This window comes from Cucumis melo, chromosome 3 (genome assembly GCF_025177605.1).
Source record: "Cucumis melo cultivar AY chromosome 3, USDA_Cmelo_AY_1.0, whole genome shotgun sequence".
Lineage (NCBI taxonomy): Eukaryota > Viridiplantae > Streptophyta > Magnoliopsida > Cucurbitales > Cucurbitaceae > Cucumis > Cucumis melo.
Genome location: NC_066859.1, coordinates 30,028,412 through 30,151,940, shown reverse-complemented (window position 1 = coordinate 30,151,940; position 123,529 = coordinate 30,028,412). Strand labels below are relative to the sequence as shown.

General features: G+C 32.1%; 13 protein-coding genes, 1 long non-coding RNA gene and 3 other non-coding genes across 26 annotated transcripts; 5 read left to right on the top strand and 12 right to left on the bottom strand.

Moving 5' to 3' along the window:
• The first annotated feature begins 1,378 nt into the window (after positions 1–1,378).
• On the top strand, positions 1,379–5,453 carry LOC103487811 (probable xyloglucan glycosyltransferase 12). Its single transcript, XM_008446296.3, has 5 exons — positions 1,379–3,241; positions 3,334–3,642; positions 3,817–4,107; positions 4,182–4,295; positions 4,386–5,453. Exons 1-5 carry the CDS (start codon positions 2,471–2,473, stop codon positions 5,007–5,009), a joined length of 2,109 nt encoding a protein of 702 aa, XP_008444518.1. The 5' UTR covers positions 1,379–2,470; the 3' UTR covers positions 5,010–5,453.
• A 2,108-nt stretch (positions 5,454–7,561) lies between these two features.
• LOC103487812 (transcription factor bHLH74) lies at positions 7,562–10,061 on the bottom strand. Of its 2 annotated transcripts, XM_017044458.2 has the most exons (8): positions 9,907–10,061; positions 9,092–9,473; positions 8,584–8,802; positions 8,427–8,492; positions 8,269–8,337; positions 8,086–8,157; positions 7,842–8,007; positions 7,562–7,766 (listed from the first exon to the last, which is right to left on the bottom strand). In XM_017044458.2, the coding sequence occupies exons 2-7, from the start codon at positions 9,314–9,316 to the stop codon at positions 7,852–7,854; spliced, it is 807 nt and encodes a 268-aa protein (XP_016899947.1). In that variant the 5' UTR covers positions 9,317–9,473; positions 9,907–10,061; the 3' UTR covers positions 7,562–7,766; positions 7,842–7,851. The 2 variants fall into 2 exon arrangements, with proteins under 2 accessions (XP_016899947.1, XP_008444519.1); XM_008446297.3 differs by lacking the exon at positions 9,907–10,061 and having other exon boundaries at positions 9,092–9,829.
• A 7,139-nt stretch (positions 10,062–17,200) lies between these two features.
• Positions 17,201–20,977, bottom strand: LOC103487813 (AP2-like ethylene-responsive transcription factor ANT). The gene is made up of 9 exons (XM_008446299.3): positions 20,337–20,977; positions 19,634–20,255; positions 19,465–19,547; positions 19,296–19,304; positions 19,113–19,201; positions 18,940–19,013; positions 18,736–18,786; positions 18,584–18,660; positions 17,201–18,391 (listed from the first exon to the last, which is right to left on the bottom strand). Exons 1-9 carry the CDS (start codon positions 20,662–20,664, stop codon positions 17,643–17,645), a joined length of 2,082 nt encoding a protein of 693 aa, XP_008444521.3. The 5' UTR covers positions 20,665–20,977; the 3' UTR covers positions 17,201–17,642.
• Positions 20,978–32,934: 11,957 nt separating this feature from the next.
• Positions 32,935–35,477, bottom strand: LOC103487814 (uncharacterized). The gene is made up of 5 exons (XM_008446300.3): positions 34,998–35,477; positions 34,799–34,926; positions 34,599–34,711; positions 33,623–33,808; positions 32,935–33,265 (listed from the first exon to the last, which is right to left on the bottom strand). The coding sequence occupies exons 1-5, from the start codon at positions 35,321–35,323 to the stop codon at positions 33,236–33,238; spliced, it is 783 nt and encodes a 260-aa protein (XP_008444522.1). The 5' UTR covers positions 35,324–35,477; the 3' UTR covers positions 32,935–33,235.
• Positions 35,478–36,975: 1,498 nt separating this feature from the next.
• LOC103487815 (growth-regulating factor 6-like) lies at positions 36,976–40,455 on the bottom strand. Its single transcript, XM_008446301.3, has 4 exons — positions 39,642–40,455; positions 38,872–39,102; positions 38,382–38,766; positions 36,976–37,961 (listed from the first exon to the last, which is right to left on the bottom strand). The coding sequence occupies exons 1-4, from the start codon at positions 40,153–40,155 to the stop codon at positions 37,073–37,075; spliced, it is 2,019 nt and encodes a 672-aa protein (XP_008444523.1). The 5' UTR covers positions 40,156–40,455; the 3' UTR covers positions 36,976–37,072.
• A 14,911-nt stretch (positions 40,456–55,366) lies between these two features.
• On the bottom strand, positions 55,367–55,453 carry LOC127148750 (small nucleolar RNA snoR8a). The gene has a single exon (XR_007819827.1). It is a non-coding gene; the product is annotated as a small nucleolar RNA snoR8a (small nucleolar RNA).
• Positions 55,454–56,528: 1,075 nt separating this feature from the next.
• On the bottom strand, positions 56,529–61,525 carry LOC103487816 (kinesin-like protein KIN-7N). The gene is made up of 17 exons (XM_008446303.3): positions 61,308–61,525; positions 61,076–61,165; positions 60,852–60,970; positions 60,646–60,759; positions 60,480–60,561; positions 60,327–60,394; positions 60,182–60,250; positions 59,932–60,074; positions 59,751–59,853; positions 59,518–59,598; positions 59,193–59,261; positions 59,068–59,127; positions 58,772–58,930; positions 58,329–58,622; positions 57,989–58,081; positions 57,406–57,564; positions 56,529–57,322 (listed from the first exon to the last, which is right to left on the bottom strand). The coding sequence occupies exons 1-17, from the start codon at positions 61,450–61,452 to the stop codon at positions 56,687–56,689; spliced, it is 2,484 nt and encodes an 827-aa protein (XP_008444525.1). The 5' UTR covers positions 61,453–61,525; the 3' UTR covers positions 56,529–56,686.
• Positions 61,526–67,716: 6,191 nt separating this feature from the next.
• Positions 67,717–68,169, bottom strand: LOC103487817 (basic leucine zipper 4). The gene has a single exon (XM_008446304.3). The coding sequence runs from the start codon at positions 68,167–68,169 to the stop codon at positions 67,717–67,719; it is 453 nt and encodes a 150-aa protein (XP_008444526.1).
• A 1,915-nt stretch (positions 68,170–70,084) lies between these two features.
• LOC103487818 (uncharacterized) lies at positions 70,085–78,549 on the bottom strand. 9 transcript variants are annotated; one of them, XR_007819531.1, is made up of 14 exons: positions 78,359–78,549; positions 77,773–77,962; positions 77,597–77,671; positions 77,098–77,204; positions 76,426–76,486; positions 76,081–76,140; positions 75,914–75,988; positions 75,335–75,487; positions 74,637–74,691; positions 73,712–73,834; positions 72,952–73,178; positions 71,428–71,518; positions 70,778–70,861; positions 70,085–70,568 (listed from the first exon to the last, which is right to left on the bottom strand). XR_007819531.1 is itself a non-coding variant. In XM_008446305.3 (13 exons), exons 1-12 carry the CDS (start codon positions 78,388–78,390, stop codon positions 71,495–71,497), a joined length of 1,182 nt encoding a protein of 393 aa, XP_008444527.1. In that variant the 5' UTR covers positions 78,391–78,549; the 3' UTR covers positions 70,085–70,568; positions 71,450–71,494. The 9 variants fall into 9 exon arrangements, 4 of the variants coding, with proteins under 4 accessions (XP_008444527.1, XP_050938386.1, XP_050938385.1 ...); XR_007819532.1 differs by having other exon boundaries at positions 71,450–71,518; XR_537339.3 differs by lacking the exon at positions 70,778–70,861 and having other exon boundaries at positions 70,085–70,406; positions 70,479–70,568; positions 71,450–71,518.
• Positions 78,550–78,676: 127 nt separating this feature from the next.
• On the top strand, positions 78,677–78,748 carry TRNAD-GUC (transfer RNA aspartic acid (anticodon GUC)). Its single transcript has one exon. It is a non-coding gene; the product is annotated as a tRNA-Asp (tRNA).
• Positions 78,749–78,819: 71 nt separating this feature from the next.
• Positions 78,820–78,891, top strand: TRNAD-GUC (transfer RNA aspartic acid (anticodon GUC)). Its single transcript has one exon. It is a non-coding gene; the product is annotated as a tRNA-Asp (tRNA).
• A 2,201-nt stretch (positions 78,892–81,092) lies between these two features.
• LOC103487820 (uncharacterized) lies at positions 81,093–81,884 on the top strand. The gene is made up of 2 exons (XR_537340.3): positions 81,093–81,570; positions 81,667–81,884. It is a non-coding gene; the product is annotated as an uncharacterized LOC103487820 (long non-coding RNA).
• A 3,601-nt stretch (positions 81,885–85,485) lies between these two features.
• LOC103487821 (V-type proton ATPase subunit G3) lies at positions 85,486–86,411 on the bottom strand. The gene is made up of 3 exons (XM_008446306.3): positions 86,173–86,411; positions 85,975–86,075; positions 85,486–85,810 (listed from the first exon to the last, which is right to left on the bottom strand). The coding sequence occupies exons 1-3, from the start codon at positions 86,258–86,260 to the stop codon at positions 85,673–85,675; spliced, it is 327 nt and encodes a 108-aa protein (XP_008444528.1). The 5' UTR covers positions 86,261–86,411; the 3' UTR covers positions 85,486–85,672.
• Positions 86,412–89,085: 2,674 nt separating this feature from the next.
• LOC103487822 (U-box domain-containing protein 30-like) lies at positions 89,086–91,187 on the bottom strand. The gene is made up of 2 exons (XM_008446309.2): positions 90,755–91,187; positions 89,086–90,517 (listed from the first exon to the last, which is right to left on the bottom strand). Exon 2 carries the CDS (start codon positions 90,479–90,481, stop codon positions 89,114–89,116), a length of 1,368 nt encoding a protein of 455 aa, XP_008444531.1. The 5' UTR covers positions 90,482–90,517; positions 90,755–91,187; the 3' UTR covers positions 89,086–89,113.
• A 3,078-nt stretch (positions 91,188–94,265) lies between these two features.
• LOC103487823 (uncharacterized) lies at positions 94,266–95,239 on the top strand. The gene has a single exon (XM_008446310.3). The coding sequence runs from the start codon at positions 94,292–94,294 to the stop codon at positions 95,018–95,020; it is 729 nt and encodes a 242-aa protein (XP_008444532.2). The 5' UTR covers positions 94,266–94,291; the 3' UTR covers positions 95,021–95,239.
• A 1,604-nt stretch (positions 95,240–96,843) lies between these two features.
• Positions 96,844–117,622, bottom strand: LOC103487824 (calcium-transporting ATPase 3, endoplasmic reticulum-type). Its single transcript, XM_008446311.3, has 34 exons — positions 117,433–117,622; positions 117,073–117,123; positions 116,905–116,938; positions 115,923–115,940; positions 115,314–115,450; positions 114,109–114,183; positions 113,913–113,958; positions 112,522–112,581; positions 112,337–112,417; positions 111,650–111,735; positions 110,020–110,121; positions 109,798–109,851; positions 109,255–109,356; positions 108,179–108,237; positions 107,445–107,589; positions 107,205–107,312; positions 106,331–106,483; positions 105,733–105,837; positions 104,907–105,103; positions 104,372–104,483; positions 102,677–102,775; positions 102,432–102,577; positions 101,939–101,996; positions 101,127–101,219; positions 100,787–100,837; positions 100,558–100,689; positions 100,296–100,397; positions 99,865–99,919; positions 99,109–99,194; positions 98,715–98,863; positions 98,072–98,177; positions 97,773–97,826; positions 97,573–97,630; positions 96,844–97,348 (listed from the first exon to the last, which is right to left on the bottom strand). Exons 1-34 carry the CDS (start codon positions 117,463–117,465, stop codon positions 97,281–97,283), a joined length of 3,015 nt encoding a protein of 1,004 aa, XP_008444533.1. The 5' UTR covers positions 117,466–117,622; the 3' UTR covers positions 96,844–97,280.
• Positions 117,623–118,693: 1,071 nt separating this feature from the next.
• LOC103487825 (protein SOB FIVE-LIKE 5-like) lies at positions 118,694–120,958 on the bottom strand. Its single transcript, XM_008446312.3, has 4 exons — positions 120,495–120,958; positions 119,226–119,315; positions 119,067–119,124; positions 118,694–118,978 (listed from the first exon to the last, which is right to left on the bottom strand). Exons 1-4 carry the CDS (start codon positions 120,834–120,836, stop codon positions 118,959–118,961), a joined length of 510 nt encoding a protein of 169 aa, XP_008444534.1. The 5' UTR covers positions 120,837–120,958; the 3' UTR covers positions 118,694–118,958.
• Positions 120,959–123,529: the final 2,571 nt, after the last annotated feature.

Below are 123,529 nucleotides of genomic sequence, written 5' to 3'. Positions count from 1 at the left end.
AATAAAATTAATTGAAACATAATTTCTCTCTTCTTTTCTCAATCTCTGAAAAGAAAACATTAATTGGTTGAGGTCATGCATAAACAGTAGAAAAAGTCATATAGAGAATGATGCCATGTGTATGTGATATATCTATCACTAATATTAAAAGAATCGAATTTCAAATATTCAACATTTTTTAATTGTTTTTTTCTTTTCTTTTCCATCGGCAATTTTTAAAATAATATATTATTATAATATTTCCGCCGCTCCTTAGCGAACCCGAAGCGTAGTGGTAACGCTAAAGAAAGAAAAAAAAAGGGCAATTTTAATTAATTAATTATATATATATATATTATATATATTATATTTTGTTAAATAAATCAAAATTTTGGAATAAGTATTTTAAAACTTTTTTAGAATTCAGCAATTGTGAAAAGGAAAAAACATATTCAAATATTTTAAGTTATACAAACATCACCCAATAATTATAACTTTTCAATCATAAAAGTCTAACTACCTTATTCCAATTCATATCATAATCTAAAACTAATATATGTAGAGAATTTTATACAATCAATATTAAATAATATTTAACATGCGTGTTTCAATTAATAATATGGTTTGATATTTTAGCTTGTTAGTAGTTATGTTGGTGGAAGTGGGCTTACACGAATAATTGATATGTACTCGATATTCATATTTCCATTTCATCTATTAAAAAAAAGAATACATTTTGTTGTCATATAATTTTCAACCTTTAGACTTGTTAGAATGTAAATTTCATTTAAATCGTGGATCCATAGAGAAAGAAATTTCAAGTTTATGAATTAACTTACAAGAATAAACGCATCGACCTCGTATCAATTCGGACACACTCTAATGCTTATGTATTAGTACATGTTAGAATGTTGTTTGGCCCTTGAAGTAGAAGCATGACACACCATTTATTGTGTTGTATAGTGTGTTTGTACAGTCCTTCAATTTGCATATGTTGAATTAGCAAGCTCGAATTCGTTATACTTGGATATGAAGTGAGTTTGGTTAAGTTAACCGGAAAATTATAAATTTTGACTTTTTTTTCGTTTGGGATGTCATTGGTTTTGGATCTTTCCGTGAATCTAGTGCTTGTCTTGAATAATGGTTCTATGAAAACCCGTCTTCGTTCTTTAAAAATATACTGTTTTTAGAAATCAGTTATAACAACGTGGTCAACAGCTTTACATTATCAAAAACACTAAATTTTTGGTTAATATTTGTCTTGGAAAGAGGGTGGCTTAGATTTATATGATTTCATTATTTTCTCGCCCTTCACCAAAGTTCTTAATTTAGATAACAATCTATCCTACATTTTAACCAAAAAAAAAACTTAACCAACTCTTTCTTTTTCTTTCTTTTTTGGGGATTTTGCTTTTAAAAATCTTCGCTTTTAGAAGCATTTGCTTGTGTGGCCATGCGTATGGTCACCCTTGTTGGTCGTTTCATTTCAATGTCACTCTGCTTCCCATCTCTTTGAATTTATTGGTCTCTGTTCCTCTTTTCCTTTCTTTTTTTGTTCCTTGTAATTTTATTATCTCGTGAAACTCAAATTTATTAATTAAATTTTTTAAAAAAAGTTGGTGGATCTTTTTCACTGGAAGAAAGCTCCATGGAAGGAGAAAGAATGATGAGAATCTTCAACTACAAAACCAGGAAGCATAAATCTGTAATGTTTTTTCTTCTCCACTGTTAACAATATAATAAAAAGGTAACATAATTTTTTAATTTTATTTTTGTTATCTTACTGGAAATTCTGGGTTCTGATTCCAATTGAAAGGTACTGTAAGGGGGAGAATTTTCTGTTCTTAAAAAAAAGGAAAAGAAGTAATTGAAAATTGTCATTTTCAAGCAACTGTTCATCTCATTATAAAATAAAAGCTGAATTATTGTCCTTTTGTTCAAACCAGTGTCCATCTGTTTCTCTGGTGGATCTATTACATTGCTTAAGAATTTGTTTTGACCATCTTTAAGGCTTTTCAAATCCTGGTAAAAACTTAAATCAAGATCATCATATTTTTTTGAATTTGGAAATTCCTCTAGTTTTTCTCCTTTTTTTTTTTTCTCTTTCTTTATTTCTCTCTCATGGAGGGAATCAAAATGAAGCCGTGTTGTAGCTGTTAACATCCCTTTTACTAAAAACCCATTTCCCTCTCTCTCTCTCTCTCTCACGCTTCTAGCCCTGTTCTTATTTATGTACACAAAGCTTTCTTGTTTTATAAATCTGTATTGCATTTCAACTGAATGGAAGCTATTTTTGCTTTGCTTCTTCAATCTCCCTTCCATTTTCCTTTGTTCTCTTTGCTCTCATTTTGTCCATGAGGTCAAAATCTTGGCCTTTTTCCGTTTTCATTTGAGAGTTCAGAATAGTGTGTGTTTGTGTGGAGAAATTGAAGTTCCTTACAGAAGATTTTGCTTAATATTTTGAACTGGTGTTGAGGCATTGCCACTAAAAATGGCTTCTTGGTGGGGAAGAGAAAGTCACAAGGGAACCCCTGTTGTTGTGAAGATGGAAAATCCCAACTGGTCAATAGTTGAAGTTGAAAGTCCTTCTGATGATGACTTCATCATCGGCGCCGAGTCGCCACCGGGTCGAGCCCGAGACAAGGGACGAGGCAAAAATGCCAAACAGCTCACTTGGGTTCTTCTTCTTAAAGCCCACAAAGCCGCCGGTTGTTTAACCTCCATTGGCTCTGCATTGGTCAACATCGTCACCGTCGTTAAACGCCGTCTCGCTTCTGGAAGAACTGACGCCGACGCCGACGCCGACAATGACAACGCTGACGGCGGCGTGAGGGAGAACCCAACTGTTAAAACCAGGTTCTATTTGTTTATTAAGGTTTTCCTTTGGCTGTCGGTGCTTCTGTTAGGGTTTGAGTTGGCGGCTTATTATAAAGGTTGGCATTTTGAGGCACCCCATCTTCAATTGGACTACTTGTGGACAACCCCATTTGGGGTTAAGGATGTTTTTGACTGGTTTTATTCCAAATGGGTTTTGATTCGGGTTGCATATTTCGCTCCTCCTCTACAGTTTTTAGCCAATGTTTGTATAGTGTTGTTCCTCATTCAAACTTTGGATAGGCTTATTCTTTGTCTGGGTTGTTTCTGGATTCGATTCAAGAAAATCAAACCTGTTCCTAAGGTTGCTGCTATGGATCTTGAGTCTGGAGAAACTGGCTACTTCCCTATGGTTCTTGTTCAGATCCCAATGTGCAATGAGAAAGAGGTAAATTTGGAGTTTTAGCTCTTTCCTGATGTATAAAATCGTCTGTTGTGGATGATTTCGTTTGGTTTTGATTGTGCATTGGTTAATTGTAGGTTTATCAGCAATCAATTGCTGCTGTCTGCAACTTGGACTGGCCAAAAGACAAGTTACTGATTCAGGTTCTTGATGATTCGGATGATTCAATCACCCAATTGCTGATCAAAGAGGAGGTACATAAATGGCAACAACTTGATGCCAAAATTGAATACCGACATCGGGTGATCCGAGAGGGATATAAGGCTGGAAATCTCAAGTCTGCCATGAATTGTAGCTCTGTCAAAGACTATGAGTTTGTTGCTATCTTTGATGCTGATTTTCAGCCTGCTTCTGATTTCCTCAAAAGAACAGTTCCTCATTTTAAGGTAATCTGGCTGTTGCTATTTGTTTGTATCTGAGTTTGAGTTTTGCAAGTGTCTAATAGAAAGGAGAAATATCACAGGGTTTTGATATTTCTTTTATGGTCTAACGATTCTTGGCTTGTTAATGTAATTATGCTTGAATAGATCGTAATAACCTGCTGATGTTTGGAATTTCAGGATAATGAGGAACTAGGACTCGTTCAAGCACGATGGTCATTCGTGAACAAAGACGAGAACTTGCTAACCAGACTACAAAACATTAACTTAGCCTTCCATTTTGAAGTAGAGCAACAAGTGAATGGTGTGTTTCTCAATTTCTTTGGATTCAATGGAACTGCTGGTGTTTGGAGGATAAAGGCTCTTGAAGAAGCCGGTGGCTGGTTGGAAAGGACCACTGTTGAGGACATGGACATTGCCGTCCGTGCTCATCTTCATGGTTGGAAATTCATATTCCTCAATGATGTAGAGGTACAATATTTCAGCAATGCTTAGCTTAAATTATGTATCAGATTTGATGATTGATTTATTACTCTTCTTTTCAGTGCCAATGTGAATTACCAGAATCGTATGAAGCATATAGAAAACAACAGCATAGATGGCATTCGGGACCAATGCAACTGTTTCGACTTTGTTTGCCAGATATAGTTCGTTCGAAGGTAGATGATTTGCAACGGTTATGTACCTCATTTGTTATGTTGTTTTATGTGGCATGCTTTCTCATGTTGTTCTTGTTTCTCCAAATGCAGATTGGCATATCAAAGAAATTCAATTTGATCTTCCTCTTCTTTCTCTTACGGAAGCTGATACTGCCATTTTATTCATTTACCCTCTTCTGCATAATTCTCCCTATGACGATGTTTGTTCCTGAAGCTGAGTTGCCGGCGTGGGTTGTATGCTACATTCCTGCTACAATGTCCTTTCTCAACATCCTTCCAGCACCAAAGTTCTTCCCCTTCATTGTTCCTTACCTCCTCTTTGAGAATACTATGTCAGTAACCAAGTTCAACGCAATGGTCTCGGGACTTTTTCAGCTAGGTAGTGCATATGAGTGGGTTGTTACGAAGAAATCAGGCCGCTCGTCTGAGGGTGATCTTTCCTTAATGGTTGAGAAGAAAAAGATGAACTCTGAAAAGAGTGTCTCAGCAAACAACCTTGAGGAAATTGAGTTAATCCAAAAACAGGACAAGAAGTTGCCAAGGAAGAAGCATAACAGAATATACATGAAGGAGCTAGCACTAGCTTTCCTTCTTTTAACAGCCTCAGCTAGAAGCCTCCTCTCAGCTCAAGGGATTCATTTCTACTTCCTACTGTTTCAGGGAATATCCTTCCTCCTCGTTGGTCTAGACTTGATCGGCGAGCAGGTTGTTTAAGATGAAAACTCTTGCAGTTCATCCAAAAATGACATAACCAATGATCTAAGTTCCAAATATGTGTTGAAAACTACCCCTCACTGCTTAAAGAGTGTACATTTGTTGGCCACAATCTTCGTTGCCGCACTCTGTCGACCAAGAAGAAAGCTTGTGATGAGAAGAAAAATGCAAAACAAGAAAAGAGAAATGGTGATGCTATTGAAGATATAAAAGTGATTTAAAATATTCTTTTTTCTGATTTTGCTTCTATTTGGGGTGGCGTTGTTTGTGGCAATTCTTTTGCAAGAAGCTAGGATTCAAACATGAACAGATAGAATTTGTTTCATTCTGCAGGCAGAAAATAGGAGCAGTCTGTTTTTTCTTTTAGTTTTTTTTTTCTTTTTCGGTATTAAATATTCTCTTTTCCTCCCTTTGTTAATAAACTATGGGAATATTATTAGTTCTTTTCTTGTCAATAAAATTATGTGAATGCCATTAATTCTATATCACCAAAACCAACTTTTGAGAATACTGTCCTATAAAAATTGTGTGGATGCCATGTTGGTTGAGAATGTCCTATAAATAGCATCAACTTCTGAGGATTTTTCCATGATCCTGAAATGAAGTTTGTTTTTTAAGGTAACTCCCATGAACTTGGATGTTCTCTCATAGGATTATATTCTCCAATTATGCCAAGCTTCTGCAAGTGTATACATTGATATCTAGAAACGGATCTCGGGTTAATCTTCTCTCATACAAACCCGTTATTGGAGTCATTCCAAACAAACCCTAACTATATGCTCTCAAGTGTTTTTTGCCAGGGCAAGAACTCTTTTTGGTTTTTTTTTTTTTTTTTTTATCATTGGTACTTGAATATCAAAACTGGTGTTCTCACATGCTAAGTGTAAGTTTGGCCTCACAGGTTAAAGCTAAAAACAGACTAAACATGTTAAGCTATTCTTAGAAACAGAAATACGAACAATATAATATAAGGTAATGGTGTTAAATACTTAGTTTTCTAACCTAAATCACTTTTCCAATAAATTTTAACAGATTATCACTATTCATAGCCATAATCCCACGACACTCCCCTTAACATCAACAAAAAACAACAACTAAGTTTCATTAGGACCACTGGCTGGTTTCTCATTAACTATATACAACTTTTCAAAGCTTCAACAATCAATATCACAGCTCATAACAGAATATCAAACACCATTGTACAACATATCATTTCTTACCTATTTTGGCTATAAATTTCCTTTTAAGCATTGAATTAAGAAAAAGATAGAACCCATTTTTACTCTTGAGGGATGCTACGAATTTATGACTTATTTCAAACAAACCTACTTTTCTTCCTCTCATTCATAACCCAAAGAATGAGATTGGCCAACCCCTTTTATTTGGAATTCATTTTTAGGTGAAAGAAAGAGAAGCCATGTGTTTAACATCAATTTTGTTTAGGCTCAGTTATTATTGGTAAAAAAGAGAAGAGTTCAAACTCTCCATTATATTTCAAATAATTTGGCATTGCTCATTACAGCAATTTGGACCCTCAGCCTCTGTGATGAAGCAGCACATTTTCTTTTCCAAGTCTTAAATTTCAACTACAAAAATATTGGTGGGGTTTCTATTGAGGGAAGTAATTATTTGGGAATATATATGTAACCAACTATTCTATATATTATATTTAGGAAGAGGATGATTGGGTTGGACTAATAAAGTAGATTTTTGTAATGATCTGATCTTATGGATGATTGTTGATTTATATATGAGTATATCTTTATATTATACCCATCATAAAGTTTAGAATGATATACCCTTTCTTTTTCTTTCTTTCTTTTCCTATTTTGTTATATATTTTAGACATGTGGGTCCATAAAAGAATCTAATAATGAGTTAATTTCTTTTTGTAGAATGACAAGTCTTAGATAGTGAAGATTTGACATTAACCTATAGAAAAAATTACCACTACATTTGCTACTTTGTTTAACATTGTCTGAATTTATATAAATAAATAAAAAATGAAAGAAAGAAAGAAAGAAAGGAGATTAGTTCTATAAAATGTAAATAATTTACTATTGAGAGCATTTTATATTTCTATATCAAATTTAATTTAATACTGATGGCATTATCAATAACAATCCTAATTTAATGCAATTGATGATATTGTATTCTCATAGAAAGTGACAATTATGAAAAGAGAAAAATGGGTGCAAAGTGGATGAAAAGGACCTTAAAAGATGATGAGATTAGAGGAAAAAAGAGTGAAGAAAAAATTGAAATAAATAGACAAAGTCAGCAAACTCAACCCTATTACTAACATCTCTAAAATTCAACTGACTTAATATTTTCATTTGAATTCAAATCTCTTCCCTCCCAACTATACGAAGTTTTGATTTTAAGTAGAAAAACAATTGAATATAAAAAAGTTTATAAAATTATATGTGACTCATAGTTATTAACTTATACTAAGTTTTGATAATTAAGGTTGTTTCATATAAGTCTAAATGGGATAACTACTCTCACTTGGGGAATAGAATAAGCAAGTTTATTGTTTTAGATAGAAAATCTAGAAGATAAAGTAAGATTTGATTAAAAAGTATGTGTAAGATTAAGAACAACATTTGAATTCAATCAAATGAGTACTGTTTTTACATTGCTGTCTTTAATTAATTTGCTGCGCCACATGTAATGACTATCAAAGGATAAATACTGACATCCATCTCTGGTTTTTGCAGCTGCATAATTTTGATCATCTACTGATTATCCTTTCATCTGCATGTAAATGGATTTCGTAATGTGATCGTAAAAGAAAAGAAAAACAGTTTCTTTTAAAGATATTGAAATTACCTTGAAAAGGTTAGAAAGTTGAAGGAGATGTAGTTTTTGGCATGGTTGGCCTTGTTCCATAAAGTTGGAACATCACATGAGGACTTGTGTGAAATGTCCTTGATCTATGATCGTTGACGTTTTCGCCTCTCTTACAAAGAACGTTCGATGATGAAAGGTATGAATTCTGAATCATTTTATACAGATCAAAATTACTAAATGAGATCAAGTTCTGAAGCATACAAGATATGACCTTAGAACTTACATTTGTGAGTAGAATCTGCTCTGTCTCCAAGCTTGATTCTAGTCCGACATTTGCGAGTTTCATCGATAAAAACTGCAAAGCAAGCCGCCGAAGTTTTTGATTAGGGGTCTTTTAATTTATTGTCAGAGATCACTCAAAATTCACAACTGCAAAACAAACATTAAGATTGTAAAACTTGCATACCTCGACCTGTTGTTGCAGTGATTGTACATAGTTGATAATTTCGTCGAGCACCACGGTTTTCCCGGTAATCTGAAATAGTAAACAAAACTTTAAATGATAACGATGACATGGTTTTCACAGTTAACGGTTATGACTTGATTATCAATATCTGCAATGACCTGATGGCATCCAGGAACAAGCTGTTGCAGCAACTTCATTCGTTCGCTGATTTTTTCCCTTCTAACCTGCCACCATTAAGTTTGAAAGCTATAACCAAATATAAAGCATTGAATTTGTTCCGAAAGTTCTCGATGGATTCAAGACATAATAAGGTACCCTTTCTGCGAGGCTATGGTTATTAGCAGCTCGGCCCCGTCGCGCTTGAACACGAATATAATTCTCCTTGGGGGATTGTACATTTTGAGAGCCTCCTTTGGCTTGTTTACTATCTGATTTGGTGTTAAAATTTGCACTCATTCTATGCTCCACTTTCTGTGTTTTGTCAGCTTTATTAAGGATCTCAGTTGTTGCCACATTCAAGTTATCTTCAGCATTCTAAACAACAGAAGCAAAAGGGTTTTACAATCTGAAACGAAAACAAAAGAAAGCGAAAAAAATGAAAATAATATTGAAATACACACGGAGATAATTTATGGATCGAGAGAGTATGATATTACAATTTAAGAGATGAAAGAGTTTATATAGCATACTCTTCTAAACTCTTCCATCGACGTTATTGGTAATTTAAATAACAAAAATACGAATCATGATTAAGCTTTTGGGCATTGTTCTCAAGCCCCTCACCACAAATTTAAGACAGTTTAAGCACTAGAAGCTATTTTACCTTATTTGGGCTGGAAGAATTGGAACCAACAACAAATTTTCTTTGATTTTCATTAACGCGATCGGGTTGAGACTTTACATCGTTCTTTGGTGAGACCATTTCTTCGTCATCCAGAATTTGCACATAACTAAATGGACATTTAATATTGGCGATCTGACTGTGATCAGCTTCAGTTAGAAAGCCTAAAGAACCCACCATATCAGAGAAGTTCCCACTTCCAAACATATCAAAACTCAAAGTTGAAGGATCATGAAGAAGGTTAGAAATGGTTTTCACTCCCTCATTCTCCAAAGAAGCTGTGGATAATTCACATAGAGGAGTTGTTGAAGAAGATCCAAGAGTAGATGAAAAAGAAGTATCAACTCCAATCAATGGCTGAGAACTGCTAACTCCAAAAGAACACTTCATTATTTCACATTGAAAGCCAGAAGTAGAACCAGCCATTTCCCAATTTGGGCAGCCAAACCAAATTCAAAAGAAAAAGAAAAACCAAAGGATACTATACTAAACTTGTGTGTCAGAAAAACCGAATAAAGGACTGAAATTTAGAAGTGTAAAAGAGAAGCTGAAGAAGAGGAGTTTGACCAAAGTTGGGAAGGTGGTGATTTCATAGAAAGGAGTAAACAGGAAAAAGTAAAATATGCAGCTTTATGAAACCAAAAGGAAATCTAATATGTGAAGCATAAAATCTAACAAACATTATAAAGTGAAAGAACCTTTCAGAGCATAAAGTTGAGACAAATATGAAAAAACAATGGCCTTAGCTAAGTAACAGCTCAAGAGAGACTTAGAAAAAAAAGAAACAGATTCCTTACTTTTCTTCACTTTCACTTTTGAGTGTGGAAGAAGAAGAAAGTAATTTTGACAAATCCTTTGAATCCAAACATCATTGTGATTGATAGACAGTAAAGTTCGGGTTGGTCTCCTTTAGCCTAAAAATCAAAGCCAAAATTCATAGTTAAAATGAAAAAGAACAAAACGGGGTTTCTTTTTTTCTTAGGAGAATCAAAATTATAAGGATAAATCAAAGTGTCATATATGAAATGAATGCTGATTGATTGGTTTGGTTGGTTGGTTGGTTATGTTATTCATATTATACCGAAATCACAGCCTAAATTTCTTCCACGTACTGATTTGGTACAAAGCAGTGAACCATAAGGAGGACTTATTATTATTTGAACATTGAATAATTGGAAATTTTTATGTCAAAATCATATGGTCTTTGCTTTGGACCAATAATAACTGTCGGTAATCTGCTACATTAATATGAAATGAATAACGTTTCTGACTACTCCCTAACTTTTTAACGTTTCTCAAATTTAGTCTCACTTATATTTAAATATATATATATATATATATATCAATTTTGTTCTTTCTGTTTTTAAAATTTTCAGTTGCAACCTTCTCATCATTGAGTGTTGAAATTCTTTAATCGAACTCTTATTGAGAAAGAGAAACTTCATCTTCTGCGAGAAAAGTTCATAACTTTACCTCCAAATTTGTTGGAGGTTTAAAATTTTACACATGTTCTTGAAGGTAATCTAATTAGTAATTACTCATATCATATGTAAGTCTATTATCGATCAATTTTAACATTTTAAATATATTATAACTAAAGTAAGTTTAGCAACTACTAACAGCCCGAATGAATTACCCATTTGAAAAGGTTGTCTGGTAGCGGTGACATTTCTAAGAATGTAAAGTTGATGTTCTTTAGGGAAGGACGTAGCGTCGGCCCAACAAACAGAAAATCGGCCCAACTATAACTTCTTGGGCTTCCAATTGCACAAACTTACAAATGGGCCGAAAGTGATAGTTACCGAATTTCTTATGGCCCAATTATTGCTAGTCATTTCTACTCGGAAGATATGTGTCGACATAATTAATTTTGACATAATAGTCTTTCTTCTTCTTTTAAAATAATTTGTATACACTAGCAGTGCCATGTCAATAACAATAGATATGACATACAACTTTTTTTTATGAAAATCATAACTATTATTTTTTTCATTTTTTACTCCTTTGTTTATGTATTTTTTTCGTTATTTAATTTAAAATTAATTTAAACGCATGAATATATATATATATATATATATATATAGATAGATAGATAGATAGAGAGAGAGAGGGGTGGGGTAAAGTTGTATTAAAATTTTGTGGGAAAAAGAAGAAGAGAGGAAAGATTTGTAGCATTAGATACGCGATGTAGACATTTCCCTCTACCTCTTAAGTCTTACCCTTTTGTCTTGTCACCTTCTCCATTTCTTCTTATACACTCTACTCCTTCCCCTATCCTTTTCCATTACTATGTACCAAAACTTCAAACCCCCCTTTTTATTTTTATTCTTATTTTTTTAACAACTCTTTATCATTATTATTATCCATCAAGAGATTTCAAAGTTCGAACTAAAAATATGAATAACCTAGTTGTTTACTCCATTGCATTTACTTATTGCAACCCCTACTAATTATGTAGAAATTACACAAGATTTCGTTATGGGACAATCTATTTTGACTACTGAATGAAATTCCATAAAAGTAAATGTAGTTTGAAATACCCTTTAAGTAACTTTCTTCTTTTATTTTTTCGTATTCTTTCTCTTTGGTTGTATTTTTTGACCAATAACTTCTTTTTTTTTTTTTTTTCTTTTTTGTTGGTGGTTCCCTTTTTCACAAAATACTTTTTCTTACCCTACTTTAGTATTATACTTGTAATATTCCTATTAAAGGCAAAGCCCACGCTTGAGAAAGAAAGCAAATAAAGCCTATTATTCCAAACACAAATGTTTCATACGTCTCTTTCTTTGTGCTTAACATATTTTGTCTCCATTTTCCTTCTCCTCACCACTTTTTATATCTTCATAAAAAGGACCAACACGAAAGAAGAAAAACACCTAGATTTATTAGTATTCAAGCTCCAATTATCATGGAAGTAATTCTGATCTTCTCTGATGAAAATAAAAAACAAAAAGAAATGTTTAACTATGAAGCCCTAACCTATCTTTTTAAATTTCTATTAGATGTATCATTTTGATGAGAAACTACAAATATATTTAGTTTTAGTTTTGGAGAAATGAGATTCACATATATCCATTAATTGATTTCTCTATTTTATTTTTTAGACTTTGGTTTAGAAGTTAAATAGTTATGGAAAGAGAATAATGTATATGATAATTCAGTATAAAATGAAATGAAATGAAAATAACTAGATATAAAGGCTGAGCATATACTCTCTCCGGTAATAAATAGTCAAAATATTAATTACAATTTGAATGAGACAAAGATAGGGACAAGTAAAATGCATGGATAGACTGATGAAGTATGAATGAATTATATAGAAAAGTAATGCCAACAGACATTACCTACTGTATTCAATTCATATCAGTGGTTATTGGACCCCAGACCCCAGACAGAGAAAAATACACACCCAACTCTGCCAATAATAATACACACCATATATATATATATATATATATAGTACAGACTACAACTACAACACATAGGAGCATTATTATTATTTCTGATCTTATTCACTTCCATTTTCCCAAAACACATTTGGCCTAAGTTAGTATCCTTACTAAATTAAAAAAAAAAAAAAAAAAAAAAGGAACGAACACATCTATATCTCAATTAATTAAGATCAAATTTTTAAAGATGAAAGGTTCTTCCATCTGTATTGTAGATCCACATTCATTACTGAACTATGTTAGTACATAAAACTAGCTCCCACAAATTTAATAATATTGTTCGTACAGAAATTAAAACTCACACGGGTATCGTCTACAGACCCACATCTCCCCCACCCCCTAATCTCTTGCTTTCCCAAGTTTTCCTGCATGAATAATTATTTAATTTCTTTTACATAAAAATCAAATAAAATAAGGAATATGGTAAGTGAAAAAGTGAATTTAGCAACTCAAAATCACTGCATGGTTAAAATGATTAGAGAGAAGAAGGATTAATATTGTAGTTTGTTAAGAGAGGAAGCCCATGTTTCGTCTCCTCGGAAGAAACAAGAAACCTCAATTGAAACATACCCCTCACTTTTGAAAAAATAGTACAATTTAAAAAATAATAATAATAAAAGAAATAATATATATATATATATATAATATAGGGTGTATGAATGAATGAACACAATAGAAAAGTTAGAGAGAAAAACGATATATATATATATATATATATATATATATATATATATATATATATATATATATATATATATATATTCCATTCCAGATGTCCTTTGCGTTGCAGTTTTGTATTTAGAGTCTGAATCAATAAATTGTCGTACACTCACACCCTCCCCAGTCTCCCCCCAGCCCCCTGTCTTACTTCTCGACTTCACTCTCTACCATTGTTACCACATTTTCCCATTACTTCATTTTTTGTTACTTTCTTTCATTCTTTTTTTTTTTCCTCTCTAAATATATACATATCTCTTATTTCATTTTGTCAGATGTATTCACACCAACACATTCACCCCCTCTCTCTACCTTAACATGAAACAAACAAACAAAAGAACATCTCATGTTCCTACAAATTAAAATTCTCCCTATTACTAAAATATTTATATCCCCACCCTAACTTATTGTTTTTCTAAAGTTTTTTTTGGTTGATTGATGGTTTAGTAAAATGTGATTACAACCTAATTAAATTCTTAAGATGTGTTTAGCTCAAGGAGTTATTCACTTTACACTTTATTTGCTCCATGGAGTTGGTGGATCTCCCTACTCAAACACATTAATTTTCTTTCTTATTAACTCTTTCCATTGTGAGCATTGGGAGTTAACAACCTACTCTTCATACTTCGTAACTCCTTGAAAACTACCACTTCATCATTTAATTCCCTACTCCAAATTTACGAAAGGAAAAACTGGGTGAAAATGGTTATGAAGACCAAATTCTTCTTTTTTATCTTACCGAAATGAATAGAAGTTTTTTTTTTAAAAAAAAAAATCAACTTTTTTGTTTGTGATAAATATTTAATGTCACGAATTAATTAATGACTATACATAGTTAAATAGTGGTCAATATTAAATTAGAAAAGAATGCTTCTAAGTGGGAAAATACTCATTCGTGTACTGTTCAGAAATTTTAATAATTAAGCGAGGGTAAAATTTTAAAATATTGATATAATTAAATTTGAAATATACGGATCAAAGTGTTAAAGCATTATTATAATTAAACTCTTTGAAATCCATGTACTTAAAGTTTTTAGGTTGAATATAAATTTGAAATGTTATTTAAGGACTCGTGGGATTATACATTTGGAAAGCAAATTATCAAATTTATAATTTTCAAAAAAAAAAGAAAATAATAAATAAAGCTACTCAGTTGATTTTGACGTTCCATATACTCATCAACTTTCAAGAAAATTCTCCCCTCATCCATTCCCCACCTCTACAACCATACAATCCAACTCTCTTTTCAATCTGTACCTAATATATATATATATATACCTTTATAATAATATTATTCCTTCTACAATTTAATCAATTTTTATTTTCCATAATCTCCTATGATTTAATACAATTGAAATTGAGGAAAGAATTAATTCCCATATTTTTTTTCTATGATATAATTTTGACAAAGTTGATTATTTTTCGTACAACAACAAACCCTGGGTGATGGTTTAATTAAAATGATGGATTTGGTAATAAATATAATAATGAGTGGAAAATTAGAGCAATCCAGCTCGTGCACAACGAAGCCTAGTTAAGGGGGCAACATGATTAAGTATTTTTAGAGATTTTTTTCTTTCTTTCTTTCTTTCTTTCTTTTTATAGTTAAGAGTCTTTATAATTACAATCTTTTTAGGTTATGAATAATGATAATTATCCGAAGCAGCTGTAACACAACAACATCATTATGGCTGCTTTGCAATAATTAATGATGCATGTTTTGTTTGACTAATTGATTTAGTGTTTAAGAAAAGAAAAAAACACGAAAGTTAAATTAAGAAGATGATGAGTTTCCACTCTTTATGCTAAATCTTTTTGACTAATCAAACTCATTTCCACCCTAACTTTTTTTTTTCTCTCTTTAATTTATTCTCTCTCTTTTGGATCTATCTATTTTTCTTTTCTTTCTGTCTCTCGCATCAAATCCCATGGCTTCCTTTTTCTTTTTTTTTTTTTTCTCATAAACACCTTTTTTTAATATTTGGGATTCTTTGAATTTAGAAAAGCATGTCAACAAAGTGAATCTTCACATAAATCCAAAAAAAAAAAAAAAAGAAGAAGAAGAAGAAGAAGAAGAGAAAGAAATGGAAAAAAAGTTTCAAAACCTCTCTTCTATGACTATTTTCTTCGTTTTCTGTTCTAGGGTTGATATTGAAGAGACATTGGATCCAAGAATATTTTATTTTATTTTTTATTCTAACTAATTTGATGTGATTTGTTTTATTAAAGAAACAATAAATGTCAATGTGGGATGCAGTTTTTTTTTTAAAAAAAAAAAAAATCTAAATCATATAGTATTTTTTCTGTATTTCAATATAAACCTTTAGAAAACCAAATTTTTTATAATATAGATAAATTATGAAGTGAGGAATCAAACATTCAGTCCATATATAGTACTGAAAGTTATTATTTTAAATGTGAGATTGATGAAATATATAGATATTTTGGTTGTTGGAAAAAGAGAAAAAAAAAAATCATCTGCTTTGAGTACTGTTTCATACCCCACCCCTAACACTTTGGTAGACAGGAGAAAAGAAAAAACTAAAACTAAAATATATAAGATACATTTTTCTAAAATAAAACATTTAAAATTAAATAAAGAACAAAATAAAAATTTGAAGCCAATAAACATATTTCTAGAGAAGAAAATTCTGAATTTCTTTTTTAGTTTCTATGTTCTAATTAACGATGAAATGGTTGGCTAGGAGTTTCATGATTTATTTTTAATGTACAAAAAATAATTTTAAAAAGCTTGATTTAAAAAATCAATCATCACAAAAAAAAAAAGTTTAATTTCAAGATAAATTATGAAAGTATTTTCGAACTTTATAGTTCTTTTTTAACCTTTACAAATGATTCAGTAGTAAAAATATTGTTAAAGTGTTTGGACGAAAAGTAAGTTGTTTTAAACATAATCTAGAAAAACATTCATTTAGTTTTTTAATCCGACATCTTAAAAAGACTTATACTCTCCAAAATTAGTTTCGTAACATTTATGAAATGTGGGTAAGAAGTGCGATAAAGTTTGGAAATATTTTATTACAGTAGAGAAATAAGGGTATTATAGTTTAGGTTAATTAGGTAAAAATGAGAAAGCTAGATTAGTATTAAACTAGGTTTTGAATTTTGGGTACCATCATCATCTTCTTTATTTGTATTATTTTATAAGGGAAAGAGTAAAAATGAAAGGCATAGATAGACAGCCCATTGTTGCTATCAGTTAAACCCTAAGCCACCCAAGAAAATTTGTTTCTAACTTGTCAATTTTCCCGGATTTGCGCCAACATTTTCTTGCCCACCAATCATTCTTTAACAATATTTTTCAGATTTCATTCTTACACGTGTATACACATCGCATTTAATAATAATACCAATAACTATAGTTTTATTATTATTATCATCACAATTTTATTACACAAACACATCCACACCAAGACATGGGTTAGCTTTTGCTAAAAGGGATCTGCTAATTAATTAGTAAGTGGGATTTGAGCCGAAAGAAAATTAAAGCACCAAAGTTTACTCTAAATCAGACAAATTAAATCAATAACTAATTAGCACTAAGAAGAAATAATCTTTAAAAAAAAAAAAAAAAAAAAAAAAAAAAAAAACAATTGTGTATAAAAGGACACAAGTGGAAGAGATGGGGAATGTTTTGCATTCTTTCTCTCGTTGCCTTTTGGGAAAGCAAATTATTGTAATAAAGGAAGAGGATTGTAATCATGATGTAATGCAAAAAGATTATTGAGCAAAGGCAAAGGCAAAGGCAAAGGCAAAGCCCAACTCTTTTCTTTTACATTATTATTGGCCAAATATTTTTGTACTTAGAATAGAGAGTATATAGTGATGAGTGATTGGCCAATTGTTTATTGTTATTTTTTTTTTATTTTAATCATCCACTTTAAATTTCACTAACATCAAATCATTGAGAATTTAATCATTACTTCCCCATTTTTTCTTTTCTTTTCTTTTCTTTTCTTTTCTTTTTTTTTTTCTTTCATTACCACAAAATTCTTTCAATTTCTTTTTCCTTTTGCTTTCATTGGCAAAATAAGAGGAGCCAAGAGGTTTGGTTTGAAAAAAAGATGGATTACAGACACAGAAATTGGACCCTACTGATTCCTATTCTTTACCCCACTTTCTCCCACTGACAAACTTAGAAAAAAAAAAAGGGATTGTAATCAAAATTCTATCTTCTCAAAACCCATCCCTTTGGTTCTTTTTTTTCTTTTCTTGCCCCCTAGACATCATCATAAGTTTTTCCTCGCTTTCTTTCTTTTCATTTCACCTTCATGCAAAAACCAAAATTTAAAAGAAACTAAAATGCAAAGTTAATCAAGGGGGAAAGAAAAAGGGTTTTGTTTTTCTCAAGTGTCATTCCATGTTGCAAAAACAGGCAAATGTGCCATGGAAATGGCTGCTGCTGTTGGCCTCAGCTGCTGTGGGGAAGGATACCAAGACCCGACTCCAACTCCATTTGTTGCACCGATTAGCTTTGATGCCATTATGGGTGGCGCCTTTCCAAACGTCATTGACACATTTGTCTTGTCAGGACTACCTTCTCTCGAGCTACTCAAACTCGTCACCAACGATGACGAATTCGAAAAATGCGTCACTTGTTTGCTCACATCATCTTCAATCCCATGAGTATTAGCGCTTAACGATTCAATCCCGATCAAATCCTGCAATGCCATCGAAAACGACGCATTTCGATAACTGCCCGACATAGCCATCGACTTGCTGTGATGATTATCCAAAGAGTCAGCAACACAAGCAGCGGCAGCTGCCTGTTGTTGGTGGTGTGATGGGTTTTGATACAATGCCATTTTCCAATCATTAGCATTACCATTTGCGGTGTTGTCGGGATTTATTTCCATCCCAATCCCAATCCCACCATTGTTATTTGACACAACGGAGGAGTCGTAGGGAACAATTGACGAATCGTTGCTTGGTTCGACATCCTTGTTCCTTCTAGCCAGCTCGCCTGCCAGTAGAGTATTACTAGCCATGATTTTCTCGACATCATATCTGGAAATGTCAAAGTTGGTGACAGCATTTACACCGCGGAATTTGATTGCTGCTATGTCATAAGCCTCAGCCGCTTCCTCTTGCGTGCCTGACAATAATTTTACATTTAATGACACCACTACTTTAATTTCAAAATCTTGCATTCATTCACACACATACATACAAAGATTTTGGAATTTAGAGACTTTCTGTTCCGACAACACATTAATTCCTATACAAAAATTTAATCACTCATGAAGCAATTTATGTCTCAATAAAAATTAAAAAAAAAAAAACTCACTAAATGTCCCAAGATAAAGATCTTTGTTTCCAGCAACTCTACCGATTCTTGCTTGCCATCTTCCATGTTGATGATGTCTGTTTAAGAAACAATTAATCACATTAACTGACAAATTAATGAATGATTAAGCTTTATGATTAAGAGAAAAGGACCTTGTGACACCACGGAAAACTGAAGCCCCCCTTGAAAAGCCACTGCTTTTCCTGCAAAAAAGAAAACCCAAAGGAATATACGATTACGAACAAAATCAGAAACAGATAGGGAAAAGAAAAGAAAAAAAGTAAAAGGGGATCATGAGATGATGATGATGATGATGATGCTGATGAATAAAAAAAAAACCAAACTTGAAATTTTACCTTCTCAAGTGGGCAACATATTCTTGGCGGCTCATATTCTTCATTTCTTCTAGTTCAGTCTGATAATTATCCAACTGCCAAACAAAAAAAAAAAAAAAAAAAAGAATTAATTAATCATATTAAAGATTTATTCTTTTTAATCACTATGAAGAAAAATTATGATAGGACCTTACCGGAAAGTTAATATGAGTAGAGGGTCCCCAATACTTGAGGGCGGCAAGATCGTAAGCTCTTGCAGCCTTTTCTTCCATATCATATCCTCCTTCAAATTTAAATAATTAAGTTCAAGTTTTGTGTAAGTTTCAATATGAAATAACATTTTAAATAAACTAAGCTTCATGGAAAATGAAACTTACCAAGATACACTGTAATGACATAGTTGAAATTGAAATGGCATTCCCATCAAGAATGGACCATAACAAGAAAAATAAACGAGTAAGAGAGTGAAACCAAAATGGAAGCTCTTGGAAAAAGAGTATTAAATTTAAAAATTTTAAATGGGTTTTTGTTTTTATTATTACAAACCTTGTCTTCCTTTTCTGGTTTGCCCTTCTTTCTTGCAACTGTTATCCCACAGATGAGCTTCATATCTCCCCGTCCATCTATGTCTACGATATTTGTTTAACAAAATGATTAAAACAACTTGAAATTAATTTATAAATGGTTAAAAAGGGAAAAATAGTAATGAAAAAACCTGGTGACGCCACGATATTGGGAGGTTCTTTGACCAAAAGTATCGATGGATTTACGATGAACGGGTTGTTTCTGGCAGAGTTTTCCGGGGCCTCTTTTTTTAGTTTCCACGGCGGCGCCGTCGCCTCCAGTAGGGGAGATCTGACCGGAAGTCGTGAACGAGCTCGATTGAGAACCTGGACTCATCGACAAACTCAACGACTGTAATTCTCCACAGCTCATTCCGCCAATAGAAGCAGAGCCACCACCATTACTTTCATTCATAAGAGTGCCGCCGCCGCCATCGCCGCCGGAAATGTGGTGCTCGAGAGTATTATGGGTGGCGGAGTAGTGAGAACGAGAAACCCAGTTTCTAAAGCAAGGGATTCCGTCGTCATCAGGAGGAAGAATTTGGGGATCACAAGTTCCAATTCCAATGGAAGAAGGAAGTAACCCAGAATAATATTGATTGGAATTTTGAATTAAAATCTGTTGATTATGTCTAATGGGTCTTTGAAGAAGGTCAAAAGAATGTTCCCTGTCGGATTCAGATTCAGCATTTTGATTAAAATAGCCACCACGATCTCCCATTGTTGCACCACCAAGAAAATCCTCAAGTTTCGGTGAAGAACTCGGCACCATCCCTATCAAAAACAAAAATTTCAGTAAACCCACAAACAAAAAATGATAAACAATATTTATATATAAACCCAAAAAAGGAGAACCTTCAGTTTGAGATCTTGAAAGGGCTTCCATAATACAGAGTGAACCATCGGATTTGAGAGGCATTACAGAGAGGGAAGCAGCAGCAGAGTGATGATGAAGAGAGGAATTATCAGGAATCCCATAAAAGATTTCAGTGTTATTGCTGTTGAAGTGAGGAGATAAGTAAAAAGGATTCGAAGCAGAGTGATGAGAATGGTGTTGATTATATGGATGATCAGAAGAAGAAACCTCCATTTTCATGTGGGGAGAAAGAGAGAATCCTAACCAACTATTATTGTTATTGTTATTATTGTTGTTACTATCCTCATTATCATTCATGGACTTCATTTTCTCTTCCCCTTCTTTCTTTTTTCTTTTCCTAGCTGCAAGAACCCAATTTAATCATTGGGGGACAAAACAAACAACAACAGCTAACTGTATACTTATACTTTTTTTTTTTTCTGCTACCCTTTTAATTAAATTCTAAGTTCTCCTTGTTTCAATAGTAGAGAGGAAAAATGAGAATGAATAGAAGAAGAAGAAGAAGAAGAAGAAGAAGAAGCATAAAAGTTTTTAAAAAAAAATGTGTTGGGGGGGTTTGGAGAAATAAGAAGTAGTTGAAGGACTGAGAGTAAAGAATAGAGAAGGAAGAAGGAAAAGAGGAGAGGAGGGGTGTGTTTTAAAGTTAAACAAAGAGAATGGAATTTGAAGGGAAGGAAGGGCAAAATGAGCAAATGTTGGGTAGCATCCCTGCACTCCATAGGGATCTGTGTATATTTTGAGAAACACCACGTCTTTTACTTTTCCTTTCAACCCCACCCTCCCATTTCTCTATCAAAAACAAAAAATTTCAACCTTTTTTGAATCTATATTTAAATTTTTTATATCTATTCAACAAAACTGTTTTTTGACAGTGTGTTCGTTTCGAATGTAATTTTATTTATTTTTGTGGTTATCTAATATTAGGGAGGACAATTATTTAACATGAAAGAAAAAGCTATTAAACAAGTAATAACCAACACACAAATTTATATGATTTATTAAGAATGTGTTAGATATGTTCATAAGAGGAAAAATTCAAAATATAAACTAAATGATAATATCCCTACATAACTTAAGTTAGCCCGTACTTGATTGTTTAAAGTTATAAGTTATACATTTAACAAAAAGAAACGAGTTGTCTCAAGAGTGTACAACTTTTTAGATTTCTCAATTCTAATGATTCTAATTTGATTGAGTAAACACACAATTACATCACACTTAGGAAAGCGTTTTGAGATTTTTCGAACCTACTTTGTTTTTTTAAACATGATTAGGTTAGCTTTAACACAAAACTCAGTAATATAATAACGATTATGAGTATTACTATGTTACTAAATAATGAGAGACAGAATAGAGAGCAGAGCTAACCAAAAAGAAAGAAAGAAAGTGAGAGAGAGAGAGAGAGTAGAAATTGGATTAGATTTTGAAGGGCAGAACATATCTGGCCACACCCTCCATCCAGTCTCTTCATACATACAGTTTCACAGTACTACACCCACACTCTGCAAAATTTAAACAGACAAAGGATGTTAAATTAATTAATTATATATATATATATATATTTGTTTTTTCCTATTCCTTAAAACACCAAAATTAAATTTGAAAACAAATAAAGCCAAAATGGTGAACCCTGGCCTGTGAGTACTGTAACATGGTCACAGCCTAATCGCCCACCGTTGGTTTGGTTTCTCCGTGAGGGTCCTTTTACTCTTTCTTTTGCGTGTGTGTGTGTGTGTGTGGTGGTCACCCCAAGCTGGCTGACTTTGTTATGCTGTCACCTGCGTCCAATATAATGGAAAAAAAAAAAAAAAAAAAAAAAAAAAAGAGTAATTTTTCTTTTTCTTTTCTTAATTTAATTTAATTGTTTTGGACCCAAATTTCATTTTTCTTTTTTCTCTAAAAAAACATGGACTAAATAATACCCAACATGGAAAAAGACGTAATGTTTTCATCTATTGCCTTTTGACAATTTATTCAACCCCATTGCACCAACCATTTTCGTCTTCTTTATTATAAAAATCTCCACATCATTATTATTATTATTTTTTTTTTATCTTTACTGGTCCAACAACCAAATAGTTGATTATGGGGACTGTAACTCCAACTTTTAACAGTATCTATACAAAATAATTCAACCCACCCTATCAATTTAGTTTACATTCATTTCCTTCAATTTAGTGGATATACTTTATCGTACCAAACCTAACATATCCTGTGTTTATATCCATACAACACAACCATCATTTCAAACCAACAAAACTGATTTTTAATATTCTCAAACATTTAATCACTCTCTTTTTTTCATAAGTTTCTTTTTTAGAAAACTTAAATACCATGCATTTTTAATTAATATATAAGTCTTAACCATTAAAAATTTAATCTATTGTCTTTTTCCCAATATGTAATTAAAATATTTATTCCACGTCAATATATCTGTTGAGAGATAGGGTTCAACATAATATTAAAACACATTTTCTGATGTCTTTTAGAAATATCTGTAAACACCTTAAAATAATAAAGTTATTTTAAATAACAATATTTTTTAAAATATCCACATATATAGTAAATTATTACAATTTTAGCAATAAATCGATAAATTAAGATAAATTAATAGATACATATAATAGTTTATCTTGATCTATTGTTTTCCATTATAATTAGATTATGATATTTTATAAATATCTTAGTTCATTTTTATATATAATAGTTCTTACAAAACGTCTATTTAATTGAGTTACGAAAAGGAATAACGATATTTGTAACTTACTCCAAGGGTTACAACTTACTCCGAGGGTTAAAAAAAACCTCCTATTAATTTGAATAGTTTTTAGGGTTTTCGTTTAAGAATAAAAAGAAATCAAACTATTGACAACAAATTAATAAGAAGCAAAAATTTAATTACATTTTTTCTCACTACCATTTTTTGTGAGATTACTGTAGTTTTTAATATTTCTTTTACTTACCAAAATATATGTTAATATGTCTACCGATATATTTGTAACATTAAAAAATCGACATCGATATTTTAATTATTAATTAAATTAAAAGAGAAAACACATAGTTAGGGAAAGAAAAAAAAAAAAAAAGTCATTCAGTACAGTGGCATTGGCATGTAGTATCTAAATATTCCATAAACATTAAAAGAAGTTAATATTTAGCTGGTTTCACTTTTTGAATGTGTTGAATTAAGTATTGAGATATGCAATAAGAAATCATAGCACAATCGAGTAGGGTTTGTAGTATCAATTCTAATATCGATTTTTTGTTACCTTAAATATGGTTAAAAAGATGAATTTAACCTTTTATTTATTTACTTTTACTATTTGGATTTTGTCTTTGGTTGGATAAGATAAAAGTAAACGTTTCAACCTCATAATTGACAACTTATTCAAAGTTGTGGCTCACAATTTCGATCCTATTTTACATAATTCACACTATAAAATAAAAGTTTTTTTTTTTCTAATAATAATTGTTGCATCGTACCATCAGTATTATCTTGAATGTTTGTGTGTTTCTGAATCCCAAATTAGTATAAAAAGATAGATAGATAAATAAATAAATAAAGATGTACCACAATAAAATTTTAGTTAAAATAAAAATGTTTATTTCACAATTATTTTGATTGAACAAAGGAACCAATATGATAATACATATGTGTGGTATCCATTAGTCAAATTTTACACTGTATTTAACAAGATAATTTGCATAACATATTATTTCCAAGGTATAAAGAGGAAAGGTCAATGTGAGTAATTTTTTGTGCTAAAAGTTTATAAGAATCTGGTGAAAGAACATGATGTGATATGATCATTTATATTCAACCAAATATGCAGACTTACGTGAGCTAAAATTACAAATATAATGTTTCCTTCCAATTTAAAAGTAACGAAACTAAACTAAATAAAACAATGGATAATAATAATAATGGGTGTGTCGGATTCTTGAAGGCAAAATAAAGAAAGAAAGAAAGCATACACACTACACAGGACACTTATTTCGAAATACAAACCCAATAATTGATTCTGTATATACCACCACTTACTTTTTTTTTTTTTTTTTTTTTTTGTTGGGATAAAAGCAAATGCATTTACTTTAAATGGAATATTCATAAATAAAATAGAATTTCCAAAAGCTGTGGTTTCAGGTTCTAAGTTTGATAAATTCCAATCTTACATAGTATTAAAGAAAGAAAAAAAAGTGTTTTTTGGGAATTTGAGATTGTAAGTGCCATTATTTTTGTGAAATAGGATTTTAATATATATAGAGCTGAAAAGAACAGAAACTCCCTTTGCTTTATTGTAAGCAAAATGGGTGTGGGTAGTCAACACCTGCTTGTGAGACAAAAAGAGGAAATTGGGTCCTCCAATATGCTTCAAAGTTGAAATATTCCAAATATGATGAGGAAAAATGGCCCCCAAAACAAACTCTCTTTTTTCCTCTTTTCTTTTATTCCTTTCCTTTTTCATTTAACTCCCTCCCTTCTCCCTATTTTCATCTTAATTATCCTTCCGTTTCCTAACCATTTTGTTTTCTCATTGAGTGTGACGAGCTTCAAAGTCGTCAAAGAGAATGTAGAGGAGACTTAAGAAAACATGTAAAAAAAAAAGTTATATCCTCAAACTTTTTAAATCGACTACTCATACTACAAAAAATGGAAGTAATTAGTAATCTCTATACGGAAGTTTCGACCTTACTTCTTTTTTACATGCTTAGCCAAACTTTGTATCAAAAGTGATAAATATGTATGGAATCTAAGTTCGTTCCAAACAATTTTCTATTTGAAATTTTCTTGTTTCTTTTTCAATTATCTTGTTGTGTGTTTTTATCTATTTTTTTTAGCTTATTTTTAAAAATAGAAAGTGAATATCATAAGTTTGAAAGGTAAGTTTTTTTCAAAATCAAACAGTTATCATATAAATTTCTGCGTTTGAAAGATATGTAAGCTTTATTACTGTTATTATTATTTTTAACTATTTGATAGGAAGGTTTGTCTTCTAAGTTAAAACCCAAATAAAAGACAACAGATATATGGTTTAAATTACATATGTTTATAAAAGCGTAATTAATTTATAAATTATCTATCTTATGGTATAAACCTTCGTGTGTATGCTTCGAAACCGATCATATAAATGTCAAGTAAATAGTTGTTTTGGGTTAAAAGAAACGATAATTAAGCTTAGGGTTTTTCTGGGTTGTTTCATATATTCCTTCCTTTGTTAAATGGTCAAAATCTCTTTTACTTTACTGTCTGCTTTTATGTTGCGAATGATAGGGACAACGTAATAAAATTTTACAGATTTTTCTAGAGCTTTTCTTTCTTTCTTTCTTTCTTTTTTTTTTTTTCACTCTTTTTTATATCCTTCTTTTTTAATAATTAATTTATATACATTAAATTTTCAGTGTTTTTCTGCTGTCCACCAACTCTGTTTAAGGTTCTTTTCTGAGTGGGAATGTTATGTTTTTTTTTCATGCAAATATAACATAATGATGCATGACGTTCTGGTGGGCACATTATTGATTCAATTCAAATCAAAATTATTTGGGTTTTTATTTTTTTTAACCCCTCAAAAGGGAATTGAAAACTGGATCATTTTAATTCAACTACGAGTGAGCTAGATAGGAGGATTTGCAAAATTATCATGCAACTAAGTCAAGCGAGCTTAATTAAAATGAAGTTAGAGTAGCACGTAACGCTATCGAGCAGTCTCACTCGAATAATGACTTTTATTATTGGGTGTTTGGGCATAGAGATTGGTAAAAAGGGTTTGACTACTACTGTCATTTCTCTCTATTTTGATTATTGGCTTTCATTTTCATCAACCTTTTGAGTAAGAAACAAAATGTGACAATAGTTGGTGGGTGCTCTCCCTTCTTTGCTTCCTTTTTCTTTTGCTTCTTTGTCTGCTTTTGATGGTTTTTCAACTTCACACTTATAATTTCTTTCCCTCATTATTTCTTTTCCTTCCATTTCATTTTTCAATTATTATTTCACTCTTATTATTATTATATATATGTGTGTGTATATATATATATATTATCACTCGTTCCAATTTTTAATGTTATTTCTATTTTAACATGTGATTTGAAAAATCTTATCCATTCCATACGATATATAATTAAGTTAAAGTATTGTTTTTATACATATTCGATCTCTTATATTTATTTATATTATAAATAAGTAACATGCTCTCTACATTCCTTGGTCTTTTATATAAACCTTTTTTCTCTATTCCTTTCCATTTTTATTAATATCCATAGAGAGAAAACGATACTTTTTTTTTTTCCTTTTAAATTGGGCCCAGAAATCAGAACACAATTATCATGCGTACAGCAAAATATTTGACATAAATTCAAACTGAAAAAGAGCTGGAAACTTAACATTAATTCAAAATAATTCATGAAAAAAATTGTACTTTTTTTCTTCATTTTAATTAAGTAGGCAGTGAAAAGGATCAGCCTCAAAAATATGTTATTATCATTGCTTTTAAGCTCTTATTAGTCAAAGGCTTAAAGCTTAATAGTTTCTTCTTTTAAAAAATGGAATCGTTTTTGTAGTACAACAAAAAAATAAATATGAAAGTATGTGGAGATTGAAACTTCAGATATCAAAAGTAGAAGTACACTTTAGGTTGAGATGTGTGTCATCTTATTTAATATTGAGAGATGAATGTTAAATTGAAATCAAGAATGTGATTCAAGCCGTCTAAGAGTTTTATTTTCAAAATAGATATGTTATTACAAATCGTATGGATATAATATTAGAAGATCTTAATCGTAATAGATTAAAAAATAACTAAATTTAAGATTTATTGAATATACCGTTGTTATTTTTAGTAGAAAAATCGAAGATTAATATAAAAAGTTTAAATTTTTTTCACTATGCCACATTTCAAATATCTTGTATTTTATAATATATAAAGTAGAAAAATCAAACTTCTAGCAAAATTTACAATACAAGCTTTTATACAAGTTGATTAGATATTAAGCTTATTTTAACTTGATGCCATCTTTATCCATCCTTATAATAATAGCATTAACAATGGTATAACGATAGTGGACCGATGTGATCTTAATAATTTTTTGAATGATTTATATAATGATTACATTAAAGGTTATGTGATAAATTGATATTGATGGGTGCCTCCTTTCCTATCACTCACTCCATTTGATATAAGATATTAATTAATGATTAAATTCAACCTAGGAAGTTATTAGTTTTTAGAAAACCATAACTACTCTTATTAATTAGATTTCAAATTTCCCTTTCTACGAGGGAAAAAGAACAATCAGAATGAGCTATACTATCATCTTTTCCCTTCTCTAACATTTTAAATTAAAAGTGAACAAGTTTTGTATGGAATTTGATTTTTAAAATTAAATAAACATTTTAAACCAGAAGATATAAATTGGATTTTAATAATAGAAAGTCATTAAATATTTAGAAGAAGAAGAAGAAGAAGAAGAAGAAGAAGAAGAAGAAGAAGATATATGTTAAAAGAAAAAATGGGTGGTGTGGTGGATTGTCACTGCGAGCAGAGTTTGTGTTAGGGAGAGAGATGTGATGTGCAAATGAAAGGCAGAAAAAGAGAGAATAACTAAAAGCTAATGAATTTGTATTAATTTTAATGATAGTTGGTTTCTTTATGATAAATAGAGATAAAAGCAAAAGACAAAAAACATCGACCCCTACAATCAGGTTTTCTTCTACCATTTTGACTTTACTTTTATTATATAAAATCTGCGCATTGTCGGAAACTTTGTGCTAATCTCTAATTATTATTTTTTCATTTCATAATTGTATTTAGTAATTGTCCAAAACTTTATGCATAGCCATATTTTTAACCAAAAACATTTTTTTAATTTTATTTTGAGGGATGATTATAAAATATATATATACTTTTCTTTTTTTTAATTTTAATTTTCATCGAAATCCCATAACTATAGATAGATTAACAAATATTTTTATAAAATAAATGTTAGGGAAGGGGTGAGGATTGTTTTCGAAATTTGAAATGCCGACGAAACGGTGAGGCCCAAAAGCCCAACCAAATACATTAATTAATTAATTAGCGGGAAATAAATAATAAAAAAAGTCAAGAGAGAAAAATTAAAAGGAATAAAAATTGCTAATTTCACCCTCTTCTTTTTCAATTTTATTCAATACCGATCTAATACCCAAACTTTTATGGTTTATTGATCATTGTTTCTTTTTTCTTTTTTATATTAATTTTCTAGCATTATTATTTTCTAGTCCCTAACCTTAATCTTTCTTTTAAGACAAAGATTTAATATATACTAAAGTTTATGTCATTGAACTTAATATTTACATTTAAATCCAATAATTAATTTATTTTTAAAATATATATTTCACTTTAAATCACTCGTCAACCTAAAAATTTAAACTTATAAGTTTGTCAAATTTAATATAAAGTCACTCGGGAAAGACAAATTTTATATAATATGTTTAATAGTCTATGTGATAGTTAACTAGAAATATGAAAAAAGACATTAACATTAAATGTGGGAGTAAATAACATTGTGGGAGCTTTAAACATGATTTTGCTAGAACATCTAATTTTATACTGTCTTAAATAATCCACCAATCTGAATGTTTAAGCCGATAAATTAATTAGCCATGGGGAAAAACATGTTTGCAGTGTACACACAAATATGTTATAAAAATTATAGATATATGGAACTAAGATGTTGGGGGTAATGTTAGGAAACCATGTAAATCCAAACTAGATAGCCCATAAGCTTACAAAACTCCAATTGCATGGATTATGGAAAGGTTTAGAAAGTGAGGTAATAGAAGTTAGAAACTCAAAGTTTAGAGCCCCTGAGTTGGGGCAAGCAATAGTAATAGCAAATCATCCCATTCAAGTATGACAGAAAACAATTAATGGAAGGTTGGAAAAAGGGTCACGTGAGAAGATAAAGTGGAACAAAATTCCAAATAAAATATATAATAAAAAAGAAAAGTGTGGTGAAGAAAATCACCGGATGATGGGTACTTAACAGAGAAGGACATCTCGCTGTTACCCTTCTGCCACTCTTTAAATGCCTCTCTCCCCCCTCCCTATTTCTCTCTCTCTCTAATTAATCAATTAATTAACTTTACTTCTTTATATTTTTCTTAATAAATAGAAATATCTATCTATCTATCCTATAATATTTAACATCTTGTAATTGTCACTGTCCTACTCTAGGCTAGCATCCCTCTGAAACCCACCCTTCAATGACATGTCACATTACAAATCCCAAATCTGTCATACATATCTCATAAAATCCCCCATTTCTTCTCTTTTCTGTATTTTTCCTTTCGGGTTAACCTTCAATTTTGTATCTAAAAGCGTGTTTAGTTTATTCAAACCTTCCCAAATCAACTTTTATATTTACCACATTCTTCACTTAAAAGATATATGAAAGTCTTTGAAATCTTGCTTTCAAAACTATCCTAACAACTTTTTCATGCACCTAATACTATTATTAATATATAGAGACATACGCGTTAAAATCTAAACATGTTCTTTTTGTTTTAGACAAGTCTTCGTATTCACTTGGTTGAAATGTGTTAAACTTGTTATCCATACGTTCCAAACAACATATAGATCCTAAACAAAAATTGTACTGTCATTGAATCTGTAATAAGGATATATTTTCTTCGATGAAGATTGTTTTTTTTTTTTCCTCTTTTCATGTTTAAAGTTAACTCACTAATAGTGAAGTATGTATTAGTGTATAAAGTTGTGGGAAGCTGTATATTGTATTATTTAGGTAAAAGTGTGTGAAAGTTTGTTTTTTAATTAAAAGAGGGATAGCAGAGAGGTTCTGAAACAAAAAGAAATTCAAAGCATACGTCTCTTTCCTACACACAGACCTGGATCATGTATGCTTGTTTTTACTCTTCTTTTTTTTTTTTTTTTTAACTTTTACTTTTGTTTTTCCAACTATTATTATTATTATTATTATTCTCATCACTCACTATATAATTATATTTTTACGTACAACCCTCAAACAGTATAATATATAAAATAAAAAGAAAGATCCCATCTTTATCCATTTTCATTGCTTTTAAATGGAAGATAGCCATGAAGAAAACCTTGCTTTTTATGGAAGGTAATTTAAGGACTCTTCTTTTTCTTAAAAAACTAAAACAAATATATAAAAATTTATTACGAGAAAACATTTGGTTTTATTTCAAACCTAGTTAATCAAGAATACATCAGCAATTCGCTGTCATTTTAAATATCGCGAGATGTTTCTTCCTTCCAACGTGAAACCATCCACATGTGAACCAAGTTGATACCATGAGATTATATCCCAATTAGTAACGTGAGAGAAGTAAGTCATCTATATTTTCAACACATGTTTGGTTAACAATATAACAAGCTAATCAGTAATTTATGCATCTTTTAAATATCAGCTTAAACCCTCTAACAATCATATTTATCAACAATAACAACATAATGTTGTGTACTTTGAACATAGCTCTCATGTCATTCAGAAGGTCCCACTTATGCATTGCAATAGATTTTCTTCCTGGGGAGGCAATGGAATTATATATATTATGTAAGGAAAAAATGCGGAGCAGTAAATGAGAGTTAGGAGGCAAAGAATAAGGAAAAGATTTGACCAAATTAAGGAATTAGGGGTTTGTTGTTTTGTTGGTATTTGGTGGGTGATATTGGTTTGGTGAGTGAGGGAGAAACCCAAGAAGTGATTATTTTGAGAAACTTGGTACTATCATTAATAAATAATACATAAATTGTTGGTATAATTTGTGAAAGTGAAAATGAATAGAAGAATCTGAAGCAAGATTTTAGTGATGTATTTTGATTGTGTGTGGGTGAGGTGCAGAGGATATAAGGGTGTGGAGGACCACAAAAAGAGAGAGAGAGAGAGAGAGAGAGAGAGAGAGAGAGAGAGAGAGAGAGAGATTGAGTGTAATATGTGAATATATAAATAATTACGTGATCATACCCACATGATGCTTCCTTCTTCATGATCTTCCTTCTTGATGATGATGATAATGATGCAATGGTCAACGGTGATTGGAAATTGTTCTTTTTTTTTTTTTTTTTTTAAATGAAGAAAGGGTAAAAGGGAGATTTTGGGGGGAAGGGAGGGGAAGGGAAGGGAAGGAGAGGAGAGGAGAGGGAGAGGATGGGACAGGGTTTAGGGCAATGGGAAAACACAGATGAAATTAATGAGTCTGAGGCTGCGGCTGTGGCTGCGGCTACAGACAGCTTAAACGGAACCAGTCTCTCTTCTATCTTTTCCAATCAATCCCTTTTCCTTTTTCTTTTTCTTTTTCTTTTTCTTTTTCTTTTTCTTTTTCTTTTTCTTTAAAACAAAAATACAAACATCATTTCATTTCAAATAGCAACAATCCAATCTCTCCATACATAAACTGAAGCTTATTATAATTGTGTTTTTTTCACCTTCCCTTTTTTTTTTTTTTTTTTTTTTTTTTTTTCCTTTTTTGGTTTATATATTTTCTGTACTATGGTTTTGTCTATTTCACGCCTTATAACCAAACCAAACATCTACATAGCATATATATATGTTTTTATTATGGAAACGCAATCTCTATGCATTCATGCGAGGGTTATATGTGTGGTTAATTTCATAGTATACCTGGCCAAACATGTATGGTGTATACAACAGTTAATTAAAAAGAATGAATTCAAATTTAACATTGCTGAATGATTTATGATCATTAAAAGCTAAACGTATCATTAAATGTTGTCATTGAAACAGAGTAATGGAAGTTGGTATTAATGGATCTAAACATGAACGGTAAGTATACAACTAATGCTGCGAAGTATTTAATGAAATAATTAGTAATGTGATGTTAACGACCATCTATTAATATTCATTTTCATCCCTTCACTTTAACAGGCTCGATTCTACCCTTTTTGAATTGAACTACATAAAAGATCCTTACTTGGTGTAGTATCGAGACTATCACACTTTAACACTTGAATAAATTAGAAACAATTGCAAAGGTAACAATTAGGTTCACAGACCAACGACATTTCAGTGTATTGGCAATGATATACCTTACGAAGGACCCTCAAAAACGCTTACCGGCCCAACAAAAGACGTTAACTACGAAAATGAGCCCTAAAAACGCGTATCGGCCCATACAACGTGAACGGCCCAACTTCGAGAAAAGACTTGGGCCCAATTTCTTGAGAAACAACCGAGAGGGGTTGATATAATTATGTATCAGCATGTTATGCCATTGATCGACTTAAAACAATACAGATTGATTAATTATAATCTATTAAGCAACTATCAATTAGTTGAGGATAAATCAGTAGTCACCATCAATTCATCATAATCTAAAAGCAAATCCCAATGATAGTTATTCAAATAAGCGGCCCATATCCATTTAATCAATTAAGAGGTGTGAATTCATAGTTGAGAGAAAATTTAAAAAAAAAAAAAAAATCCAATATTTCGGAGCTTGTCACGTGGTTAAGAAAATTAAAAGATGAAATTAATCTCGACCTAACAATTGTCACTAACATTTTGTGGTCATGCCATATGAAAGCTAATAAGAGGAGGTGATGAAGATATTTGTCACAATCTAAAACCCAAACAAGGAGTTGTCTTGTCACAATAACATTACATTGAGAAAGATTGGCCAATCATCTTAAAATTTACAAGTCACTCTCACAGGTGATCCAAAATAATATTCACCAGTAGTCCAACAAAAGGCTTGGTCCAGAAAAAAGTTTTCCACTGCTATATCTTCAAAGTTTCTTGGCTATTTTCTTCTTCATTCTAGGACTCTTACCAGTTAGTTTATAAGGTCCCTTTAAATCACAAACTATGATACAGGCAAATGGGGGATGTTTGTCCATCATCACCATCTTCTCACCAATGATGTCAACAACTGCACCAGATAATTTCTCTGTTAGGATTAAGTAAACCAAAAGCAGGAACAAAGTACTAAATGCAAACAAGTCAAATGGGAACGCACACAGCAGAAGATAATGAAAACGACGCAGCCATGTTCTTGTCAAGATGCAGAGAAGAGTTTTCGGACATTCAACTGTAACCTAAGCTAATGAAAAATTTATCGACAAGCATTTCAACGGTGATGGTCCAACTTGTCGCATCGCATGAGATCAGTTAGTAGGATAGGAAGTTCAAGATAGAAATAACCAGTTTTCAAAGAAACATGCATGGTAAGGAATGGCATAAATAGAATTGCAAAATTTGGATATCGATTGTGAAAAAGCTTCCACACCTCAAATAGTTCAAATGGGTTGCCACGGCGATATACATCATTCTTCTTGCCGTTACTGACTGGAAAAACTTTATACAGAATTGCTCTCCATCCAATGAGCAAAACAGCCGTGCTTCCCATCGTTACTCCTATGAAAGTATAAGGCGGAAGACGGCCGGATGTTGCAGCCCGAACAAGTAGGCCTAGCTGCAGTAGGCATACAAAGAAAATATTTATATTTCCAGCTGTGATAAGCTCATCTATAATTCCAGACTTTGGGATTTATATGACGACCAGGGAATAAGCATCATGAAAGCATTATCTATCATAAGTTAAGATCCATATCCATAAGAGCAATCCAAGATCAAATCATCAAATGAACATTAAAAAAACAATAAAACATGAATTTGTTTGTCACTGGTCTTAGAATAAATGTATAATGGTACTTAAATCTGAACAATCCAACTCTAGCCTTTGTTAAAATGGAGGAACCCATTGTTTTCAGCAGACGAACCTTTCGTCCAAGGATTAGAGACTGTCTCTTGTTTGGAAGTGTGCTACTTTAACCAGAAGTTCTTCAATCACAAGTATTTTAGAAATATGTGTACAATGATAAACTATACTGATGGTCCTTCTACATATTTTTTTAAGTGCCTTTTCCAGTGTGTAAAAACACTTTACAAATACTCGATCACAAAACATCTTGAAGCGATTCTAGTTTTTCCAAAGCACTTTATAATGGACTAAAAAACACTCCACGTGTTTTTTTTTTCTAACAAAGAACCTCAAAGTACTTCTAAACTTTTTCCAAAGCAGTAAAAATAACCAAGTACTAAACATGAAAATTCTGGAAGGAATGTGGTTTGAAGTAATTGGCAAAGCCAAAAAGTTCTAGCCTTTATTGATGAAGCTTGGCTTTTCCAAATTCCAACAAGAATTCTACCAAAACCAGTTCACCTTTCGAATTCAGAACAAACAAAAAGGCTAATGAACTTACTGGAATTCCCAAAGCCCATGATTTAGAAGCGGCAATAACAGCTTTGGAATAGCCATTTATACCACGACCATCGTCTCCATAACCTCCGAGAAAGTAAGCACTTAGAAACCAACCTACAATAATCCGGAATCAATGAATTGTAGAGGAAAAAGAAAATACCAAAGCCTCAACTTCAAACTATGGAATAGAAACAAGCATACCAGCAATAAAAGGGTCAGCCGTGCGCAATGTCTCGAAATCAAAAACAGGTAATCCATGGCTGAATCTTCCAATTGAGGAGAACAAAAGCAAGGCCAATACATCTCCACCAGCGAGGAGAGCTACGCGGCTGAAGAAAACAAATACAATAAGCAAAATTCACAATAAATTTATAAAAAACGAAGGAATCGTGAGAATTACCCCCATTTGCTCAAACGAGAAGACGTATTGGGCTTATCGAACTGAATTACACCTTCCAAAGGAACATTCTCATCGCCGACGAAGACAGTTTGGTCAGTGGGGAAAGGAGGCGGAGTAGGAGAGTTGGAGAGAGCCTGTTTGGTGGAATCGACGGTTCCTTCGGCTTTGGAAAGAGTGATATTAAGGGGTTTGGTAGGATTTCTTCTTGGAATAAATTTAGAGCGTCGAAAAGGATTAGGGTTAGAGAATTTGAGAGAGGGAATTGTGGAGAGTGAGAACCTTCTCGCCGGTAGAACTCCGGCCGGAGCTTGGGTCAGAGGCAACATTTCTGCTTTGCCGCGCTCACCACCCTCTCCACTACTTCTGTTATCCTTAGACCACAAATATTGACAAAGTGATTTTGGAAATGAACTCTATATTCTATTTCTATTTCTATTTCTATTTCATCGACACAACCTCTTAACTTTTTTCATATACAACTAATTATTTTCTTAATTGGTTTTGGTTTTCTTTTGCATTTTAGAAAGAGAATAAGAAAAATTACATGAATAAATCTTACCTATGAAAAAATTAAATATGTAGTTGGAGAATCGAACTTCTAACTTCGAAGTTGATGATACAAACATTATATTATGCTTATTTTGACAATTTTGTTCGTCTTTTTTTCAAATACCGTTCTTGACGTTATAGGTTTAACTTTTAAAATGATAACCTTTTGAATGTTAGATGACAATTGTGACTTGAAATGGTATAGCAAGTAACACCAAATATTAAGTTTTAGGTTACTTTCACAATGTTGTAAGACCTAATTATGAACTTACCTCTCACGGGATTTTTGTTCTAATAATATTTTCGAAAGATTAATGAGAGGTAAAGGAAAGATATTAGAACTTTTAAACTGAAGAGAACTCGTTAAATTGAAGTAACACTAAAGTGGATGTTGTGGATTGGGATGAAGAGCTGATATTTTTATTCTTTGATTCCAGAGAAAATTATTCTTATGTTTCCAAATGACAAGGAAAATAAATTAAAAATACGAACTTTGCAAGCTCTGTATGTCTACAAAATTTTCTTTCTTTTTGCTTTGTAAGAAGATTTCAAAGAAGTTTGTTTAAAAAATACAGTAAGCTTTCGTCAAATTTTGCAAGTTTAAAAACCTTCAAATGGAAAGGAAGGAACAGTGTCGCTATACTTCATCTTCTTCACTTTCCCTCCCTTCGAACCCTCCATTTAGAGGCTAATGAAAATATACATTTTACCAAACTGACAGTGGTTAGGGTCTCCACACTTCTTTTTACCATTAATTTTGTTTTAAACTGAATTGACAGATTTGTCCGTTTCTAATTGAGTATTGAGTAACATAGAAGGGTGTGATTGCAACCCTTAATAAATCTAAGTTCGTGTTTTGTGTCATTTTTCATCTATATTATCATTTGCATTGGACATCAAAACGAATTAAAGATATGATTACGTTAAAATATGATGAAAATCATTTACAGGAATGTTAAAATGAAAAAGAAAATAAAAAATAAAGATTGATGTATTCATATGCACAATAAAAACAAAATATGCCCATGTTTCGTTTTCTTTTGTGTTTAATTAGATAGCTTACATGTTTTTAGTGCTCTAACAAATAAATGCGACCTTTTTATATTGTATTGGGTTTTTTTTTTTAATAGAAAAAGTCCTTCGTCCCTCGACCCCATGCTTCGTTTGTTCAAACCATGAACTGAAGATCTGAAGAAAAAAAAATGAGACAAACAAATCTGTTTCACGTAAATTACTTTTACTGAATTTCACAGCTTGTGAGTCATAATCTCTTTTCACACTTCTGTGGAGGTTTAGTTGTGTGCCCCCCATTAGAATTCTGCTACTAAAGGATGATGATTTTACAAAGCGTTCCAGTGATAAGAGATTAGGATGAAAAATAGATTGAAAACCTCAAGAGTGGGTGAAAAAAGAAAAGAGCGCCAAAAAGTTTCACAAACAGAAAATGAACTTTTTTAACAAACTATTATAGAAGGTCTTGCAGCAATTACAAACATATAGTTTAAATTCTTCTTCTTCCCTGTTTCTCAAACACTAGGCAAAGATGAAGAAGAATTCACAAAACGATCGCTGCACTGGCTACTGCCTCCTCCTCCTCCTCCTCCTTCATGAGTCTTGTTGTTCTCTGTTCTTGGGCTGCTTCCTGTGCTGCTGTTTGAGAAAGAACCAAAGGCCGTCTTTTGCAGTACCCCAGTAGGTGACGAGCCTAGTGACGGACTATTGTCCCACCCTTCGGTCATCAGGTTGAGCATCGATGAGCTTTTTGAATCCCCGCCATTGTTGTTTGTACTATTTAGAACCTCTCCAAGCGGACCGCCCATGGAGCTCTCCCATGAGATGGGAATCCAATTTGCTTGCCTGCTATTCGGTTCATCCATCACATTCCCCACACCCAATCCCATTTGAATAGGGTCCAGTTCTTGGGCAGACTTCAACGGCGAAAGAGTGAGTTTTTCATTGGCTGGGGATGAAGTTGAGGATCTGAAATCCGACGTAGCCATTGGGATCGATATGGATAACTGGGTCCTATCAGATTGAGGATCGAGATTTGAGTTGGACCACGAAACCGAAGAGCTATCAGATTGATTCTTGGGCCAATTGTTGAAGAATTGTCGAAGTGAGTGATGGGATTCAGCTGATTCTTGAGTGCTAGCGATGCCCTCTGAAGGATTGAAACCTCGGTAGTTCATCAAAGAAGAGGACTTTTGTGAGGAGCCAAGGAGGAAATCGGAAGAGACAAGCCCAAATTCAGCTACTCTAGGAGATTCTTCAAAAGGGTTTTGCTGTTTCTGAATTGCAAATGGAAGCTGCTTGGATTGTTTAATGTCAATGGAAGGAGACAGCACAGAAAGACCAGATGTTGTTGCTGAATCAAGCAACCCAATGCCACCATTCTCTTTGTTCGTTATTAACATTCTGCAACACATAAATCAAATAGGCACGAAGCTTAAACCAAATTCAAATAATCACTGGTTTTGTTCAAAGTTTCACCTTTTTCAATTCTAGATATCTTAGGGGACAACTCGACAGAAAATATCAAGCCCATAAAAGACATAGGGGGGTATGCCTAGCTGATGGTGAAAGCTAATGACCGCCATTGACTTTCTAGGAGATTCAAAAAGTGTTTTTTTAAGTTACAAACCAAATTAAAATTTTCGATTAATAATTGAAGAAGGAAATAAGGACTGGGGTTACATTTGTTTGGTGATGGGGATCATCTTGTTCTCAACGATTGGATTGTTAGGTTTGGTAACGGGGATCATGAAAAATGATTCTCAACGATTTGTGATACATCATCAAACTCAAAGAGCAGCCAGTTAAAAAACAAGGGTTTACCTGTTGATTTGAGCGGCGGCGGAGGAAGGAGGCGGATGAGATCCGGGGCGGTGGAGGTTTTTGAAGTGTTGGTTAGCAAAGGAGAGGCTGTTAGGGGAGCCGTTGCAGGGCACCGCCGCCGTAGAAGCTGAAGAAGAAATCAGCTTAGTAGCGGCGGTGGCGGTAGTAATATTGGAAGCTCCGGCAACGGAGTGGGAGTGGCCGGCTTGGCCTTCCACAGGCTTTCTTGAACGATGGCGGCCTCTGTTCATATGCCGTTCACAGTATTTCTGATCGGCAACTGCGTCTCTTGAGCACCGCCATTTCTTCCCGTCAGTCCGACGGCACCTTCCAGGTTCAGGATCACTGCTATTCGAAAACCCCATATTGAAAGATCCCCATCCCACTGCAAACAAACAAAAACCAAACCCATAAGCCAGAAAGATACAAAAAAAAATAAATTAAATCCTTATTTAGACAAGATTCATTGCAACAAAAAGGGGGAAGTTACCGGCACCAGGTCGGAGAAATCCGCCGGAAAAGGCCGAAAAGCCGGCAGATTCAATGGCTTTTCTGATGGGAATAAGCAAATAAGAAGGAACAGGGACATTAGCAGTAATGTATTTGTAGATCAAAGCCTGTTGTTCTAGCTCCATCCATTGTGATGGAGTAAATGGAGCTCTAACACCAATAAAAGCGCTACCGTGCATGCTTCCACCGTTCAAACCTCCATAATTGCAGCCTGTGGGACACAAAATCAACAACCAAACAAACGTTAAATAAAAAAACACCAAAGTTGAAGCAGAAATTAGAGCATAAAATGGCTCAAAAACTTGGTGTCATCAAAAGTAAAACCTCAAAATCTCAAACATGTCTACCACACTTGGGGCAGCAAAAATATTCGTTAAACACTGAGTTGATGTGTAGAAAAGAAAAGAAAAATCAAAAAGAAAAACAAAGACCTTTCCGTTGTTTGTTACAGCATCCCACTCCATTTTTACAACAAATTCCTTTTTCCTTAGACTCTACTGTACTAGCTAAATAAATAAAACGTCCATCAAACAGGAAGACGAATTATTCAGAATGAAGAAGTGGGTGGGAAAAAAAACACGAGAAAAAAAAAGAAAGAACTTTTTTTTTTTTTTTTTAAACTTTATAAGACAAGACTGAAGCTAAGGGGCGCTGAGAATGAAAAGACCCACAAAAACTAAGTAAATTAAAAAATAAAATTTTAAAAACCCCAATATGGGAGTTGAGAGTTGAGTTAGAATTGGAAAGTACCTGCATTTCTAGGGGCAGAGGAATGGTAGAGATTAGGGGAAACAGCGGAAAGAGAAGAGGTCTTATCAAGAGGAAAAGACTCTGTTTTGGGAGATGAAAAACAGAGCATTTGGTGATGATGATTCTGATTAGAATCAGATAGGAAGAAAGGGGAAGAATTAGTAGATCTGAGTAAAGTAGCAGAATGTCTATGGGGAAAAAGGAATCCTTTAGTGGAAGAAGAAGTAGAAGACGACAAATGATCAGAAGTTTTAAGAAGTTTAGAGGCTCTCAAATCTTCATCATCACCAGCACCACCACCTCCACCACCATCATCATCTTGTTCTTGAGGTGCAGCAACACTGGCAGATCGCTCCTGTTTGTGTATATATCCAGAAACAGATTCGTACCATTTCTGCTTGGTTGTTTCAGCATCTGAAGAAGCAGCAGCAGCAGCAAGAGAAGAAAAACCTGATGTGTCTGATGAACCCACCACCACCACCCCCCCATCTAAACCCACAACTCCAAAATCCATACAAAAAAGAAAAAAAAATAAACAAAACAAAAAACACTCAAATAAACATTAACAAAAATCTCTGCTAAACCTCTGAACACATCAAACCAGACATTGATTCTATTCTTTGGCTACAAAAAAAAGACAGCGACTTCCTCTGCTTCAAAGGAAGCCACATTTCAACATACTTAAAGCCTTTTAAGAAAACTCAGTCCCCCCACCCCCCCCCACCCGGTTTTAATTTTAATTTTTCAACACCAACCGATGATTTTCTTTTTTGAGAAAATATAATAATAAACTAAAATAATTGGAGAGAGAAGTGAGAGAGTACGACAAACATCATGAGCAAGACTTCCTAAGTTTCTCAAACTACAATAAAGTCAGCCAAAACAAAATGATAAAAGCGTTATTTTCTGGGCCTAACCAAATATTAAGTCTTTTCCTCCTTTTAAATTTCATTTTCAACAAATCAAAATCTCATCTCCTTAATTTACTTTTACTACATCTAAGTCTACTTGTTTAGTTGTTCACGTCAAGATTAATCATTAATTAATTATGATTTCATAGGATTAAAATACCATTTAAGTTATATAGTTTTGTGGTGGAGAAAAAAAAAAAACTTTTTGAAATCTGTTCACTGTAGCTGAATTGTTGAGGCCCTTTTAGGTCATTTTTCTATTCCTAAAGAATATGTTTGTTTCTGCTTAAGAAAAGTTGTCTAAAAGAGAAAAGAGTGATAATGAACGAAGGGGGTTTAATAATTATTTGGATTCAATTTATGTTTTTTTTTTCTTTTTCTTTTTTCTTTTGTGGGGGTAAGAAAAGAAATGTATGATCCTTATATAGGGGCAAGTGGATACTCTTAGTATACTAACATTTAATTTCTTATTTTTCTTATATTGGGAATTAAAAAGATTAAACGGAAATATTCGTTTGATTGACAAAAAGGGGAGAGGATGGAAATAATTTGTGGTACAAAGGAAAATTTAAAAAAGGCTGGGGGCAGGGGACAAGGGTACAAGAGTCATTTCATTAAGAATAGAACAAATCTGTCGTTATCCCAAATTTTGAAAATTAAATAATGATGGTTAAATAATAAATTTGAATTTTGATAAATAAATAAAAAATAACAGGAAAAGTTATCTAACTCTTACCTTTTCAATTAGGTTTTTATATATATATATATATATATATATATTTTGTAAATCATTTAATTTATTTTATCCACAATAATTTAAAATTGATTCTGATGTTTATTAATGTATGTCACTGATAAAATTCTCTTAATAAAATCATCTAAAAATGTACGCTAAATATTGTTATAATAAATTATACGTGACTTTCATTCAGGGTTGCATATCCAAAATTTGTAACGTTTTATGAATGAATATGCATTTTCAACTTTTGAAAAAGAGACAAAGAATTATTCAAATGGTTAAAAATTAGTGTATGAATATCCATCTTCTCCAAAATTGCATTTCAAATGTCTCATGGGTAACTCTCTCTCGTACAAATTTTGTTTATTTAAACAACTAAATATAATTTATTAGATCTCATGAAAAAATACATTGCTTCCATTAAGAAAGATAGTCTATTTTATCATAAAAGACAATTACTCGTAAAACTCATATAACGAGAGAGAGGGAGAGGGGTAGTGGAAAAAGATGGTTAAAAAGGGGTTGTGGGTGAGGGTTGCCTTGCAAAGGCCGCTAGTCTACCAAATGGCAAACAGTTATTTATTTATTTATTATTATTTTAAAAAAAAAAATAAATTAAATTAGGGGGACACAATTTTTTTCAATTTCTCTCTCTTATTTAAAACTTCAAATGGCCATTTCCTTTGTGGTGGGCTGCATCAAACCACCACGTGACCCCCCCGGTCCACATCCCCCCCTTTTCTTTATTTTCCACTTTTACCCTCACACATCATTTCTCAATCTCTTCTTTCAATTAACCTCTCCAATTTCTCTCAAATTTCTCTTCTCCACCACTAAACTTTATACATTTTAATTATTTATGAAACTTTTTTTATTAAATTGACTAAACATCTTAGAGTCAATATATCAATATATCTATTTAAAATTTAAAATTTCTTTCGTGAATATAGCTAGTAGTCAAAATTTACAAAATAAAACTCTCAAGTTTAAAAGGATGTGTCAAAATTTGATTATTAAACTTACGTAATTGTAGAAATTGTGACAATCGTATAAGTTTGAAAATTTAATTTTGATAATTAAATGATCTAGTTTTTATAACTATTAAATGTTTGAGGGTTCTATTTAAACTATGTTTAAAGGTGGAGCTCAAACAACTGTGGTATTTTATGTGCGGTTTGTTTTGAAAAGAAAGGAAAGAAAGAAAGTGAGGGTGTGTACTTTATGTTTTTGAGTCATGTGTGTGTGTGTGTGTGTTAATGTGAAATTGTGCTTTTCTTTTACTATGGTTGCTTCCCCTTCCCCCTTGCATGTGGGGAGAATATTTGGGGTAAGCTCGTGGTGGTGTGCCACTTGAAATAACTTCAACATTGGGATTTCTTTGCCTTTCACCTTTGCTTTGGTCGGTTTCTTCCATTCCATTTCTTCTTTCCCTTTTTCTAAATTCCTATCACATGCTTCTTCTTTGTTTTATATAATTACCAACGTTTTTTTTTTTCCTCTTTAAATAATTTTCACTAAGGATCCCTTTCTTTCCTTTTTTTTTTTCTTTTTTATAATGATGTTAATTAAGACATATTTGAAAGTGCTTTTGAAAAACGTTAAAAAAATATTCCCATGCATGGTTTTGTTATTTTAACATTAAGTTTAATCATGTTAAAGTCACATTTATTCGAATTATGTGAAAAGGCAATATATATATATATATATGTGAATTTGGTATGTATATACATACCCCTTAGGTTATGCAAGGTACAATGGATATGAAATGAAAGTATGAATTTAATATGTGCCATGGTGACACTTCAAATATTTAAACAAGTCTAGATAATCATATATATATATATATATATATATATATATATACACACATTTATGTATGTTAAAATGGAAGCCCAAACGTGCATATAGAACAAATAATATTCGTCCTTATTTGAAATCCGACGATATGTCACACCCCCCCTTGGCCAATGGTTTTAGGACATGACCCTACAAATAACGAGTATGAAACTTTGATCCTTCATGTCACCCTAATGCCAACTTTTTTCATAGTCAACCTATACACTCTTCTTCATTGTGCCCTCTATATCCTTTTTGGGGGACAACCTCATTCTTCTCAATTGGTCAATTTTTACATTATCGTCGTTTTTTATGATAGAATGTTTACTTCTATATATGCTGAACTATTATGAAATCAAAAAGTAAAGAAAGTAAGAAAATGTAAATAGAAAAGTTCGACACGTAGATTTATAAGTTTCTTATGACGTACTAACAATGTTTGGCTACGTATCCACAAACAGAAGAATAAGCCAATTTAATATTAGAGAAAAAAAATCCAAATAATACAAATTACTGTGGTGTCTTTAGGATGATTGGGATAATTAAATAGTATAAAAAAGTTAGTAGAACACAAAATTAATGTTTTTTCAGTTGTGAGACACACAAAATCATCTAGTAAAACAAGTAGTAAAGTTCGCAATTATAGTACATTTTTCAACTCCATCCCAGTTCTCCAAGTGCCCAAAAACCCCTTTTAGGATTAAACCTTAGAGCTAGCGGGACTTCGTATTTAGTTATTTGAAGTGTTGAATAATATAATCTAGATATTTTAACAACATCGATCGAATAAAAAATATTCAATATGTGGCTTTCTAACTTTATAGATACTCGTCTTTACAATAAAACAGTTATTTGACGATACGAAAAAAGTAAAAGAAAAACATCTCAAATGAATTTTAAACGAAGGAGATGTCATCTTCACCCCTGGGAGATTGTGGTAAGTGTATAAGTAAAAGTACTAGATATCATGTAAGTATGTCTCCAAGTCCCAAACAAGAGGGGTAATAAAAAGTGAAATGTTTACCCTAGTCCCCATGTGATGGAGAGAGACGTACCCTTTGTTAATGTTAACAGTTATACACACACACACACATATATATATAAAATCCCCATTTCCCCATTTTAGTATAGAAAATGCTCCAAATAACATTGCATTGAGTGGAGTCGTTGACCATGACCGTGGCACGTGCCAAAAACACACACAAATAAATCGATCAATTAGAAGTAGGCAGCTCTAACCCTTTAAGGTAAGATTTTTGTCATAAATTTCAAATTCTGAATAAGAAACAAAGGGCCCAAAATATTTGGTACACTGTTTTTATTTCTCGTCTTTTCTTTAAACTCAAAATGCAAAAGAGAAAAATAGTAGTAATAATAATAATAATAACAAAAGATATGGTTGCCACTAAATTTGGAGACAAAACCCTCCTTGGCATTAACTCAGTAATTACCATTCTTCTGACCCTTTTTTTAATTGCCATCACCCCTTTGGCTGCATGCTTATTACTTTTCTTTATTAAATTATTATCTACCTATATATATATATATATATATATATATATATTATATTTCATTTACGGTCCCTGCCTTAAATTTCCCATTGCAATGGCAAAGCATCATCTTGGACCTTTTTTCACAAATAACCCTCCAAGTCAAAATCTTCTTCTGCTTACGTGGATCCCACAGAATAAAAAACAATAAAATTTTGACAGTGACTTAGCTGAATAAGGAACTTAATATAGTCAAATTCCATGCACTACATATATCTAAAATGTTCTACCTAAATATATAAGTATTAATGTCTCATCTGATCATTATATAATATAATAGGGTTGAAATTTTAATTTGTTATCAAGATTTTACACTATATTAAAAAGATTAATATTGTTTTGTTGTTTCTTTTAATGATAGGTTTGGAAGTGTATATATATATATACATATAGATAGATAGATAAATATAGAGTTGGATTGTGAACTATGTTCTGGCAATGTCTCCCATTGTTGAGGAAAAACATTGAAAGATTATTGGTATGAAAAATAACCAATACTAAAAAGGAAAAATCTCTTGTTTGTAAGATGTGCTTTAAGGTAATATAAAATGTCTGTTTTGTTTAGATAAGGAGTGTTTTTTTTTCTTTAATTTTAAATCTTGTTTTTTTTTGGTCTCTGAAGGATGCAGCTTTTAAGCATATTTGTTGCATTGGCTGTGTAGTTTTATTTGTCTTAAACCTAATGGCAATGACATCTCCTTTTTTCTTGCGGTTTTCCCCACCACACCTTAGAAAACACACACATTCAAATATTATTCCAACCTCTTTTTGTACTCTAAATTTGTAGCTTCCCACTTTTTAATACTCTATAAGATTTGTACTTATTACCTTACTTTTGGATTCTTAAAAAAAAAAAAAGTGAGCGGAGTAAATTATATTTAGCAACTGTGGGAGTGTGTGATGAAGATTAAATAATCTTCTATATTTATGATATTAACAATCAAAGATGTACAAAACACGTAAAATAAAAAAGAATCAATACAAAAGTTTACTAACAATGTTTGTGAGCAAGTAAATAAATAACAATTCATTAATAAAGATCAAGGTTAAAGAGTTCATATATCGTACTTCTCTAAATTCATAAATCTAAAGTAAACAGGTGTATTCCAATACTTAGATTCTGCGTGCTACTAAATAAGTTTGGAGGTAAATATATGATTTAATTTCTGGTATACTACAACTGTTTTTGTATATTTTTTTAAAAAGAAAAGGAGACATTATCTTGTTCTTGTAAATAACAATTTATAAAATGAACAAACTAACAAAAAAAAATTATCCTACAATAAAGGATAATTTTGGACTTGGGAAACCACTAACATTAAGGATAAGATAAAAATAAAGATAATTAAACTGCACTAAAACTTGAAACAAGTAGGAGACAAAATGGATTAAAAGTAAAGATTTAAAATTGAAAAAAAGAGTGCATAAAAAGCAATAATCAGGTGATTTGATTCAACAGGCTAACTTGCTTTTCTTTACTAAAACCTTGATAATGAATGGAGCAGCATTAGTTTGAATTAGTTAAACATCAGAGTTCTGGTAAGTGTTAGATTTTTTTTTTGTAAGGTAAAGTAAGGTAAGGTAAGGTAAAATTATGATTGTTGATGAGAAGTAAAAATAAGAAAAAGCAATTTAATTGGTGGGATATTTGGAAGAAGGTGAGAAGGAAAATGGTTGGTTGTACGTGGAAGAAGAAAAAGGAAAGTGATAGGATAGAAAAGTGTGCAAAGAGGGAGGAGAAAGCGATTGTATAGCATGGGGGAGCATAATTCATAATCCAATTATTCTATTTCATTTTTATCCATACTCTTTTCTATTCTATCCTTCTTGGCTTCTACTTCTACATCTACAACGCCGCCTTCCCTTCCCTTCCCTTCCCTTCCCTTCCACAGCGCGTCTAACACACTCTCTGCGAGCTGTTGCTTAGCTGGATAGGACACTCAAACACTCCCTCTCCTCTTCTCTTCTCTCCAAAGATTAATATTTTTTTCCTTTTTATTATTAATTTAAAAAAAAAAGAAAAAAAGAAAAAAGAAAAAAAAGAGGGAAGGGAAGAAGCAGTAAAAGTAAAGCAAGTAACCCACGTCAAACCCATCTCATCATTTCAATATATTGGAATTCTCACACACACACTCTCTCTCTCCAACTGTGACATTGACGTGTCAACAGCGGGTGTGGACTTTGATAGTGCCACGTGGGGGCCACGTCCCTTCCTTCCTTCCTTCCTTCCATTTTGCGAAATTACCACTAACTCCTTATGAGATGGGAATAGAGGAAGCTAGCTTCCCTTTTACCGACAGCCATTGCCTGGGCCCTCCCCTTCGATCCTTTGTCCTCATTTGCGTCACCCCCTTCCCCTCCCCCCTCTTAATATCAATACGGCCCCATGCTCCCCCCCCCCCCGCCCCCCTATCATTCTATATCTTCTCTTTACCATTACTATTTACATATTTACTCCTCCCCATTCTTTATTCTTCCTTTTTTTTATATATATATATATATCTACTCAATTAAATTACTATATCAATTCAACATTCAATTCTCGATTTATGTTTCGGTCTCTTTCTAAATTTGTTAATATCGATAATTAAATACACAACAACATACCAAAATCTATCCCAATATCAATCTTTTATTGTTCCTACGACAACAATATTATTTATATATATATATATTTATATTACTAATAGACTTCAAAAACCTTTATTTATATTATATGTGTTAATAGTATAAATTTTATTGTTACATTTACAACTGTCTCATTAAAAAATTAAAAAAAAATTAAACGGGTAAAGTGGACTATATTATTTAAGGCACCAATTATTTTCAATCATTATAGTCCATCATTAGTTTTTTATTAAAATATTTTTTATTATTTTTTATTAATATTAAGAGGTGTTTGTAAAATAGCAAAAAAAATTTATGTTAACAAGCTTCGTGTTATTAAAAAAAATTTTAAAGTACAAAAACAACAACTGTAGAAGTGGATAATCTTTTGATAGCCTTTCAATAACTGATATCATTAATTATTTATCATATTTTTTATATTAGTAATATGCGTGAAAAAAACGTGTTATGTAATGTTTATTTATTTTTTAATTGTTTAGTGATATAATGGAAGTTTAGTAATATTAAAATATAATGAACTTTTAAAAGAGGAGAAAGAAACAATTGGGAGGGAGAAGAAGGTATAGATATATTAGGAAAATAAGAAAGTAATAAAAGGGGGAGAAGAGAGAATAAAATGGTAATAGGGGATGAGGATGGATAAGAGTGTGGGTTAAGGGTTATCCTCTTGGCGATGGAAATGGGGGAAGGGTAAAGTTTGTCGGATGAATGAATGTAATGTATATTGTATATATTAATATATACACCAATGTCACCTCCATTCTCTTACCACCTCATCGCTTCTCAGTAATTTCCCTATCTCCCACCATTTTCTTTTTTTATTTCATTTTTTTTCACTCTTTTCCGAACCTCGAGGACTCTTTTGTCTTTTTCCCAATCACCTTTTGATTTTTTTTTTTTTTTTTTTTTTTTTTTTACCCATTGCTATTCCAAATTCTTACTTTTTTTCTTTAAACCACTTCCTTCCCATTTCAAAAGATAAAAATAACCCAAACCGTAATTTCTATTCTCCATACACTTTCTTACTTTTTATAACCAAAAAAAAAAAAAATGTTTCCTAATTAAAATTTGATAGAATTTGTTAATAATAAAAATCTATTACTTAGTATATCATACGAGAAATATTAGTCTATATACTTTATTACTATCACTAAATTTGTTATCAATTATAATTACTTTTTTATAATTAAAAAATTATAACGAAGAAAAATAATTATAATAACTATAATGATCGTTTTTAAAATGTAGATAGATAAAATAGTATTTAAATCGAACAATCCATTAGTGAGGTGTTTATACTTTATCATTGAAATTGACATAAACATATATATTTTGGACCAAAGTAGTATATTTTCATTAATTTATAAGTAAGGTAGATTATATACACATCAAAATGTATAGTATTAAACTTTAAATTGACTTGTTTTATGTTATTCCATCCTATTTTAAAACATTGTTTGAATTTGTATATTATTTATGTTGTATGTTTGATTTATTTGTTTAAATAAGTGTAAAACAACAGAGGGTATTTATGTGAAAATAAAAGTAAATAGAGAGAGAGATTTAAAAAGATTAGGAGAGTAAAAGAAAAGGAAAGGAAAGGGAGGGAGAAGCAATAAAGAGAAGCACGTGAAAGGGGTGTGGGAGAATTCAAAGGTGGTTGATGGGTGTGAGAAATAAGAATGTTTATTGGTAAATACAAATATATCCAAATTTTTGCATTGCCGCCAACCTACAAGAAGCTGTATCCCTACATTTAACATTTAATATTCCTACTTCTAACTTCTACCACACAAAATCACTTAAACCCACTGAATCTATTTAATGAAATATCCACACACATATATACACAATCCCTACAAACAATATCATAACTCGTAATATTCATTACCTACCCCTTCCACCCTTCCCTACTCATACCACCAAAAATACGTACCAAATTCTCTTTGGCTAAACAATTGTTTCGCATACGTATACTTCAACACCATGTCACTTCTTTTGTTAGGTTAATTCGTTTCATATTCTACAAATAGGCAGTTTGGTGATTTGTTTTAATGGCTGTAATCTTTGGAATATATTTGTTTGAAATTTATGGTTTGAGTATTATTTCCTAACTTGTTCTTTTTTTTTTTTAGGATTTAAGATTAATTGTCATAAACTATTAAATTTATAATATCTACATATACTCATTCTTTGTATTTCGTAAAGTATTCCTCTTCGAGATAATGAAACAAATTCTCTCTCTATTTTTTTTTTTTTTGTTAGGCCGTGGAAGTTACTAAAGTACTTTTAAGGAATCAATTTGATTTGTGCAATTTCATTTTGTTTCTTTTTATTCTTTCGTTATCGATTGTTTGTGTTATAAAATTACTATTAAGATACATTTATACTAACATACTCGAGTTTAACTTAAACATTAAGGAGATTTAGGCTAGCAGTCACGCCCTTGCTCAATTCTTCTCTTATCAACGAAGTATTATATGTTGGTTTGATAACATATTAAGTTTCTTTTAAAAGGAAAAAGAGGTTAAGAAAATATTTTTTTTAAAGAAATTAGAAAAGTGTTGAGAGGAATATATTAGATTATAATTATAATATGAGGAATGAGTAGTAGGAAGGAAGGAAGGAAGGAAGGAGACTCGTGGGGGGGGGGAAGAAAGAAACAAATTAGGTATTGTTTAGAAGATTAAAGAAATGGTTAGTCACGTGACAAGTGGGTGTTCTTTTTTGTTTTAATTAATTAGCTTTTGGAATTAAAAAAATATTATGGTACTTCAAAATTAAATGAATTGTTTTTAGGTTTAAGATCTGGGCATTTTGTTGCTGACTCAAAAGATGACTTTATTGCTTTTTTCATTAACGAAAAATAAATAAATAAATAATAATAATAATAATAATAATAATAAGCAAAGCAAAGCAAAGCAAAGCAATAAACCATTTGACTGAGATTCCAAGAGTAGACATATTGCATTGGGAATTACATTTATTTAATTAATCATTCATTTAATTAATTAATAACTATTTCCTTTTGGGCTCATGATGTCGTTTTCTATAAACAAGACTTCCAAATTCAATTCATTATAATAATCCTCTTCTCCACATGCCCCTCTCACTCATTTCATTTTCCTAAATCAAAACCCACGACATTTTACCCTTTTTATTAAATATACTGTTTTTATTTACTTACACAAAAAAAAAAAAAAACACTCCACATGACCCTCATTCTTTTCCTTTCCCAACTTTAATTTTACTTTGGTAGGCAATTCTTTTAATTATCATCCCATGTAAATTTTTTTTATGCTGCTTCAATAAATGTCAAATATCCTCCAATTTAGTGGGTTTGGTGAATAAAATAAAATAAAAATGAAAGAAAGGGAAAGAGGAGGAGCATATTTATATTTAGGGTTGTGGTTGTAGAGAATCGAGGATGTGATTGTGTAATCCCAAAGGCATGTCTTCTGTAATTCTCTTACTCTACTCTGCTCTGCCGTAAATATATATTATATATATAAAAATAGGTTAAAAATAGAAAATATAAAATAAGATAATTGAATGTAAAGTGAAAAGCAAAAAGAAAGTTATGGTTGGAGGTAAGGGGCAGGGAAGGGGAGGGGAGGGGAGGCGTTATATGGTAAATATGTGTATAGGAGAGAGTGTCCCCTTCCTCGCGAGAACCGAGATAGGGGTACTTTGTTTTGTAGGGTACACTAATACCAATACAAATAACAATACCAATAACAATATCGATACCCTATGCTCATTTTTATCACTACCCTCCAAGATATTAATTTTTAGGGCTGTCTTTCTTCGCTTCTCAATGCCTTTTGCCCCTCCTCCCCAAGAACAAAAAACAAATTTCTCTGTTCTCTCACATCCTCTTTTTATTATATACAATCCCACACACACACACACACACACATATATATATCTATAAGTAACTTAAAAGACACCTTTACAAATATAAGTTCCTAAATAGGACACTAATTAATTAATTAGGTAATAATCCATCCATAATTAAGAAGATGGAATAGTTCATAACTTTGTGTTATATTTATAAGAAAACAATTAAAGCATGGGCACAACTTTCGTTAATCCACAGTCTCATAGACGGAGCTCTTTTAACGAAGAAAACCTATACATTTATTTATTTATTCCTTCCCTATCTCTCTATTTGTTTTGTTACGCAATTTATGTTTTTCTTGATAAATGCAAGTTTGACGCAAAAATTAAATTCTATATATTATCATATATCCTTAAAAACACCCAAATATTCCCTTCGTGGATTTTCAAACTTTCAAGTTTAACTGTCCACGAATTTACCTTTTTGTCCTCCTCCACCGAGCCCCAACCCCCAATCTTCATATTTCCCATTCCCTTTTTTTTTAATTTACACAAATTCACTCCCAATATGCCATTGTTATTTGTTATGTTATCAAAATTGATTTTGTAAATTGTTGTTTAAACCTTAATTTTCATTAGGTTAAGATAATTTTAAAAATTTCAAAACCATATATACATGTCAAAGCTTTTCGGTTGAATTTCCATTTAGGAAATTTGTAGTACTTTTTTTAGTTTTTTCTTCTTCTTCTTCTTTTTTTTTTTTTGTTCAAACCATTACAACAAAGACAGACAAAATAATCTCCTTAGATTCAAAGCATTCAATTTATTCTTAAAAAAAAAAAAGAAAAAGAAAAACATGACCACATAAGCCCTAAACACGATTAGAAAAGAAAAGAAAAGAAAAGAATTTAGATTGAAGTAGAGGAGAGATTGGATTTGGGAAGATCACATGGTAAGAGGGAAGGATTAATAAAAATGAAAGTTAGAGATAGGATAATGATACGATGAGTATTAAAATAAAAGGACTCGATAATCGAATATTCGCACGCATTGAGGTTAAATGATATTAATTGGAGTTCCCATAAAAGCCCTTGAGCTCCAACCCAACATAGCCACCGCCATGTGGGACATTATTGGGATTTGCACTTCTCCTCCTCTTCCCTCTTCCCTCTTCCCTCTTGAAAAACCCAATTTTACCTTCAAAATTATAATAACTTCTTCTTTTTTTCTTTTCTTTTTTTTTTCTTTCATTATTAATTGTTTTATTGAGAAATGAATCTATATATCGAATTCCCAACCTTTTATTTATTTATTCTCTACTCTAAAAATATAAAAATAAAGAGAAGTAGGTTTTAATATTAAATGCATTGGGTTGCTGCTGGGGGAAATAAATTTGACTGATATTATAGGTGTTGAATTCCTAAGATCTTCTAAGATCTCATTGGCTAATATGAAACATAATTCAATTAGTTTAGACCTCCCAACAAAAAACAGAAATTCACTAATATATATATATATATATATATATATTATTGTGTGTGTATTAATTAACTAGTAATTAATGACTATCTGGAGAATATAAAACCAACTAAAGTTTGTAATTATTTCTCCAACAACATAGAGACTGTTTTGGTTGGTTTAAGCAGCAATAGTATTCAAAATTGTCATTGAAATTTACACGAAATGGTCATACGTAACCTACAAAAATATTTATATCTTTCACCACTGCCATTCTTCTTGCAAATCTTTATTATAATTTTTAATGATTTGATTCCTCTACACATTCAAATGAATGATTTCAAGATAATATTTACGATAACAAAATGATAAATGATTAGACAAATGGAGATTAGAACTTGAAATCTTTATTTCCATTAGATATAAAATAAAAAGTAACAACATTTTACCATGTCTTCAATTTTTGTGAAAAAAAAGAGAAAAAAAAAGCCTGTTGGTAGCTTTTCCGTGGCAATTGAGTTTGCATATTTAGGAGTATAAATGTATAGGGGGGACAAGAGGAAAAGAAAAAGAAAAGTTAGGGGGAGAGGATTGAAAGAAAACTTAGTTGGTGTGTACATAACATAAGTAGAAAATTTAATTAGTTGGTACCTTGGGAAACTATAATTTGTGAAGACTTTTGTTGGAGGAGGAGTTAGTTAGGTTTCCTTCTTCAAATGATATCAATCAAAGCTCTTTGTCATTCTCTCTTTTCTATGTCTTGATTTTGTTCAGTTTTCAAGATATAATGTAATATTGCAAATTCACAAACTTGCTAGTCAAGTTCAACAAGTCCCACCAATAAGTCAATGGTATAGTACTATACTCTCCCCTTATGATAATGTATTTGATTTGTTGGCTACCGAATCCCATTGCATTTTACTTCTTAACCCAATATATTTTGTGGCTTTTTTCTAATGAAATTCAAAACCTAGGGTGCATTTGGAAAAGGGAAAGAGTTATGTGATGTTATGATAGTATGTGTTTGGGAAGGAATTATGATAATAGTGTTACAATAATATGTGTACGGAAAAAGAGTTATCAATAATTTAAAAAATAATAATAGAATTTAAATTTGATTATTTAAGTATTATATTCTAGGGATAATTGCAAATGTATCAATTAACAATATTTTAAAAAAATTGCAAATATAGCAAAATCTATTAATGATAGGAGTCTATCACTGACCATGTAGCAAATGTAAATCAACGATAGAAATCAACTTTGTTATATTTACAATTTTTTTAAAATATTACTACGTACTTAATAATTATTCTAAAAATTGCTAACTAGTTACCCTATGTTCTACAGAAAAATAATGGTACCGTTTTGTGTATGTACAAATTTCAATCATAAAAGAGAGAATTCAAGTTGTGAATCGTTAATTATTATTACAAGAACAATCACTGGATTTGTGAAGAACCTTGTTCAGTTTGACTGGCAACCTTTGTTAAGGCCACCCATTCATTAAGCCCATCATGTTATTTCTTAATGGGCCCGTCAATGAGTTCAAATGGCCCAACAATCAGATTCTAGATATTGTTGAAGAAATTTTCGATTTCAATCCTCTCAATCAATTTGGTTTCAAAATTACACTATTGTTGATGCAATGCTAACCTTCAAGTTTCTAGAAGTGTTAGTATTTAAATCTTGCCAGTAATTCGATATGTCACAAATTTATAATATTGTATCAATAAATTGCCAATAGGATAATGTCTCTTTCTTTTGGATGTTTATTGAAAACTTCAGGTCCCTTCCTAAGAAAAAAAAAATAATTTGTCTTCTACACATTTAGAAATTGATCGCACTCTTTGCTTAAAAAACTTGTTCCTACTTCTTGAGACTTCAATTATCCAATTCTCATTTCTATTGAGAATTAAAATCTAATTAGTAATTACCAAACTATGTTATTAATCTTGCCAATTGCTATTACACCCATATTATAAAAAGAATTTAGATAGTTTTCCATCATAATTTGCATTTTGATAAATAAATAAACCTTATTTTTTGAACAATCTCCTTATTCAATTTTAGAAAAAGTCATTTCAAATCCAACCAATTTGGAACGATTGATAGAATATTAAATAACATATATCTCAAGCCTTTTGATCCTTTTTTACATATCATCGTATATATTGTTTCATAGTGTTCCTACTTAGAGTATACATATTCACCTCAGCGCATGTCAAAAACTATGTTTCCCAAACAAAATTTGGCGCAACACTTCTGAAGGTTCGTCCTACAGATATTACATTAGAAAAAAGATTTCTCAAAATCTCAAATCTTAATTTGAACCACATGATGAGGAAAAAACGAACTCCTTTTTCAGTTTGAACTATGAAAATTAGTAAGATAATGAAACGGAATCAATGGTATAGAAAAAATTTGGTGGTGTGCGTAACCCCAACCTCAGGAGCATTCATACTAACAGGTTAGGGCTTTAAACACCTCCGTTACATCTTTATTGGAGCTCCAAATATACACAATGCAGTTGCAAGAACATGCACTGTGGATCCAAAAATTTCAACTCCGTTACAATCAAATCATCATCTATCCGGCAATGATCATTCAAGAGAGTATCTTCTAATAGTTATTCACAGATCCAAACACATGCATGAACTGAGACATCAACCTAATTATACTAACACGAACCGAATGTATACAGCTAAGATCAAAGGCAGAGTTCAAAAAATGAAGAAAACAAGTAGAGATTAAGAAAGGCATGGTGCTCATATTCTATGGGTGTAAGGTGTCTGTCATGCCATGGCAATAGCATTCAGAACGAGGAATTTTTATAATCATCGCAACCAAGCCTTATCATACATATAGAATAATAAATCGAACAAAGTTCATCAGAAGATTGGACATGCTTTCAAAATAATTTAAGAAATTATCAAAATCATGAATCTAGATTAATCGAAACAAGAAAGAATCATCGCAAAGATAAAGGAGCAAGAAGCAGAAGATGATAGCTTGGGGCAGGTGAAGGGCAGGGTAGAACCAATAGATGAATCAAACTAATTCAATGGCGCAATTTATATAGCGAGCAGAAGGTCTAAGGAAACCCTAACTTTTGGTGGGAGTACAATATCTTCAAAGATTCTGTTCCGAAGCCCTAGCCACAACGAAGGCCAATATTGGGCTTTATTTACAAAATTGGGCCGGCCTCTATTTTCTCCGCTCGATCAAATAAATTGCAAATGGGATAGTTGCAAATATAGCCATTATATTCAAAATAATGAAGTATATAACAATATTTTAAAAAAATTGCAAATATAACAAAATCTATCAATGATAGAAGTTTATCACTGATAGACCATGTAACAAATGCTGGTCTATCACTGATAAACCATAGGAGTCTATCAATGATAGAACTCCATCGATATATTTTGTTATATTTGCAATTTTTTTAAAAATATTGCTATATACTTAATAATTATTCTAAAAATTGCTACCCATTATAATTACTCATTATAAATTTGGTATACTGCAAATGCACAAATTATATTCAACATAATTAGGTATATAAGAATATTTTTAAAAAATTGCAAATATAGCAAAATCTGTCAAAATCTATTAATGATAGATATCTATCACCGATAGACTTGTAGTAAATGTTGGTCTATTACTGAGTCTATCACCGATACTTTACTATATTTGCAATTTTTTTAAAATATTACTACATACTTAATAAATATTCTAAAAATTACTACCTATTATAATTATCCAAATTATTAAGTCCCAATTTTATAATTAAAATTATCAAATTTCATGTTTCATGGCTACCAATACTTATTTTATTGTTTTGTATTTGTGAACTTTTCATACAATTTTTCGTTGGGTTAGAAGAAGTAGCATCCTCGAGTAATGGTTGAGCTAATATATCAATTGTGATGGTTGAAACCAATACAAATATATATATATATTTCATTCATTATCCAAGGAGGTGAATGATAAGTTCAATTCGTTTGGAGTTCTTGTACGGGAGACATCATACAACACACAATAAATAAACAAACATCCACAAATTCAATAATTAAATTTTTAACCCCCAAGAGATTTGGGAACAGGAACAACAACCCAATTATTATTAGTCCTCAATTCCTCGGTTTTGGACATTATCTCACTGTTGAATGACATGAATGACTTGTGTCGAGTGGCAAATGCTGCACTGAATCGCTTAATTCCTTCTCCTAAATCTCTTCGTCTCTGGACTTCATTGTTCAGTTCCTTCAATGCAGTTTCTTTCAGCTCCTTCTCCATCTCTAGCTTTTCAACACATTCAGACACCATTTTACGTAAAGAATCTCTTTCATCTTTCATAAGTTTCAACTCTCTTTCTAAGTTGTCATATTCTTGCTTGGATAGTTCCAAACGCTGGTTGTTGGAGTCTAGCTCTTTCTCAAGGCCATGGCATCTTTGCTTAACATCATGAAGTTCAATGCTCAAAGTTTCCTTCAAAAAGTCATCTTCAGCACACCCCTTTGATGTTTCTGACAACATAAGGGATTCCATTATGTTGTTTATGTTCGCACGAAGTACATCATATTGCTTTTGAATAAGTGAATCATTCGTGGCGGTAGTTAGATGAGCCTCCAGAGTAGTAAAAAGACACGTTCCAATTTCACTGGTGCTTGACAGGAATTTTGTTGTTGAGGGTTTCTCGTCATCTTTGGCACTCTAGTAAGAGAAGAATAGAATTTAAAAAAGGGTGTTATATTTGACAAATTATCTTAAAAACTGCTAAGCAATGTAAATTCTACCTGGAGGGAAGATAGGATTTCAATGTAAACTTCTTTGCATATTGCCAAAGAATTGGACAACTTTTCCGGAAGTTCCTCGATTGCTCGTTGTTTTTGTTGAATCTCTGATATCTCTGCCATTAATTTCTTGTTGACAAGAATTTGCTCCTCATGCTTTTCCTGTATTTATCAACAATCACGGAAAAAAGTTAATAATGAAAGAGTACGAGGAATGATCCGAAACCTAAATGACGGCCAAGTTTAACTAGAATTAAGCTCTTTCATTAAGTGGCATAACCCATTTCATTAAAATCTATCACAAAAAATGGAAAGACGATGGAGACGTTTAACTTAAATAATTAAGTTTTATATTTCAGTTAAATAAGTAGTTAATCTTAAGCATTAGGCTTCAGCTAAATGATCTCTAACGTGTTTGAAGTATGAATACAACACCCTACAAGAGTAATGTTGAGAACTTCGATCATGGTAGCACACTGGTACATAAACAAGGAAGGAGAAATAACACTTACGAAGTTATCCAAACCTCGTTTAATCTACAATCACGGAAAAAAAAAAAAGGAAAGAAAAACAAGATAAAATCAACCTGAAGTTCATTTTTCTCCATGATGGCATGCTCTAGTTGTCTCTCCAGATTTTGAATCTCTTGTTTATGATTCTCATTGGAGAGACCATGACCCTGTAATTCAACCACAAGTGCATCAGATTAAAATCAATCAAACCAGACAAGTGAGAATCATGCGATATAAGTATTATCATATATCATAAACAAGAGCAATGCCTAAATTTTAAGCCATAGTTTTAATGTAAGGAACACGAACTTCGGAAAGAAAAAGTTTAAGGAACTTTCATAATTATAGACGAACAGAGATAATGCCTCAACAAAGTGGCATATAGAAACCCTCGTTGCACGAAAAAGCACTTACAGGAGTTATTTCATTGAATGGAAACGATTGCACTTTTCTTGCAGGAGTCGTTTGAAGTGAATCAAGGTCCGCTATGAAACCTTTATTCAATTTCAACCAAGCATCTTCATCTGCAACATTACTGAAAGCATCTGGAAGAGGGCTAAACTCAGGAGGCATAGAGTAATCAGATCGCTTGGCAACAAAAGCATTAGGAGGTGCCTTGAAACAAGGTGTTACAAATCCATCTTCGTGGTTTTTATTACAACTACCACCAAAATCTTCCCCGTGAGTGTTTTTCACAGAATCTTGTTCCTGAAAAATTGCAACAAAATTTGGGATTGATGTTCAGTTTCAATTAGAGCATGCACGATAGTGCGTAAAGCTACCTAAAACAACAATAATGACATTCTATAGTCACACTTATCCATGTCAAAATGTAACAGATAATGTAATTTTCATACTCGACTTTGATTGGAGCTTTGTAGAGACTCCGAAAGATTGACAAGATTATTGAGACTTTCTATTTTCATCTGTTGCTCCCTGATACGTTGATCGCGTTCTTTATGTGAGTTCCTTTCCTCTTGAAGTTCCATTTGCAACTTCTCACGCTCAAGCTCAAACTGGATTATTTGAAATCAGCATTTTATTATTAAATAAAGCAAATCCTAGAATGTACAATTGGAGATCTACATGTACTAAAAAGAACAATAATCAGAAAGAAAGAAAGACAGAGAAGGGAAAAGAAAAGAAAACCTGCCTTCAATAAATCGTTCCTTAATTTCAAAACCTCCTGCTCAAGTACTTCAGCATGTGATCCCTACACAAGAATTAAATGTCAACTACTCGAAATCTATTGATCAAGTGAGACAAATACGAGCGAACCTGAAGTTTTTTACGCAGTTCCTCTATCTCTTGATTCTGACGCTTCAATAACGCTGCATCTGTCAAAATCTGGGACAATTTTAAGGAGAATTAGTTGCAACATAAAAATGATAGGCAAAGGATACTACATTGAAAAACAATGAATAATTGCATTTGGTCAAAAAAATTAGTGATGTAAAGTTTTGATCTCAAGAACAACGTATGTACAAACCAAACCAACATCACAACTTCAGAGTGATGAGATACTGGGAATACAAAAAATGCACTGAAGTTTATGTCTCTTGATGAAGAAAAGAAGAGAGTATGCTATTTCCAGAAGAACAACCTCATTCACTTGAACACAATTGGTGATCCGCTTTGCTCTGCTAGCAAACTGGAGAGTTCCTTTTGTTTCCTCTATATGTACCTAAAAGCACATATCAAATTTAGAGGAAAGGAGGATAAGTTTAAGTATATATGAATCTAAGTTGACTGTGGAATGGTACGTTCTGGATGTTTGAAATTCTACACACCGTTATGCACTAAATAAGAAAACTGAAAGAAAAATCCTTTGGATACCTCTTCTGGAGCTATGGTGCATATTATTGAAGTCTTAGCATTGCCACCCAGAGCAGGTTGGAGTATGCGCGTTAGCTTACTGTCTCGATAGGGAATGTGCCCTCTGTCCCAAAAAAGTAAAGCATTATTTACTGTCATTTCAAGAAAGAAAGAAAAAGAGTTTTCCAGGAGAAGAAACTACCTCTGCTTAACGCCCTCGCTTAACTTATTAATAACATTCCCAAGAATCATTAAACTTTTATTGATATGCTTCCCTTCTTTCAAACGTGTTCCTTCAGCTCCTGTCTTAGCAATACGCTCAGACCCCGCTAGATCTACCAAATTCTATTTCACATAACACAAGCAAAGTCAAACGATCAGAAAACATGAATTATTATCTTTGACTAGATCATAAGTTAATGCCATGTGGTAGATTTATGCAGGGTACGAACCAATACAGAAACGCGTATTGAATCCGCACTCAAATTTTCACCCATCTCCTTCCCTTTGCTTTCAATTACCTGCATATGTTGAACTCGCATCAATAAAGATATTAGTTAAAGGAGCTCCCTATCCAAAGACTTAACATATACCTACCATTCTGAATATTGTGTGTGACCTACTACTCCTCGCATTCATATTTGTTTCACCAAAGTGTTTGTTTACTGCAGGAGAAGTGTATGTCTCAGTGTTTCGGGTTCAAGAAATAAAAAACTTATCCCAAATATAGTTATATGGTTTTTTCCATACCTTCACCCTGCTTGATGAGCTTTAATACTTGATCAGCATTACTGACAATCTCCTCCTTGAGACCTGCAACAAATATCCCGCGCTAAAGAGAGAGCTCTGTCAGTTCTATTTTCATATATCTTGAAAAAGAAAGAAAAAAATGCAAGGGAGTGAATGGCATAACAACCTCCAAGCTCTCATGAATCGGCAATTTATTGTTCTCAACCGCAAAAAGATCATTGATTTCTTCGTTATAAATTTCCATGTATGAAACTCTAATCAGAAATTCTCGATCTGACGTCTGATAACACAACAGAAAAATATGGAGTAAAAAGTTTTATCTTGCAACTTCAAGGATTTCATGTTGACTTCAAGACTCAAACAAGATTTTACCGCGTGAATTTTTTCGAACACGTCTTTCACTGCTCTGTGAATAACTCCGGCGTCGGTTTCAGAACCATTCATGGTGAAAGTTTTTCCACTGCTGGTCTGTCCATAAGCGAAAGCAGTTCCTACAATATCTCAACTATGAGCTACGTCGTCAAAAATCAAAGAAAACAATAATACATTTCGAATGGTTCCATATGAAGCATTGAAGAAAGAAGAGAGAACCATACCATTGAAACCTTCAACTGCAGCATGGATGATATCCCGAACAACGAGTTCATAAACACTACCGTTGGTACAACTTTCATCCAACACGTGATCTAGAGTAAAAAAAAAAAAAAAAAAAAGGAAATGGCCATATAATTAGATAGTAATGAAGTAAAGCATAAGAAGAAATGAGGTAACTATGAGTGGGAAATTGTTCAACTTGAGGAAAAAATGAAGAAGTGGATGGAAAAGTACCAAAAGCATATGAATTGCCGGAGATTGGTGTGCCATGAGGTCTGTGAAGCGAAATTCGATTGTGGTCAATCTTCCAATACGTTCCATAGAGTGAATCTTGAGATACAGATGGTCTCAATCGAACAGCAACGCAAATCTTCTCCATTTTCGAGCTCTCTATGTCAAATGAACTCTTTTTTCCCTCTCTGATCTAGGGCTGATCTGAGCGGGATTTGTGTTTCAAACGGCTTTCTAATTTCAAAATGTTTCGTTTACGGAAATACCCTCCATGCTGGTCATAATATTACGCTCTATGCCCTCCCGCTTTTCTTTCGGCCCAAATTGCAAGGAAGATTTTTTTGGGCTAAATCTAAGCCCAAATTTCATATTTGATGGGTAGTCAGATCGAAAGTCTAGTTTTGATTTAGGAAAATTGACCAACCGAACTAACAATTCAATACTGAACTTGTAAAGACTTACTCCCTTCTTTGAAAAATATTATTACACTTTAATGATATTTCTTACACATTGATAGTTTGATTTAAAAGAAATTTAATTTTATTTATAAGTTTTAATGATTAGATGATGATAAATTATCGTTATCTAGTTTATATAATATGTTTTGATTTTTTTTTTCTTTCAAAAAACGAATGTATGTTTTAATGAGTCTATTCAAAACAAAAGAAAAGAGAGAGAATCTATTCAAACAAAACATATAAAAATGTGACGAAAACAGTGATTTGATATGTAAAAGAATGTGAAATAAGCAGTGATTTGATATGTAAAAGAGAGGGTGAAAGAAGGGACGTTTTTTTTTTCAACTTTTAAAAGACCATGAAAGCAAAGAACATTATATTACCGATATAACTACTTCACTATCTATTCAAATAATTGGTTTCCTCTTTTAATTTTCAATCCATCCAGTAAATGTTTTTTTTACTTTAACCACCTATTAATTCTATATCAATATGTTCTTTTTTAAGATAAAAATTACATTAGATGTGTTGATATTTTTATTGATATTTCATGTTTTCACAAATTTAATCAAGTGATTGGAATAATTGAATTGATATTTTCAATATATTATTAAAGACAATATGTGAAATATAAAAACAATGAAATATAAATAATAAACATTTCAACTCAATTGAAATAATAACATAACATTAAGTCAAATACACATCTTTCCATTTTTTATTTTTGACAAGGATTAAAACATCAATATATTTATTGACATTGGCATTTCAAACGTTGAATTGAGATGCTTTAACCGAATAAAAATAATATATTTCTTAAATATCACATTATTTGGTTATTCAACTTCAAAATCAAGTTTGATTATAAAAAAAAAAACATATTTTAGATTAAATGACAAAAAAAAAGTCATAAATTTTACCATTTTAAATAAAAATTTGTAATTACTTATGTTTCAAAATTAGGTTTATGAAGTATGAGTTTACAAAGTCAACGTTAATTTTATAACAATTTTCGAACACCATGCAAGGTCCTACGTTAAATGTAATATTAAAATATTTATGAAGCTCAACTATTTCAAAAATATAAATATTTTTTTAATTAAAAAAAACACAAAGTTTATGAGTTATTAGCTGTAGTTTAAACCAAAATTTAAAGCTACATAAATTTTAAATTAAAGAAAATCATATACTTTCCAAATATAGAACTATATAATTAGTGTAAACACCACAAAGAATAATATAATATCAATAAAATCTATTTAAGAATTTAGAAAAAGAAATTACAAAGAGCAGCAATTAATAAAATAGGAAGCATAAAATGTGATGTATGATATTATTATTTTGAAGAATCAATGGTAGGATGAGATGAGAATGAATAGTTACTTTAAGAGATATAATATTTTATATACTCTTATCATAAAACATACAAAAATACAAAGACTCTCTCAAAATCATAACTTCCTTAAAAAAGAAAGAAAACATACAATGCATTTCAATCTTCTTTAAGAGAGTAAGTAGTTGCAACGACTTTGATACATTCCATCTGACAAAATTAAAGTATACAAATCAAAAACAATTCTTCAAAAGAAAAAAAAAAAATCCCATTAAAATAAAGTAATTCAATTAAAGCTTTAATCAAATTTCAAACAAATCACCAAAGAGATAAAAGCAACTAATCAGCGACTGATACGTAGACCATTACGTGGCATCAATTGTGAGGTTAAGTTCCTTCGGTCAACTACATACACGTGGCTGAGCTCTTCCCAGCCTTCTTTTTCTATCCGGTCTTTTTGGCTTTTGATTACCGGTTCAATACCTCCCAATCTGGACCCTCCACGTGGACTTTGATAAAAGGATTGGCGGCAGGCGGCAGCCCCCCCCCCCCCCCCCTCTCTCTTTGAATTATGGAGATTACTTTCTCATAACTTCTTTTGTTAACTTTAATTAATTAAATTAGCTTTTCTTTTTCGGTGTGATTGATCGTTTATAAAAGCTACCAATCATAATATATATATGAATAAATAAATCAATGTGACAATACTTACAAATCTACTATATGTTGTGCTTTGTGCACATGTATTGTTCAAAGGGTAATGTATCAATTTCAATGACAATATAGATTGAGAAAAAGAAGGAAGAGGAAGATTTTGTAATCTTGATTTTACATCTTTTTGTTTTTTCTTTAATAAAACAATCATTTTAATTTAGAGTTAGTTGTATCATGAATATGCAAAAGATTTTGTGGATTATTAATTTGTTTGCTTGAATTTATTTTTTTTTTTTTTTAAAAAAAGATGTTAGTGTTTATGTCAAAAATAAATTATAATAAACCTATGTGGAGTTTTGTTTAGTGTATATATATTTTAAATTTCTATTGAATTCGTTGTAAGAGGACAAGTAAATATTCAAAATTTGGTACAAAGATATGCACACGTGAATCATAATAACTTATAAAATAATGTGTATATATATCAATCCCTTCTTTATTATTTTATGTCATACTTCCATTCAATTTTTTTCTAATAAAAGTAAATTAAGATAGGAAAAAAAAAAATAGAAGTTTCTTTTAGACATCATTGGGGATAAATAAACCTATCTTTATTCTAAATTATTTTGATTTGATTTGTTCCTAATTACTAATTAAACATATTGTAAATGTAAATAGGTATAGTACTATATCTTGACGACGATGTCCACTATGTTACGTTATCTCAAAAAATTCAAGTAAAAAAGATGAAGAAAGAGAAAAAAAATAAATTCTTTGGTTGTAAAAAAAAAAAGGAAGGAAAAAGGAAAAAGGAAAAGTATAATTTAAAAAAAAAAAAATGGTTATATATATGTATATAAAAAAGGCAAACAAAAAGGGAAAATTATCTTTAATTGAATGAGGACCACACCAATTCCTTTGCTTCTCAACTCACAAGTGGAAGAACCATTCTCTTCACCGAAAGAGACACCAAGTTCTTTCACTTCAGTTTTTATCATCTTATTTTTCTATATCTATATACTTATACACATAGATTATGATTAATATTAAAAACATACTGAGAGGGGAAATTATTTTTGTAAGACCCACGTTATGTCACACTTCAGTTTTCACTTGGAATCATATAAGTGTTCCTACACATCAATTATTTGAGTTATCCAACTTAAAAAAAGTGTTCAATTTTTGTATTTTTTTTTTATTGATTCTAATTATAAGCTATTAATTAATTTCTTGTTTAAAAATATTCATAAAATTATTATATGTTTTACACAGTTTAGAAACATATATATACACTTAAAATATTATACTAAATTTATAATTTATTTATTTTATTATTTTTTTGTAATTGAGGTTGGATTTTAAATTATTGTTGTGTTTTTATGGTATAAATTAGAGTAGGAGAATTTGAAGATAAATTATATTTTAAGTTATGTTTGATTATTGTTTTGGCCCTCAAATTAATGTGTTGGTTGTTAGAACATACAATAAATGTCCAAGTAGGAAAGCTAAAATAATATTTGAACTTTTAAATATGCAACTATAATTATAATGTTACTTAATTAATTAATTAAGATTACGAGAAGGTCATATTGAAATAATATAATTTTCTGACTTGTACTATTTTCTTAGGGTCCTCTTCACGTCCTTCTTTATTTTAATTATCTAAAATATAAATACAAGTTAACATATATATATATATATATTATTTTCTCAAAATAAACCTAATTCAAGCAATTTAACTTTTACTCTAAATCTTCGTAAATGAATTTTTGGAAAAAGTATTTTTTTAATGTTTGTATTTTGACTATGTAGTTTATATTTAATCCATATGTCTCAAAATCAAATCTTAGGCATTTAATTTTTAAATTTTAAAATGTTACAATTTAATTTGAATTGATTAATAAAAACTAACATGAACATTAAACTGATTCTTTTTGTTTTTAAGTATGGGAGAAGGCAAAAAAAAAAAAAATTAGAAGTAGGTAGAACTGTTTTTAAAAAGTAGCTAAGAAATTGATATAGGAAGGGAAGAAAATATAAAATAGGTATAACTATAAACATTTGAAACAAACTAGGAAAGGACTGACACCAAACAAACAACTTGGTAAATTCTTTAATTTGAGAAATAAAGGGTTCAGTTGATTGATGTCAGATAGTTCTTTAAAACACAAAAAGGTTTCTTTGGTTATTATTTTATCATTGTTATTAAAAAAAGAAAAAGAAAAGAAGAAGTGGTCAAAATAGAATTATATACAATGAGATGCATTATTATTATTGTATATATGTGTGTGTGTGTGTGTGGGGAAGGGGCATGGGTTTCAGTGATATTGAGTCATGTGCACGCATCGACCTAAAGATACCTCTACTTCTCTCCCTCACCCCTTCCCCCACACCATTACTATATTTCTAAATCCCCCAATCCCTTTTCCTCTCACTTTTCATATATTCATTCTATTAATTTATTTTGTCATTTTATATATATACGATCATCTTTTAAATAAATATATATACATATAACTTTCTCTTCCCTCACTAACGTCCTTCTATACGTCCATCAAAATGTTAATGTTATTGATGTTTCAATTGGGTGAAAACATCCCTAAAATGTCATGATTTTAATTAAATGAATTTTAATATATAATAACACGTATTAAAGCAAATTTATTGTAAATACTAAATTTTTAAAAATATTTACAAAATAAAAAAAAAATTCATAATTTATAATTAAAATAGACTTATGTCAAATTTTGAAATTTTAATATTTGATTTTATCATGAATCGTAAATATTTTGTCACTTTTACTGTTTTTTTCTATAGTTTTTCTCATTTTTTTTAATACCTCTTAATAAGTTAAAGTGTTTGTTATTTAATTACTGAGAAATTATGATGAATAAGAAAAAGTTGAAGCTATTTTTATCTATATCAAAAGAATATAAATGGAATTTTTGTAATATATATTTTTTCATTGTTGTCAAATCTAATATTAAAATTAAATGTAAAAACGTCCATAGAAATATAAATGATAATTTTTTTTTTGTGAAAATGTCTACAAAGAAAATTAGGGAGTACGAAAATAAAAGAGTAGTGATAAACATAATTTAAAATATGCTTCAAATTAAAACTTTGTATGCTATCTTTTAAAGATTAAACTATCTATTCGGTAACTAGTTTTATTTTAATCCACGTAACATACGCTTAAATTTTCAACGTAATACATAGATCGTTTGGAAGCCGACATGCTTCTTTTCTTTTAAAAAGAGTATGCCACATCAACCATTTAGTCTCTTATGCCCGATCTAATAATCTACGTAACAAAGTTGTTGAAAATGTAAGTTAGGGCAATTTAACTAAATTCCTAATTTTATATCAAGTTAATTTTATATCTATCTATCTAGATGCTTACAAATTAGAAAACAAAAGAGCAATTACTTTATTCACTACAATATTAGTATGAAAGTTGAATTTAAAATTTCTAACCTTGTAAATTAAAGCGTTTTGGTTAACTCAGACTAGCAACAAGAAAAAGTTTAAGCCTCAAATGTGTTTGTAAAAATAAGCACTACAAGAGATGTAGCTCAAGTTGCAACTTCTCTCCAATCCAAATAAAAGAAACAAAAACTATAAAATAAATGGGTGACGAATTATGATTGAACTATTGAATGGATGCATACGTGTAAAGAAAAATATTGATATTTACCGTTCATCGTTTCCAAAGGAAGTCACGCAAAATCAAAGTAAAATTTGGACTTTGATTGAAGGACTTTTGTGCCTTTATTCAAAGAGAGAGAAGAACCAAAAAGAGGTCGATGATATTTGTTTTTCACTTCCAAATGGTTATGATACAGGAGAATGTACTAAGTTTCTTGTTTTTCCTTTTCAATTATTAGAACTCAGTGCTATATGCAGATATTTATATATATTTTTTTTTCTTTTTCTCTTTTTACTTTTACGTAAACTTCTTTGAAGGCTATTGCATGACGGCCAAGATCCGGCAAAGATCCGAAAGCCTGGCCCGAAGACCCACCGACTCCATCCACAACCAATCGTTTTCTCTCATAACCATATGACGGCTGTTCAGAATCCGACCTAGCCGATCCTTCAATTCCCGGTTCTGCATCATCAACCGGTTCACCTCATTAGTTAGATCTTCCAAATGTCTCTTCTTCCTCCACCGAGATCGCCGGGCCGACTCCCGGTTTGATATCATCCGCCGCAACTTCCTCTCATTCTCATTGGTCGAACAAGTTGCTGAGGTTCGCAGCGAGCCCTGCGAATCGGAACCAGGACTTGGGGGGCCGTCGTTGGCTAGAAAGAGTGACAAGAGCTCTTCTATTTCGGTGGCAGTGAACTCATGATTATTCTGATCAGGTACCTCACACTGAAACCCAACTCCATCTTCACCCATGTTCAGCATTGCCATGTGAAAATGAAAATTAAACTGAGAGAAAGAGAGAGAGAGATTGAGAGAGCAAAGGGGATGAAGGAAGAGGAAGTGTTGGGTATTTATGGAAAAATGTTGGAGAGACACATGGGGCCCAATAAGACATGAAACCTTGGAGGAGTGAGGTAAACCTGACCAAGAAAAAAAAAAAACAAACTTTTATTATAAAATAGCACGTGATTTGTTTCATGAAGAAAAAATGTATGTTAATTTGTGATGCCTTTTGGATATTATTATTATTATTTTTAAAAAATACCTCTCTCCTTCTCTGAAGAAAATATAAAATTATCATAATATTTTGTTCCATGAGTGATTTTCTTGTTTGGACTTTTGATTTTATTTTTATTTTTAAAAATTAAACAGTATTTAATTCCCAACCATATGTCATATACAAATTAACCATCTTATATGGACACGGAGATTAAAATGGTCTTTGGAAACAAAATTAGAAAAAGCTGCTTTTAAGAAGAACATCTGGCAGCAACAGAAAGATAAGCTAATACTCTACTACAATTCAAATTTAGCCATGTCATTAGCACTTAAAGTCAAGCAAAGCAAAGACCCACACAATAAAAGAGATAGCAATGTGGCAAAATATGAATTTGGTCCTTGCTACATTAGTAGTAGTAGTAGTAGTTTTCTGATCTGATCAGAAAATAAGAATAAAAAAAGAAAACAAAAAAATTCTGTCTTTTATGGGAGTTGTGCAGCGGTGGCAAGGTGCTGGACCAGAAATGTTGCTTTTAACTTTTAGATTAGTAAAAGAGAAAGTAAAGGCGGGGGAATATGAGATTGTGGTTTAGCTTAATCATGAAGAGTCAAGCAAATAACGACACGGTGGAATGGAGATGTCATGAAATTATAAAGCTTAAAAAGTTTTTTTTTTTAAGAGGGTATGGTTGTGGTATGGTATTGTAATGGTTGAGCCCATGACTTTGGCAACAAAGTGTAAACCAACCTATGAACAGTTGGATGAGAATGAATAAAATATTTAGCCTACAAAAGGAAAGACAGAACCCAAAGTTATCAGCATGGTTTTGGGAAATCTAGCAAGTCTTTGTCTTTTTTTCCCCTTATATTTTCACCCCTCTCATTACCCAATACCCAAAACTTTGTCCTGAGGAATTATAGCCTCATCTGAAGGACGTAAATTACTTATTTGGTCGCTACGATCTGTATTTTGCCCATAAAGGGTGGGAGGTAATATATGGAGAATGTAATACATGGACTTTTTTTTCTTAATTTTCAAGAATTTTTGTTCCGAGTCAAGTACTATGGTAAAACAAGTGAATAAACCCATTCTTTGAACTTAGATCGGAGTATTGTATAAAAAGAAATATCACGTTAAAATTAGCTTGACTCAATGGTGTTAATATATATGACTTCCGTATTTAGAAGTTGAAGATTCAATTCTCCACGACTATACCAATCTTAAAGAGTATGTTTGAACTGAATTTGAGTTTAAGTTTGGCAAATGTGTTATATCAAGCAAGTTAATAAACTTTGAAGTTGAAATCTATATGTGACAACTTAAACATAGTCTAACTAATTAGAAATATTATAAACTAAGAGATTGGAGGATAAAAATTTTCAAACCAACACAATGAATCGAAAAAGGAAAAGAAAATTCAAACAACGTAATTTATGTTTTGTTTGTGAATCTATAATCTGTAGAAGTTAGGTGTATAAACCTATCATAAAAGAACTTTAGTAAATTATTTAGTAGAGAGTTGATATATATAGTATAAAAGATAGATAGGTTCATAAACTTAATTAGGTAGGATTCTAGAAATTTCTTTCGCTTAAGAGACAAAGGCACCACATACGAAACACCGACGATTTTATAGCCCTAATATATGTAACCCATGAGAGGGCTGGATATCTACGAAAAAGCTTGTTAATTTAATCCCATTTATTCAATCGAAGAGGGCAGCTTTTATTTCAACTCCAAACCCTGAAAAGCACCGTCGGGGGTTTCACCGGATCCGGAGTCTCGCCCATAGTTCAAAACATGGCATGCACAATTATCAAATCTCAAGCAGAGAAGATTCCATTACATAAATTTACACCAAATTCCCTACTCTTGTCTTACCTAATTAACAATTAGTTTTTAGACTTGAGCATATAAGATAAGAGGGGGGATCCAGGTTTACCGATAATGGAGGCTAACATGCAACTTCTGAACCTTTCCCCCCCTAAATTGACCTTTTTATTACCTGTACGCAGTGAAAAGAAAATTTAACATGGCATTACAACCTGGAAGCCAGTGTTTTACCCTGCATTCTTACCTAAATGAATTAGAAACCTTGCCGCCAGGAATTTGAGAAGTCTGTCAGTTGCCTCCTTTGCAAGTTGCTTTTGTAAACCCAACTGTAACACTGCCAAAATTTGCTTACTTTTAACGCGTATCTCAATGCAAAATACAATTTTGTTATTCCACAAATATTTCCAATCTAGATGCGACAGAAAAGTGGGTAATATACTAAATAAAGTGCTGTTCATACTTGGAATCTATGAAAAGATTTTTTGAGCTAAGATTGCTCGTGTCTTAGAGGCTCAAGCCAAGAACAATAAATAAAGTTAGGACCTTCAAGGATACGACAACCCAAGCCTCCGTGTTGGTTACAAGCTCTAAAAAACTTGTTAACTAAGCATATTGATCTTCCTCACACTGTAGCCATAAAGATTAGAAAGGTATGAAAATGGACTCAAGTTCCAAGAAGGGACAGAGGGTGATTAAATTTTAAAAGTAGTTGAGGGTTCAGAGCCGGAAAGCAAGCGCGCGTGTTAAGTTTGTAAAAATCTAACAATTAAATATAATAATAAAGGAAATAAAGATCATTTTACATACAAGATCGTGTACTTGTCCAGCCCCCTAGTGGAAAAGAAATACATACAAATTACGGAATAGCTCTAACGGAGAAGCAATACGAAGTGCTTTCCATCAATATGTTGAGCATCAAATTTGGGCATAAGAACAACCCAAATGAAGAAGAAGACTGGTAGGTCTAAATTACCCATCGTGAATGGAATCTCTCACATCCTATTGCCTTTTACTAAAAAAGAAAAGAAATTGCCCCTGATGCTAAGTAGGCGATTATGAGTTAAATTCCAGATCTATTCAGCAAGATTCCTCTATATTACCAGACACAAACCTATGCAAATAACAAAAACAAACTCAAAGACAATTAAACTTTACAAATAGGTCTTTCTGTGTTGTGTGCATACAAGGAATACCTCCTTCCTCAAACTTTGGTACCTTCAAGGATGAGTGCCACTTCTGTTTGTGTCTCAGTGATGGAAATCACAAGTTCACTGGCGGACTTCCCTGGTTGATGGTTCTAAAAGTTAGTGATCATTATTATGAAAACAGCAAATCCCATAACCCAAACTGTTAGGAGTAAACCAAAAAGAAACAAAAAGATAAACTGCAGCAACCTACATATGACATGCCAATGTGGGTATTTTTTTCACATACACTCGAGATGGATAATTTCGGCCAAAAACTAAGATTTATTTTGATAAAAAAATTGTTTATTTGGGATTTATTCCCAATTATGCTGTTCCTCAACTTATTCCCTTCCATTTTTTCTGATTAATTAGTATCGAACACACTAATAACTTATTAATAAGGTATTTTTCATGGTATCAACAATCCTAAATTGTAAATAAACTAAGAGGAAAAATAAGTTTCAAAAGAATGAAAACTGCCAAAATATTAATGAAATTGTTGTTTTTATTACTTTTTCAAGCGAAAAAAAAAATCCCTCTCAGACAAATACATTTTTGTTTCTTTAATAATCATTAGAGAAAAAGAGGGAAAGAAGAGGAGAATATAAAAGAAGGAAGAAAAATATGTAATATCAGACCAATCCTATAGAACCAATACTGATCTGAATCCTATTTCTGACATCCACAAACCACCTCCCAGGATCAGAACCTCTCTCTTATTAAATATATTTCTGTTTGATATTCTATAAAAAAAATAGTAATAAAAGAACAGGAAAAAAGAAGAAAAATGAGAAATAAGAGTCGAGAAAGAAAAACATATATATTACCAGACCAATCCTAAAAAAAAAAATACCAGTCTCATTCCCAATTCTGGCATCCATAAACCACCTCCCAAGATCAAAGCCTCACTTTACCAAATATATTTTTGTTTATTATTCTAAAGAGGGGGAAAAAAGGAAAGTGAGAAAAGACAAGAAAGAAGGAGCCTAAATGTTACCACACAAATCCTAAGAAACCGATGCCCATCTCAATCTCAATCTTAATTCTGACATCCATAAAACCACCTCCCAAGATCAAAATCTTATAATGGGAAAACCATCGGTTCACATTCCAACCACACTAATTTCAATGTTCTCATTTTATCCCAAGTGAAAGCTACGTGAGATGCTCATTATGTGAGGAAAAAAAAAAATTGGGGTTATGGCCCCATCCTGAAAGTTGTGGCTCTAATTGGCAGTCCTGATCATGTTGGGAGACAGAGAATTTGATGGTGATGGTGTGGTTAGTCGACTGACAAACATGCAATATCCAAGAATCAGCTTGACCATACTACCAAAGAAATATGAAATAGTGCTGCATCTTTTGCCCTAAAGAGATTTGAGCAAGTCTACAACATGAAGTCATTCCAGAAACGTAGGAAAGCTCCATTACCATACAGCTTACAGCATGAAAACATATCGCTGGCAAGAATTGGGTAAATATGGTGAAAGATGCATAATGCAGAGTTAGAATGGTCAACAATTATCCAACCTTGAACAAAAGATCATGTGCGATGTACTCCCAGGGCAATGAAATCGACATCAAGCAACACTTGAGAGGTATCATCTCGTCATCAGAACCACTGCTACTAGCAGCTGCATAAGCTTGTCTTGCAGCCACAGTTGCTACAGATGCTGCTCTTCTAACAATGGTGCCAATCCCAAATCCTGTCTTTGAAACCACAGGTGAAAAGGGCCCAGAGTCCTGCAGGCTTTGATCTGATATTATAATACAAACTCATATAAGACAACAAATTTGTCCACTTGACCAAAATTGACACCAAACTAATTAGGCAAATAAAATTAACTGTCACCCATATGAAAAGAGAAAGACACAACATATCATTCACCCAATAAAATAACTTAAAACTACAATAAATTTTCAGATATCCAGATGCTTGTTTCGACTCCATTTATGTCAAAATTGATACTACGAATGTTATGCCACTATAGTAGAAAATTTAGAACTTGCCAGTTAGATAAGCTTCCTACAAAGACAACTTTTGGGGGATCATTTGGTTCAAAACAAGATTTTTGATAAATGTCAGAGAAGAACAAAAAAAGTTCATAAAATGATAATGGTATCCATTCTTTCTAGTGGTGAAAGACCAAAAAAAGTTATCTTGTGCGTAAGGTGCCACAGGATAACCTTTATAATTGCTGTAGGGAAAAGAAAAAAATTGTCTGTCATTACTCAAGTAGAAGAATATAAAAGCCTAGATAGTAGAAAATGAGATTATTTCCTTAGTTACCTGCAACACCAGAAACAGCAACTTCAACTTCCCCACGTCCTCCAGGACCCTTCATGTAAATTTTGTCTGTTTTGCCAGAAGCATGACCAAGAGAGAGCAAGCTGCCAAATCTAGACTTGCCAGCTGTTTATCAGTGAAAGAGAGTAGAAAGACAGTGAGAAACTTAATCTCTTACCACCGTCCATCTGATAAAAATAAACTTTGGAAAAATATAATATAAAAATCTATTCTGTAAGTTGCAAATCATATACAGAGTTGGATCACACTACTATTGAACAATGATCTAGCCACGACAGAGCAACAGGAAAAAGATCACTGCAATAATATATATGCATACGTGTTTTGCACATATTAACTATATATTCAATTGATATCAAAGTTATCTCCAAGGGGATGACAAGCAATGCATTTCACAACCAAGCGTTGGGAATTTCTCTTATCCAATATTAATTATAAACAATTCAGCAGAAATGTCATATAAATGAAGACTACCATAAGATGATAGCACGACAAGATGGAAAATGGAAAGGAACAATCTCAGCACAGCATTCTTTCAATTTCTGAGGCCAAAAGAACACTTTGAAGAGTTTTCTAGTTGTTTCTCTTAATGGGATATGTCAATCGAAGTGGTTGAATGAAAGAGCTCAAGCTAGACTGTATAAAGGAACTTCAAAATTGATTCATAAATATTAAAGAAAAAAAGAATTAAGTGGAAGAGTAGTTAAACCTCTAGAACCAGCCAAAATGGTCTTTCCTATTCAAATTAAAGGACATATAAGATATAACATCTACATTTAGTTCTGGCGAAACAACAGCAAGGTATTCATTACTTATGTCATTCATCCTTATATCACTGAAAGAATGGGAAACTCAGTATGATAAATTATATAACACATTGAAGAAAAAAAGATATAGAAATATATACCGTCGTATGCATCTCGAACCATTTGGTAGCTGACAAATCCAGAGAAAAGAGTAATCTGCAGCATTTAGAATCATATGAATTATTTGGAGGGTCGTTGTCTCTAACATGAATACTAATTGTCCAATAATCATGATAAAGTCTCATGGTTCACGTGCTCAAAAAGTTCAAAGCTTTACAGATCATTGAAAAGGAAAAAAATATAACATTGAATTTCAGGTGAAATTAAATTTGGAATATTTAAAGAGGAGAAATCCATTTTCTGGAAGATGGTAACTAATTATAAGTATTCCCGATCATCCATATAGTACAGAGTGTAGATTCTAGCATCCCCTTGAGAAAAAAAAATAGCTGAAATAAAAATAAGAAAAGCTCTACAATCAATTAAACCAAAAACGTTGATAATATTATCCTAAGTACAAGAGTTGAAAGGTTACCAAAAATGGGAAGCTAATTAAATTTCTTAAAGAAAGAAGGAAGGCCCTACTAGTGCTAGTCCTATAAATCAATCCTAAAGATATAATCCTTTATGGCTTAACCATTTGACTCTTGGTTTCAAGTACAATTTACTTAGTAGCTTAGCTCAAGCAAACATAAACCAGCATGAAGTAGAGAAACATTCAAACTATTGCATTAGCGTGAAAGTTTTATTTACAATAAATTATAGTAGTTAGACTGCTGGAAAGAGAAGCAACCCAAACCTTGGAATTCTTTGTATTTTGAGAATCAGAATCCATACTAGAGACCACAAAATTACTAGAATCGCAATTTTCTGCATTGTCCTTTGCGGGAAAAGCTGCACCATCATGTGCATTGAGAAGTACACAATAGCAATGGTCAGTCTCTGTCAAGACCTGAGTAATAAGAACACTGAAAGTTCAACAAACCCAATTGACCTTTAAGTGTATCGATAATATGACTGCTTCAATGATTTAGTGTGTGTTTACATTAAAGGAAACAAATTCAGAAATACATATACACACACAATACCCACCACTGGATGGCCTACTTGTCTATAAGGGCTTAGTGAGAATAGACTCATGTCATGGTAGCTATAAATTTCCTATGCAACCAAGTGTACTAGGGTAAGGGAAGTATCTGGCATTAACACTCATGAATATAAAATATAGATATAGATATAGATATAGATATAAATTGCAGCACGGTTAAAATGAAGTCGCCAGCCAATTCATAGATCATGAAAGCTTCACTGCAACAACCATTCCTTCCATATATATTTTGTAAAACAAAATTGAAATGAGATCCATTAAGAACATTACCACTGCATCAAAAGTGGAGTCAAAGTCATCAACTGCAAAACAGATATCTGGATATGCAGGTGTTGTCTCAACTTCCTGAACATAATTTATGATGAAGTGATAAAGTCAAAGTGACATTGATGGTAGAGTATGATTGAGAAAATCTTGCAGGAAAGCAACTAATTTACCTTTTTAGAATCCAAATGAAAATTGACACGGCTAGGAGAGGCGTAAACAGTCTTAACAACCTTCAAAGAGCACCGAACCGAACGGGAAAAATTAAGTAATGATGAAAATAAAAATTTTCAAAGAGCAAGACTGGCATGAAACCACGTTTGAAGGACCGAAAATTAAATTAACTCTTGCAGCAGCAACATATGAATTTCATCAAAGGATCATTACACATATTAAAAAGAAAAGGTGAAGACCAAGTACCACCAGTACATAATCCCAGTATATTTATCATTATACCAACATCAACAGTAGACAAAATATATGATCCTACAACTAAATAAGAGTGCACATGAAGATACCTTATATATAGGAGACAATGATGTCGTATGTCCTGCTTGATGATTTCGAAGAACCAGATGACTGAAGAGGGAATGAAATGAGAAAATGGAACAATAAAGAGAAAGCAAATCAATATTGATGAAGCTTCATGGGAGGAAAAGGAAATAAACCTCAGTAACTATATAATACAGCAATTAGTATTTAACTAAATAGATTCTACTTTGTGTTGGTCATTTCCCACGAAGGATATTAAAAGATAATGTACTCTCCGAAAAAGCGAACTATATAAAGTTTGCAGAAAAAATAAGTAAAAACATGAAACCGTTAGTCATTGCAAGAATATGCACGCCATCCCAAAAATTTATTCAAAACCAGAATTATTTGCTCCCATTCTTATAAGATGATATAACATATAAAGATGAAACTAGTATAAATCACAAAAGCATTTGACCGGGTAACAGAAAAAAGGTCAAATGCTGCAGAGAATCTTACTTGTCAGTTCATAATTAAAAAAAAATATAAGAATTATGCACCAGTAGCATCCTGCCAGAACGTGTTATTAGCAAGGTAATAATAAAAAGAATATGCCCACAATCATACGATTCAAACCTCATGACAAATGCAGGCTATGTGTTCAAGGGAATGAGAGTAGTCCATTAAGAAAATAAGAGTGTATTTAGAAAGTCTAATACCTGCAAATTGCCACAGTCACAGTAAACGTAGTGTGAGCAATCAAGTTCAAATAAAATGAGCGCCTCCAATCCACATCTACTGAAGCGTCTCCAACCAAATTGTCCAACTAAAAAATATAAAAATACAGCTTATTATTTTGATAGCTTTGAGATATCATACCACAAATTACTATACTCTACTTGGTAGTGTAAACACAGGCAGGTTAATTCCTGAAGACCTGCTGAGTCTGTTTTATAGCTAGTATAGACAACACCTTTTACAATAGACCTACATATAGCTCGAACAGGAACAATTAAGGAAAACAAAACATTCATTCTATTGTAAAAATACATCACTAGGTATGAGGAATAGTTGGTACAAATAATACTACATATACAATATTTACCCGACAAAGGGGCCCTAACATTAATCACTACTTGAAAACGAGACAAGATTGGCATAGCTAAATAAAATCATTTTGTGCATAAATTATCACTGCCCGGAATGGAAGTTATGTACCTTAGATGCCCACCTGCGAACAAAATATGGCGAGGTGCCTCCATTATCATCATCATTGCCATACCCTTGAGGTTTCTTTCAAATCATAAGTCAGAAAGAGAATTAGAACTTTGATACCACCCTAAGCGAATGAGATATAGGTATTGCAACCATGTAAGGCAATAGCAAAATTGTACCACTTTTCTAACAAAAAATACGAGATCGTCGTCTTGTCGCCCCCTTGATTCCTTACCACGAATAAAATACAAATCCATAACATCGTGCCAAAAACGAGGATCCGTTTCTACATCGGAAACATCTTGCTCATCCACCACAGTTTGTCCTATTAAGTTGGAGTGCTTCTTAACCATGTTTAATAATTCATATCTACAAAAAAAAAAAAAACACGGAAACCTCATTAATCTTGTATACTTGTGTTTTACTTCAACTTCAAGCAAAGGTTAAGCACTAATAGATGAAGCGAGCTAGTTGAAGTAGTCGAAACAAAACGATTCTCAATCTATCTAATGACAATAACTTGTGCATCTATTCATCGATCACGATTTATCACAATATCAAGCAGAATATAAGTAATCGCTGCAAATGCAAATGTATGAAAATTAAGATGATCAGCGAGTTCCTTGACAAGAAACAGCTGAATGCAGCAGAATTTAACGATAGGGAACAAGGATTTGAAGCCAAGAAACTGAATATAACAGTGAAGCAACTACAAATTGAGGCCATAAGTCCGTAGTCAAAGAGAAGGTAAGGAACGAGTCGTACCTGCAAGGAGTTTCTCCTCCATCGCCGAGCATTTCTTCCGGGAGCTTCTACTTTCTAAAGATGAAGATCAAGAATGAATAAAGTAGAGAGAAGCAGTTATGTGTAATTAAGCTCGAGTCGTGAATTCTGAGTTCTAGGAGAAGTAAAACGGGGAAGAAAGATGAATGTAATGACCAGGTGGCGCGATTTCTTTTTTGGGAAATGCGGTGCGTTGGAATCAGATTAAACGACAAAAAATTCATCATCACTTCAAGAAACTTTCTTCAAACTCTTTGTTTTAAATACTGATTATAATGTGTCAATTCGACTCTCATCAAAGTCGTTGTAGTATAGTGGTAAGTATTCCCGCCTGTCACGCGGGTGACCCGGGTTCGATCCCCGGCAACGGCGATATTTTTTAATTTATATTTTTTACTATAATAATGAAGATTACCGGTACTTTGTACGCTACTGAGCATCCGGTCGTTGTAGTATAGTGGTAAGTATTCCCGCCTGTCACGCGGGTGACCCGGGTTCGATCCCCGGCAACGGCGTAATTTTTTAACGACAATTCTTTTCCCTTTCTAACCGCTTTCATTCTTTTTAACTTAGAATTTTAGGAACATTGCCATCTAATTAAAATCTTTATTTATATTTTTAAATTAATAATTATATCAATTCAATTTATACATCGATATCAATCAAACATTTATTTAAATAGAACGTTTTAGTGGTTTTTGGATTTTATTTATCTTTTTTATTATTTACATTCAATTTAGATTTAACTCTTGCAGAAGATGGAGGAAGAGAATTTTTAGAAATTGAACTGAAATAGACTTAATTATTAAAAATCAAAAGAAAAATGGTGCCAACAAAGGTGACTAAGAGTGTAATGAATTGGAATTAGAACTTTCCTTCTGTATAGATATAATTGATATTTTCCTTAACTTTATTTTTATGGTGGTTATTTATTAATAACTGAATTTTTAAGAGTTCTTTTAATAACCAAATGTTATAGGATTCAATTGATTGTTTTATGAGATTAGGCAAACACTTTATATTGGAGAAATAATTTAGTGTAGAAAGTAATTTTCATTTTGGATTGTTTAGATGAACATCAAATCTTGCAACAACATTCAGTTAAGTATATATAAATATATAGAGCCACCAACCTCAAATACAATATCTTCGGAAGCAAAATATTATACATAATATGGAAAGAAGAGTAGTACTGGTACATGAATCTTACGAAGAATTTAAGTATTATTGGCTTTTCCAATGCAGAAGTCTCAACAAATCACATTTTAAAAACCGATTGAATAAACATGCAAGTAAGACTTTTGAAAAAACAAGCATTCAAACCTCATATCAATTATCTCTATATGCAAAATGTTAGGTCAAATGAGTAATGAAATTAAGGACAAATCAACTAAAAAGAATCAATAAAGTGAATCGAAAAGAAACAAATATCAATCAAACCTAATGTATACGTGATTGATGATGCAGTGTGTTTTGAGATATGGACATTTTGATAAACTACAAACCTCCACTCCAATACGAGAAGAGAGGCATTGAGTGACAGATTAGTGCCCTATTGAAGAGGGTAAATCCAAAACAAAACAAACACAAAACATGGTGAAGAAATGTTATGAATAAATGGCAGGGAAAGACATGGTTGTACATGTGGTGTGAGTTTTCTTCTTTCAAATCTGTGAATAAATTGGATTACGACCCAACAAGAGAAACACTGTTTGGAAACCATGACAGGGCTACCCCATGGCGTGAATATCAAGTATTTAATTAATTAAGCTCTCATCCCCGCCATTCGTTTTTTTATTCGATTCATATCTTATATTTTATATACGAATAATTCTTGAGTTTGATTTCAATTTAGTTCGTCAATAGTAATATTTTAAACTATGTTAATATATAAAAAGTAAATGCGAATGATTCTATTAGTATTCACTTTATATCACTCCTTCTTAGAGTAAAGTTTTTAAAATGGGAAGGGAAATGGAATACGACGTGTGATTGGTAGTTAAATTTCCTTATCGACGAGGTTACTGTTTCCTTACTTATATATATGGAGTCATCCTCAATTTTTCAACTCTCAACTTCCAATTATACAAGCAAAACATTCAATACCATACATGCATCTTTTTAGAAAGAAAAGAAGTTCTCTCTTGGACTTTTTTTTTCAATTCAACTATGCACCTTTGTTATTTTAGTTTTATAATTTTTGTTGTTTCTTCCGTTTAATCAAGTTGTTGTAATCAACTTTATTGATTCAAACACATAGATATTTTGTTTAATAGTATCAGTATATAATAGGGTTAGAATAACCTTTCAAATATGTGTTTTTAAAAAATCAAATCACTTTAAAAATTAAAATATGTTTAATTAGTATATGTTTTTCTTTTTAAGTATTAAACCACGATAAAAAGTGCTTTAACACTTATAAAAAATTAGATTAATTTAAAGGAAGTTGTCTAAACGGCAAAATTGACAAAATATAACAAAGTTTAATGAACATTGTTCGAAATGTTTCGAAGAGGAAAGAAAACATTAAGTTTGAAATATCTCGAATTAAATACATATCATCCCATAGTAATATATAACAAAAACAAACTTAAATCTGAAAAAAAAAATTGATGTTAATAAGAAAAAGAGATCAAACTCTTAATTTTTTAAAAAAATAATGGTGAAAAAAACTGAAAATTTTCCAATATTGTTTAATTTCAAATTGATCCAAAAATTAAAGTTAAAAAAGCATTAAACAAAACAATTCAAAACCTAGCTACTACACATTTACGAAAATATATGATACACAAAGGATTTTTGGGTGTAAACATCTTTTTTATTTTATATACACCAAACTTCGTATATATTCACACATAAAGAAGGAAAAAGAATTAATGCAAGGGTGTGGCCAATTACGTACCGTCGTCATATCCTACTCATCCGTTACGTTCTCAAATCTCTCTCTCTCCCTGCTCTCCTAATTATTTCTGCCAGCGACCATATTTCATTTTCAATTGTGTGTTTAAAAAGCCGAGAATCGCAATCCTTTTTCCTCCACTCTTAATTCATTTCCAATTCACAAAAATATGTCGAAGAAGCTCGCAGCTCTCTTCACCATTATTGCGGCACTTGTAACAATAATGTCCCTCATCGTCATACCCTCCTCCGAAGCAGCTCGTCCTATCCCTTCATTATTCAAACCCCAAAATCCAGTAAGTTTAATTTAATTTCAAAAATCTCCTTTCAAAACTCATTACTACTTATTCCATTATTCTTAATTTCCATTGCGTATTTCTGTAATTGATCAGATCGTTTCTCGAGAGCTCGTCGCTGATCATAATAACGAGGGAATATCATGTGAAGGACTAGGGAAAGAAGATTGCCTGATTAAAAGAACCTTACAGGCTCATATTGATTACGTTTATACTTGTGATCCAACCAAGCCATGAACTATACTGCTCATCTTTTATTTTATTTTCTTTGATCATTAGTTACAGTTTCATAATTAAATAAGGTAATTTACTCATTCTTCTTCTTAATTCTTTTTTTGTTTGTCTGTCCACAAAAATAGACGGAGATGATAATCCTTTTTTCGTTTCGACGCTTTACGAACTAACCGACGGCCGGCCGGTTGGTTGGCGGTGGTTCCCATAGTTTCTTAAGGCTGAGTTAGGAATTGAAGCGGTTTAACGTCAATTCAATTTAGTTATTTTCGGATATATTTTCTTCTTTTTGCTCATAAATAATGCATATAATTCTTTTTACCCTAAATTACTTTCAGCCTCTCACGTGACATGTACATGCTTTTAAAGAAAAATTGCTTCTTTTTCAACTTCTATTTTGTTGAGTTCAAAGAAACTTAACTATAATGTGAGACTCAACCTCACAAAAGGTAAGTTATTATCAATATTATTGAATCAAACTTACCAACAATTTTCGTTAACATTTATTAAAAGATTTTAATTGTAAAAGAAATTTTTATTATCGATAACTTTTATTTGTTTACTTTGAAAATCTATCAAAAGTGGGCATGGGAGACTTTATAAGATTTGAGCATCAATATGAAAACTCAAATGCCAAAGTTTAAAAGCTTTAAATTTAGCAGCTAAATGCAATATTTTAAAATATAGAAATTGAACTAATTAAATTATTAAAATTTAAAAAGATAGAAACGTATCGTTAAAATTTAGGGTAAGAAACTATAATAAAGTAAAAAAAAGAAAGTATATTTTTCAACAATAATATATTGAGAAGCAAAATAAAAAATTTCAGATGCTCATTAATTTGTTCCCATGAATTCAAGAAATTAACTAAATTGGAATTTAATAATTAACAAGTACTTAACCTGAATATGGTAATTATGATTTTGATTTGAGTTTGAACCTTTTATTTTTAATCAGTGGTGACATATTTACTTTAATCGTCTCTCTATATATTATATACAGCTAAAAAAATTATACCCACAAAAACTTTGAAACCCAAATTGAATTTGAAAGCAATTAAAGGATGTGGTACAACTAAACTAAAGTTTTGCTTTTCATATATTTTGGTAAATCAGAAATTGCTTTAACCTCAGTCTTAATTTTTGAAAGTTCTCAATACTCTTTTTAAGAAAGGATGGTTAAGTGATAAAATTGTTTTGCACTCAGAACCCTAATTTACGTGTTGATTATGATTATGTTGAAAAATGGAGTAACTTTAATTTAGTTGTTTTAATTGTTTTAAGAAATAATCGTTACGTATCTTAAACTTCATTGAATTCCGTCAAAAGAAAACAAACTTTCAATAATTTTTGTCTTATTTTTCAAACTATTTCGAAGTAATCTTCGTACCAAATTCCAAACTGTTATATCTCTTTGCATCTTGTTTGGATTAACTTTTAAATTACCGATTAACTCATTATGCTCTATCCAACAATCTCTCTTAATCTTCTTATGTTCAATCATCGTGATTAGGAAATAGTTTCATATTAATGACGATTCATGTTTATGCTATAATTGTTCGTGGTATCGACATAAAATTTAATTTCAAAACAATCTAATATTGAAAAAAAATCCATAAAATAATAGTTTAGAAACAGAAATTTATACATCCAAGATTTGAATATTCAAGCTTTAAAATAAATTAAGTTTGAAATAGACATAAAATTTTTTTAAATAAATAAAATAAAGATAATGACTAAAATATTTTTTCTAAAAAAAGTTATGTCAAAGTCAAAATTTACCGTTCATTTCCTCTCACATGAAGATGAAATAGGGAAAATTATAGTGCACTACTGTGGTTATTAAAATTCAAATATGTAGTAATATTCTTTAAGATTTTCCTATTATTTCCCACAATAGTTTCCAACAATTGATGTCAAACATCTAACTTTTTAGTAAAAAATTTACCACTGAGAAAGTTGAGCTAGTTGATATTAGCTCAAAAAACTATATAATTAGATATTTTTGTTCCTAAGACCACTAAGAAGTCACTAACTTAACTAACACATTCAATATAACATGTTAATTGTTGCACAAAAAGTACCATTGTGTACTTACCATTCAATTGAATAAGTTGGGTATGGAATTGTAACCCAAAAAAGAAAAAGATTATAAAGTAAAGTTGGATAATTATTTGATTTTTTGAAAATATAATCTTACAAACCATACTTCTCAAACATTTGAAACTAATTTTAAGAATTTAAATATTTTTTTTAAAAGAAAAGTAATAATCATTTAAAGAGTTTGAAGAAAGAAAACTATTTTTGAAAATGCCCCTCAACATGAATTTAAATAAAAACTAAATATACAAAGAGAGATTCTAGAGGGAAAGGATGAACTTCTTGACCTTGAAATAGAAAAAAGAACAACTTTTATAGGCTAATAAAAAGACAATTCAAAGTCTAATATTTGCCTTTTTATTTTCAGTTGGATTATAAGTAATATTTAGAAGATTCGATTGAATTTATAAATGTTATATATTAAATAAATGTAATTAATAATATTATAAGATATTTTAAAGTAGGTTTTGAGGACAGAACTAAGGGGTGGGGAAGGGAAGCATAGAAACCACAAAGGGAATTGAGAAGGCAAGTTGGATGATAATAATAAGGGTTAGCAGTTGAGTGATCCAAACATCCCTTTTTTGGGCTTCGGCTGCCTCTTCCATCCACAGATCCACCGCCCATTGCCCATTGGGGTAGTTGAGTAAATTGACTGAAAATAGCCCCTTTTTTTCTTTATTAATTATTATTATTGTTATTGAAAATGTGAATAATTATAATTCCAGACAATCTGCAAATTTTATTTTCAAAATATTGTGATGTAATAAAGCAATCATTTTCTTTTTATAAGTATGAAAGGTTTATATAAAGAGACCGAGAATATTTGGAGGGGGAAAAGATTGGGGGGGAAATTTAATTCTTTGAAAATACCATTAGAAAAGTGAGAAAAAAAAAAGTTATAGAAAAATGAAAACGTCAATAAAGAGAATTCTTTTAAAAACGCAACTCTAGAAACAGAAAAGAGAAAATTGAATCTGCTACCTTTTTTTTAAAAAAAAAATAACAAACAAAAAGGAAAATCTAAAGCCCCTTTAACAAAAGGATTGTAAACAAATTTGGTTTGACTTGATTTTTATTTTTTTGTTAGAAACGCTTAAATTTTAAATTGTTTTCAAATATTCAAAAGATCAAAACTATTTTTGTTAAAAAATTGAGTTGATTTTTTAAAATAGTCGTAGGATTTGAATGTTAACAACCATTTGGTTTTTGTTTTTCAATTTATTAGAATTAAATATACAAAGACTTTTTTTCCTTTCAAATTTCTAACTTTGCAATAATATACTTTTAAGAAATCAAATTAAAATTTGAAAACTTGAAAATATAGTTTAAAATTTTGTTTTTATTTTTAAAAATTGACTAAGATTTCAGTTTTTTGCACTTAAATTATGCCTACTATTATAAAAAAAAAATATGAGAGTAAATAAATTTAACTGCCAAAAGTCGACCAGAAAAAAAAAAGAAAAAATTGGAATACTTATCAAACAGAAGTTGGAAAAAGCTACCAACAGGTGATATGTCATAATTAAAAGCTATATGAGGTTATATGTATATACACACACGCACATGTATATAAGGCACGTTATTTGAATAAAAACAATATGAAACAACATTAAATTACTTCCATATCACTAAAACGTGTCATGACTCATGACAGATAATTGTTGAGCGATCAAATAAATAATAAATTACAAAGGAAAAAATTAACAGAAAAGAAAAGAAATTTTGATGATTAAAGAAAAACAATTTTAGGAATTACCACCTTTATTGTTCTAAGTTCTGGCAGATGTAACATATTGGAGAAGCATATTAACAACATCCCGTGAAACTCTTGCTGATGATTCCTTCAAATTCTCGATCTTAACGTTGGTTTCCTCTTCCAGCCTTTGTGTATAGGACCCAGCACTTGACTATGATTACAAAAATTTAAACATATGTGATTAATGTTCTCCCGTTTTAAGAGGAGCCATCTCTACGCCACACTGATCTAATCAGTTAAGTTCCAATTTCTGTCCACAAGTTTTCAAGTCCAAGCAAATAATCAACAATGGAGCTTCAAATTAGACAGTTTTACCTCGGAAACTTTCTTTTGATATTCGGCCTCCAAATGAGCACGATAATGGGCCACTTCTCTTTCAGCTTCGTCTTTAGCTTGTCTAAGTCTCGCCATCTTCACTGCAATTATGGAAATGAAAAATTGATTTAAAAAAAGAAAATAACATTTATCCAAAGGATTTAATTAGTAATTTGGAAAGTGATTATTAGAAGATACTGTTTCTAGCTGTGGATACGACTTGTTGGGCATCTTGTTCTGCAGTTAATAGCATTTGAATACCACCCTGTCCTCTAAATGGATCCATCTTTTCTATCTCTAATGAGTTTGATTTTGGAGATATCGTTTTATATGTTGATGTTCAAAATCAAAATGGCCTCAAAATGTTTGGAATTGGATATTCGGGATTGGATATTCATTGTTCATCCCATTTCTTCACTTTCCTAAATTAACTCACAAAATCCTCCTTCCTTTAAGGGCTTTAGTTTTAGAATCGGTCAATTTTTCGTTGAGCAATGAGCATATAGAAAACCCCAAATTCGAGCCATAAATAATTGAGTGGATTTTTTTTTCTAAAAAAAAAAAAAGCAAGAGAGAAATATATTATGAAATTTATATTTCAATAATTTCTCTAGAGGTAAATGAATTTCTAACAATTGTTTCTCCATTTTTATTGAATAATTCCGTGCTTTTTAGAAAGTTGGACAAATAGAAAAAAAAAAAAAACAATAAGTATTAATTGAACTGAAATCTCAAGCTTTTAATTAAAATAATTAGATTTTTTTATCTTAAAACTCACTATAAACGTAAAATTTAGATCCACAAACGATAAAAATAGATTTACGAATACAATTAAATGATATATTAAAGTGTAAATAGTAAATCACAATCTTAATTTTCTATAAAATTATAAATAATATATATATATATATTTATAGTTTTGAATTAAAATAGTTATCTTAAGTTATATAGTTATGTGTCAAATTTAAAGTATCGTCATATTAAAAAAAATATAAATATAAATAATAATTTAAAAGCTGGGTGATGTTTTTGAGAGTTAAGGTCGGAATTTCATAAACCAAAGTTGATAATTTAACCTTAAAAAAAAAACTTTATGATTAAAATAAAGTTGTATGTTTCAGTCATATAAAGGAGATTGAAGCATATGATTATCATCAGGAGCACAACCGATATTTTGAAAATAAACAATCCAAGATAATCGGAGGAGTTGGAAGGAATTGTGTTACAATAAAGAAATAAAATAGGAGAGGAATAAATGGGGGGGAAAGGATGGCTTTGGTAGAAGAACACATGATTTGGGAGAAGGTGAAGGGTTTGGGGAGGGGGGAGGGGGGAGGGGGGTGGGTCACGGGTAAAGTACTCGTGTCTGATAATTACCCAACCCCGTTTGCACTTGCTGTGCACGTGACTGTAGTTATAACAAGTCCAAAGGGTTAATTTATTAATTTCCCAAAAGTCCGTGCTGGTAAAAAGGAAACCAAAATTTTAAATCCACAAATTAATTATTTAACCTTTTCTTTTCTTTTATTTTCTTTTTTTTTAATGCCTGAAAGTCGAGGTGTTCACGTGGCAAACACTCGGTCAAAAGCACACTAAACAAGAATAAAATTGTAAAACACATACACACACTTTTCAAAGACATTATTCTATTTCAGATTATTTGAAATTAAATGTTCAAATTAATAATTAAATTTTATATTATATATTGAAAATAGTGTACTGTGCAGTCACAGACAGCCAAAAGCAGAGGGGCAGTTCAATTTGGGTATAATGAAGAGAGAGAGAGAGAGAGAGAGAGAGAGAGAGAGAGAACAAAGGAAACAATACCAAATGAATGGGTTTATTTATTCAAATTTAATATGGTGAAGAGAGAGAGAGAAATAAGAATTGAGACAATCAATGGTGTTGTTTGAAGAAATTACTAGGAATTTTTAAATTAATTAGACTTTATATTTGATATCCAAAAGGAATTTTACTTCTCAGAATTCTAAAAAATATCTCAATTTTATTTCTAAAGGAATATATATGTATATATATGCTTAATTTTTGAATTACTTATAAAGCAGGTAGGAGCCTCATTAATTAAAAACTTGCTACTTTATTGGCCAACTGCAGTTCATACCCTCAAATTCTAATGTGGTTTTATTTTAAAGTGGTAGTTGAACCTTCACTAGTCAATCAAACCAAACCTTGTTCATCCACAAACAAATGTTCATCAATTCTCACACTCTCATTCTATGATTCTCCACCCCTTTTTCTTTTTCCTCCCTTGCCCTTTTTCTTTCTTTTCAATATTTTTTAGGCCCTACCTTTGTTGTCTTCTTCTGTTTTTATGTTTTTAAGGTTCAATTATTTATTTTGTTCACTCCTACAAAATTACATAGGACATATCTTCAGACAAAAGTATATCATAAACCAATTTATGTTTAATCGGTTTATTCCTTTTATTTTTTGAAAATCTAATTTATTTCTGTTGATCTATGTTCCATAATGATAAGTAAACAACAATATGGTGAGTAAACTTGATCAAATGCAATTTGGTTACATCTACAACTAATTAATCATGCATGAAGAATTTTTCAAAGAAGTCGGTCCTAACAAAAGAAATGTATATGTGAATAAAATAAGTCATCCCTTATAACAAGAAAATTTAGCTTTTTAAGAAAGTGGTTTTTTTTTTTTTTACATTAAAAAATACAGTTTTATAGGGACGGTTCATTCGACTCTTTGTTTGCTTTTGTTAAACTTTCCTCTCTCTCTCTCTCTCTCTCTGGCCAAACTCAGTCAAAGCATAGTTTATCAATTATGAAACTTGGCTGTTGTCCAGGATTCTTTGACCACAGAAAAAAAAGGACAAATTTGCATTATTTTGATATTTCTGCTTTTTCTCGAACCAAGAATCAACACTCGCCGGAATACCGAAAAGAATATTCCGGTCATCGATCAACGTCAATTCAATTGAAGAAAGTAAGAAAAGATATAACAGAAAAAGCAACGAAACATAGGAATCAAAACTTGCTTCTCGCATTCATTCACATTCACAACACTATTTGAAGAATCTCAATCATGCATAATAAACAAAAATGAAAAGAAAAAAGAAAAGGGGTGGTGTATGAACAATTTTGACAAGCTATCTTTTTTATTGTATAGTTCTCGTAAGCTTACATTTAGAAATGAAGATTGAATCTGGGTAATTTAGACTACACAATTTTAATAGCTCTGCAGATCTTTGTTTCAGCTCTGGATTGCACCCACTTTGTATTACAAGCAGCAATTTTGCCGCTAAACCAGCCTCCACTGCGAGCACCGCACATTCCTCCGGTGCTAGCTTGAACACCGCCCATAAAATCGACAACGCAAATTGAGTACAAATTTCGGATACTTTCATCAACAACTTCACCAAATTCCTAATCGTATCTTCACAATTCTTCAACGCTAATCTCCCCTCTGGAAGGGATGACAAAACGTCGAGAATATAAAGCGCCGATTCCAAGCAATCGGCGTTTAAGTTAGAGAGGGTGCCGCCGAGTTTCGCAACGGCGCCGATGCTAACGAGTTGCTTCCTGATTGGCTCGTTTGAACAGAGTGTTCGGAGTAGACTGAGTCCGGCGGTTACACCATTTGGGTGTCTCTGATCCTTTACCATTCTCAACAATCCGACGAGGAGGCTTAAACTCGAAACGTCCTCTGTTTTTAAATCCTCACCCACAATCAACATCTTGATGAATTTCGTACAATTAATCTTCGTTTCGATGGACCCTTCGTTTAATATATCTGCAATTAGAGATATTCTGGTGGGTTGAATCAGATTCTTCTTTAACTCTGAATTTAGATCTAAATTCACGAGGATTCCCACGGCTTCGGACCCAACTGCGTGGGAAGTGAAAGAACCCAAAAGAGAAGATATTAGAGCGACACCGCCGTTGTCGACCACCATCTTCTTAGCGGAGGAATGGGTAATGACGATAAGCCGGAGATCTTTGAGAGACTGAACCCTAGCTTGACCTTTGACCTTTTTCAACGAATCCAAAAGCTCTAAAACTCTCCCTTGCACATCCTCTGATCTCTTCTTCAATGCTAAATACTTTTGGGAAAACCAGGTGTGAATCAACTGGTGAAGGGTCCGATTCGGTGTGACGGAATCGTCCCAAAGCTCTTGCATTGTTGTGGGACAAGTTAAATGCCCCAAAGAGAACCATTTCAGAATGTTCGACCGCTCGTAGGTTTGGCCTGAGCAGAGGGTCACTGGATCTTGCATGGGCTCGAGAGAGATTGGACAAATGAACACCGATGGAACCTCTATAGACGATTCCAACTCCTCAATCATCTCCTTCAGATCCAATTTCTCTCCACCGCCACCGCCACCGCCACCGCAAATGATCCCACCGCCTCCACCGAGAATCCCATCTTTGACCACAGTTTCCAGATCTAGGATCTGCGTACCGCAGCCAACGACGAGCTTCGGATCCCCTTCTCTCCAAGTAGTAGCAGGCTGGTACATCGGCATTTTGGAAAAACCCTTTTGAGAAAACTGAAGATGAATCTGAATTTGATAAATGGAGCAATTAAAATCTCACAAAAAAAAAAAAAAAAAACAGAGCTAAGTTGAACAGGGGAGACCAGAAGAACGTGTGGGAAGAAAAAGTGAGGAAGAAAAAACAGAGAGAAGAGAAACGGAGGAGGGGTTGTTTGTTTGTTTCTTCTTTATCTTTTTTGCTTTCGCCTTCCTACACTACACTGTCACTCTCATTGACAATCACAGGCAGCAATGTTTACTCACTTTGTTGCTTTTTTTTCCCCCTCTCTTACTTTATCTGAAACTTTTCTTCTTTTTCTTCTGTGGTCAAAAGGATATCTCCTTCTTCTTCTTCTTCATTGCACTATCAATCATCATGATGGCCAAAAGAAAAGATGAAGGCCAAGAGATTTTTCGCTTCCCCAATTCCAAAGCTTCCTCTTCAAGACTCTCAAAAAGGGAGAAATTAAATAATAACAACGAAAGTCCAGATCAGAAAATTATGACCCACATCCAAAAAAGAAAACTTGCGATGCCATACCCACTCACTCAAACCCAGCAGAGAAGGAAGACGAAGAAGAAGGAGGAGGAGTAAAGAAAGATGAAGGAAAAGGGAAAGAGAGATTTGTTTATCTTGTGTACTGTTCACAGACTGTCCCTCCCAAGTCCCATCTTGGTCTTTAGAAAGAAGGAAAAGAAATAATAAAATAAAACCAAGGAAGGAAAATGGATATTACTGGATATAACAGGTTGTTTTACTGCACAAGGACCGTGCACCACACGTGCACTTCACTCTTCTCTCTGCACCAAAAAAGTATATTATTACTCCAAGAAAACTTTTGCTTCGCTTTTGTGGTAGGGTCTTTCATTATTATTCACTAATTAAGCCTTAATTTCTACATTTGTGCTGGCATTCCCACACAAAACACCTCATTACCCATTCCCTCCATCCACCCACCTCTTCAATTATTCTCCCCTTTTAACTCCAAAATAACCCATCCATCTTCCCCTTCCAATTCAGTAACACTACCCCAATTATTTACTATCTTTTGTCCTACTTCCCTGCTTTCAAATAAAATTTCCAACGAAAGTATACCATATAGATTCCCTTCAAGTTAATCGTTTCTTTTGATTTTGGAGTTCTATCTGCCGATATAGATGTAACTTTCAATTTAACAATATTTAAAAGTATCTCATTCAATTACGAACTCAATTCTTTAATTGTACATTTCTCCTTTATACTTACTTGAACTTAGAAGCTCCATTAAAGTAAGATTTTAAAAGCCCAAATTGATGTAATGAGGTCAAAATGAAGGTGTAAAAGAGAAGGGAAAGGAAATGGAGCACCCTTGAGAAAGAGGAAGAAATGAGATGGAAAGTGGAGTAAATATTGGAAAAAAGAAAGAGAGATGGGTGTGTGCAGGGTACACGTGTCAGTAGATAAATGGAAAAGTGGGAGTTGGAATGTAGGAAGGAAAGGAGGAGAGGGAAATGATAGAAAAGAAGCAAAATGAAAAAATGAGCAAAGTAGTGAAAGCAAAGAGAGAAAGAAATAAAGAAAGAAAGAAAGAAAGAGGCAGGATTTTGGATTTTGCTAAAATAAAAATAAACGGGTCTTCTTCTAGATCTCAGTATCCTCCAGTCAAAGCTGGCTGAGCTGGCACTCTCTCTTTTTCATATATATATATTTATTTTTAATATATACAAAGCCACGCTCTGGCGGGGTCCACCACCCCCGTCTTCTTATTGATCCCCCTTCTTCACCGCCTCTTCCCGTTCCCCGTTCCCATTCCCATCCCCCTCCTCAGATGACAGATCTCATCTCCTTTTCATAAACTATTTGTTTATTCAATTTAATATTCAATATGGTTTGATTGATTTTCAAAATCTAATTGATTCGTTGCTGCTTCCATCTTATCCTCATCCCACCTTCACTGTCTCCGTGGATTTGCTTCTCTCCTTTAATTGGGCCTTCTTTAGGCCCATTTTTTTAATTCTTCTATGGGCCTTAAGTGTCTTCAATTCTTCGCTGCCAACTAATCACAATTATTCCACCCATTTTTCACTCAATTTATAGGAATTCTTTTCTAATAATGTTTTTCTAACAAGTAACGTGAAAGATGGGGTAGTAGGGAAAATATTAACAAAAATAAGGTAGTCAAAATCGTGGGTATGGGTACAAGACTAGGTAAAGTTGTGTACTAAATCCTGTTTACGACTTTCCTTAGTTGTCTCTTTTTCATTTATATATATATATATTAAATATACGTAACCTCCCGACTCCAATCCTAAAAACATCTTTCCGTAATAAATTAACATCAAATTTGTAATTCTTAATAAATTAATTTGATTATTGCCTACTCATGGACTTCACTACCCTTTTCTGACATTATTTTTTAAAACGAATTATTAAAAAGAAAAATGAATTCAGCTTAAAAATCGATTAATATTTTATTATTATGGTTGGGACATGAAATCTTCTATTCTAATAAGGAATGCATTTTGGTATTAAACATATTCTTTCATTAGAAGATTAGCATCCCATTTGATCTACCAAACTTCTCTACAACCTATAGTCTTTCTGTTTCCACTCTCCCACCTACCAATAATTTTAAATCACATTATCCCTCATTACATCAACAATAAATTGTATTGAAAATTGAATTAGTTTTTAATATTAAAAGGGCTACATAGTTTGTACTAAGACTATTGATTAGAGTTTGGTACACATTTAAGTTATCAAATTAATTAATTAGGATTCATGTTCTCAATTCAATGGTTATAGGTCTGATGAAGATTAAATACTAATTAGAGCTGTTTATACAAAGTATTCAATATTTACACTATTTGGAAAACTATAATCACCTTTTTTTTTTTTTTATTTATTTAGATGCAGATGAAAGTATTTTTTAAAAATAAAATACATAGAATATTTAGTTAGTAAACTTCTATTCACCTGATTTTTTTTTTTATTTTTCTCGATTTTTATTACTAATAATACTATTTTTTAAATAAATATAGAGTTATTTTTAAATATGGAAACTAAAATATTTAAAAGTTCACAATATATCTATTCATAATGGTCTGTGATAGACTAAGATATATTATTATATGTGTTTACGTGGATAATAATCTATCTATTTTGGATTAATATTTCACATGTATCATCAACATGTGGGGGCAACATTTTGATGGCAATTTCCATTAGAATGAAACACAAGAGAGGGGGAGGGCAATCAATAATGGAATAAAGAAAGAGAAAAGGAAAGGAAGAGTCCAAAAGTGAGAAATTAGTTAAGGAGGGGGGCGGCTAGTTTTAGACTTTAATTGTGGTTGGGGGTTTCTACCAAATTGTAGGTTCTCTCTAGAATATGTGTATTAGCATTACCATTTCTATCTATTCTATGCGGCTGCCAACAGGAATTTAATCTTCATGATCTTCATGTGTTTAAATTGTAAAATACTTTGTTTTTATGAAAATTATTAAGGCTGAAGACCAAAACATTTTTCACATTCAAAGAGGAAAGAAACTTGAAGAAAACAGAGAAGTGATAAAGATCTTTATAGTGTAAAAAACAGAAAATAGGTTTTGTAATTTGTAAAAAAGAGAAAGAAAGAAAGAAAGAAAAGAAAACCCATTTTTTAAAAAATGTTTTTAAAAATTGATTAAGATGAATTTCACCCAAATCTAATTCAAAATTCAAATTTCAAAGTTACAATCTACCTTTCTTTATCTTTGACAAGGCAACGATTCATTCATCTAGATGAATTGGATAAGGTTTAAGAACATTTGAAAGTCACATGTCGGAAATCTTCACAAGTCAACTCCACCATTATTTCAACCCTGGCCGACGTCTTACGCCAAAATTCCCCCACCTGCTCGGTCCCATCCCCCAATTTCCTCCAAATCAGTGTGCTTTCAATTCCCCCTTTTTCTTCCTGATTTCGTTTCTCAAACCTGATTTATTCGATCCATCGATCAAATTTCGATTCCGAGCTGATTCCCTCCCCTGTAATCAACCGTTTCTGCTTCAAAATCTCTTTCAGTCATTTCATCGAACACTTTGGTGGGCTTCCGAAATGAGAACCAAAAAAGCACAAAATCAAAACAAATTCATGCGATTCGTTACACTACCCATCAGAGCTCTAGGGAAAGCCAAGGATTTCTATGTAAAAAGCATCATGGATTGTGCACCCAGAGTGTCTCATGGCTACCCATCTGGCCAATTGCCCATCTTGCCCAAAAGCTACAGCTCTCGCTCTTGCAGATCCAATGAAACCGACGATTTCAGAGAGCTTGTTAAGGCCGCCTCCGTTAGAAGCTTGGACATTAAAGATATCGATGCTGATATTCTTTATCCACAGAGGCTAAGACAATCCAAAGGATTGCCTAAAAGTTGCAGTGTCGGAATGGGTAGGATTGATGAGGATACTGCTTGTGAATTTGAAGAAAGCGTTGAAGATAAAGCTGATTTGGTTTATCCAAGAAGTAAAAGCTACGCTGTGACTAATTCAAAATCTGGGTTTTGATTCCCACTGTTCTTCAAAATATTCCCAAATAATTCAAAATCTTCTTTTGAATAAATTGGGAAGCAAAAAGGAGGAATTTTCTTGGAGACCCTCGATCATGCTGTTCTTCTCTGTCCATGTAAATATTATTATAACTTTTACCATTTGCACCCAAGTCATTTTTGACTAAGTAGCCAAAATATTGAAAATAAATTCCTCGATTCTTGTTTTGTTGGAACATTTATTCTGAACTCATTTGGTACTTACCTTTCTTTTTAATAATTACTTTTTGGTATTTATTCTAATTTCTTTTCGGGCGTCAGAATCTGACAATGATGCAAAATTCCATTTCTGGATTTGTGTGAATCATTGAGGAATTTGTCAGTGTGTTCGTAGGGTTGGGGCAAGTAGGATCCGATCCGATGAGCATTGTGAAAAAAGGAATTTAATTTGGTAATGATGGAACCAACCAACCATTTAGAAGCCAACACAAAATGACTTCTTTTGTTTGATGATCTCAATTCCCAGTGTGCAATTGTCAATTTCGGTGCACTACATCATTTGATTTTGGAAAAATAATTGAGATATATATGAAGTATTAGTCGTCTCCAACAAGCCTAACTCAGAGTTTCCATTCCATGATTCAAATACAATTTTGTATGATGGCTAAGGTACAAAGTTCGAGCTCCAAAAAAAAAAAAAAAAAAAAAAGGAAGAAAGAAAAAAGCCGAAAGAGATAGTGGGGTCATGAGTTCTATTCATGTAATAATTTTGATATGAAGATTGTTCATATTTCCTTTCCTATCTGTAAGATCTTTTACAGATTCTTGTGGGGCAAAAGGAGAGAGATCCAAATGATGGGGTTGACCAAATTTCCCTTTTTATTTCTTCTGAAACATTATGGACTTTCTTGTCTGAGTATGTTATTAATGATCTTCAAAGGTGATTAGAAAAGGAAAGTATAAAATAGGAAAATCTTCTTGCAGGCACACCGCTGAAAACATTTTTTTTAACGAAAAAGCCATGTCTAAAGACGGTAATTTAGATCAGCAGGAGATAAAATTTTAGTCATGCAACAATAGAGAAACAGACCATCCCGTTTCGATACTTTTAAGAACAACCACCGGTAGATTTAGTATAGATCTAGGGAACTCTCAACTTTATCATTTTTATATAATATATGTAAAAGAAAACTATCTAGTTTTTAATACTTGTAAGTAGCATAGTAACTTATTAGCCCCCTTTCCAACTTAGATTTGAATCTCACCTATGTAACATGAATTCTATTTCATGATATCATGTTAAATTGTACATGGAAGAAGTTGGTGCTGCCAAGCTACTAATAATGGAACGACTAGTTATAAATACTTTTGTTTAGGAAAATTAACAAAGCCTAAATTTTAAAATGTTTCAAGATAATAGTTACGAACAACCTGTATGAATCTTTCATGTCAAAAATGTTTTCATTTACCAGGAACCAAGAGAATGCTGATACCAATACTAAGGAGTGTAAATGGGCGGAGTTGGAGAGATTTTTTGAATACAAGTTGGTCAAATTAACAACCCAAATAATCCAAAATTGGTTGTCAGGTTATTTATTAATTATTATTATTTTTAAATACATTATTTATTAACGTAAAATACATAAATTTATCTACATTTTCACAACTAAAATTTCATGAAACTCAAAGGTTAAATATCAAAATTCGAATTTATTTATTACAATTTTTAAAAAAACTTCATAATAATATGTAAAAATTATAACAACAACCAATCACAAAAGAAAAACTAACCCAACCCAACCCAACATTTATAATTTAGGTTGAGTAGTTCGAGTTGTCGGATTATTTGAACACAACTTCTATACCAATAACTTTGAAAATAAACCTATTCGACAAAAACTCGTTCGCTAAGGATCCATATCATGATTATGAATTGTAGTGAACATTGTTCTATCAAGACTCGCTATATGAATAAAATTCCGTAAACAGCCATGTAAATATTCATGTTAGAATAACTTCAAATTGACAGATCAAACAAAAAAGATTAGTACCACCTAATCTCTGACCGACACATTCAACCTTTGCCGCTTTCTCTTCATGCTTGTTGTGATGAACAGACTGGTATCTTAGAGTGCTGCTGTTAAACTTCGGACTTGTGAGGTATAAGATTAACGCGTGAATGCTAGGGTCAAACTCTCCAGGTCGGATGGGATAAAAGAATGATTTCCGTTTTCGTCCTTGTTAATCAGCCATGCTCGAGTATAACAAGGTGATGTTTCCTACTTGTCATGTAATTCCTTCTTTGGAAGTAAATCGTGCCTTCTGAATCTGAATGGAAGCCTCAACCCTACAATTATCGAACCAAAAAGAAAGATTTAAGACAGGAACTGATAGGTTGTGCCATTTTTCACCAATAATGCATCATAATGCTGATACAGTTGAACAGAATCGGGTTGGGTATTATAAACTTCCACTAATCATAGACACCGTAACAAACACCAAGTACTATGATATACACGAAATACGCATTTAACAATAATAGATATTATCGAACAGGTGAGGACAACTTACTGCCAGTGCTACTGGAGCGTCGTGAAAAGCACTTCAATACCTCATCAATGATTATAACCTGCATCAGTTGAAGACAGATCCTTTGAATTGATATGGAAAAATGAGAATTTGGTGAATATACAAATAAAGGCAATAGTATGGGGGAATAAAGAAAAACAGATGTGGCAGAACAGAAAATGAAGCAAGGGATGCACTATTACAGGAAATGAAAGATATAAAACCATCGACCATTCAGCCCAAGATAGTGGTGTTACCTGTAAGGAAACAAATTACAGTCTGTCAAACTCAATTCACTAAGGCCCTGTTCGGTATTTGGTCTTTGATCTTTAATTTTTTAAAATTAAGCCTAAAAACACTCTTTCTTTTCTAAATTTCTGGTTTTGTTATCTATTTTTTTTAGTAAATAACAAAAACAAAAAACAAAATAGTTACCAAATAGGACCTATCCGAAACTGCCAAGAAGGAATCACGATGGAATCAAGAGAAAGAAACGACTTACAGAGAAAAGAACAGCGAGAGGTTGCACATACATAATAAGCATGTGTAGAATCATGGTTAAAACAATGGAGGCAACGAGCCATAAATTACTCCAGGGAGGGATAACACTGAAAAACACATCTTGATGTTAGACCTATTCTCCCACAAAAACATACATCTTGATGGACAAGAAACACGCACAAAAACATAAGAGAACTTAAACAAAAGGGACGATAAAAGAAAAGGTCCTATTCAACCATCAAAGCACTAGACAACAAATTAGAGAGAAAGAATGCTGAAACTTCTACATTTTTCCTTGACAAAAAAATAAAATAATAATAATAATAATAAAAAAAAAAAATATATATATATATGTATATATATATATATAATTAGACCAAATTAGAGAGTGAAAAAGAATATAATTGAATTAATCACATGCTTGACAAAAAAAAAAAAAAAACATAGTTTAAATTGTTATTTGCTTCCTTCAATAAAATACCAACTTCGTACTAGTAAAAAGATAAGTATCAACTTTAGTTTGAATTTATTAATAAAAGGAGACATATTAATAATAAAGAAACTTGTAAGAAAAAAAAAAAAAAAAGTATCAACTGGATGAATTGCAGAAACCTCAAAAGATGTAAGAGTAACTTTTTACTTACAGAAGAGACTGATTTTCACTTAGATTGTTTAAAGCATTGAACATCTCGACAACAACAAGCACAGTCATAGACACAGTTGAAGGATGTCGATCCTCAAATATACTGCAAGGGTATGTCGTCTCTCTGGTTGAACAAGTATCAAAATTCATCTGAAAGAAATATCCCATACTGAGAAAGGGCCAAAACAAAGTCCAGTTTCTTTTCTTGAAAATTACAAGGGTGCAAGGGGAAAGACGAGAGTAGAAATTCAAGTTTCATCTTTTGAAATTGAAGTTGAAGGGTCCTCACACGTTTGCAATGAACATAACCAAAATGCATAAGGTTATCTTCATAGTTCATGTAATAACAAAAAATAAATATATGTCATGGCAAGATAATAACCAATAAATCTTACCAACTCAGTGTAAGTTAACTTAGGACCATTGTCAGAGTATATAAACCACCATATAAAGCCAGCAATTGTCGCAAGACCAACATAAGCTGCACATGTGATAGAACCATTCGAAATTATTTTACAAGCTTTTTAATGGCTCATAACATTCATACATTGAACTGACGACAATTTAGCTCTACATTGAAAATTAGGAAATTGTTGTGGATAAAAAAAATGAAACTATGTACGAAATATAGAAAAAAAATAAATAGTGTATAAAGACTGAATTTTGTTATATTTTATAAATAGTTTCAACATTTTGTTATTTTTGAAAATGCCCCTTGAAAATTCTGTATTCATCGGAAGAACTTGTCATTAGTGAATAAGATGACAATTAGACTAACCATGAGGAGTTTGATAGAATGAATAACGATAAAGTAACAAAAGATTTGTGATGCAACATGCAACAGAGAATCTAACAAGTTCATCTCGGTTGCTTCCCACTAAAAGAAAGTGTAGATACACTTCTGAACATTTACAGTCCGACTTATTTATTGGCCAAGAGCGAAAAACTTGGATCCCAACAGTTCAGTTTTACTTCACAGAGGAGCAAATAGAAGAAGAAAACTGTAAGGTGACCAAGGGTACGGTACGACCCTAGGTATAACCATGCCAAGGCAAATGGATCAGCCAGGAACCAAAAGTTCCAAAATGAGTGTAAATTCTGCAAGAAACAACAAAGATACCAAGCTTAGAATAGTTCATTCATTCCCCTACCTCCGATTACCAAATAACGGAAGAACAACCATCCAGTCACCACAGCTTCATTCACCTGCAAGATCAAATCAATTGGACTAGAGTACCTTCATAAAAGAGGGAAGCTATAGTTCTAGGAAGATAAAGCTAATTTACCATCGTTGAAGAGGAAAGAGAGCAGTAAAGAAGATGTAGATAGGGGAAGAATCTAAATACTAAAATACTAGTCATCAGTCACACAAGTAATAAACAAGAAAGAACTTTTTAGTAACCGGTCATGTAAGCAAAAAAAATTGACCCAACACCAACAGCATAAGCAGTAAAGAAGATGAAGTAGAAGGGAAGGATATAACCATAAATCTAATGTCAATCACTGACATTGTAATTGTAACAACCGATGAAGATGAAAAATCTATAACCCGTTAAAGAAGCAAGCATCATCAACTCAATACCTTCCGAGGCTTAGCTTTCATTACATCAGAGTCTTGCTTGTTAAATCCAATTGCAGTTGCAGGCAACCCATCAGTGACCAAGTTGACCCAAAGAAGTTGGACCTGTAATCATTTTCGTCAAATGAGAAAATATGAATATCCTTTTCTGCCTCAATGGAAGTGCAAACAACTTTTGCAGATGGAATAACTATAATCAAAGATCTTATCAAAAAACCATCATCAAAGATGTCGATATATTAAACAAATGGCTGAAAACACGCACGGGGGCAAGTGTCTCTGGTATTCCAAGAACAGCTGCTACGAAGATACAAACTACTTCACCAATATTTGAAGAGATCATGTATCTGATGAACTGCTTGGTATTATTGTAAATAGCTCTGCCCTCTGCAACAGCCTATTGGGTTTGAACCAGTCACACAGTTTAGGAATACAAACAAAAATAATCAACCACCTTATCTTGAAAAGTCTTTAGGACATAAGCAGGAGCTTACCGCAACAATAGTAGCAAAATTGTCATCAGCTAAGACCATATCAGAAGCACTCTAGGGAAAAGGGAAGGAAAAAAATGGCAAGGGAAATAGTTAGCATCAACAATATGAGTGAAAAGAAAAAGACACGAAGGGGTGTAACATAAAAGAACTAAACTAATAAAGTGCATTAACAAATTGCATGCAGAAAGGAATTTCTAGACATGTTATTAAAGTGCAACTTAATTGTAATTATTCAAGGAGAGCTAAAAAAAGTAGCAAGCCCAATGAACAGATTTGCAAAAATAAAAAAATAAAAATAAAATAAAGAACATCATGCAAATTAGCCAGTGACCACAGCAACCTTGGCAACCGCTGTTCCTGAACCCATGGCAATTCCAATATCAGCTTTCTTCAGTGCAGGTGCATCATTGACGCCATCACCTGTCATAGCAACCTAAAAAATCCAGAAAATCAGAAATTAAAGATAAACGTTGCATGTTTACATGAGCATATATTTGCACACAATTTTTTTTTTTTTTTTTTTTTTTTTTTTTTTTTTTTTTTTTTTTTTTTTTTTTGTCTACCGCCAAAATTTACACCCATTTTCACATTTTCTAGCCCGCCTCCCATCCCTACCAGAAACCAGAAGTAGAAAAGAACCAAAGGAAAGATAAGATCATTAAAAAAAAACTAAACCCTCAATCCACAAGGCTAAACATTGCCCGTACAGATCCTGTCAGAATGCCAAAGTTATTTCCACTGAATCTTTAACATAATCCACAGCCATCTCTTTTCCATTTCCAATATCGCACTATCTTCTCACCAGTATCCTATCTTTTCATTAAGTTTTTAGTCTTTCATTAAAAATTAGATAATACCTTTGAGTAGGATATGTACTTCTAAAGTAAAGATAGAAAATGTAAAGAAAAACAATTATCAATCCAAAAGAGAACAAAACTTTTTGGAATGTTAACAAATGCCATTTATATATCTACGTAGACAAGAATAAGATTTAAGTGTTAATTAGTTGATTTTTTGTATATTTATATACGACATGAGTATTTAATATTCATCACAAAAGAAAAAAAAGGAAAAAGATTGTTGGTAAACAAACATGCAGAAAAGCTACAGAGCAATATTCTGCCAATATTTCAAATGAGCAAAACATGTTACCACTTCATTTTGATGTTGCAAGGCCTCCACAAGCATTCTCTTATGAGAAGGTTCAACCCTGAAAAGTGAACTGTATTAAATGTGTACTGATAAAAGAAAAAATAATCATTGATAGATGGAAAAGATATAGAATGTTCAAGGAGAATGTTCAAGGAAACAATCTCCTATAGGGAGAAAAATCAGAGAAAAGAAAGGCCAAAAATAGGAGCCACCAGGAAAGACTTTCACCTTGGATCCCGACAAAACAAAAAGACTCAAGAGAACTGTCAACAAATAAAGAACCAACACAAAAAGATCCAACGATGACCTACTTCCAAACAGCTAAATCCAAACCAGATTGTACTGACAAAAGAATTGATTAAATATTCAATGAAGACAATGATAATATATACTTTTTTCAATATGAAACAGTAGCAGTTCAAAGATAAAATGAAACGACTATATATGATTATATATGGATTAGCATTTAATCATACAAGAATGCCCAAAGTACCTGGTGAAGAGTGCCATTTGTTGCAATGCCATTGTTTTTTGCATTGCAGGTAGCTCTTCAAATTCAGAAGCAGTATAAGAATGACCAGTTAGATCTACCAAGTGATCAAAAGCACCAATCTTGCGACAGAGCGATTCAGCAGTTGACTATAAACACATGTTATTAAGTCAGCAAGTTACCTCTAAAAATTGACAATAAGGAAAATTACATAAAATAAGTAAGGCCAAGGGGCTGGATTGGAAAACCTTATTGTCTCCAGTTACAACTATAACACGTATGCCGGCAGTCATGCACGAAAGCATAGCATTTCTCACTTCCTCTCTCGGTGGATCAAGCATTCCAACCTTTAAAATGAGAGGTAAGCAAATAAATGCCAAGAAAAAGCCAGAAAGGAAACCAGGAGTCGGCAATTACAACATCAAAATTGAATTTAAAGAAAGGGGCTCCAACCAAACAAAGGAGCACAAAAGAAGACCAATGATGGCTGTGAGATAGGTATAATGGTCTAATATTGGTAAAATATGGAAAATGGTACAAATAATCTTAACAGTAGGCTAGGGCAATACATATAAATCCCAAATGATGCCAAAGATCTAGAGGCAAGTAAAGATCACTGTTATTCAAAATTTCTATGTTATTAACACATTTATCACCAAAGATTCAAATAATCCTTTTCAACATACACGTTGTAACAGAAACAACCAAAACAGTAATTTCCAAGAAATATTTACACGTTAAGCTCAGGCTAAGGTCAATATTTGTTGCAACCATCATTACTGTCTGTTCATTACACCAAACCTACTCATTTTTTAATTTCCAAAAATCAGCTTCAATTTATATTGTTTTCTGATCCATTTTCCTCGTGATCTTCCACACATGAATGTATAAGAAAGTTGTGAATCGCATTCTTTGAAGATTTTTCCATTCTAAGCGCTTTCTAATCTCACTTAGTGTAGCACGAAAGGCTGCTTCACGTTTCTGTTAAGCTTGAGAGCTTTACATTTCTGTCATGTGGTCTAAGCATCTTTAAGATAGTAAGCTTTTTTTTTTTTTTTTTGAAAACTCTATCAATGTTGTTAATTTCAACATATAATGGGAAAAACAATTGCATTTAAACCCCAATGATCTGACAGGTATGTTCCAAACCCAAAAAGTAACAACAGTCTAATGAGACTAAAAATAGTCGAAACATAAAAAAGAGTGCACTCATTGAACGGAGCTGGTGACCTCAACCTCCACCCAGGTTCACTGATGATGTAGGTAATCTGCTTCACTACATCAGCAGAGCTGAAAAGGTTGATAACCCGCTTGTGAACACAGAGTTCAAATCTGTCACACGTGTTGGTACCTTCACCACATGGAGATTTTCTGGTTGTGATGTGAAGAACTTTAGTGGGCATTCTCACCGGTCCCTTCACCCTCAACCTCTTAAGATAGTAAGCATTTATCCGCATAAAAGAGTATCATCTTATAATAACACATGCACTCACATAATTCTCCACTTTCCAGAAATAAACAGAACTAGTATCCTTGTACTGATATAACAAGGAAACAAAATCCTAGACGAAGTGGTAAAATATGAATTAGTTGTAAGAATGCATCGGTCGGCATTCAACAGCCACATAGGAACATGATATTTAGGGGGCAAGGAACCAGAGTGTTTAAAGGTTTGAATAAGAACCCTAGTGGGGTTTCATGTTTTGCTTTGGACTTCGGTTTTGAGGCCTTTTCTATAATTATTCCTAGGCAATGTCTTACTTCATCAGAAACCTTTTTTAGAAGTTTTTTTTTTTTTATGCCCTTGTATTCTTTCATTTTTTTTTCAATGAAAGTTGTTAGAAAACGAAAGGAAAAAAAAAAAAGAAGCAGCACGATAGAAGACAATATATAGAATGGGGGAGCAAATTAACTTAGCATACTATTTAAAAAAGAAAGCATACCAACCCAATGAATGTTAGGTCTTTCTCATCGTCAAAGGATAAACTCTGCTGATTTGACGGAAGCAATTTGAATGCTATAGCCAGGCACCTAAGCATTTCATTTTCTGCAAAACTGTCCAAAACATGCATTCATATAATTTGCATAGCTGTATATATTACTATATGATGAATGGATACTTCATATGCTTCGATGCATTCTAATGGAAGCATAGACCTCTTGTGATTGGTGAACCCACAGTGCCCTGAGACCATTCCCCTTTGAAGACATTTAGTTCTCCCACTTATATCCTTTTCAACAATAACTACACTTTTTCTTATTAAAATAAAATAATTAACAAGCTCATAACTACTAAAATGTAAATTCATTCATGTCTGGAAAGTAATGTTTCCCTTTAAATCTCTTTGTACACAATGAATATACAAAGAGTAGGGAGATTTCCAACATACAAATAAAAACATATAGCTAGAGGGAGGGAAGGGAAGATCATGCAGGTGCATTCATGTGTTAAGCTGATAGAAGCCCACAAGCTCTAACCTTTGAAATCTTGCTTCCAGTTCAGTGCGAATGCTGGAAGTTAAAACGGTGGTGGAACCATCTTCGTTACAAAGGATACTTGAGCATCTTGAAATAATGCTCTCAGGAGCACCCTTCGAGAATAGGATATGTGACTGGTTTCTGCTACACAAAACACTCATCATCTTGCGATCGCGAGAAAAATCCAATACAGAAATCTGCAAAGTTTCTTTTGATTAGCAAGCAAAATAACCCAAACAACAATCTGAAAAAATCAGTTGGATTTGAATGAAATGCAAAATGCTCAGTAATCCATTCCATTGAAACCAGTAAAGTCCAACATCAGTAGTATCTCACAAATTAATGGATTGCTAAATGGCATTACTTTCACAACAAGCTAGTCCACAGGTTTTTTTCTGTAATATCTCATATATTGTTCTTAAAAGAGGTTTTCTTATCCTCTTATCCCTCTAATAAAAACAAAACACTTTTTTTTTAATTGTTGTTAAATCACCATTGGCCCCAAAGGCTTAAACTAATGGATTGTGAAAAATATAACCCAATATTAATACTTCAACACTTCCTCTCTCTCGTCAGCTCAGAAATCGACACAAAACCCCCAACAAATGGTTATCAATATTAATGGGAAAAAAAGACAATACAAGGTACAGTTATGAGAGCTGCTTTGATACCATGTTAAATTACCACTAGACTCCAAAGCTTAAGTTAATGTAATGTTGTAAAATAAATTTTAAATCCACACTTGAACACTACTATAAGAAATATACTACTTTAACTTTCTTTGCACGTTGCAAATTTTATCAACTCCTTCTGAAAAGAAACCAACCTTTTTGAATTGGCTTTCCCAATGGTGATTACAATAGGATGCACGCTCATGCTTGCTGAGCATATTTAGAGCAGAAGGCATAGAAGTAAAACCAGGAAGCCCAACCTGAAACATTACAACCCTTATTATATATATTTTCCATAGTGTGTTCGAAATACAGTAATGATAGGAGGAAAACATCAAAAAGTTTCGGTAAAAAATAAATCATTTGAATATCTCATTTCCTATTAGAAATAACTGATTTTTTGTCTTTTTTTCCATCTTCCCTACGTTTTAAAATTTGATTTAAACTGATTATTAAGACATTTCTTCAAAAGAAAAAAAGAAGTTGAGAAAGATAATATTTGCAGTGTCATTTTCGTTTATTTCTTTATATTAATTGAAATATCACACATTTAAATCAACTTATACTTGAACAACAAAAGGTTTTATATTTAAAAATGATAAAGAAATAATCAAAGAGAACATATGAAAGCAGAAAATTTTAATTTCTATCATTTAGCTGCTTTTTAATTCTAAAACTTGTTAAAAAGAATTGTTCTGCCGAATTACTTTTCTACATCAAGAAATTGTTTTTATCTTTAGAACAGGCACTAACCTTTTCAGCAAAGACACGCAGTGCTACTTCAGTTGATTCACCAATTTTTTCATAGCTTCCCTTGTCTGGATTATATTGCAAAGTAGACTCATTGCAGAGGGCAGACCCCATCGCCATATGTAGAATACAAGGCAATTGAGCTGGAATCTCAAGCTACAGAATTCAAACATTTGAACCAATCTAAAAGGTGAACTCTCAATCAAACAAGTTAATTGCCTGATATTAAAATTTGAACCATATGTTCCAATTCTGATGGCATACTTGGCCACTTACTGGAAAAATATGTGTTATGCCAGATGGGACAAAATCCCTTCAACCATGGAGAGAGCCATGATATTAAATTCTTTAGTTGCAAGTATAATTAGAATTTGAATTTGTAGGTGAATTTACAACGACCATTAGAAGCAAGGATTAACATATCGATGTCGATATCTATATAGAGATTTCAATTTTACATATATATCAATGGAAATATCTTTGTAAGTCACAAAATTTATAAAATTTGTTTAGATTAATAATTAAGTTGTTTTTATTCCCATACTACGTTATAGATATTGTCATTCATATTCCTATTTATATTGGACTAAATAGATTCAATTACTTATGTTTTACAAGTATTTATAAAAGATATTATAGATATCCATGGATGGATATCTAATATCGAAATCGAACCCTTCAATTTATAGATATATCAACGTGTCCACAAATATTTTCATCCTTGATTAGAAGTTTTAACAGATTATAAGATGAAAATGATTAACGAACATAAAAACATCAATAGTTTCCACAATTTATTTCCAATTTAAATGTTGAGAGAAAGGGAGAGAGAGCCGCAATGCATGTAATCTTACAAGCTACACAAGAGTACAATTACCTGGACTCCCGTGTTGTCAAAAATAATACCATCAGGAGCATATGTTGTACCACTGACGTTGTACTCAGAAAGCTGTGGACCATGCACAACAGAATGGACCACACAAATCTGAACAGAAACGGTAATAAAGAGGAAAGCTTTAATATTTGGACAACCAAAGGAAAACAGAGAAAGCACGTGATGACTCAGGTTTGCATGGATTATGTAGGAAAAAACCAAATCATATTTTTCCGGCTCTACCTTTGAGACGGACATCATATTGGTAGTCAAAGTTCCAGTCTTGTCACTACAAATAACAGTAGTGCAGCCTAAAGTCTCAACAGAAGGCAAAGACCTCACAATTGCATTTAGACGTGCCATTCGTTTTGTGCCAAGAGCCAAACACCTACAAGCAGAACAAGAAAACTAACTTAAGTAGTTAAATTAGGTAATCATGATACTGAGGACGGAACCAATAAATTACTATTACTATAAAGTTGAATGCATGAAAGCTACAACCCAAAAACATTAATATGGATGGATGATGCAAAGCAACACATAGCATAATTAATGCATGTGAACCCCACCATCATGGCTTGGGACAGAAGAGGTATTGTGTATTTAGCACGTCAGCTTAATAACATTCAAGAGGTCATCCATATCTTAAGCTTCTATTTATGAAAAGTTAGTAAAATAAAATAAAATACTAGGGTTACATGCTGCTGACATGACTATGGTTACGTATAACAAACAATACTTAGTTTTATCAGCACTATATGTTCGGTCATATAATATAACTTAATCGGTCAATATTTCAGATTGTCACAATTTTCTGTTGCTTAGGCGGCAACCATTGCATTAGCAGAGAAATCCATGCTCACGTTTACATAATGATCTGATATTCTTATTTTTCTCACACGCCAAGTAAATGGTGAAATTATTTCATACTACCAGAAAAATCTTTATCTACTAAGAAAACTCCAATAATTACTCACGTTGTGACGACTGCAGGAAGTCCTTCAGGTATTGCCGCAACAGCGAGAGCAACTGCAATCTAAGTTGGAAGATGAGCAGAGGGTGGTTGACCATGGAGTGGATATTCAGTCAGTACGGTGAGAAAATAGTGCAAAAAGTAGTAAATAAACATTACAGAAAGAAAACTTTAATAAACTAACTTAGCTATTCAGATACAGTAAGCAGCTTGAGATTATTAATCAATACCCCAGGGCTATCAAAGACATAATGATGAAATCCTCTGATAGATTGGCAAGCAAATATTTATTCTACCATTTACTTCCCCTTCCCAACCTTCAACACCCTTCTTTTTGAGCTTTAAAAGTTAAAGCTCCCAAAACGTTCGTCCTTAACACCATTGAATTTATTCATAGGTTTCCTTGTATTTCTTGGTCCTCTTTGCAGATATCCTTTTACTATGATGTTTTTTTCTTCAGCCTCCTTTTCCTTTGAAGATTTTGAGAATACTTTTGCATCCCCCAAAGCTTTACCATGTTTATGTACATTTTTCAAGTCCTTATCAGAGGGCTATTTACAAAGTATTTTTATCGTCATCTATCTATGAATCTAATTTTGGAGGTGAGATTGCAGATGTGTGCCAAGGATGTCATTGTCAACAATCATGGAGTGGAGGTACAGTCTGATCATGCACTTCTACACTTTCTTTGTTGCACTTAGGCCTCTTTTATCTCAAAGAAGAAACTGTCTCTGACTTGACCTTCCTTATTCACAACCCTCTCTACGACTGTTTAGCGATTAACATTTTAAAGGGATCCTGAATTGCTTTTTTCTTTTATTGTATCCAATGCTTTCCCCGTTTTCTGCTATTTAAAACATTAGTTTCTCTGTTTTTTCTTTTTTTTACTTTGTGTATTCCATTGTATTCTTTAGTTTCCTTACTTGGAACCCCTACTTTTAGTTTGGGGTGTCTTGGTGGCTATTTTATGCCCTTGTTCTCTATCATTTTTGCTCATCAAAGTCTCTTTTAGCGTAAATGTCATCACGGAAGTCAATTTAAGAACAACTAAATGAACAAATCCTCTCAAAGGAAAGTTACCTTGAAGTAGTGTATAGCACCACTCAAAACCCCACCATGTGAAGGATCACGAAAGTGACCAATGTTCACTATCCATACAAGTGCACAAATTCCAGCAATAACCTAATTAAAAAGGAACAAGAAGATCAAAAATCATGCCAAAGATAGTTGGTACAATATCAACAAACAAATATGAGCTTTAAGAAATGGACTTCAGAAAAATATTCCTGCTTCTTCAATGATTCAATCTGCAGATGATGAACCAATCACATAGATTAAAAATAGGTCCCCTAGCTCTTGGGAGGCTTGATATGGATCAGGATGAATATATGGCAGACAAGCATGTCTCAATCATGAATTAAAGTGAAACCCAGACCCATCTTTGAACAAAAACATTATTTAATTTTTATTTTACCGTTTTCACCCGATAAGTCAATCCCAATTCCCTCATATGCTCATAAAAACTCTCATGAAAAATCAAGAAATATCTTGATGAAATTAGAAAAATTTTTAGAACTAAGGATGGAAAAGAAGATCAAAGACTTAATGCGCATTTTGTATCACCTTAGCCAGAAAGGTACCGAATTCATCAAGCTTCTTTTTCAATGGTGTCACATCCTGCAATTGAAAGATTTGAAATAATGACTTTGACACAGTAAACGTCATGGACAAAACTTAAAACCTCCATGTACTGTAACTTTTTCTCAACTGGAATGCAAAATACCAAAAGAAATTAAGATGAAAAGAAAGAAAGAAGAGAAAAACACAAAACTTGATAGAAATTACGTCATCTGTTTGCAATATAGAATCTCGTATATTGCCCATGGCAGTATTTGCACCAACTCCTACCACAATAGCACGCGCCCTGCCAGCAACCACCACTGTACCCTGAATGCAACAAACGGAAAGAGGACTTATATACCATAGTGAAGGATGAAGATACTAACATAAACAAACATGTCCAAGAACAAAGTTCCACACAAATATTGACTGCGTTGAGAAAATTTACTGAACGCTAAACGAACCCTAAACCTTAACCCAATTATAAAATTTCTGTCTTACGAAGTTTTTTCTCTTCTTATAAATCTCGAACATAGTAGCTTCCCAATTATAACCAATTTGAAGATTGAGATTACAAATATTACCAAAGAAATGTGATAACCAACTTTCCAACTTGATACTAGTGTTGTCTTAGGTATTAATGGTGATGAGTCCCAAGTTGACTAGATTAGCAATTGTGGAGGGGGTGCGGCTAACCAGCTTCCATACTCTTATCTTGACCTTCCCTAGGTCATGATCTAGAGGGTGTGTCTTTCTGGAGTCTGGTTTTAAAGAAGGTCCAGAAGCGTTTGTCCTCTTGGAAGAAGGCTTTCTTCTCCTGTGGGAGACTTGCTCTTATCAAAACCATCTTGAGTGGTATCCCTATTTAATTCTTTTCCGCTTTTATGATTCCTAAAATATATATAGAAGATGATGAGGGATTTTCTGTGGGAGGGTGTCCCTAAGGTTTAAAATGTGGAAGGCAGAAGTCAATCCCTTGGTTTCCCACAACTTTTTACACTGGTCAGCTGAAAAATATTTTGGTTTAAAATGCTTGGGAAGTAGAGACTAACCCTTTGAAAGTTGTAGAAAGAAGAAAAATACTAGATGGGAAATGGAGGTAAAGCTCTTTTATAGAGATTGATGAATTAGCTCTTGATTGAAGGGACGACAAAAGAGTCGGGAAGCTTGACCCATTGGGGTCTTTCTGAATCATGTTTTTCATTAGGGAACTTACTTTGATGCCGAGAAGAGAAAGATAATAATAATAATAAATAATAAAGGAGAGACACAGATAGAGAAGATGCCTGGAGACTGAGAATGTTTTCATGTCTGTGGAATCAACCCAACAAATTTCAGAGGAACGGTCCCAAGTTTTTCTCTATGCTTAATTTTTCTCGATGCTTAGTGATTTACAAACGAAAGCAATGGGGAACAAGCCATATCTATCTTTTCATTGTTCAGGAAATGTTGCAAGCGCTGTGTTGGTTACACATGGGTCTTTTCCAAATATTCTAAAGACATTAGTATACGATAGCTTTGTGGACAGAAATTTAAAAGTAGAGCTACCACGTTGTGGCTAACAAAGAACCCAAAGGATTTTTCAAGGAGGAAAAGGATGGATCTGACTTAATATCTGGCTTCTTCTAGCCGCTTAAAACAAGCTCTTACCAAATTATAATACCTATATAATTAACACTAGTCCAAATGTTTTGTTTAGCCTCCAGAGGGAGTTTTTTTTCACGTTTTTCATGGCCACTTTTTAGTGCATCAATAAGAAGCGTTTCATTTCAAACAAAACAAGATACAGAACTAAAACATCTTCAATCTCCAATCACTTTTGCCTATTTTCAAAATTAAATAATAGAGTTCTTACAGAAAAAAGAATATTTGTCTTGTCTTGATAAACAGCATTTGCAGCTCTAGTGGACTCGAGCTCTTTTTCAACAGAGGAACTTTCACCTATCATCACCAACAAACACATACAATCACAACACATCGCTGGTAAAAGAACAATTAGAAAGGGAGGAACAATAAAAAGAAAACAAAAAATAAGACTGCAAAGTAAAACATGATTTTTTACTTCAAGAATAAAAAATAAAAACAAAAGGGATTTCACCTCCATAAAAGACAATGAATCATGATAATTTCAATATTATAAAAATATCTCTCGGGGTGGATTGCTGGTAAAAGAAATATGAATTTAATTACGATTTAACTTCGGCTCTTAAATTGACATCATTTGAAAACATATTAAAACAACAGTATAGGAAACCACAAAATTGTATATCATATATGAAGAAGCACAGATACAAGGGAAAAATGAATGAGAAAATAGCTCCAATGGCCCGATCATTAGTTCGAGATAACACACAAGGCAATTCAGCACCAGGAAACACAGCTAGACATTCAAACAAGGCAAACTCAGTGACTAGGTCATAGGGCTTAGAAACAAAAGCTACTCTCTTCTAGAACCGAAAGAGAATATATCTGAAAGTTCCAGTCAACTTGTGATTTGTGACATGAGATATAAGATGAAAAATATTCTTACGAAAGAAAATACCTGTGAGAATTGCTTGATCCACACGTAGCTGACTAGTCAGCATCTCTATCATTCTCATATCAGCTGGAATTTTGCACCCCACTATGCCACCATAAAAATTAAAATGAATATTCTAAATTGGCATAACAATTCCTTCATGCCAAATAATTCTTTTCCACTCGGAAAGTCAGAATGACCAAACTCACCAGCAACTTCTACAATATCGCCAGGAACAAGCTCAGTAGCCGGAAGTATTGAAAAGCAACCTGCAAAAGATACTTCGAAGTGATGACTTTCGGAAAGAATGATGTAACAGGAATGACACAAGATTGAACTCTAGGATTCATTTTCTCCCCATTTGACGTCCATATTCAATAACATTGGGAAGATAAAAAAAATATCAAAAGAATAAGCTTTACTGCCTTAAGCATTCAAAAAGGTTTGAAAGAAAATGGATGTCACAAACAAAAATTGTCAAACAAATAAATGGATTACCCCATGTACATTTATGAAAGACAGAGAAACTGGAAAGTAGGATTTGAGAACTTATTCATATGAAAAAATGTTTTTTAATAAACCATCACCAATTGACCTAGTAGTAAAAAAGGAGACATGGTCTCGAGAACTTACTAAGTGGTCATAAGTTTAATTCATGGTGGTCACCTACCTAGCAATTAGATTACCCATGAGTTTTCTTAACACCCAAATGTTATAGGGCCAAACGTGTTGTCACGTGAGATTAGTCGAGTTGCGGGTAAGCTAGCCCATTCACTTACAAATATCAAAAAAATGTTTTTTAATATGAAACCAAGGGTTCATATGAATATGCCCAGAAACAGGCTCCATAAGGCGAGCCAATGAGAGTCTTTTTTTTTTTTTTTTTTTGTCCTTTTTTAGAGGAGACAGAGACAATTCATTTCATAATTCATTGATATGATGAAATTACAAAATACAAATAGGATTACAAAAAGCTTTTCAAATTGGTCCCAAAATTTTTTATAGTTTCTTCCCAACCAAATCCCCCACTAGCTATTGAAATGCTATTCATGCATTTAAGGAGAGAAAATGGCCTTTAAATCTACAATTTGAACAAAGATATAAGGTTTAAAGAAAATTGCACAGTTTTATAAATAATAAGTTGATTCCAAAATAAGTTAAACTGATTGGTACAAGTACTTTACGGGAGTTGTTATGAATAGCAAAATATTGAAACTATTTGCAAAATTAAAAAAAAAAAAAAAAAAAAAAAAAAAAAGTAGGCTATAGAGAGTTAGATGGATTTTGCTATATTTTGTAAATAGTTTCAACATTGTACTATTTTTTAAAATGCCCCGTTATTTTATATAGTAATGAGAATGGTTGATAAATGAAATATACTAAAACAACGAAAACATTTGTTTCCTTTTTTAAAAAAGAAAAGTATAAAAAAACAGGCAAGCAACTCCAAAATAAATCATAGATTTATAGGGGTTACAAAAATAGCTACGCTTCCGCTGTTTTAGAGTAAATTCCTTCTTACATTGCACAAATTTTGGGACTTAACACCATGATATCTTTCAAGGACAAAATAGAAAAATCCTGAAAGAAAACAATATACCATTTCTCAACACAGTAGCAATATCTGCCTGGTATGCTCGTAGTTCCTGCAGAAATAGAGGTAATCCTTGTCATGCAGCTGAAAATAGAAAACTGCTCTAATAAATACAAAATTTTATGAATGGAACTTCAAATAACTCAATATCCCAAATCATGGCATGAGAATACACAAACCATCCAAACATTATGGAACTAACCAAAAGAGCCTTTTCAGCATTTGTTTCCGTAATCACTCCTACTGCTGCATTTGCCGCCAATATCATTAGAATTACCTGTGCAAGAAGAAAAAATATAAGCAATAAACAAATGCTCCATTCACTACTTCACACATAAATAAGTATTTGTTTTCTTTTATTTTCTGAGTCAGGGCAAAACTGATAAGAAAGGCTATTGCAAGGTAATCTGCACACTCAAAAGCCTGGTAATACGGACCACACAATATATTTTACCCCCCTCCCCCCAGAAAAAGGAGCCTAATCTGTATGCGTCTCCCAAAAGATCTTTACAGGATAAAGATTAATAATTAATTTTACGGCTGATTGTATCTAATGCACATCCGTTGTAATATGAATTTTGGAAGGATGGGTCATAATTCATATCGGTGACTTTTTTAGCCTACTCATGAAGCCTGACATTTAGGAATGCCCCTCAAATTGTTAAATTTTATTCATTTATTCATTATACTCATTCTTTATCAATGCTAACCCAGAACGATCTCTTTTCTACAATCTTCTTTGAACCTTGGGGTTGAAGAAGTGTCTAATTTTTCTTCCCTCATTTATAAACATTCCCATTTCTTCTTTTTCTTTATGTTTAACAATAACTGTCATTGGGAAAAGTGAAAAGAATACAAGGACATACAAAAAGTCAAGCTCACAAAAATGAAAGCGGAACTAAAAGAATGGGCTCCAGCTATACAATCCGATCCTATAAAGCAATAAAGTAGTTAGAAAAGAGCCAAAAGGTCTTCAAAATCAAAGCTTAAAGGGAAACAAGAAATCTAAGAAACCACTGAACATCACTAGGATCCCTCTCCAACTCTCTAAACATTCAGTTACTCAGCTCACCCTGAAGATCCCACATAATAGCTCACACTCCACCAAGTCATAAAAAACGACAATTCTCATGAAAGCACAAATGGACGAGGAATTTTCTGATAATGTCAAACGTGTCTAGTGTTGAGCTAACAAGAAACCAACTGTCTAAAAGGACTCCCTGCTTTGATCTTTTTAGTTTCTTATCCACACTGGCGTAATGGATGAGAAAAGACAGAAGAAAGGAAGAGAGTGCACATAAAGAACTAAACAATATGCATAATAAATAGGGAAAACTACAGCTCAAAAATGAAAACATACAACCAAATATTAACACGACAGACAAGATGCTAGAAATTATAGCTTACCGAAGGCTCCAAAAATGCTGTTACACCTGTCTCTCCATTTATCAAAGCCAAAAGGAAAGAAACAACTGCTGCAACAATTAATATCTTCACTAGTAAATCATCAAACTGCTTCAAAACCAATTTCCAAAATGGGGCCCCTGAAAACATGAGAAACAAGTGAGCTTTTGTATACAAGCAAGAAACCGTTCCAATCATTCTAAGCACGCACTAGAAGAGTTCATCTGTTCTATAATCAACTAACCACCAATTTTCTGAGTATTCTTCACAATTTGGAAGGCAATGGTGATAGGAGAGAAATTAACATGAAAATACATTCAAATTCCCTAAAACAGCACGTTATATCCTATTGGTGTAGAGTTTTGGGCTCTTTTTGAGAAACCGACCTTCGGTAGTCTACAAACATTTAAATCACTGAATACCTAAGACTTTGTAGATTTAAGAACTTCCAATCGACTGTACAGCACTATTACAAAAGATAATAATATATAAACAAAAAAGGTTGCTTAAATTTCCTCAAATAGCGATAAATAAATATCATTTCACATGAAAGGTGAAATAAATGCAAGGCAAATGTGTGTCGACAAAGGAGACGATAAGTCCATTACTTACTTTTCTCCTCGGGTACCACTGCAATGGGTGATGGGTGACGGATCATGCAATTCAAGAGAGGGAAAAACATTAGAGAAAGCAGATAATGAATTATTATTTGTCACTTACACTCATAGAAAAACATAAGGATAGGTAAGTGGCTAAATCAAAGCAAATCAAGCAACAGAACAGGAATAGATTATCATCATATTAAATAACCAACCGGTTTTTTTTCTTTTTTATTTTCAAGGGGATGCTACCTCACATGCATATGCACATTTTTTATTTCATAAAGTTATATATCATTAAAATCCTGAATTGATAGTTTTCCCTGTGTTCTACTCTTCAAGCTTGCAACATGTTTGATAAATAAAACGTTCATCTGGATCCAACCACTTTATACTTAAAATAGCGAGAACCATGAATTATCCACGAAATGAAATGCTGTTTTAGAATATAGATGGAAACCTAGTGGGACTACTAAAGCCATCAAAAACCTGTGAAATGGTTGCTGGACAGTCACATCGTTATAGATCATACTAGAACTGTATGCCATAGCAGAAAACCTATTTCTTAACCAAACCAGCTATCCTCAAGACTAAAATTGAATTAAATAGAAAAATCCCCCATTCACCAATAAAGTGCACAAGACAGAGTGATAGAAACCCGTCTTATGGCACTTGCCACTGCCTATCCTGGAAACTAAATACTGCTACGGAAGTATTTAGGACCCAAACTAACAAAAAGCGGTGGCAGAATACTAATTTTACTTCTCTTTACCTCTTTCAACCAAAAGAATTGTCCATCTAAACAAAACAATGTCGATACAACAAACATTTTGCATTCACTTTTCACCAAGTTAACTACCGACCGTACGAAATAACATGCATGTCCGATAGCAATCAACCCAAGTTTATAAGTTACTTTGGTGTGAAAAATAATGAAAGGAACGAATATGGAAGTATAAACACTCCGGTCTACAGTCAAGAGTCATAGAACTTACAGTTTTTTCCATAGAGTTTAGCATGATGTAAAACCTGAAATGCCAAGAAAATATAGATATTTAATTTCTGCACAAAATTAAACCACCACAAAGTTCGCAGCAGCTTAAAATTTTAAATTGGATGTACATCAATCAATATTCTAGAACGACACATAAAATTCCTAGTACCTGATCATCTGTGAGACCTTGTGATGGGTCAACCCCAAAGAAATCCAAGACCTGTTGCAAAGCATAGATACGAATATAAACGACCAAAAGCTAAATGCACTAACAATTCAGGCAGTTAAAGGAAAAACTGCAGGATAATTGTCCACTGAATAGAGAAATAAATTCGAATCATCAAACGTATTTATTACAGACAGCTCAATAAAATATCAAATGGGTCTTATTCTACACTGCAAATAAAACTGTCCAACTTTCTTCCAGTGCTCCTAAGCAGTGATGTGGAGTTGAATCGTAGAATTTGATGCAAACTCGCATGCAGGGAAGCGGAAGAGAAACAAGGGAAGTGAAGGAACAATGTCAAACCTCAGTAATGGATCTGGCGTAGGCGTCCTCCATTTCTGAAAGGGTGGATTCAGTGAAAGCGAGAGTGGAGTTGCATCCACCAACAGCTTCCAAATTCTGAGTTCGTAGAGATGAGCTGAGATCCGAGAAAGAAAAAGAAATGAATCAATTAAACAGTTGTGTGTTGGTATCGTAAATGCAAAGTAACGAATGCCTTCAATACGCGCCTTCCATTTTTCCCGCTGGCCCAAAACAATTTATAGCTATCGCTAATATTGGCCCAATGCAAAAGGCCTTTGTTGGCCACGTCCACCATTGCAAAAATTTCTCATTCCTCTTATCTCCTTTTAACAAAAAAACAAATGGAAAAATATTTATAAACTCATTGATTTAAATAAAATTTACGCAATAACAAATTTGACTGATGCACTATAATAATTCCGAGTACGTTTTTAATTAAAACTTTGATTGTACCCCAAATATAACGTAACACACCTGTTTAGGTTTATTTTTAAAAGGAAAATATTGCTTTTTCTAGTTTAATCAAACCACTTGTAGTGTAATTATGTGAAAAGGGTAAAATTTTGAATCATTTCATCCATTTTATTGTGTATATTGAAACTTTCAAGTAACCAAATAATAATATTATTATTTTTTTTCTAGACAGTGACAAATAATATTCTTACACTTTCTAAACATTGCAAATATATTATTTTATACCAAGTTATTTCTTCGCTGACCATTGTGAAAAAATCTAACGTGAGAAAAACAGCAATTTTCTCAAAACACAAACAATTGTGATTTATTACTACCAGTCTATCACATGTGCAGTGCAGTACAAATGAAAAGGTTATGATTTTATTTTTTGATGTAGAGAATGGACTTTCATAAAATCATTATCCATTTTAAAACGTATCTTCACAATGAAATATGATGTTTTGTACGTATGATATTATAGTACAAAACACACTAATCTACCAAAAGAACTACATATTGTTTAATATTGTAACAATTTCAATCAAAATATAACCATTACAACTAGAAGAATTTTAAAACGCAATCGTCTATTTTGACATATTATTAGATCATTATGTTTTATAATTGATGTTTATATAGTCTAAATCCCAGCTATAAACACAAATATTCTTCACTTACCTTCAACACAGTTTTAATGAAAGATGAGAGATAAGAATTATTAGAATATGAATGGTGTAAGGGAAAACGAAACTGTAATAATAAAATAGAGATGTAAATATATTTCCTTCATAGGGTAACATAGAGCTACAAGGGACAAATTATGGGTGATATATATAACTTTTTTGCAATATACACTTCTTGAAAAAGAACAATAACAATAATACAATAACTTCCCAAACAATTATAATTCAAATATTTTCAATCAATTGGCTGCATTAGCAATAAAGCCATAGAAAATCGAGTAAAAAGAAGAAAAAATAATGATAAAAGAGAACCAACAAAATAATAATAATCCACACGATCTTCTCGTGTCTCTGTCATTTCATTTAATTATTCTCTTCGTTCCACTTCTACTGTTCTGGATAATCACCTGCACACCCGAACAGCTCGAATTTTTTAACCTTACATCTAAACAAAATTTAGCTTTTCACCGTTGGTGTGGGTTAAGAGCTTTTTACCTGAGACATTTTTGGCCAACTTTTTTACTGAAGAAGACTGGAAGAAGCTTGTTTGTTTCTGCAAAGTAAAAAGATTTTTTTTTAATTTTTTTACATGTTAATCGTACGGTTGTTTCCAAGATTTTGAAAAACTGGATGATTGTTTTTTATGGTTTTTACCTTGCCATGTTTTCGAGAATGGGTTTGGGAGAATTCTTTTGCATTATCCGCCAAACCTTCGTTTCTGTATGGATTATTCGTCTCTCTGATCTGTAAAAATAACACAGGAAGAAGAAAAAAAAAAAGGTGACTGACAAGAAATTATTGACAGCGACAACTAACTTCTCTTAGATATATATGTGTGTGTGTGTGATTGGGAAATGAAAGTTTTATTTTGTTATTCTGATATGACATTTCTTTTATTTTGGGCCTAAATGCAATGAATTAAACTATGAACTCAATTTAATGTGTATATATTTGAAGTCAAAAGTCATAGTCCATACCAAAACTAGTCAAGTCATATAAATTCTTTTGACTCTCTCATACAAACTTTGATTCAATCCTAATATTATAAAATTATCATTTAAATATATATATTAGCCATTCATTCCTAGTCAATGGCAAACTGTAAATTAATGGGGTAAATTAAAAGTTCATCCAATTTAAACTTTAAATTTAAATCATTATCAAATTAATTTAACGACAGAAGTGGAATAAAAGTAGATTGTTTTCAAAATTTTACAAAGATATAATAAAATAACCATCATGTAATTTTTCTTAAATAAGAAGACAAGAGAATGGATGATAGTTCATATCAATGGAAAGTTCTATAAGATTTAAGCTTTTAAAAAAAGTTAAATAAAATGCTAACATTATGGTATGACTTGAATTTAAACAAGTTTTATACAAAATATGGAAGTTGGATGTATTAACCATTTAAAAGAAGTATCTAAATTGATTTAATCTGTCCAAAAAAGTTGAGATTTTTAATTACTATAACACTGAATTCATAATTCTAAGTGATACAATGCAATATTTATGGGTACATATTTTTCCGCTCTTATTTTAGAAGGACAGTGGAACCAAACTTTTACATTAAAGAAATGGAAATAAACTTTAGAACTTTATTCCTTGGGTGACATTTGTTACATGTGTGTGTATTTCAACCAAGAAAACAAGACATATGAGGTAGTAAAATAAATATTTTATCCAAGGGGGGAAAAAGGAAAAAAGAAAAAAGAAAAAAGAAAAAGTAATTGAAATTAGAAAATTGAAAAAGAAAAAAGTAAGAAAACCCACAAACCTCATTCCCCAAGAAAATTGGCAATGAAGTATAAAAGAATTAACAACATTTTCAACTAATTACCAAACCCACAACGACAGCCATAGCCATAGCCATAGCCGTTGCCGAAGTCTATGATTCTAGAGATCAACAAGAAGCAAACTAACCTTAGAAAGCCCCAAAACAGGGGAGCTTGCAGTATCATCAAGGCAAGAATGTTGGTTCCGCCACCCCATTTCCTCTTGCCTCTTACTTTTCCCGGCCACCAATTTCCCTCCACTCCGCAGCACTGACGGACAATCCTTCTCCTCATAATACCCGTTCCTCGGCCCCGACGATGCATCCGAAATCATCGACAAATCCCCTTCTTCCTCCTCCTTCTCTCCGCCGCCATAATCCACCGGACTCCCCCGAAACCTTTCCTCCTTCTCGATCGACTCCTCGAAATACATTGTCCACCCCGATTCACACCCACTATTATCATAATGCGAACCTGTAAAATTACTCATCTTTAACAAGAAAAAAAAAACACCCAAAAAACAGAGGAAGAGGAAGAGAATTGGAGAGTGGAGTGGCTGAAAGTGGGTTGGTTGGAGGATTGTTTGTTTGTTTGTTAAATGAAAATAAGAGAGTGGGTATTGGTTAGTTTTATAGAGCGTGGTATTTGGGGATCAATGATTGGGATTTAGGAGATGCAAGCCACCTGGATTGTTAAATGGAAGGCGGCCCCAAAGTATTAATAAAAATTGTCCATTCCTAAAATTATTTAGGTGAATACTCGTCCTCTGTTTTGTCTTGTCAAATTCCTCCCTTTTTTACTTCATTCATTCATTCATTTATTTTCCTTTTTCAAACCTCCACACTATTCAATTTACATCCCTATTTAAAACATTTACACATGTGTACCACCATCTCACAAAACTAGAATGGACACTAACATTACATCTAGTATCACAAAATATTCTATAAGATTTTTGGAATTTTTGTGCAGGTCATTTTAAATTTCTTGGAAAATATATATATATATATATATATACACATATATACATATAATTTGTCTTTTTTTTCCCTTCCAAAACTAGTTTTTTATGACGTCAATAAGACTTATTTTAGGTTTTGTTTTTCTTTTTATCTTTTTTTTAGTTCTATCTCACTTTCTCATTGTTAGCTTAATTTCTAGTTTTCTTACTTTCTTTTGTTCATATCCTCTACATTTTTATTTGTTTTCTATTTGAAAAACTTTGTTTATTTTGACCGGCCATCACATGTTGCTAGAGGGAGAGGAAACAACTTCGTTTGTTGCCATTGTTCAAGGCAAAAATACAAAAATGGAAAAGAAAAAGAAGAAGGAAGAAGAGTGTTGCTATCAAAGATGAAATATAGTGAAGATGTTTAGAGAAAAGAAAAACAAAGATGCAAATGGAAATGTAGAGAGAAAATTAGAATACATGTTAAAGAGATAATAGAAGATGGAATAATAATTAACAAAGAAAAAGACGTCTATTTTATACATTTTACCTTTATCATATACACATAAAAATAATAATAAAACATTGGAATAAAAAAAAAGACAATTTGCAAATGGATAATATTATGATCAAATATATCCTCCCACGACGTGTATATGTTTAAATAATTGTTTTCTACGAGATATTTTGTCGATAAAGACTTAGTGATGTATGTTTGGAATAAAAAGACTATGGAAATTGACATATTACAAATAATTCAATGTTATATATATATTTTTTTTTCTTTAAAAGAAAACTTTGAAACATTTTAACCTTCAATAAAAATAAAAAAAATCAAGTCATACTATTACGTGTTGTACTCAATGTTAAATAAAATAGTATGGAGGTTTATAAACACATTTCTATTCTCAGTACACAAAATTATTTGTATTATTATGTTGTTAAACTATATAAAATGTCATAATAATTAACTAATGTTGTTAAGGATATAATTTATTGTAAGTTTAAAATGTAATCGAGTATAGGAAACAATAATACTCAAGGGTGTGTTTAATTAGCTGTATATAGATAATTTATGCGTAATCAAAAAGTTGCCTTCCCTCTACTCTTAAAAACTGTCACTTAATTGAATGTAAAACAGTAATAGCAAATATAATCATTGTAGAACGTATCAACCCCAAATCAACATCAATACTTGACAAGTCTAAAACAATAATCTTAACCGACTTTAAATATTTAATATCGATATATAATATAATATAAATATTACTTTTCTTACATTAATGTTTATCGAAAAAAAAATGAGACCAACTCTGTGAATAATTGTTTGGGCTAGAAAGTCGTTTACATTTGTCATCATCGTGAGCCTTTCAAGGGCTTATTCACCGACTTGCTTTCGTTGGTCTGACCGAGTTGACATACGATGGTGTACGGGAGACTATGACCTTTTGAAGTTGCAGGGTACCGAGATGTAGGTTATCTCTTGAGCTTGGCTGATGTTGTATATAAAACATTGAGCTCTACTAGTCAATTTAAGATGCAAGGTCTCGACCTTTTTTCATTGTGGGATGTACAGTCCCCTAAGCTGCCTCTTCATAGGATATTAGGGGTCTCTGGTGGGCTTTGGCTCTAGTTTATTATAAACCCTAGACAATTTGATTAACCCAGCAGGATTCTTAAGCAATATCAGAATTAAATCAATAAGACTAGGTTAGAGATTTCTCTTAAAGTACATACAATTTGTGATTCCAGAAAACTAAAATATATAAGTATAAATAAGAGAAGTATATCTAGAATCTAAGTACCAGGTAAAATATCAATATATCATACTTTAGTTTTCTATTTTTCTGTATACACCCACAGAACAAAATTATAAATTTAGAATAAAAACAATTGCTGTTATATTAAAATATAAGATTTTTTTTTACAATATATGAGATAGATATTTAAAATTTGAAATTATTGTATACACTTAATGTGATGAAAGATTGTACATAAACATAATTAATTTTGGACCTTTTTTCCAATTTCATTTATTTCAAACTCCCATAATACAAAGAAAAAGATGATTTACCCACTTTCTAAAAATATCTAAAGTATAGTATATTAAAAATAGGATTGTTTTTCTCGAAAAAGAAAAATAGGAGTCAATTAGACGAAGAAGAAGATAAGTTAAAAGTAAAAAAAAAAAATACCGCTCAAACACATTGTACATTTCACTTTTAAGATTATAA

Excerpts from the sequence above, each read along its gene's own strand:
- LOC103487812 (XM_008446297.3), bottom strand. The coding sequence starts at position 9,535 with ATGGCTGGTTCTACTTCTGGCTTTCAATGTGAAATAATGAAGTGTTCT. Across the intron at positions 8,338-8,426 it reads TTGTTCCTGGATGCCATCAG|ATTACCGGGAAAACCGTGGT; the intron begins GTCATTGCAGAT and ends TTACTATTTCAG. Across the intron at positions 8,158-8,268 it reads CACTGCAACAACAGGTCGAG|TTTTTATCGATGAAACTCGC; the intron begins GTATGCAAGTTT and ends CTTGCTTTGCAG.
- LOC103487823 (XM_008446310.3), top strand. The coding sequence starts at position 94,292 with ATGTCGGAAATCTTCACAAGTCAACTCCACCATTATTTCAACCCTGGC.
- LOC103487818 (XM_008446305.3), bottom strand. The coding sequence starts at position 78,390 with ATGCTCGGCGATGGAGGAGAAACTCCTTGCAG. Across the intron at positions 74,692-75,334 it reads AAAATACAAAGAATTCCAAG|ATTACTCTTTTCTCTGGATT; the intron begins GTTTGGGTTGCT and ends TAAATGCTGCAG. Across the intron at positions 71,519-72,951 it reads CACATGATCTTTTGTTCAAG|GGAAGTCCGCCAGTGAACTT; the intron begins GTTGGATAATTG and ends ACCATCAACCAG.
- LOC103487811 (XM_008446296.3), top strand. The coding sequence starts at position 2,471 with ATGGCTTCTTGGTGGGGAAGAGAAAGTCACAAGGGAACCCCTGTTGTT. Across the intron at positions 3,242-3,333 it reads CAATGTGCAATGAGAAAGAG|GTTTATCAGCAATCAATTGC; the intron begins GTAAATTTGGAG and ends GGTTAATTGTAG. Across the intron at positions 3,643-3,816 it reads GAACAGTTCCTCATTTTAAG|GATAATGAGGAACTAGGACT; the intron begins GTAATCTGGCTG and ends TTGGAATTTCAG.
- LOC103487814 (XM_008446300.3), bottom strand. The coding sequence starts at position 35,323 with ATGTTGCCTCTGACCCAAGCTCCGGCCGGAGTTCTACCGGCGAGAAGG. Across the intron at positions 34,712-34,798 it reads GGCTGACCCTTTTATTGCTG|GTTGGTTTCTAAGTGCTTAC; the intron begins GTATGCTTGTTT and ends GGATTATTGTAG. Across the intron at positions 33,809-34,598 it reads CATGGGCTTTGGGAATTCCA|CTAGGCCTACTTGTTCGGGC; the intron begins GTAAGTTCATTA and ends TGCCTACTGCAG.
- LOC103487821 (XM_008446306.3), bottom strand. The coding sequence starts at position 86,260 with ATGGATCCATTTAGAGGACAGGGTGGTATTCAAATGCTATTAACTGCA. Across the intron at positions 86,076-86,172 it reads CGTATCCACAGCTAGAAACA|TGAAGATGGCGAGACTTAGA; the intron begins GTATCTTCTAAT and ends CCATAATTGCAG. Across the intron at positions 85,811-85,974 it reads ATCAAAAGAAAGTTTCCGAG|TCAAGTGCTGGGTCCTATAC; the intron begins GTAAAACTGTCT and ends TTGTAATCATAG.
- LOC103487813 (XM_008446299.3), bottom strand. The coding sequence starts at position 20,664 with ATGAAGTCCATGAATGATAATGAGGATAGTAACAACAATAATAACAAT. Across the intron at positions 19,014-19,112 it reads CTACTCATATTAACTTTCCG|TTGGATAATTATCAGACTGA; the intron begins GTAAGGTCCTAT and ends TTTGTTTGGCAG. Across the intron at positions 18,392-18,583 it reads TCTTTATCTTGGGACATTTA|GCACGCAAGAGGAAGCGGCT; the intron begins GTGAGTTTTTTT and ends AATTATTGTCAG.
- LOC103487822 (XM_008446309.2), bottom strand. The coding sequence starts at position 90,481 with ATGCCGATGTACCAGCCTGCTACTACTTGGAGAGAAGGGGATCCGAAG.
- LOC103487817 (XM_008446304.3), bottom strand. The coding sequence starts at position 68,169 with ATGGCAATGCTGAACATGGGTGAAGATGGAGTTGGGTTTCAGTGTGAG.
- LOC103487824 (XM_008446311.3), bottom strand. The coding sequence starts at position 117,465 with ATGGAGGACGCCTACGCCAGATCCATTACTGAG. Across the intron at positions 102,776-104,371 it reads ACCTAACATTCATTGGGTTG|GTTGGAATGCTTGATCCACC; the intron begins GTATGCTTTCTT and ends CTCATTTTAAAG. Across the intron at positions 97,827-98,071 it reads CTCTCGCTGTTCTTTTCTCT|GTAACACCACTATCTTGGGC; the intron begins GTAAGTCGTTTC and ends GTTTCCTTACAG.
- LOC103487815 (XM_008446301.3), bottom strand. The coding sequence starts at position 40,155 with ATGGATTTTGGAGTTGTGGGTTTAGATGGGGGGGTGGTGGTGGTGGGT. Across the intron at positions 39,103-39,641 it reads CTCTGCCCCTAGAAATGCAG|GCTGCAATTATGGAGGTTTG; the intron begins GTACTTTCCAAT and ends TGTGTCCCACAG. Across the intron at positions 38,767-38,871 it reads ATTTCTCCGACCTGGTGCCG|TGGGATGGGGATCTTTCAAT; the intron begins GTAACTTCCCCC and ends GTTTGTTTGCAG.
- LOC103487825 (XM_008446312.3), bottom strand. The coding sequence starts at position 120,836 with ATGAGTAATTTTACAGGTTCGCATTATGATAATAGTGGGTGTGAATCG. Across the intron at positions 119,316-120,494 it reads CTGTTTTGGGGCTTTCTAAG|ATCAGAGAGACGAATAATCC; the intron begins GTTAGTTTGCTT and ends TTATTTTTACAG. Across the intron at positions 119,125-119,225 it reads ATTCTCGAAAACATGGCAAG|AAACAAACAAGCTTCTTCCA; the intron begins GTAAAAACCATA and ends TTTACTTTGCAG.
- LOC103487816 (XM_008446303.3), bottom strand. The coding sequence starts at position 61,452 with ATGGAGAAGATTTGCGTTGCTGTTCGATTGAGACCATCTGTATCTCAA. Across the intron at positions 60,395-60,479 it reads GCTCATCAAGCAGGGTGAAG|TAAACAAACACTTTGGTGAA; the intron begins GTATGGAAAAAA and ends CTTCTCCTGCAG. Across the intron at positions 59,599-59,750 it reads GCACCATAGCTCCAGAAGAG|GTACATATAGAGGAAACAAA; the intron begins GTATCCAAAGGA and ends ATGTGCTTTTAG.